General features: G+C 39.9%; 1 protein-coding gene across 2 annotated transcripts; it reads right to left on the bottom strand.

Annotated features, from left to right (window-relative positions):
- Positions 1-17,192: 17,192 nt before the first annotated feature.
- Positions 17,193-108,632, bottom strand: MET (MET proto-oncogene, receptor tyrosine kinase). Of its 2 annotated transcripts, XM_074903133.1 has the most exons (20): positions 87,303-88,517; positions 73,185-73,376; positions 61,565-61,699; positions 59,990-60,163; positions 54,369-54,529; positions 53,077-53,179; positions 52,724-52,860; positions 50,121-50,285; positions 49,167-49,266; positions 39,937-40,155; positions 34,078-34,224; positions 31,906-32,062; positions 30,957-31,097; positions 28,326-28,556; positions 25,858-25,938; positions 25,066-25,247; positions 23,431-23,540; positions 20,748-20,913; positions 19,708-19,844; positions 17,193-19,565 (listed from the first exon to the last, which is right to left on the bottom strand). In XM_074903133.1, exons 1-20 carry the CDS (start codon positions 88,500-88,502, stop codon positions 19,355-19,357), a joined length of 4,149 nt encoding a protein of 1,382 aa, XP_074759234.1. In that variant the 5' UTR covers positions 88,503-88,517; the 3' UTR covers positions 17,193-19,354. The 2 variants fall into 2 exon arrangements, with proteins under 2 accessions (XP_074759234.1, XP_074759235.1); XM_074903134.1 differs by lacking the exons at positions 17,193-19,565; positions 19,708-19,844; positions 20,748-20,913; ... (4 more) ...; positions 30,957-31,097; positions 31,906-32,062 and adding an exon at positions 108,452-108,632 and having other exon boundaries at positions 34,054-34,224.
- Positions 108,633-127,079: the final 18,447 nt, after the last annotated feature.

Raw genomic sequence — 127,079 nt, 5'->3', positions numbered from 1 at the left:
GAAACTCTTTTTAGGTTTCTCTTAGTGTTGTATTCAGATCTTATCTAGGCTTGCTCTGTGACTTCCTACTCTTTTTCTATTCTTGGAAGTTTTCTCAGCTTCTTTCTCCACCCCATCACCTCCAAGAATAGTCAGCTATATATCTTACCTCATGTAATTCAAATTCAGAGTCTTGCATTTGCCTTTCTTTTGACATGTACCTATGTTTTTGGAATGAGATAACCATGTTGCTTCTTAGATCTATCTTAAAATGCAAGGCAGTAGTTTACTTCCATGGTTACAACAAGATTTAGTTCTTCCATAAATTGAGGTGCTTCAAGGGAGATACACTCTTTCAAGGACTAAGAGAGGGATTATTTATTTGTGATACAGAAATTTTTTTCAGGGATGGGAATGTGCAGAAGTAGGGTGAAAAAGAGCAAGTGTTGAGCGTTTTAGAGGAAGGCAACCAAAGGAAAGAAATATGCCTAAGTCCTGCTGGCTGCTACTTTTGCTCCAGCAGAGATAAGGAGGTTGCAGGTCTTTAAAGGCAGCGAGCAATAGTGCAGCAGCATCTGCAAAGAGCTAAAGGCAACAAGAAGATGATACAATTGAAGTGCTGCATACTAAAACATCTACTTTTGGTTCTAGTCAGTCTCAAGATATCTTTTGGAAGGAGCAATGCTTATATAATCCAAATTATGTACAGATTTTCAGAGATGCCAAAAAATTTCATGTTCTGCTGATTCTGAAGCCTGTAATTTTCGTACATGGGGTATGTGTTGGTAGGTTTCTCCTAAAATGTTATCCTTCCTATCTTAATATGTTAACTGTTTAAAAGCCACAGCATTAGCTTTTAAAATGTTGTCTCTACCTGACAACTTATTTTCTTCACCTGCCCTTTGACTTCTTGAGTGTATTGTTTGATAAAGTTTTCAGACTTGCAAAAGCACTTCAACCAAAATTCTCTGATGAAAGAATCCTGATTTCCTTCTGAAATGTAAAAAGAAGTACTGCCATGAAAAGATTAGTTATTGCTTATAAAACATCTTTCATTACAGAATATCTTCTCTTAATGTTAATTTATTTAGTTCTGATGCAATGTAAGGAACAACAGCATAGTAAAAGTGCATTCTAAAAGTATTCTTTAAGTTAGTAGTGCTTGTACTTGACATTGAGCAATTTTAGGGGTTTAAATTACAGCACTGGAGGTTTCAGAAAAAATAGGACAGCTAGAGAAGTTTTCTCTAGCATTGTTTACACTGTCTGTAGAAAAGTCAACAACATTAGTCTGTGCTACAGTGATAAATATTAATAAATTATAGTTATGTGCTATGACAGTGCTTTGGAAAGAAGAGTATTGGCATGTTTATTTTACAACCTGTTTTTCAAAGATAAATAGAGTAGCTATAGACAGGTAAGGCTAGAGGGTTTCAAGGAGAACATTTATGAATTGAAAAGGGTTCAAAGAATAATCAGGGACTCAAAAATGTGAGCAATCCAATCTGGTTATTTTATCAGCAAAAAGCTTAAAGGTTTGTGAGTACTCATTGGGGGATCAGAAGGTTGTTAATAGGATGATTCAATGTATTAGGATATTACAGGTTTCATGTCCAGAAGTTAAAACAAGACAAATTCAGGCGAAAAATAAACTTAGCACTAATAAATAAACTTAGTATTAATTGTCAGAGGAGTTGACTACTGGAACAGTTTAAGCAAGGCAACACTGGCAGTAGCAATTTTAGAGTAAAGATTGACTGTTTTTCTAAAATACATATTCTACAGTTCAACAAGGTCTTAAGTCGTCTTGTGGCCTGTGTTGCAGAAGAAGGTAGCAAGGAAGATCCTGAAGCAAACCTGTCTGACACTGTATGATGGCATGATTCTCTGAGCCCTTTGCCTGTTCAGAAACTGATGGAGAGAAACTCAAGTGAGAATGTAAGTGGATCCCTGGAAGAGCCAAAGAAGAGAGAGTATAGTTGGTGCATAATGAACTGGATCCAGTGAGGATGGAGTACAGAAGGGGATATGTCTTTTAAACGGGAGCAAATTAAAAATCACGGGAAATTACTGAGGTTAGAGTGGGTATTAATGAAACAGGGAAGACCTGTGTCAAACAGAAGGTCTGTAAAAAAGTTTAGTAGAGTATTTGAAATGGGATTATTTGGAGAGTATTTTTGATTCTTATAAACACCTAAATCTCAGCTGGGGACCCTTGGCTCCCATTGTATCAACAGGGAGAAATAAGCACTTCAAGGGTGAGATTCATCTGACCTAGATAAGATATCTGGTTTAGGGTAAAATTATTGGCTGTAATAAGGTGGCTAGTTCAGACCCAGCTGTCTAAATATTAGGAGCCTGCATTATGACAGCCAAATCCCCTTTTGGTGTTAGAAGATCAAAGGGCAAGAGGTGATGGACCAAGGAAGGGAGGCAAGGGCTAAGGGAAAACCACAAAGGACAGCTGAAGTTGCAAGGCTAAGGGAGGGGAGAAAGGACTACCCTTGTAATTCAACATTGCTCTGTGCTCCTCAGGGAGCTGTAATCAGGGAGGTAAATCACACACTTACCCACAAAGGACTTTGTACCAAGAGGGCTGTAATTCTGTACTGCCTTTACTGCAGCTCCTACTTGGACATCAGGAGTGCTGTATCAGTAACTATTGATAATACAGAGATAAAATAGGATTAGGATTAACAAAGGGAGAGGACAGGCTGGGGATTAGGAAGGCAGGAGAATAGAAGTGTAAGAGTTCTGCACCCAATAATGGCTGAAGAAGGCCTTTAAGATAACTGTGTGCCTTACAATAGCTCAGACTTCTACAACCTGAATCAGTCTTACTCTCCATTGGTGTACATAATTTGTTCACCATTGCTCTGTACCAGGATAGGTTGGGAGGAGGACCAGGAGAAAGCAATAATGGTGCTAAGAGGAAGCAGATAAAACTGAGGAAAGCAAAGGAGCGGGAGCACTGCTCTCCCTAGCCATTAACTTGTTACAGGAGTAGAGCAGCCACCTGATTTTCAAAAGTTCCATGAGAAAACACAAAAAATCCTTTCCTTCCCTCTCACAGAGCCTGGTTCTTGTTTATATTTTTAGTTATTCCTTTCTGAAAAAAAAAAAAAAAAAAAAGTGTAGTCTTCTAGCTGGATTTATTTACTTTCATTTTAAAGGAGACATTGGCAGTTTTATTTTTCAACAGGAAATGGCAAATGTGCTGATTTGTTTAATGAAGTTGAGATTCACTGGAGGAGTCCAAATTCCTTCTTCTTTTACTCTCTGTAGAACTGAATGAAGATAAAATCTCAACAAAATTAAACCATGCAAGCAGATGTGACTGAAGGGCTGAGAATTTCTGTGCCTGTGTAGAGAAAAATGTGTCAGAGACAGTGGTACTTTGTGCTGCTTAACAAGTGGTCTGGATCCTTAATTTTTTGCCCTTGTGTCACATATTAGGAGAAACAGTAGAAAGAGGAGTTAGGATTTGAGGTAAAGTAACATAATTTTAGTTTTTATTGTTTGGCCCCCAAATGATGCACAAAATTAGTACTTGAGTACACTTGCTTCTGACTTCAGTAACAAGTCCTGAATGCTTGTGAAAATTAGGACAGTGTCCGAATGTTGATGTGTGAACATAAATTCAGTCATCTACTTTTGAAACAGTTGCAATGTTGTGTATTGGTAAAATCACATTCATCTATTAAAAGAGTTTTTTATTCTGCACTGTTTAATGGAAGACAGACACAGATGGTGGTGCAACTTGCAGTCATGTAAACCCTGTCCCGCAGAACTCACCTGTGGCCTTAGACCCCAATATCTGCTTCCTTGAGATCTGTGGTTTTTTATCTGTGCACAGGGATGCAGTGAAACCACCGTAAATGTGAAAGAAATTGAGGCATTTATCTTACCATTCTCCTTTAACAAAAGTAGACCTATATATGACTGTAATAATTGCATTACTCTCAATTTCCTGCTCTAGAAATGAGTAGGTCTCTGTCTGACTACAGGAGAGTCAGGATTTCATTCACATGGATTATGAAGTTGATGATGATCATGGGCCTTTTGAGGTAATATTAAATGATATGGAATCAAGAGAGGAGGTTACAGACAAATGGGCAGTGTGTCTGAGGGAGAGAATGCTAAGTTTTACGTGTCTATACATTGTCTCAGGATAGCATTTATCTTGACTTCAAAACCCCCATTTTCTTCTTTTGAGACTTCACTTCTACACTTAATTTGGTTATATGATAGTACAGAGGTCTGTTGCAAAGAGAAAAATTAATATCAGATGCATAAAAAATCTTAATGCAGGAATTATCCATTGTATTTCATGCTTATTTTATACTCAGCTGTGATCAGCTCCATACTGATACCCCTTTGTTCAATGCTTTACAAGGCAGAATTCCCACCCCCTCCCCCAAGCATTTCTACTATTGATTATCTTTATGAGAATGGGATTTTGATTAGGTTAACAATTCTGTCTATTCCTGAGAAGTTTGCAAAAAGGGAAAAAAGATGGCTTTTTTGGCTGCAGTAAATTGGGATATAGGGATAATCGGTCAAATTCTCCCTCAACTGGCAGGAAAGACAACTGACAAAAGTCTTAATGCAAATCCAGAAGAATGCATCCCACCATAATGCCTCCCCAAGAAGTGATCTTTTGGGAAAGAAGAACATCTCAGAACTAAAGTAACACGGAGATTAAAGGTCAGATTATACTAGTTTCATTTCTCTGTGTTCAAGAAATACACAGAGGAGTAAAACATCCTTACTCTGAAAAAAATGCTACCATTTTTCTCTTTGTGGACCTTCAGCAAGCATTTTGTGTGAACTAATTGGGAGTGGAAAGTGTTAACACCAGAACTGTATTTTGGTAGTAATTAATAACTCACTAAAGAATTTCAGTACCTAGATGAACTGTTCTGAACCAAAGAAAATGCTTTTGAACCTGGAAAGGGAACAAAGATTTATTCCACATGTGATTTAACCAATTTTATAATTTTTAGAGAATTGCATTTGCTATTTATCTGTGTCTGTTTTAACTCCTGATGCTGCTGTTATGATATCCCTGATACAGATCATTAGTCTGACAGAAAACCTCATGTGCTTTCTTCCCAGATGGTAAACTCAGGCTTTTGCAATCTGTGGAGAGTTAGTGCAAATACCGTGCTCCATTTCCTTCCTCACCAGAAGATTTTGAACTTCTGGTTTTAGTCTCTCGTGTCGGATCAGAGTATGCAGCAAAAAAAGGAGTCTCATCCCTGTTGTGATGAGTAGGGGGAGGTGATGAAGAGATACAAACAGAAGTGGGATATCCAGATATGTAAAGTAACATCATCTAGTGTAGTGGAGAGGGCTCTCTATTCTTACTATTTTTCAAATTTTTGTGGCCCTCAAGTCAGAAGTAATTTTTAGGGAAAGAGTTGAAGGAGAGCATCAAGGAGCTTTTATAGATGCTTCCAGTGCAACACAAGAAACAAGGTGTTTTATTGAAAATTTAATAGTGGCAGGATATGAGATGTTGATAGCCTATGAAAGACCTAGAAGGAATGATAGGTGGTGAAACACAGGCAGACCACTGTTTTCGTGTGCTGCTTGCTGACATGATGACATGAAAAGCTGTTTCTAAACCTAGCTGAGCTTATTTGCAGTCCTGCTGTAACTGAATCTAGCTTTTCCATGTGACCTTGCACAGTGCTGGATGTTGTTTTCTGGCTGTTCCCTTGTGTAACGTGATGGTTGGACCTGTATGTGTTAATTTCAGATAGTTTTGAGCTCTTCATTGCTACTTACTTGTTTCTGGGTTTGGCCTTTCCTTTTACTCACAGTCTTTTCTTTGAGTCACATCATATTGCTGCTGCCATCATTGCTCCCTGACCTGTGTGCTAGAACTTCTCCTGTGAGTCAGAGAAGAAAGAGAAGACCTAGGAAAGGAGTGGGAAAATGGGAGGGTGGGGAGGAGAGGGAAGCACATCTTATGTCCTAGTTTTTCCTTACAGCATGTTGCCCTTCATAGTTTCTGTGCGATACAGCCTGCCTCTCATCATGCACTATATATCAGGGAAGGATTTTTCAAATGGGCTGTTAATAAACCCTCCGTCTAGTCATTAAAGTCTGTTGCAGCCCTCTGAACTTGTCAAAGTTGAGATTTTGTTGTGCGTGCAGTGGAGGACCTGGTGGGGTCATCTGCTGGCCACCAGCCCTGTGAATGACAGAGGCTAAGAGGGATGGTGGTGCGGGCCCACCGCTTGCTCATGGTGCAAGGTGGAGAGGACTAAAATGGGCCAGGTCTATGTGAGCCCAAAGGTTTTGGTTTATGTTTTAGCATTTACTGGAATTTCTGTTAGCCAAGCAAAACAAAACAAAAGGGAAACAAAACAAATAGTGAAGTGGTTTCAGTGGATATCAGGGGACTGGTTTCACTGATGTCGGAAGAGCAGCTGATGAAGAAGACAGAGAGGAATTTCAGTCTTGACTAAATCTGAAAATGCGTGCTTGACTTCTGCGTATGCCGCACACATCTGTGTGCCTAATGTCAACTGAGACGTGCCTGATACTATTTTGTATGGATTAAAGATTAGTGATACCAGGCTATGGGTGCAAAAAACCCCAGTGAAATATGAGTCCTTGGGGTAGAAAGGAATCTGAAGCAATTGTCACAGAGATTGTAATCTTTCTTTTCCTGCTGCAGGATATACAGCTTTTGTTTTAGGCTCCCTTTTGTAGGTTAAAGCAATCTCTGTTAAGAGCTGACAATGAATGTACATTAATCTAGTGTAAAGGGCCAAGTATGATGCGAGATGCAGTGGGAGGACTCTACAGGGTTTTGGGAAAAGGAAGCCACGTCAGTATTCAGTGTTCCTGAAAGGCAACATTTAATAATAGGGTACATTAAAGCAGCAAGAGAGAAGCATAAAATTGGGTGGCAACAAAATGGGAGAGCGATTCTGTGGAATCATGAGTTCTGTGAGGCCTCCTCACGTAGATTGGATTCCTGGCTCTTCTACAGAAGAGGGTTTAGAAGCAAGCTCTACATGGTTTGTTAGTGATGTCTGAGCAAAAAGTTAATGGCTTGCATTTTTCTGATGAAAATGATCAGTGTCCATTAGCAAGGGGGGTATTTAGCAGATCCTAAGCAGGTATTGTCCTTTTTTGCTTTCTATTCTTGCTCACTGGTGTGTATACATATACATCTGATAAAAAACCATGACAGAGATCCAGAGATACCATCTAAAACCAGTAGATGTTCCAGTGTAGCTGTTTTGAAACAGAAGATTAGAAAGCTGAGACTTACTATCAGTGTAGAACTTTTATTTATTTCAGTTAATTCACAGTTAGTAGTTAAATCATACTAATCAAGTAGATTTATCATTATAGTTTTATTAATGATACAAATATAAATATGATGTAAGACTTTCTTCATCTAGGAATCATGTATTCCCTGATGATAAGACTTGGGGCCTCAGGCTTATGGAGTGTGATCGTTATTTATCAGTCCTTTTTCGTTAGCAGTAGGAAATAGCTGAAATGGAGAATGATGCTAGCGATTATGGCTCTTTGAACACAGGGATGCACTAGATGGCACTGTTGGTTTTAGTTTTACTGCTGTCTTCCTCTTGTAGGGAACTTGTCTTAATTAGCTTCCCTTTGAAAACAAACATGCTTTTTCAACAGAGGGTCAGTGTACATTGTTCTGGGCTGCTGCTTTTATGTTTATAGTCATGTAATCAATATGTTGGAAGGGTAATTAATTTTTAACTTCAAGCCAATTGTAGATCAAATGCCAGTAGAGTTACTGGGTGGAGACAGTTTAATTTCTTTTGAAGCAATGATACTGATTAGCTGTAAAAGGTTTGCACTGAGTTACTAGAGATCCAGAAGGCTTTCTGCTTTGAAATACTGGTGTTAACTTTAAAGTAACATTATTACTGTGATGCAGTTTAATGCATTGTGGCATAATTTGGATGAAGTTCCTCTCATGTACTTGCTATATTTTGTCCTGTCAGTTCCTATTTCAAAGCAGCATTATTTGCTTTGACTATTCTATTCCTATCAAAGGAATGGTACAAAGTCAACATTAAATTGATCAAACTGACTTTCTGCTTTTTATCCCTCTTTTCTCATTATCTGTCTTCAGGGACTCTAGAGGGCCCACAGCTAAGGATGAGATATGACCCTCTGTACAGCAGCGTATAGGATACTGTAAGAAGCTGGGGGATTTTGAAATTGCTCCAACCCATGTTTGTGGGACACACTGGTGTCCTGGCCTCCCTTGCCTTTCTCCTTCTGTCTAGGGCAGCTCTGGCTGTCTCTCAAGTTTCTTACTTGGAGGTACTTGCTAGCTTAATATTTCCAGTGCTTTCAGTCCGTCCCCTTGATGCTTCCTTGTCCTCTGAGCTGACCTTTCTTGATCATATTTTCTTCCGTTCTCCTTCTTTCATCTTCTTCCTTGCCTCTGTTCTTCAACATTCAAGCAAATTAGAATCTCAACACTCAGCTGTCCATCCCTGTCTTACAACTTTAACACCTTCTTCCTGTTACTTTTTTTCACAATCAATAAGTGGGCCATTTTCATGGATAGGCTATTGATCACCCTCCAGGTGTCAGGATTCTTTCTGATCTAGCATCTGTGCTTTCCATTACATTAAAATTTCACTACAGGCTCTGGCTATCCATTCTTGGTCAAGTCTCAGAGCCTTTCTGCTGTCCTCATTTTCCTTGATCTCTTGGCCGACTTTTGATACTTTGATCATTTAATTGGATTTCATGCCAAGTAAAACCCTGAGCACTGGTTTAATCTGAAATTAAACTTTTGTTTAGTCTAACATTAAAAAAAATAAGGTAAATTTAAAAACAAAAATTATTTCCCTTTCTCTGAAAAAATCCAGCATCTTGTATTTTTGGGCTTAAACTATTAATCGAATTCAGTCTGGACTGAACAACAATTTCTGTCCTTTTGAGTCATACTTTTGAGTAAATCTTATCAGTTAACAGGACTGTGTTACTGAGCTGTGCTTCAAACATCTCTGATTTCTGCTGGAACGAAGAAGAGCCCTCAGTATGGATGGGCGCAGCTATCAGCTATTGAGACTTGTCAGATTTTTAACGTTTTCAGGAAGACAAAACATCCTAAGTAGGATAATGATCAGCAGAGGTTAGGGTCCATTCCATTACATTTTCTGTCAGAAATGAATATTGTGACTAATAAAGACAAGACTGCAGTTACTGCAGCAGACTGCTCTGTAGACTGTAGTCTACAGTTCTTTGTAAGATATTAGATTAAGATCATTAAATGTATTCTAGTTTTGAGACAAACTAGAGATGGATATTTGCAGCACAGAAGAAGATTGAAAACCCAGTTATCATAACCATGAGAACAGAAAGGAAAAATCCATGCTGTGTTCTGTCTGTTGGTTCTGCAGGATGCATTTTTCCAGTGATCTTAGTCACAGAGCTTCAGAGTAGTACTTTTTATCAAGACTATTTTGGGAGGTGATGGGGTGGCAATGTATACCAATGTATTTACAGTAGAGGGAGCTGATGTTCAATGAGTGTGTGTGTGAGGTTTTTATGCTGTGCCAGTCTTTGTACAGTATGAACCATTACCAGTGTGCATGTAAGCAATGCTGAAGAAATATCTTCTCTCACCAGTTTTGAGGGGATACCTCCTCATCCCTCACCTGCCAGCTGCAGTCATGACAGAACTCTGGCAGGCAGGGCAAGTGACCTCAGAGAGCACTTGTTAGAAGGACACACCTCCCGGGGCCCCTGGGCATTTTTCCGTGGGTCAGGTTTGACATGAGGGAGAGACGGGCAATGTTAGCATATGTTAATAATGTTAGTATAACACTACAGATATGGAACCACAGCGCACCTCCTCCCTTACCTACTGATGTCTGATGTTTCCATCTTTCCAAATAAACTAACTTCCTATTGCACTGCAAACAACGTCTCTTTTGTGCTCTTAGCTTTGCTCTGCTCCCTGGGTTTGGCCTGGTTTCTGCTTGACCCATCTCATGAATAAGTGCTCAAGAAATTCTTTGATTTACTGCACTCTTTTTAGAAGCCAGAGATCTCTAGTTCTCTGGCACTGCCTGGCTGGATTATGCAAGTTATGAAAAGTTAATTGATCCAAGTTAGTTAAAATACAGACAAAGTAAGTGTGAAACAACAGAATACATATGCATTTAAATATATGAAGAGTTACCATTCTTTTAAGGGAAATTCATTGGGTAATGCAGGCTAAGGGATCAAAGGATTGGGATTCCAACTAACTTGAGTTCCTGCTCCTGGCTTTGCCATAGCTCTTCGGGTGAAAGCTGTCCTCCTGGTGAGGCAGCTTTACTGACTGCCATGGTTCAGCTAAGGTAATCACAAAAGGATTAGTTAGGGAAGGGACATTGTCCTGAGACAAATGTAGAATAGATACTTAAAAAGGAGAGGACTCTGAGAATGGCAAACCCATCTAACTTGTGTAACCAGAAAGGTCTTCAAGCAAGTTATTAATTTGCCTTGTTAGCACCTAGAACGTAGTTCTTAATCTGCATCTGTTTGTGGACAAAACTTCTAAGCACATAATGTGCCTTGCTTTTCCAGACAACTTGGATTATATCACTGGTGGCTTTCTTTAGCTATGAGCAACAGAGCTGCTGACCTAACCACTCTATAAAGTAGTATGTTTTGAGAGTACTGAGTTTATCCTTGGCACCACACTTAAAAAATGTGGATAGACTGGGAAGAACCATCAAGAAGAAAATTAAGATGTTTAGAAAATAAAGGATATGACTAAGGTCTGAAAAAAACATTTTAGCTTAGAAAAGATGAGATTAAGATGGGACATCTTTGCTTAAAATTTTTCTATAAATCATGTGACAGTTATTTTTTTGGCTATGTAGCCGGTGCTGGGACAAAAAGAAGGGGGGTGGGTCTCATGCTACAGCAAGGAAGATTTATAAAAGAAATCCAGGAGAGCTTTAACACTACAGATTTAAAAAAAAAATCCTTGTAGCTTGTACAGGTGTTGGTTTGGGTTTTATTTTAAAGAAAACATTAGACCAATGTTTGCCAAGGTGACTTATGTGTGCTCACTCTATCTTAGTGACATGGGATGGACCAAATGATCTCCTGACATTTCTTTCAGTCTTATATTTCTGAGCAAGTGCTTTAAAATTTATTGATGGAAAGCACTCTCTCCAAACTGGGTAGTACTCTCTGTTATACTTAGCGTAGTTACAAAGGAAGACTGTTATCTCCAAAATTGTGTTTTTGGTCAGCTTTCTTCCTCAGGCCTTGCTGCTAGGCATTATCATAGCGGGCTGAAATGTCACTAGCTGTTTAAACAGAAGAGTATTTGATTAGAAGCATCAAGAAAGGAAACATGGAGGCTTTTACGATGACACTTCTATTAGGGAATTTTCCCTGTGTTTCAGTATTTCCTAATCACGAGTATTTTTGTTATTAATTTCCTTAACAATTCCTCCTCAGAGTGACTGATTTTTGAGCCGTATGCCGTGGTCCCTGTTACTGGATATCCCTTCGTGTTGGACAATGTACTGATGTTATCTCAGCTGATCACAGAGGTAGGATGGATTTGGCTCTTTTCCAACAGCCTGTTATCAGTTTTCCCTTGTCTTGAAGTATAAATAATTGTAGGCTGAGGAACATCTCTCATATCTCTAAGTGTAGCTTGGCTCTGTGGGAAGATGTATTATATATGCAATCTGTATCTCAAGAAAACCCACTCCACAACATAAGATACTTCTAATGTACACGAAAAATACAACACTGGCATTGCAAAACATAGATAAGCCTAAGCAGCAACCCTCCTCATTCAGATCCTCTATATCTGACTGACACAGCTTACCTCTCAGTTGTGCTTTACCACGAAATAGAAGTTCCCTTGCAACTGTACAAGTCTGTCACTTTATGCTTAGATATTTGGAACTTGCAATACATTTGGGAAGTGAAAAAACACTGGGAAGCATTTCAGATCTTGAAGGAGTTGAATGCCTCAAACAGATGGCTTCTTTCCAAAGAATGTTTTTCCAGCTTTTAGAAATGCTCCTCATAAAATTTGACCTAGCTGTTAGGGGTAGTATATAACTAAGGAAGGGGGTGTGGGAAGGAGTGATCTTAAACTTCTAGAAAATAATGTTGGGTACCTTGAACAGTACAATCCTTTGATCTCACTGCAGTCTCTAATTTCCTGATTGTGGCTGAATGTATGAATGATGGACAAAGTTTCTGTATTCTCTTTCAGATGGTAAAGTTGTTGAGTTGTTTTTAGTTTTCACTGAAATGAGGCCTTGGTAGTCTGAAAATGCCAAACTGTTGCTCCTGTATGTTATACTTTATGAATGAGTCTGTTTTATAATATCTGCTTGGCAGACTAGTGCCTAAGTATAGTATGACAAATATGATCTAAACCGAGCATTTTATTAAGGAAGGGCATTTGTTATTGGCTTTCAGTACATGCTGTTAACCTTCATGGACACCAATTTCCCTGCAATGACGTTACTGTTTTAATACCATTTAAGGTTTTATGCAGTAAAATAGAGGACTACATAAATTTTACTGCAGTCATGGTAAGTACTATATGGATTTTGGAAGGTGGTATGTGGGAAAAGTGCTGTGTTGATAGTAATTTGCTCAGCACAGCAATAAGGATCTGTTTATGCTGGTCATCACCATCCAGATGTTACCTTCCTATTCAGGATTGTATGCAGAAAATAATATTGGGTAGATATTTGCACACAGAACATCCAGATTGTGATGCTTTTTGGTAGTGTGAAGATACTAAAGACAAGAAAAAGGACAAAGTGTTTGGTAAATCAGTTCTGGTGAACAGAAGAACCTTCAAGTTCTCTAGTTTCTGCCAAATAATCCAAAATCAGCTTCCCTAGACTCCTTCGCAACCAGCTCAGCTGTGAGAAGAAACAAAACCTATTTCAAGATGCCCAGAATGTCTAACAGAAGAGAATTCCCTTTATTTATCCAAATAGGCTGGCAGATATATTTTGAAGACATTCACTCTCCTAGACATAGACATAGGCAAACATACTTTAAAATAATTTTTATGTATTTGTATTTTTATGATGGTCTTAAGAAAACCCTGCTGCTATAAATTGATATCAAGATACCTAGCAAATATATTTTATCATTGTTGTTGCAGATGTACAAATATTTTTCCAGGATATTTTTGAGTAAACTTAATATTCATAAAAAGAAGTAGAAATAGTCCTGACAGAGATGCCCTTTATTTACCTGCATTTCATATTGCAGCCGAGATTAATGCTTGTCAACAAGGTGAGTTTGTTTTTAGCACTTCAGTGACATGATTTAACATTCACGGGGACTGCATCGGCCTGACAAACTCTTACTTTCTTTCCATCTGATTCAGAGCTGTAATAATTTGGTGCTCAGAGGTGTATGGAGGACATGAGCAATGCTGGAGCTTTTTTACAATTATTGAACTGTTGACCTTTGAAAGAAATACTTTTGAATGCTGTTATGGCTCTTGTGGTCAGGTGGCATACATGGGTATGGCAACCAATTTAATTTACAAACTACTTTCAGTAGACACATTTCCAGTAACTGAAAATGAATGAAGAAACTATTCAGGCAATTACTTTTCTCTACAAAATGAAAAATTTACATGGTGAGAGTGTTTTTGACTCTTGCGGATAGTTGTCTTTCCTGTAGCTGTAACCTCTTCTAAGGAAGGGCTTTTCTTAAGAAAACCATTAGCATGCAACTGGAGTTGGATGTGACTCACTCCTTCTTACGTCCCACTTGCTGACTAGAGTATATGTATTGTCACATCATCGCATGTGTTTGCCATGGATTCTGCACCATGAGCTCCAACAGGCTGCAGCTCTGCTGTCTTTCTTAAATTGCCTTTATTTTTTATGAGCTGCATAAAAGATGGAGGATATACTGCTGTTGACTGAAGGCCTTTTTTCCTTTCTAATTAAAGCTCAAACTATATTTTTAGCATTTGCGTTCAGTTTTGTTGCACTTGCAAAGCATGCCAGTGGCCCCAGTGAGCTGCAACCTCATGGCAGCAGAGGTGTCCATGTTTGGTCATGCACCCTAAAGTTTTTGGTAAGAATACTTTTCACATCCTAAAGGAGGATATTCAGCTGTCATTTGTACCACAGGGCTCAATGTGCACTCGGTAATTAGAACTCTGGCAAGTGTTAATACATAGCATTTGTAGAACTGCACAGGGCCTCAGAGGCCCAAACAAGGATGACTTCCCTGTTAAACTGTTGCGATGAACGTGAGATTTTTGGCAGATACTAATGAACCTCCTGATGGCACTAGGCTGTGGCACAGTACTGACTACTGAAAGAGATAAGTGCATGGAAACCAGATTAAATGAATCCCTCTTCTTTGGTGTTCTACCTTGAATTTTGCAAACAAAATCCTATCAAGCATGACCTACAGTTTCTGGCTATATTCACTTAAATCCCTCCCCACAACCATGTTCCTTTGGTGAAGCTGAGAGCCTTTTAAGGCTGCAGACCCAGAAGGTCCGTCTGCTACCATGAGGCTTTCTGTGCTAACTTCAGACTCAGGGAGAAAGGGATGAGGTGACAGCAGAGGAAAAAGACATCTCAGTGTACCTCGCCTCCTCCCTCTAACTCCAAATCAGCTAACAACTGAAAAACTAGAAGTCCAGCATGGTCTACATGTCAGAGTCTCACGTTTAAGCCTGATTTGGCTGGACTGCACCTGAATGCAGTTCAGCCAGGAGGGTCTCCCTGGGCTGACCCCGGCAGGGATTTACCATCGGCTGAGGGTCTCTCCCCAGGTGTGGTGTGTCCTGAGGAGCCTCCTGGCTCTGGAAAGGAAAGCACCAACGTTAATAGTAACACCAGCAATGTTCCTTACAAAGCAGAAACCTTTTCTCTCTGTCCCCCAGGAGGTCATGAAGCAGCTACAAGTGCTTGACGTTAATCAGAAAAGAGTCTGTCAGTATCCTCATTGGAAATGATTACACCTTGAGCATTAGCAGGTGGATGGGATTTCAGAAGACAAACTCAGGTTTAATATCAGAGCACACAGTTCCAGGGTGAGAGATTGATCTCTTCTGGGCTGGTGTCAGCAAGTTGTTCTGAATTCTCCCTGCTGTGTGTGAGATCACAATTTCTTGTAAATGTTTTTACTAATCAGTCTGGCAAAATCCTCAGGTTTCCTGTGTCCTTCTTCAGTGCTCGGAATACTCAGTTCATGACCTATTTGTTAAAAATAATGGAAATCAGAATTTCTCAGGAGTAGATGTTTTGTTTAGTGAGTAAAAAACCTATTAGGATTTGTATTTTCTTTATGTGCTATGATGTTTCCCTGTGATATAGTGTTATGGCTGAATTCCAGAAATGAAATTTCTGAATGGGGAGTTTCATGCTTAGGTTTAAAATTATTCTGATGCCCTTTTGTGGTTGCTCACCTGTACTGCTTCTGCTACTGTAACAAAAACTCCTCTTCATTTATTTACATAAGGCTTGTAGATCCATTATTTATGATTGAAAATTAGCAATATGTAAAGCCTTAGCAACCCAATGGTACAGCGTATCATTTCCCTGGATTTTAGAAATCTTTAATATTGTAGGATGTATTAAAAATCTTTTTTAATATAGGCAAGTTATTTAAAATTATTAATAGTGCACTAAAAAAATTTGTGTGAAATCAATAGGAAAATTTCAGTGGGGTGAGGATATCCCTCCCTATTTTTTTAATATCTTGGCTTTTATGTAGCATATCTGTTAGGCAATGTTTTGACCATGGGCCATGTCTGCTGTTAATATTCATGCAGGGGGAAGGCTGCCAGTTAAGTCAGTAAAGATCAGCTGCAGTACCTGGTATAAAAAAGTTACTAGGATAAAACTGAGCATGGGAAGCTTGTGATTCTGTTGACCCTTTCAAAGATGCAATATATCGCATCCTTTAGAAATCGTGAGAAGTAATCAGAGGAATGTGTTACAAATCTGGTATTTAATACAAGTTCAGACCATCATTAGGCTGTATGTTATGCTGGCTTAGATTGAAGACCCTGGTATTAATAGGGGACTGTGGTAAAACCTTGGAGGCTTTTCAGGAAAATTGGAAAATATTGGAAAATAAATTAGATGTAAATAATTAGAATAAAAAAATTCAGTCCTTTTAGCTGGATTTGGCTTATGACACAACAGAAGAATGTTTTCATCCTTAGCTGCTATTTTCAATGCCTTTTTTCCCCAAAATACACTTTGAGTTGAAACTGAGCATATGTTTTGTTAAGAAGTGAATGTGTCTGGGGAAAGTGTGTTTGATGTTGGCTTGCTTGATATTTTGAAATTACAAGAACATATAAATGCTGGTTTTAGTGAGCTGAGACTTTGTGCATTAAAATGTTTGAGTGAACTGTAAGATGTCCCCCTGAGGTAAGCTGCTGGAGAAATGAGCTTGCAGTGTCACCTGGCTTAAGAGTGGCACAGGACAGTGGATGTTGCAGTGTTTGTGGGGTACCACAGAAGTGAACTTGTGAATTCAGTGGGAGGCATCTAATATAACTGGGAGGAAATGTGTGGGAGAAGAGTAAGGCTGCCTCCTGTTTCCCCAGAAGAACCAAGACCCCTGGGGACTGCAATGCCTTCTCTCTTCAGGTGTCACAGATACAGAATCATCTAGGTTGGAAAAGACCTTGAAGATCCAATCATAAAGCACCTTGCAGAGATGAGACGTGTGATGGATGACAATGAGGAACATAGGTTCAGCTGCTTGAAGCTTCTTGTGGATCACAACTGATGAGGGAGCTTGGATGCTAAACACAAGTGCTGGCATCCATGTTGGGCCAAGCAGGTACTCTTTACAATGATGCTTCAATTCTGAGCTTCACCTGTCACCCCCAGCTCTAAATGCATGAAGAGTTTTAAGGCCTTGCATGGGTGAAGCCTGCGGTTAGGCAAGAGACTTCCTAGTCAAACAGACCATGCCGTACTTGTTCACAACAAATGTTCTGCAACTTTCTCTGATCTGTTATTGGGTAGGAGGCTGATGAACTGTGTGTTTGATTTACTGGTGCACTCTCCATATTTTTACATTTCTGAATTGTTTCCTCTCTCGCACAGTTCCACAGGTTGCTCTTCCCATGTTAGTTGGAAAAAGCATAGACTTTTATCAGCTTAACAGTTAAATGTTAGCAGTAGTTAGAGCACTTGGAGCATAAAGTATTACAATAATTTTAATAACGTTTATTAGGTCATAACAACAACTATAAACATAAGTACCATTCAGCTCTTGAAGATATATGAACTTACTAACACCAAATCTTTACCAGAATCACGTATTCTTACAGGTGTCCCAGACACAACATTAACTTTATTAAGCAAAAGTTCATAAATAGTAAAAATGTCCTCTGTTTCACATTGCAGCGTTCCTCAAGCATGTATGTACAAGTTTGGAGTATCTTCTCCAAATCTATGTGTCATAAACTTCCTTAGCTGTTTTAACAACCATAGAGATGATTTTTTTTTTTTTTGCCTGCAGCAAAGCCTTTTGTCCTTGAGCAATCTAAAATTAGTATTGCTCTCAACAGACATGAAAGTTTGTTTCTGAAATGAAAGTGGTGATGAAACACAATGCAATATTATCTGCTCATGGTTTGCCTACACACTCTGCCCTCATTATAAATCTTTCAGTTATAACACTGTCTTCCAAGAGCAATATATCTCCCTTATATCAGTTCTTTATCCGTACTACCTTGCTAAAGATCTTAAAATGGTTGGCTTGCAGCAACGGAGATATTATGCTTAGGGTGGAGTGTGTTTACAGTCTGTTCTCTTCCTTTTTAATATTTACACAGCATTTTTTTTAAGGTTGCTACAATTTATGAATCATGTACGCTGACATACATTTTCTGAAATGTTCACAGTGCAGTATTTTGTGGCCTAACCAAACTTTGTAAATGTCATTAAAAATAAACTTTTTTTTAAATATAAAAATAGAATACTTTATGTGTTTACACCAACAAACCCAGTTCTATCCTATACTAAACAAGCTATACAGTAGTATGCACAGAATTCCACAGGAACAGAAATTACATGTGATGTTTGCCCTAAAGCTATAGTACTCTTCCCTAATGAATGAAAGTTTTATCTTCTATCTCTTTTCAAAATTGTTTCTCTGGTCATAATTTAGAAATAAAAGTAGGTATCATAATTCACTGGGTTGTGTGATCCAAGAAGAGGCTGGGGGGATGTAAAGCTGTGTCTTCTTTTGATGGGTCTTCTCAGCTCTTCAGGGCTGGCATGAAGAAGTTATCAACATTCCTGCTGTGACAGTGTCTTTTTAGGTCGGGGCTGGCTGCAACGCCTCTGCTCTTTACTCACCTTTGACAGCAGCTCCACCCAAGGGTAGGTGGCAGAGCTTCAGCTACTTGCTGTGTGATTCACCAGACAGCAGCTCCATAAGGTTGCCAGCCTGCCTGTCTCCTCTTCCTCTCTAGAATAATGCTGCCCATATTACTACATCCCAGAGATGAGTCTGGCATTGAATATGAATGCCTTCAACTTTTTGTTCTCAGAGAGTGGTTAATTCTTTATTGAAAGAATGGAGGCTTTGCATTTTTCAGTGAGAGATCTGCTGATATAGTCTGTTTGACTCAAATAAGTGGTTGAATGTTGGAATAAAGTTGACACTAGGAATGCTTTAAACTAGATGATTTTCCCTTCATTTTATGTACCGTCTGACTACACCAGAGGACTGGCAAGGCTGACATACTTATTTTACTGCACACCATTTTCTGATGTTGATTTCTGTTAAGACATTTACCATGAGGCTGGCTCTCTTGGCTGCCTATGTTCTAAGAAAGCTTGTTGGTGTAGTGCAAAAATCTGAAGTTTGGACACTGTAGGAGGAAAATATATTTTAAACTCTTGTAAATCTCATTGTTTGTCTTAGCTTTTTGTGTGAAAACAATTTCTGTACTGCTCATTATCCTAAGGTACATGCAACAGTAATAGTCCTTACAGCCATACTGACTGGTATTCTACTTTCTCCTTCAATGGCATTAATGATGAATTTTTGTTCTTGTGTCTGAGCACACATTAATGAGACCTAGTGGGAACTACCTCTGGATGGTAGCACACAGCTTTTCCGTTTGGTAAATTGATGCAGTTGTCCAAATACTTGAAAATTATGGTGATGGTTTATAGAATCCCATAGCCTTAAACAGTATGATATCATGTCCTTGTACTAGTGCAACTTGGGCAACAACATAAACATGTGCAACAGTGTTCTCACGAAGACAGGGCAGTAAAAACTAGCGGACAAAATGTTTTGTTTTTTGTTCGTACAACTAAGAATGGATTTTCCTCTATTTCGGACATACCCGTCATGTGTCAACATCCATGTCTGTGTTGTCTTGTGATGATAGAAGAGAAGGATAGGGAGCAATGCACTTCACGTTGACATAAGTAGCATTGACGTGAACATAGTGTTCCCCAATAAAAGTGGAGAAGATTGTTGATATTTTTGAAACAAGTTCAGAAAATGCTGGACGCATCTCAGGTTTTGGATGCCAGCACTTCAGCATGACTTCATACCTGTCATTCAAATAAAAAACTGTTCAATTATGAAATCATGTAAAAAGGAAAAAAAAAAAACCCTCTTCCGTCCCACAGTCACACTTACTATAATATTAGAATCAGCAGCATTTGCAAAAGGCTTTGCAAACTATTTACTTACAGTGGGTCAGGGCAGTATTCAGGTTGTAGCAGCCTTCTTCCTTGTAACAAGTAAACAGTTATATCAAAAGAATTTACATCAGGATAAGGTGGTGCCCCTCTTGTCATAAGTTCCCATAACAACACACCAAAAGACCACTAAGAAAAGAAAGAGATAAATAATGTTATAGGGTTGGAGGGCTTTACATTCCAGTTTTAGAAGATAGTTTGACAGATTTAATCATTCAAATGCATGGATTTTCCCTTTGAAAAGTTATTTTACTGCATTCATCTTTCTTTTAAGTGGGCTAATAAATGCTGTAGGGACTTGAGGAGCCACTTAAATTGGAGCCAGCAAAACTCAACTAAGTAAATGAAAGAAAATAAAAGCCTATAGGCCTGTTACTTAGCTGGTATAAATTGGCAGACATATTTTGAGGTTAATGGAGGTCTGCCAATTTACATGAGCTGATGATCTGACTAACCCTGTGTAAATACATACTGAAGAGAATATACATGGTGAAAATTCTATGCATCACAGGCTAATTTGAATCTGGATTGAAAGGAGAGCTAAAATACAAGCTGATCCAGCCAACTAATGACTTCATCTTATAATTTTTTCTTCATAAACAGCCAGGTAATACTTGAGATTGCTGTAGGCAGTCAGTAAGTATTTATAAAGCAAATGAAATCTTTTTGAGAACCATTACATTTTACAAGTCTCAGACTTAACCTGTTTTGTCAAGCTTTCCAGAGCCCCTTCTATAGCAGGGTTCAGCTCCAACCTGGCTTCTTGGAATGTCCTTTAATTCCCCTGGAGTGGGATTAAACTCCTAATTCTTTCCTGATCAGTAACAGATAACTAGGTCAACAAATTGTTGCTTTGTGATTGGGACAAATAGCCTTTCTGGATTTAGAAACAGTCTCTTATTCTTATATGAACTAAAGTTAGATTCAAATACAAGTTTTGGGTTGGAGTCAGTCCATTCATTAAATACTAGATACATGTCTCAGGTAATATAAGAGAAATTAATAGGTGATACAAATATTGTTGTACATTACCACATCTGACTTTGTTGTGAACTTCTGGGTTTGTAAACTTTCTAAAGCCATCCATTTCACTGGGAGTTTAGCTCCTGTTTTATTGTGTACACTGTAGTATTCTTTATCATAGACATCTCTAGCAAGACCAAAATCAGCAACCTTGACAGTGAATTTTTCATCCAACCTAGAGAAATGACAAAAAGTATTATCTGCAACTGAGCACAGAAGATTTACAGTGATGGTGCATTATAACGAGTGACTTGCATTTTTGAGACCGTGACTTTGGAAGGCAGTAATTTATCTTGGATCTGTTAACTAATTTAACAGTGAAACAAAAAGTGCAGCAAGTATATTTGACACCCATTTAACACAGTGAATGAACTCAGGAAATTACTGATATTGTTTTGATAATATAATTTGAATTAAAGTTCTTTTAAAACAATTATATAAAAAGATTTTTGCTAATAGCCTATACATCCTGATTGAGTGCTACATCATTCCTTCCACAGCTGTTTCTTCTTCTGTATCCTTAGAGACCTCTCATTTTTATTTCCAAGTCAAGGCATCACCTTTTCTACTCACTCTCAATTAGATAAGGAAGGACCCATCATTATCTCAGTGACTGCCTGTATATAATAATGTAGTCTTGTAACTAAGGATATGTCTGTACTGGGAAAGAATGGTGGCATAAGGAGAGTTCTGCTGGGGTTACAGCTCAGACACACCAGAAGATCTTCGTAGCTTTACTCCTCCTAAGCTTGATGTTTGTCCTGATAGGTGGTATCATTGTCAAAAAACAGACAGAGCATGGGTGTTGGCATGCTTAAGCCTATCCTTCATTTTATGTGCAGACCTAGCCACAGCAAACACTAGTTTTTGGGCTTCCTTACAGAATGACACAATCAGAATGGGTGAGGTTGGCAGGGACCTCTGATGATCATCTAGTTCACCACCACCTCCCCAGCTCAAAGCAGGGTCAGCTACTGCAAGTTGCCCAGGACTGTGACCAGTTGGGTTTTGAATATCTGCAAAGATGGAGACTCCACAACCTCTCTGGTCAACCTGTGCCAGTGTTCAGTCATCCTCACAATAAAAGCATTTCTTCCTATGTTTAGATGCGATTTTCTCTATTTCAGTTTGTGCCTGCTGCCTCCTGACCTGTCCCTGGGCACCACTAAGAAGACTCTGGCTTCATTTTCTTTACTCCACCATATCAGGTATTTATACGCATGGATAAGATCCCCCTGAGCCTTCTCCAGGCTAAACAATCCCATCTCTCTCAGCCTCTACAAATGGCATTTCCATCTTGAATTTATGATGCTTCTGTCTGGACAACTCTCTGGTCTATTGAAGTCCATCTGAATGGCACACAACCATCTGCTGTATTTACTGATGTAATAACTAAACCAGTACCAACGAAGGGAGTAGGAGGGAACTTTTATGGGTCAACAGGGGACAGTTTATGACATAGCAGCTTCCTGTACCTCTTCCAGGATAGTGGAATAGAGTCAAGAGTCCATGGGGACCGTATTTGCATCCTGGCTTCCTTTCTGATGGCCATTGCCATTGTGGCAGGGGCTGTGCCTCTGAGTGCTGGATTGCACGTGGCCACTGGGGAGTGTGGATCCTTAACCCTACACATCTTCCTCTCATGTGGCAGCAGCTCTCCAGGATCTGAAGTGGTGAGCCGTATAGAAGTACAAAAGCAGCCATTCAGTTGGCAAATACTGATAGTTGTTCCCTCCTCACCCGAGGAAGAGACAGTAGGCTGGAGGGAATGTCCTGTTACCACTATCTGGATTCTGATTAGATTACTTTTATCCAGTAACCCAATTCCTTTCTTCTTAGGAAACCTAAAAATCATGTTGCTTGTGGCTTTTTACCTCCCTTAAAAAAACAGCAGCTGTAAGAAAATGTTCCTTTTCAGAGGCTGTTCAGCTGCACAAGTGTGCACCCTTTGAAAAAATAAGAAATCTCATGTCACAGGTGAATAACCTTTTTGCACCCAGAGTTCCAGATTATGATGTCCTAAAAATAAACTCTAACATTTAATCCTGTACCTCATTAATTCACAACATAGGTGATGAATCAGCATAATAGTATCAGCAACTCCTGTATCAGTCTTTGTGTGAACTGAACTGTCTGGCTACCCAGACAACAGTAAGATTCTTTGCATTCTCTGATTTTTTAATGCTAATTTGTGTGCACAGTTGAGCCAAAGTAAGCTCATACTCATGTAATAAAAGATTACTGTCAAGAGGTCTCACTGGTGTTTCTTTGTGTTCCTGTTTTTCTCACAAAGTTGCCCTGTGTTTCTCTCCCTCCTGCTAGGTGCGGCAGCAGAGATGTGCTGCTTCTGAAGAGGTTGGGTGGAAGCACAGCAAGTTGAGACAACAGCAGTTTAACTTCCCTTAGGAGATGCCTTTTAAGCTCTCTAACCAATGATTTTGAGAGGCTACACTTTCACCTCAGCTTTTCTTATTTCCCACACTCAAAAAAAGCTTATGTGTAAGAAGTGAGCCCTTAACAAGCTGCGTAGCTCATCAGTATGCAAGACAAACATCAGTATAATTATGGGACCATGAAAAAAACACCCTATTCTGACTAAAAAAGCAGAATCCTGGAAACTGTAATTTATCTCATCTCACTGTTTTACACAGAAGTGTGTGATAACATGGCTGGATTAGATGTTTGTACTTACATACAGTTTCTTGCTGCCAAGTCTCTATGGACAAACTTTTTGCTTGCAAGGTATTTCATCCCTTTTGCGACCTGAAGGCCAAATCCAATTAAATCTTTTACCGTTGGGTTCTGTAAAATGCAAACATTTTGTGATACAGTGAATGCATAAGCCCAAGAAGCAGACTGGTTTTTGCGGTGACTCTCAGTTTTTGACACATCTATCTTGCTACCAGAATGATCAAGACAGGTTGATGCTTGCAAAATTGTCATGTTTAGGTTAAGTGCTTACCTCCAGTGAGGATACATGCTTTAAGATATCAGAAAAGCTGACAGACTCCAGAAGGGTGGAGTTGCAGAATAAGCAGCATGACCTGGACTGACACACAAAATTCACATTTGTGAACTTAAGAGTAATAGCATGTAACTCAGTGGAAGGTGCTAACTGTGAACTTGGAGCTCATCAGCTGGAAATGACCAAGAAAGAAGAGAGTCCTATTTGGGGCAAAATAAATGCAAGCTATCATCACTATGGTGCCATGGAAAAGGCAAAAGAGACCTCAGCAGTTACCAGAGGAATATTTTCCACAAAAATGGATAACTCTTTTCCTGGTCTACAAGGTGAGACCTTATTGAAAATGTTAAATATCAAAAGAAGTATAAACATACACCTGTAATTCTTTTATCCAACAGCATGACTTGTTATGCAATAGTAAGGTCCCACATTTTTGCGTTGTTGATATTGCTTCATATCATTTTCTTCTGTGGAACAACGCTGTTCAGCTGTGGTTATTATACCATTATTTTAGGAAGGACCATGATACTATTAATAGACAAGGGCCTTAGTGCTCGTAGAATGACAGAAGCTCAAAAGGGAAGAGGTCCCTACCTCAGAAAGCTTAACTCCCCCAACAATTTGTCAAGATGCAGGTTTTTTTGAATGGTACTGGCTATTGTTGATTGCCATAAAGGCAGGGACAAAATCCTATTGGCTCAGAAGTCGCTTTATATTGTCCTCACATTGTGAAGTGGGTGAAATACTACGGTATTAAGTGGGCTTACACTACCTGAGGCAAGACATACTTGAGAGAAAGCAGTGAGTCACATTTGAGAAATCTACAGTCTTCCAATGGAAACGAGGAAAATCTCTGATAATAGAGTACTCACAGTTTGTATAACAATTGTTGTTTTTCTTTCTTAAGATAAGGAGAAAAAATATTGATAGTAATGGGACTGTAACACTAGCTGGACATGAAAATCCCCTACCTTGGAGTTAGAAGAGCAGATGGTGATGACTGGCACAGCTGTGCTGAAGTCAACAGAGACATGCCAGTTTAAATCAGCAGATGGTTGGGCCCCTTGACTTAGACCTCATAAACACATTTGTTTATAAAGAGGCTTATGAATGGGAAATGAGAAATACTTATTGCTGGTAATTTCTGGGAAACATTCTAGAGCGGAATTTGAGGGGGAAGGGAAGGAGTGGCAGTGCTGTGGTCAGGCTTGGTGCCAGCCTAAGCAAGTGCCAAAGGTTAAGGTGTAGTAACAGCAACAACTTATAGACGTAATGTAATTATCAGACCTTATAACCTGTGGTGCTGGAGCAGGGCGTGGCTAGACTTGCATTACTGTTTGGTTGACCTCACCAGGTACTTACATGAGTCTCATTCCTAATGAAGTTTCGAAGATCTCCATGTTTCATGTATGGAAGAACAACTAAGGGGGATCCTTCATTGGGCAAACAGATACCCAGGAGTGACAGAACATTGGGATGACTGAAATCTTTCATGATTATTCCTTCTTTCAGAAATTGAGCCACTTCTTCCAGGTCTGTAATTCCTGAGAAATCCAGCAATAAAATGAGTTAATTAAAAGAAACCCAAACAAAATACAGTTAATTTCTGTACAGCATGTCATTGAACAACAAAGTGATAATAAGAAGCTACAAACATGCTCCCCACCTCCCACATTACAACTAGGTTATGTACATTGGTTTTCTTACAATGACCTAATACATTTTGTTGGTGATTTTAATTCCATTTCTCCTTTTCTTATGAATTATTTAGAAGTGAATAACAACACTTGAGTAAAGCCTTTAATAAATGTTGTTATAGTCTGTTCCTGTTTTTCCAGCAGCTTTGCCCATCTTTAGCAATTTAACTTCCAAACACAAATCTTCAGTAGTCAGTAGAAAAAAATTACACTGCCTTTCCTTCATTTTCCTGTATCTTTTCTTTGTAAAGGAAATAAATATATGGGTATGTCATTTGAGGTACAAATATATGCCAATGCCTTATGGTAATCTGAAGTCATTGGAATTGCTCCAGAGATAAATCTGATCCAGCTGCAACTAAGAATCTTTATTTGTGAAAGTACACTTCACTGTAATTAATTCACCCTGGTTATCTTTAGACTTATGGTAAAGTCTCACTATTAAACATGTACTCACTATTCAGTGACTTCACAGCACAATGAATTTTCCTGCCATCGTTATCCAGCAATGTCCCATGGTACACACACCCAAAATGTCCTGTGTAAAAAATGAGTAAGATTAGCTTTAACGTGGAAAATCAGCTTTCTGGTATTTTCCACTGGGTAGCAATTATGTTTTAAGAAAGTGATCACACTCCGTTACTGTCCAATTCCCCACACTTGTAATGTATACTTCATAACTAACACATAAAACTCCTATTACATAAAACCATTACATGAAATGAAAACTCTATTTGCAGCATAGCTGATATTTCTTGACCTAGATGGAGAGTATAAATAATGACAAGGCTGGTGCCACAACTGCTTCATGTTCTTGTAATGACTATGCACACAAAAACCATGTCAATCCATTCCCACCATACTCTCCTGTGAGATATATGTCAAAGGAGGGCACTGGAAGGTAGAAGGAAGCAGTTAGGAGCTGACATGACCACTGGATTGGTGGTTCCCAGTGGTCTGCAAGCTCGTGCTAAGTAGTCCACTGGATTGTACAGCCTTGATGCATCTTCAGTGGAAAGCTGCATAAGTAGGGTCACTGTGGGCTTACAGTCTCTGAGGTCTTGCTATTCCATGGAAAATGGTGAGTGTTAAAAGTGGTGTGTTGGCCATGAATGGTTTGTGAGTTACTCTACTGATGATGGACCACATCAGTGGGTGTCAGTCTATGGTGTCTGCTATGGCCTAGTTCCAAGTGTGAAATGTCACTAAAAGATCATGAGCAAAATTTGCCTTCTTTATCACAGTCTAAGTAGTGAAATAAACTATGAGGGGCACAGAAATCCTTCCTGATCCTGTGCTTTCCTGCAAAGTAAATAGGATAGTCTACAGAAACCTACTGTGGTGAAACCTACTATGAGAAGTCAGTGACTTGTTTGGGAAACAGAACTTGGAGCTCCAGGCAGGTGCATTAATTTATCCAAATCAATTTATGCACATGTAATGGTGGGCTTCCTTCACAGATGTACTATTTACTGGACACTTATATTAGTATTTGCAGTTAGGAAGCAAAGTAATTTTTTATCAAGTGTGAGTTCTGCAGAGAACAAGACTATCTGAATAATTCTACTAGGTTCCAGTCCGAAGCACTGTTCAGAGCCCAGCGGGCTTTGCTTTTGGCTCAGGGTAAAATTAATACAAAGTTTGTTTTATAAAAACAACTAGAATCCCATCAGACCACAGATTGTTTGGAGCCTGGGCACAAATCCTAAAGCTTGGATTGGGTGTGTCTAAAATATTTTTGGGTTGGGTCTAGTTATGGAGGAGAAAATTTAAAATGGTTAATTATATTGGTGTCATTCCTGTTATTTTTCAACATTTAAAAAATGGGAAATTACTTGGACTTTTCTGAAACAAGAAAGAAAAGAAAAAGGCCCACCCTTGCTTTGGGGATGATGAAGTGTAATACATGGAAGGGAAACACACTGACTGATTTGTGGCTGTTTTCCTGCAGAAGAGACACTAGGAATATAATTTATAGCCAAATTTTTATCAGTATTCTGATAGTCAACAAGAGACCTCTCGGGCATAATCTGTAGAAGTACTGAAAATCCAATTTCTACTTGAGTTACTAATAGGTAACTCAATAGTACAGAGTTTCATAAAGGTCCCTAACAGAAATGCTGGCTTGGGCTATGAAAGGAGGAAACCTGCTTACAGAGATGTAAAGGAATGACTGATGGGAGAAATTCTGAAAAATAGGGGACGTGCTGTATCAGGTACAAAAATAAAGTGAAGTGAATCAGGAGCTATGCATTACTGCAGCTGGGATGAGAGAGGGATGAGGGGAATGGTGAGCCTTTGGCTGGAGGAAAAAAACCTGAGTTCCTCAGAGCTGGGGGGAACTTGTGAAGAGAAAAGAGGTGTGGGCATTTCACCTGGCCCATGGCGACTTTTCCTGAATGCACTAGTAACTGCAGGAGTTTTCTGCATCATGTAGCAAACCTGCCAGCTCTCATGGCTCTCATGCCAGCTCCAAGTCTGAGGCCACTGGTGCCCCCACATCAGCATTCTCTGCCATTTAGGTGTGTGCCTTAGGCTGGTGCAATATTCTGCGACAGCCTCACTCCTGCACTGCAGCCTCATGGATCAGAAGCCCTGGCTGAGCTTTTCTGTAGCCTGTAAAAGGGTGAGAGTGAGGCAGCTGAGGGGGAGCCAGCAAGTATCTGAGTTCAAAAGAGCCCCATTAATTGGAAGATTCTTTCCTCCCTCTGGTGTCTTGTCCAACTGATCAAATGCACAACCCTTCATCTGACTTCAAAGATGAGCCCCTTGGTTCCCCCCTTTATCTAGTGCATGGGATGCAGTGCTGCAGGAGGTAAAAAGCTTGAAAAAAACCTCTGCAAAGACATCTTATTCAGAATGGTTTATAATGAATGGGTGTGCAAAAAGAATAGCAGTTTGCAAGGTAAAAGTCACAGTACCTACCTCTTCCTATCACTTCACTGAAGTGCACGATCAGACTGTCAGCACCAATAACCACATGCTGCACTTCTTTGACCAGGTCGGGATTTAAGGCACTGATGTCAATGTGGACATTAGTCTGGAGAAGTGGGCTGGCTAAATCTGAGTCTCCGCTAGACAGAATTGGGGAGAGGTCAGAGTGAGGATACTGGGCAGGTCTGCACGATCCGTTTTGAGACATGCTTGGAAACTGATCTGCAAGATGAACAGAAACTGTTATAATCCTTTCAGACTTCTCCTTGGAAAAATGAAGAGTTTTATTTCACTGGTAAGCAAGGTTTGAGTTTATCAATTTGCAAGTGGCTTGGCTTTGCAGAAGTTTTGGTCACAAAGGCAAAATGAAAATATGCATTGCTACTCTGCCAAAATCCAGGAAAACCATGTCACTAGAAATTTATGCTTGTCTCAGCTCTACTTTTATGAAAGTAAATGGCAAAACTTCCACTTTTCTGAGGGGATGGAATGAAGCCTTGTAACTTCTGGCCAAATATACGTTGTATTATTTCTAGTAATTGGGAGTAACAAGAGTAAAATAGAAAAAAATGACAGTGATATGAGAGTAGGAAGTAGTGAATTAAAATCATGAAACCTTTTATTATTGTCATGTTCTAATTTGGTAGGAAACTTTACTTTTCATGAAGGTTTCCAAACTGCTGGTGGCTAGCTATATTTATCCAATGGTAAATATTCAACCAGGGAAATGCCTAGAGGTGATTCATATCCTGTAACTGCTGAAGATAATACAGTTGGTGCTACTCATGAAAATAACACGAGCCAGCGGATTTAAAATAGCAGAAATTAAAATGTTTCAGTCAATCAAAGAATATTTGTTTGAGAAAATAATTTCTGTCAACAGCATGTTGTTCAGTATTTTAATTTTTGTTTAAAAGATTTTTTTTAGTGTTTTCTGTAAGAGAATCAAAGAAGTTTAATTTACACCAATTTCAGTCTGGAATGATTCTAGTGGAGTCAATGAGCAGAATTTAGCTCAGGGTCAAAACTTTAAAAAGGAAATAATTTTAATAACAGAAATTATCAGATATTTTATCACAAAGAGTAAAAGATGTTGTACAGACATGCTTTATATATGTATGTATAAAACTTGGGAAATTTTCATATAGTGCTGTTATCACTCTAGGTGCTGAGAAGAACTCAGTGCTGCTCTATCTAGAAGCAAAAGTACAAACTCTTACAGTTACAAACCCACATTTATGTCACCAAGGGCAAATATCTATTTAATAATCACAGTAAAATACTCTAGTCATGGCTGCAAAATAATTTTTACAGCTGCTACATGTAAATGTGCATGTTTTCTAATGTTCCTGTCATTTTATACTTTGACATTAACTGACATAAACATTCCTACAGGAACATTAAGTGAACCCCCTTCTTGGGTCTGCTTTGCTAGTGCACAGTGGCCCCAGGACCACTGCAGATTTACCTTCCACCATGGATTTTTGCATAGTTTTGTCTCATGTACCACTTTCCCTTCTAACCAGTGGCACAGGCTTTCCTTTCTTTTTCCTTTGGGAATCTTTCAATCAAGAAACTTCCTGTGCGAGCTGGCGGTGGCAATTAAAGAATCATAAAGGAAGCTGGGAATAGGCCTGGCTCTCAAACAGCTCTGCGATTGGGGATTACAAAGGTGGAATAAGGGTTTGAAGTGATTTTTACCGAGTTGTAAACAACGGTACCTGAAATAGTACAAGACTGTGTCTATAGCATGACTAACAAATTTCTGTGATATTTTAAATATCATATTATGGTACTCCTATATAGTTAAAGACTCTTTAATGGTAATCACAGAACACGGTCTCCACACGTCTTACAGGACGTGTTCAGCCTAATTTATGACAAGCTCAGCTGAGTGCTCTTCTGGAGAATACACTCTAAAATGGTGTTATAAGGCACAAAAAAGTATACAGCATAGGGTTTTTTTTTCCCTCATGCCCACAGGCCTGAAAATGAACAGCATGTTTTTTGAGACTGGCATCTCAGCACACATGGACCTCCACTCAGCTTGTCACAGCTTTTACATTCTTTTAGCTTAATTTTAAAAATCAACATCTCTGTGTCATACAATGTGCCATTTTATAGGAGGGGCATGAACAGACAAAAGAATATCTGTTCACAAAACTCCATGTCCCATGTTGGGCAGACTGAACTGTTTTGTAATGACTGTATGAAGTCACTGTGACACATTAAACCTATAGCCACTAGATGCTATCTTAAAAATAACTTTTTTCAAAGTGGATTTGCGCATGGTGTGATGGACCTCATGATAACACAAAATTGTTGTATCCACTAGCTCCTAATAAATTGTGGGGCATGCTTCCAGAGTTTCTACTAATGTATTCTATATATTCCTCCAACCTGAGTAAAAGTAAAAATCCTTTGCACCTTAATCTTGGGAAGCACCTGAGAAGCTCAGTTCAAATAGCAAGCTTGTGAACACATGAAAGTGCCAAAAAATGAAGACAGAGACAAACCAGATGAGAAACTGAAATTAAGATATTGATCAAAATAGCTATCATCTGAAGACATGTGAAAAGATATATAAAATATAAATTGTACAGATTCATAATAGAGGCATACCTTCTAGAAAAGTTGATCTGTAGTCTACAGATTCGCTTGAAACCATTTCTGTCGTTGGACTTACACTCCTCGCACTCACCAGCCTGTCAAGGTGAGGAGTGTGCACTCTGCCATCATAACGCACTAGGTCAGTTCCCAGATCTGAAGTGGGATGAGAAAGAAATATTAGAAAACCCTCATGCTCACTGTGTGCCAACATTCATTTAGGTATTTATTTAAGTTTAGACATTATGCTCTGCTGGGAAGCGGGTTGGGTTGTTGCTGCGGCAGACATGCGCAGGAGCTGAACTTGAGCTATTTGTGTAGCACAAGATTTGCTGTAATTGTGTTAAACCCCACTCTTGGCCACATTGGAAGATCCAAGAGAGCTCTGAAGCCTCTGGGACCAGCTTTGTGATCTGACTATGATACTGTGTCAGAACAAGACCTGGTTATACACTAGCTCCCTTCTTCCTCCTGCCTTGTGTTGTGCAGCAGTTCCCACTGGAAGGAAACCCGGACATGGGGGTCACAGAAGAGGCACACTCTGACCAAGTTCATGATTTGGGTGACCAGGAGACCAGGACACTGCAGTGCTCTGTGTCTCGCACAACTTGGGCATAGTCTGGAGAACTACAAGGCAACTGGATGAAGCTGATGTACTTGTGATTTCATGCATGCCATTTACCCATCCCCTCTTCCAATGCTGATTGGTGAAGAGATATTACTAAGTTTTCTTAATAGCTCAGAGTTCCTCTGAAACCCTTCTCCTTTTGCCATAGTGTGGCCCTTCACCCAGCTCAGGCAAGTGCCAGGGGCCAAAATGTAGTTAAACATTGAACTTGATTGCAAAACCTCTGTAGACAGGTTACAGCATGGCGTTGCACAGCAGTTAAACAATACAGAAATTGCTGTCAGTTTTTAAAATGTAAGATATAATAATGGAATGATGGAATTGACTATGATGAACCTTTAATTTGTTTCTTCTTCCTTCTCCAGAGGAAAAACATCAAAAAGATAAAAATAAAAACTGATGTTGAAACAACTCCAGCAATTAGTCCTGTGAAATTCTGATCTTGCCGGATCAGCACTTTTCCTATAACTGTTGACAAAACTTCTTGCTTCCACTGAAAAAAACAAAGATAAAATAGTTTGATGATTTCAAAAGACAAGTAAGAAGTAGATTATTAGTACTAAAGTATGAAATAATATGTCTCATATGTACATTAAATCTTGATTTTGTGATGCTGTACTGCGATAAAACACTGGGAGTGGAGAAATTGTTATATTGGTGTATGCCAAAAGCAGATCTACATTTTTATGATTTATTACATGCCTTCCAGAGCTCTGGTAGTGACACGATTATGTATGTGCTACACCACACACATGACATACACTCACACATCCACTCTGGATAACAGGGTCCCACTGCTACCAGATGTTAATTCAGAATGCTACATTCATACTTTTACTCAAATGGTGCATGGAAATGTATGAGCCTATGGATATATGGGCTGAGATGTAAGTTAAAAAAAATAGCCCAAATGTCTTTAATATGTGTCTTTCTGGCATAAATACGCTGTAACATCAAACTCTCTCTCTGTTGACAATGTGCCTGCATTTTGGTTCCCAAGGTCACGTGAGCCTGTCCCTTGCCAGTTTCTAACTTGTCAACAGTTTAAAGAAACAAAACAAAACAAAAAACAACCCCTCAAATCAACAACCAAACAAACATGAAGCAGATAACAGGGAAAAACTGTTTTAGGTCACACAGTGCTAGCTCAATCAGTAGGAATGCATTTGGCCATCTTTTCTCTTCCTCCTGTGGAATTCGTTCCTCGGGGTACTGTAATGATGGATTTGTCTGTCAAAAGAGCAAATTTTCTTCTTCACTGGGCAGACTGCAATTTCTGAGGCTCCTTGCCAGTAAACAAATAGAAACCTTATTTAACCCCTTTATGTTGTGTACTTTTCTACATATGAAATACATGTTATGTATATCTGTTTCTTAGAGGTTAAGGAAATATTACGTAGTAGAACTGACTGTAGTGCCAATCCCAGATGCATATGTAAAAAGATGAACCGGTACAGAATGCAGTATGTGCACAATTATTATATGAAACTAGGCATTTACAGGCTCAGGAAACCAAAAGGAATGCTGCATATAATTTTATAGTTTGCCTGATACATCCAAGAAATTTAATTTGTACTTTTCAAATTAAATTAACAATAAAATAAATTAATATTTACTGTATTAATAAAGCAAATTAGTTATTACTATTTACTTAGATTGCAGTAGCACATAGGAATATCATTCATGGCCCAGGACCCTACTGAGATGAATGCCATAAAGACACAGAAAACAATAGATGGTTCCTGCTCCAAACAGCTTACATAGACTTTGATCCTAATCACACTTAGATGATTGGCAAAGTCTCCACTGTTTTCAGTGATTCAGAGTCCATGACAAGCAAATTTCATAGTTTAAAGGTAATCTCATTCCGCTGTCATTTTCATTTCTTTATATTTAAAAAAACATACAAAGATACTGAAAGATTTATGTCTTACTCTATGAATCAGTAGGTCAAAACTCTCTGCAATTTAAATTTGCAGTAGCAGTCTGAATGACTCTAGTGAGACCACCTTTTGAACAATAGTGGAACTGGAAACATTTGTCCTAAGTGTCTGCATCTTACAAAAAGAACTCAACTGAAATTATAAAAAGCAGAGAAAAAATTATTCAGAAAGGATCTGATCCTCTTGACTGCAGCAAATTTTTTGCTGAAAAAGGGGCTTATGAGCTCTGAAGTAAACCTACTCCATTACAGCTTCCCATTCTTCCCCATATGTTTCCTCTTGTGTTTGACTTAATAATTGTAATTCTATTTCTGTGCTTAGTTTAGGTCCTACTTGGTGCCTAAGGCTCCAGAAAGTCTCTTTACAAACAGGTAATAACAAAGATGATAATATTCCTTTTAAAATAGTCTATATTATTTGAATTTCCATCCCAAACAAACAGGGATAGAGATATCTGTGTAAACACAGGCTTAGGCTTAAATTTAAAGATTATAGGTTCAGTAGTAACATTGGGAATGATAATAAAAATGGCATTAATATCTCATGAGTAGTGTAGCTGCCTCACCTCTATATTTAGCTCGCTGTTGGATTTCAGGAGATCACTGGGAACTGTACACAGAATTGACTCCGACTGCAGGAGGAGGTTTTCACAGCTTTTATTTCCAACTTTTAGCACCTCTCCTTTAACAGCTTCTGAATCAATGTAATTTCCCTTGGAAAAAAGAAATCAATTTCATATTACATAACCATCTCATAAAAGTTCAGAAGTCCTTTTATTACCTTGGAAAATGTTTTTAATGGGAAAACAATTGTGAAAGTAAAGACTAATGCAAATTTACATTGCCCTGTCAATATGTATGTATCAGTTTTTTTCATATAAATGGGAGTTTGACAGACAGGCCAGAGGGGGATGATAAAGTTTATTAATAAAATCTGCTGTCACTAACACTCACACAGCCCATACAGACTTCTAAAACTGTAAACGTCCAAGTGATAAATCCTGTTGGTCCTGTTTAGATTTTTGCATAATTTGAACCAGAAAGGATGCATTATGTGACCCTGTTGTTTATATAAAACTGGTAGTATATTACCCACAAACTAAAGGCATCTCAAACATTTTGTTTTGCAAGTGGTTATGGTAGTAGGAGTGAAGCTTTCAAAGAGAACTAATTAATTATAATCATAAAATGCACAAATCTGTTAAAATCTCATTCCACAGACCAAAAAGGAACAAACCATGGTAAAGATGACAGCATGAAAAATGCACTCTCTACTCAGAAAACCTGCTTTCACATCCCAGACTTGGATGAAATATTATTCCTTCTGGTATTGTGATAGCAGTGTCCAAAGGCCAAGTTAGGATCTTTTGTGCTCAAAGGTTCATCAGTATTTAAGAAGCTACCCTACTCTATCTACAGCCCATCTTAAGATGAAAGAACAGGCATGCTAAGCAGGAGTAAAAGGGGAAAGGGAAGGATGGGGAATAACACTAATACAGGCAATTTATGTGGGCTGGATCTAGGAGTTTTTTGCAAGAAAGGAGGAAGGTGTCATGGCTGACACTGCTATGAGGCCTCGTATACTGGAACGAAAACAAGAATCCTGTTCTGATGGTAAAAATATCTTACTTTGGAATATGCTTTGGGTCTGCTTCAGAATCAGACTGAGCCCTGGGAAAATGTTCATAAAAATACAGGAGAGCCAGTTTAATGTCCTATTTTGACTGGCAAAGACACACCCCAGGTGAATACTTTTTAATTGCTGGCCAAAATAGTCCATTTTGCACTCTATCTTCTGAATACTTGGAGCCATTCTGTTTGCGTTAATTAAGTAAATATTCAATGGGTCAGGGAGCATGTGATTGACTGCTTATTGCTTATTAGTATGAAGACTTGCTGCAGATTCATTGGCATGAGCCATTCATGTTCAATTTTTTCCTTTGAATGATGTATCTCAAAAGACTTTGAGTCTTCCATCTTCAGAATAAATATTATCTGGGAGAGGGTGGGTGAGTGGCCTCTTTTTCTTCTACACCAAGTCTTAGACTTTTTCTCCACCAAAACTGATGCTTACCCAAAGAACAAAAAAAATCATACTGACATTTCCTAAGGTGGTCCTTAGCTAGTTATAATGAAGATAGTATTTTTTACTTACTATCATTAACATTGCATTGCCATTAATATATTATAATTTCAAATATATTCAGTATATCTCAATATGTGAAGAGTTTCTCTTTCAGCAAAAGTTTTGGTCTTCTAAAGAACACAAAATTTGCCTATGGTTTTAAAAAGAGGAGGAAACTTATTCCTGTGAGGACTGGGAAACAATATTTCCTATTTAAAATACATATTACTCCCTTCTTGCTAGTAATGCCCTTTCATGCAAGCTGCTGAAGCTCATGCAAGCTGTAGAAGCTCAGCACTGAGTAGCTGTCGCAAACCAACTACCAAGACCAACAACAGGAATAATTCAGGTTAAAGTCTAGAAGCAGTAGATGGACCAAGGCATGAATATTTTGAGATTGGTGTCAGAAGAATATTTGAGGTTCCTAAGTAGAGTGGGTTGACTTGGTAAGAATGAGGAGTTACTGCAGCTTCAGAGTTTCTACTTCAGCTTGCTCAGAAATACCAGGGTTTCCATATTGTGCTCTCTTGGACCAGATATTGAGAGACAGTCATTTTCTATGCAATGTGGGAGAAGATTGGAAATAGAGTGGCCTATAAATAGACAAGAAGAGTTCCTTAAGGTTGTCTCATAAAGAATGTGATGTACTGGCTTGCGAATAGAGTAGGCAATTTAGTAAGTCTTGTCCTGCTCTCAGTTTTCGGACAGATGTGCCAAAGAACAGGCAAGATCTCAGATGTGATGGGCAACATGAAATGACAATTGTGTTACTTATTTCTCTAGTGGACCATTTATATTTACAAATCCACTTTAGTCCCCTGGCAGCCCATTCCTAGGCCTCCTCTGGAAGTACACACAGAGTCCCTGCACCAGCTTGGTGCACCAGCACAACCTTAGACTAGGCCTCTGGGCAGACTAAGGTAAGAAGCTGTTTCTTTCCTTATTTATTTGGATTTTTTTTCACAGTTAGGACACACTGGGCTGTCAGCAGGCCAGCCTGCAGGTCTGGGTCAGTGGCTCCTGTGGGAGGTTGTAAGTAGACTGTCCTCTTCAGCAGACTCAGGTCTTCAGTTGTCCCCAACAGTGAAACACCAGAATTTCTCCTGCCCTGAGAGCTTCCTGTGTTGGCAGGAGACAAGGAGCACTTCTGAAGTGGTATCTTCATGGTGCTGAAGCAGTGAAGTGCTTCAAGCCACTCTGCCATGACCGCTCTGACTGGGGCATGGTGGGCACTGAGAGACTTCAAAGAGACACATACTTGGCAGAGGAAGACATGATGTGGGACCTTGAGAGGCTCAGTAGGAAGACAAAAGGGCTTGCACTGAAGACAAGAAAGGCTGGCATTCATGGCACACAGTGCCTTGACTGTGTTTTAGATAGAAGACTTAATGTTTTCTTGTATGTAACATTTTCTTACAAGAACATCTTATGGTCATCAGGGGAAACCAAACAGAACCTTTCAACTGGTACCCACTGTCATTTGATGAAAGCCAAATATGTCACACTAGATTAGTTTGATTGAAAAATTTGTGATAAAAGCTCCCTCCGCCCCTCTGAAACTAATTAAGAAAAAGATAAAAGAACTTTGGTTTGGTAGAACAGACTGTTCACTGAAGCAAGCTGCCATTTAATTTCATGCTGAGCTTGCTTAATTACTGCACAAAATATGACCATGAGGCATGTAAACTTGTGTGTATGTATTTTTGAATGTGGGTACAGGGCGAGGGCAAACTGTTGCCAATATGGCTTGTAATGATCTTTTGGCTCCTGACTATAATTTCTGAAAGTTGCCTCACTGTTCTGATAGAAGCATTCCACTATAACTAATTCTATTTAGAGGAAGATGTTAAATTGGTGCTTGTTCATGCTTTGTTCTAGGAGACCAGCATTCACTAATGTTATTCTCCAGTTGGTTGCCAGGAAATAACCAGGCTTAGACAGACATCTGCCTTGGGTGCCATGACTACAGGTGACATCAATACTACAAAATTGTGACTTTGGTCAGTTGTCAGTGGGACAGTCAGCCTTTCTCATCTGAATGCTTCTTCCCAGCAATAAACAGCACCAGAGACTTTACTTCAGGGAGAATAAAAGGTTCAAGAGTAAAAGAAAGAAGAGAGTTAAAAACCCAACTAATGTTAAACCCTCAGTTTCTGGGAAGATCATGGAGCAAGTCCTCACGGAAGCATTTCCAGGCAGAGGAAAGACAAGAACACGATTGACAACAGCCAACACAATCTTTCCCAAAAGTGGATTTTGCTTGAGTAGCCTGATTACCTTCTTTGTGGAGATGACTGTCTCTATTGATAGAGGGAGAGCACTGGACAATGTTTACCTTGATTTTAGCAAGTTTTGCAACACAATATCTCCTAGCAATGAAAACAAACCAGGATGCTATGGACTAGACGGATAGACTATAAAATGAGTGAAAAACTGACTGGCCATCAGCTCAAATCTTAGAAGTCTAACAAGTGGTATTTGTCAACGGCTGACACTGGGACCAATACTGCTTAAAATCTTTATTGACAACCTGGACAGGATGCACTGTCCTTGTGCTTTCAGACGACATCAGATTTGGGAAAATCACTGATCACAAGGTGAAATGAGGCAGCATTGTAGTGATGACGGCTGAGCATGTACTTCAGCAGCAGCAAAACCGGTAGATTGAAGGTGATTTCTCTCCTCTGCTCAGCACTTGTGAGGCCACACCTGGACAACTGCATCAAGTTTTGAACTCCACAGAACAAGAGAGATACTGGCAAATAGATGGAAGGGAGCTGAAGCACAAACTGTAAGATCTCTGTTCTTGGAGATATTCAAAACTCATCCAGACAAGGCTATAAGCAACCTGACCTATTTTTAATTTAGGCCTGTTTTGAGCAAGGGGATTAGACTATGAAGACCTCCAGAGGTTTCTTCCAATCTAAGTTATTCTATGATTCTTCTCAAATCAGTCTTCTTTCCAATTGGTTGATATGCATGACCTGGAAAATACTGAAAAACACTGCTGTCACTGCACAGAGGCACTGAGCCATGCAGCAGCTATATATTCCCAGCTCTCCGTTGACACGCACACCAGAACTCTTTCTAGCATTTCTCCATAACTGAACAAGAGAATTGCTTTGCACTGAGGTAGGAGTGATTGTATAGCCAAGATTTCCAAGTAGAAAACGAAAGGAAAAAAACCCAACAAACAGACCAATTATTCTTCGGAATTTGCCCAAAACACTTTGTGGAAACTCATCAATATTCAGAGACATTGACTAGAACCGAGCATGGTGGACAGAAGCTCTGAAGTAACTCCCTCTCATTTTCTGCAGCTCAGAAGCTGATCCACTGGACTGTCTTGGAGTCAAAGACCTCAGGGCTTCAAAATTTCATGACTGTCATAGGCAAAAAGAGTTTTGGCTTACAGAGCTACACAAAGAGATGACCCCAGCATTAAGAATGATTTTCTTCCATAAAGCATTTTTTATAGATTGTATTCTGTATAAATTATAGATATTCTATATAAATTACACGTACATAATAACTTCTCAAAAACATTCACTGTAAATTAGAAATACCTGTATTTATACTGTTTCTATTTGATTAACTCAGAAAAGCACTACATTTCAAGAAATCAGACTCTTGCAAAATGGATTTAACTTCCTCTGTAGCACTAGTAGAGAGCAGATTGTGCCTGTGAGGGCCGTCAACTCCTAAGAGATGTTTCTCAGTACTGTGTAGGCTGTTCTCAATGCTCTTTTAAGAGGCACTCAGCATGAACTTTGCATTTTTCATGGATCAGTAAATACTTAAGCTACAGTGGTGACTGATCCTCAGGAGTGACTTTGTGCACAGGCCAGTTTCCCTCAGCTCTAGAGCGCCAAAGACACTAGACCACTTTCTAAAGGCAACTTCACATCTTTCATGAAGAAGAACACAAAACTATGTGACAGTAAGAGTTGGGACTTGCACACAGGCCACACAATTCAGGTTCTGGGCTGCTGGCCATGTTTAATCCTGAATTGGTGATGCAGCTCAGTGTAATCAGAAGCTGATGCAGTGTGGTCCTTCCATAAGGATGAGGAAAGCCCTTCTTTCACCCCACCTGATGCCAACAACTCCCCTGCTATATATATTTGTTTTCAGCTCTGCACCTTTTAAGTTGTGACAGCTGGGGGCTCGGGTGAATGCACTACCAAACTCTGCCCTTGCTTCCTTCGGGCCTCCTTTATCTCATCAAAATATCTTTTTCACACTATGCTGATGATGTGTGTTTGCAAATAATTGAAAAACTTATTTCAACATTTCTTACCTTAATTTCCAGAACGTTTTGGTTGCCTCTTGAGATGAACACTGGCTTTTCAAAATGCTTAAATACAGGATTATTTACATAATCAAAATCAAAGTACAAAGAGCTGACACCATCAAAAACAAAGAACACTTTGGTTACAAAGGGTGGTTGGAGATTGAAGGCTTTCAGTGAAGGAGTTGTACAGCAGATTATCTCTGAGCTAGAGCGGTGGCTACATGCCTGTAAGAAAGAAAGAAAGAGGTAATTACAGTAAGTACGTGCATAGGAAGTTACCGATTAACATAACTGTTCTTTAACAATACACATATATTGAAAAAATAAACACCAGGGGTCTTGTTCTTCTTTAACCAAAGCAAAATTCTGATCAGTGCTACACAGCATTTATTTAGAGCTGGGAGAAAAGTATAAAAACTTCATGTCAATAGTGTTTGCACTCTTGTTGAGGAAATGTTCAAGTAAACAAGCTTCCTGGCCTGATTGTTCACAGCACTTTTAAAGTAAATATTTTGCAGATAATTAATGGAAAATGATTTCCAAAGCCAAGGACCATCAGGAGGCTAGCCTGATGTACTGAGAAGCCATAATTCAGCTTACCCAGCCTATGTCAGAGTGACTGGCACATGGATTTTTCTTCCTTTTTTACTACCAAAGTAATAGCAAGGGACCAGAGGAGAGGTAAAAACAGGGCCAATGAATCTGACTGAAATAGAGGAAAACAGAAGTAAAGCACCATTTACCCACAGCGTAGCTAAGTTGCCATGCTTCCAGAAGGTCACTATGGACTCTGAGAAAGTGCTTTAAGGCAAAGCCACCATGGGATTCTGGGCCATGAAAGCTCAGCAAATTGTTTCTTCTTTCTAAAAATGTTTGTGTAAGGTCCCAGACATGCGGCATACGCTGCTTAGGTACACAGGTGTCATGCAAGTCCCTCCTGGGAGATTGACTGAGGGGCATGCTTCACGCTGTATCTTGGCGCAGCAGGATGAGATGTTTGCTCCCCACTGCAGTGCAGGAGCTTCCTGACAACAGGCATGAAGTCATGCTTGCCCCTCACTCTGTTGTTAGTCCTCATGAGGACCTGCTCTGGAGGTGCTTCCTGGGGTAAAGCTGCTGGTGTACCCCACAATCCAGAAGACCTGACAGAGCATGCTTTGTGCCATGGGGGTGTCATCCAGTGTGAAATGTCTGGCCGGGGGCTTCCCTCTATCTCATAGTGCCTTGATACAGGACTCGTGAGACAGACAAGACGGACCCAGGTCCTTCCTAAAAGTGTGTTGCAAGGAAGGACAGGGGGTTTGCAGGCAGCCTGGTACGAAGCTGAGTTTAGGCAGTTTGCAGGGATAATATGAATCCTTGCAGATGGGATTCATCCAGCCTGCATCTAGACATGTGAGTTGCAGTTAGTTGTCTAAACTGCCTTTACAGTCAACAGAGGGAAACAGGCTTACCTAAAGTGGGATTTATCTGGTCCATTTTAGACAATAGCTTTAATTAGATTAATGGTGCTCTAGAAGGGTCAACTTCTCTCTCTTGACTGTGAAGGCTTCTACATGACTAATTTGATTATAATGTCAACTGCACATCTACAAGCATCGATGAGAGGCAATGGTGGGTGCTGGGCAGCACCATGCAAACTGCAGTGTGGCTTGTTTGTGATTGTATAGTATACTCCCTTCTCTGTGCCTCCCTTTCATGCTGCCTACCACGGATATGCTTGAAAGACTTCTGGCACAAACAGAGTTGCTTTAGCTCCACAGAAGTATTTCTCTTCCAACTGTATAAACCTGTAAGTAGCTCCTTGTACACTGTGACTTGACAGCAGAGATTATGCTATTTTTAAAAAAAATATAAAGAGAGTGGCTGACATGTGCCCCGGTAATAATGGTGCTTAGCTCCTAGTCATCATAAATCTTAACATTTGTTCTACAAGAAATTTCCCTGGAAAACCAACAGTGCTGTTGCTAGAGAAGGCCAAAGATATATTTTTTTCTGTTTTGTTTTTCAAATTAAATTGGTTCCCTTTATAAAATGCTGCCTGAAGGAGCTGTGAAATTAGTTTATATTTGTCTCTAATATGCTAAACTAATGTAATGTAATTTTGCTGTTTCAAATCAGTGACATAACTGCTCAAGCTGTATCAGTTGTATACTCACATTAGCTTGAAAAGTGGGATTAAATTAGCTATCTACAAATCAACACTTTTTCTTATCACCACAGCAATTCATGTTTCTGTGCATAATATTGTGAAATCTTGAATCTGCCAAGGGAAACATTTTCAAGGCTCTGAAACTGAGCACTAGATTTTTAGAGCTCTACAAGCATTACATGACTGTGAGCCGTGAGTTCGGCACTCAGTTAAACAACTTGGTGCACTCTCAGTGATGCTAATGGGACTTGCATCCATGTAAATAACAGCCCATTTAGATTCCTAGCACAAATTCCAAAATATTTGTGCATCCCCAATGACAGCAAGGTAATCTGTGGGACACAAGACAAGGCAGAATTTTGCTCCATTTGCTTACAGTATTAGACTGTTCTTCCTCCTTTGAATACCTTGTTATACACCACTGACTATATCTCAGGCTTTGTTATATCACATGGATCTAGAAATTAATTTGAATCAGTGTATTAATAATAAGATGCATCATTAGAATAATGGATGATCAAGCCATACTTTTCCATGATATATGAATATTCGTAAAGATATCTATCATATTGTGTCAATTCTAAAAAGGGATTTCTAAAATATATATATAATTATAAAACCAAATATGTCCCAGATAATCATTATATTTTTGATTAATGTAAATTCATGATACTTTTTATCTACTGTAGAGTAGTGATGTCCCTTAAATGAATAGCAGTGGTATTCATAACTTTGTTTGTGGCTATCTATTAGAATCAGATACTTTACTTTATCAGGCTGGTCTCTGAAGAGGAAGCTTTCAGAAAATGATAAAAATCTAATAATACTCTTTGGAGGGGATGCAATGTGACTGATTGGTAAGGTCAAGAAAAATCTTATTTGCAGTGCCCTTATTGGTACATGATTTGACATGACATTTTTACCTTGAAATTGGTTTTAGCAATTGAAGAATATGATGGTTTAGTTTTCAAGAAATATTGGATTGAGGATCCATAAGGAAAAAACCCTTAATTCAATCTATTGCCTTCTCAGTTAAGATACTGCCTATCACCCAGCACCTTTAACTTTTATTTAATTGGGCTTTAAAGTACATTAACTTTAAAAGCTAAGCCTACATTCTTCTTGTGACTATAATCTACATCTGAAGACAATAAGGAAGAAAAGATGTAAAAATTATGGAGCATTTCACAAGCATAAGTAAATACTATACCCCAAAGGGAATAATAATCCATTGCACAATGCATATGACTCATCACTTAAAGGTATGTATTCTTGTTTCATTTGTAAAATATGACCCTTGAGGCAATTAATTCAAACCTGACCTACAGAATCTGAACTTCAGTGCCCAATTCAATTTTTTTTCATCTGATAGAACAACAGGAAAAATATGAGGGAGGATCTCTGAGCATCAGAGGTCTCCCAGAAGATGACCCAGGTAAAAGGAGCAGTTGGATACGTATTACAGGATCTGTAGTAGTCAGAAGGGAGAAAAGGGCCAATTTGTCCTTTTGTAAGTAAACTTTTGGAGCTCTAGTGAGGAATGAAAGGTGAATAAGGTTAAAGACAGACGAGGAGAATCTCCATCCATCTTTACCAAAGGATGATTTCTCAATAGAAAGAGACGAGAATTCAGGTCCGACTTGAGGAAAGCCCATTCAGAAAGTTTTTCTGCATAGGTGAGAAACTGAACAGCGACACTCAAGCAGGGTATCTTGAAGATTTGTCAGAAATCTCACTGGCTTTTTCTGCCATTTCAGATAGTGCAGTGCCCTAATGGATGAGTATCATTTTTATTCTAGTTGTCTTCTTGGATGAAGCCATGGGACTTGATACTTCCAGTCTATCAGACCTTTTCCACTCTGGTGCTAGCACCACATCCCTGGCACCCCAGTGATTTCACAGCATGGGCTTTTCTCCAACACCCATTGCTGCACTCTTTCCTTGGCAGGAGATGTGCATGAAATGCAGATTCAGCACAGAAAGAAAGGCCAATGGTTCCCCTTTATGAAGAAAACTCTGTGCTGGGCTCCTGTGGCAGCTTTATGCCACAGAGTCAACAGAGAGAGAAGATCCAACCCTGAGTGTCTTTGGATAGGTAGTCAGGAACATCTTCAATGATCACATGCTCACTATCCACAGTTTCCAGGGAATTTCTTCTATCATTTAAAATATCTAAGGTAGACACTTGCAGGTAAATTCTAGGCATTTTGATGAGTCTTATGAGTATGGACTGTTCATAGACTCATAAACATTGAAGGAAGTTTAGGGTATTTAAAATTCTCCTGTAATACAGCAGGAAATGGCATCTAGCAGGGAGCAATTAAGAAATGCTAATGATCATTCAAGACACTACTTAAGAAATAATTTAAAGTCTGTGGAAAGAGATGATCTTGCATAGCTACAGGGTCATTTCTTGAAGGCCACGCATTAAAAGGTGCTTCTTCCTAATTTTACAACATTTCATATCTGGGGACACTCATGGTTAGAAGAGATTAAGCAGTGGGAATATATATCCAAATTAGTTAATGGATGGAATATTAAAAATGCTACAGCAAAGAATTTCTGAATGACCCCTTGTTCACTATTGGGGAATCAAGGTAAAGTACAGGCTTTCAAAGAGAAAATATTGGCCTCAAGTGCTCCAGGAGCAGAAGAATCATCTAGCACAATTTATAGCAGAGGTTAGAAGACACTTATATTGTAAACAGGCTCCTGATCAAATACCATTCCAAACTGTGCAAAGCTTTTTTACAGGCACAGTGCAAAGTGAAAGGAAGGAATGAACTGCTTCTCTCTTTGTGCACTTCACACAGGAACTGGATGTGTGAGCAGAAGTGAGAGGGTTTGAGTATCCCTATCCATTATCTAGAGCTGTTGAGAATTTATGCAGCACTGCCTAAATTAATATTTTTTGTTCCTAATCAGAACAAGTGGTCAAAAGAACTCCTGAAATGGAAATTAAAAAGAAACACATTGCAAGTATTGAAACATATGGTTCAGTAACTGTAGAACAGTTTTTTCACTTGTTGAAATACCAAATTTGAAGGCAAAATGTATTATTTTGATAGTGTTAACATAGAATGCAATATAAACACAACTAGTGTGAACACAGTATTGAATAATTTTAAGGAAATTTAAATAAATATGAAATTAAAATTATAAAGTTGAAGCAAGGCATTTTTGCTTTATAGAAGAAAAGGTTTCAGAAATACTGGACTTCAAACATGAAAGCTGAAAAGCTCAAGTTATAGAATCATAGAATGGTTTGGGTTGGAAGGGACCTTAAAGATCATCCAGTTCCAACCCCCCTGCCATGGGCAGGGACACCTTCCACTAGACCAGGTTGCTCAAAGCCCCGTCCAGCCTGGCCTTGAACACTGCCAGGGAGGGGGCAGCCACAGCTTCTCTGGGCAACCTGTTCCAGTGTCTCACCACCCTCACAGTAAAGAATTTCTTCCTTATGCCTAACCTAAATCTACTCTCTTTCAGTTTAAAGCCATTATTCCTTGTCCTGTCACTACACTGCCACTTAAAAAGTCCCTCCCCATCTCTCCTGTAGCCCCCTTTAAGTACTGGAAGGTCCCTATAAGGTCTCCCCAGAGCCTTCTCTTCTCTGGGCTGAACAACCCTGACTCTCTCAGCCTGTCCTCATAAGGAAGGTGCTTCAGCTCCCCGATCATCTTTGAGGTCCTCTTCTGGACCTGCTCTAGCAGGTCCATGTCCTTCTTATGCTGGGGGCCCCAGAAATGTAGATATTTCTTCTATAGGGGGCTGGCTCACCAAAATTTTCAGTGAAACCAAATTTCTTATGGAAATTTGTTCCAGAAAAACTCTTTTACCAGTTGTACCACTCATCTCTTACACCCAGATGGAAAGAAACAGGCAGAGAAGAGCAAACGCCCCAGGGCTCCCTGAGGCTTTGGGATGCACAGCATCCCCAGCAGCTCCTGCTGCTTACAAAAGTGAGGCTCACTTACACTGTGACTCCATCAGGGCTCTAGCACACAATTAAGCTTGAAGGAGTGAATTAAGGGTCTGGGGACAGATAGTTGACAGAAGAAGGTGAGACATCTTTTAAATTGGGCATCACCAGTTTTAGGCAAATGGGAGAGGGTCTGGGAGCTGGCAGAAAGAATGAGCAAAGCTCTAAGAAACAACACTCATCCGGAGAATTTGGAGCAGTCTGATTTGTTTTAACTGGAAAAGAGAAAGGCTGAATCATAATTTAATGCAAATATGTAAAATTAGCAAGAAAAACTGGTATCTGTTGTTTGTGTCCACTGAAGGTTAAACAAGAAGATAGCTAATTAGCAGCTAGAATTCAGGTTAATTATTAGAAAGAAGTCTTTCCAAACCACTAGGTAAGCAGGTAAAGCAGCTCTCTCCAAAGCTTGTTTAAGCAAGGTTGTGAAATTTCTTTCACAAGGAGCTTTAATAACAACCTAGACAAATATCCGTCAGGCAGTGGCATAGGTACATTTGCTCCTGCCACAGGAAAGCAGGCCAGGCTAGGTCTTTGTGGTCCCTCCCATCTGTACTTTCCTTTGATGTTTTGGGATGTGTTGCAGTGCTGCCTTTGTTTTTCCCAAGAGCCAGAGTTTCTGAATGCTGACAAAAGCAGCTTCTTGGAGGAAGCTGGTGAGAGAAAACTGAAAAGAAAAAGGGCTTAAACAACGATTTAAAAAAACCCCTCAAACAACTCATCTCTCCCAAGCTAAGTAAGCAAAAAGATGTATAACCTCAGCTACAGGACTTCTTGATCATTTTGATTTATATTGCACTATTTGTTTGGGATTGGTCTATTCAGGACCACAGTCTGTTTTCTCCTTTATAAATAGGACAGCTGGTCATTGCAGTGCTCTGGATCCCTCCTGGACATAGTCCTCATCACTGTTTATTTTTGTAATTACTGGATGAAAGTTTGGGTTTTTGGCATATCGCTCATGCATAGGGCCCAGAATCTCCAGCACAGGATAGGGCAGGCTGCAGCCATAGGCATCGTCTGCCAGCAATTTCCTCAGTTACACAGTGCAATCATGTTTTGCCACTTCCCCTTCTCCCTGAGAACTAATATTCTTCCTTGAGAAATAAGCTCAAGGTAAAGACTAGTGGCAGAACAAATGGCAAACAAAGCGGGCTGCCACAGAGGCAGGGAAAGTCACTGAGTGCCAGAAGCCTTTAATTACAATAAGAGCAAAATACATTGCTTGGACAATGTCAAAGTATAAAACACTCTGGATTATAATCTGTCTGAGGTTATATTCCACCCTTTGTGCATGGAGAATAAACTTGAATCCAGCTGCTTTTACACTGGTACAGATTCATAGAGATCAGCAGTGGTAGGGGACAGACATCCTTATAGCAAAGGAGGGTCAGACCTGCCTGTTTTCATGTGTTGGCAAATATGTACGCTAAAACGTATAAAAAGAAAAACAATAAAGGAGATAATTCTGACGGTCTATGTTCATGTCTTTTTTCAGTGGCAGGTTAAAAGGCAGGATGGCAGCAAATCACTGCTCAAAGGAAAGGTTGCTCCCCAATATTCAGGGGAGAGAGTACACTCTACAGTGTTCATTGCCTTGAATTGCCAGTCACTTCTGGACAGTGGATTTAGTTCTTTAAAACTTCAGATCCTTTAAAATCTGTTCAAATTCTGAGGAAGTTCCAAATATTTGACAAGCAGTATACAGAATCAGGGCCTGAAGAGAAGCAATATTGCGTATTCTCACAGGGGAACAGAGGAAGCAAGTGAATGATCTCCACTTCAAAATAAAGACTGATCAAATCCACACAAAGCAAAATTTAAAGAGTTGATTTGGAAATCTTTTGTACTCACAAAATAATCATGCCCACATTATTCAAAACCTAACAAATTTTGAGTTTGGTTGATTTCATGGAATCATTTTACTTTCCAACTCATGGGTAAAGTGTCTTTTTGATAATATTGACTACCATGTTTCATTGCAGGGGCACTGATTTTCAGATTAAAATCTGAACCCATTAAATTACAAGCCATGATTACATCCAGCTGAAATTCAGGTCCCAACACTCATAACATTATACAAATTAGGATCATGAAGAATATTATGACCTTGAAGCTATAAAAGACTGCAAATTTGCAGACATACCATTTAAAATGCTTTGAGCAAACCTAGGTCTAATACTTAGAATTCAATACAGGAAATAGTGTATGATGATCATTAGAAATGAGAATACGAGCAGTATCGTACCATGTCATAAAGAGTGTAGGTCAATTTAGCTTCAGTTAGGCTAAACAGACCTTACAGGATAAGAAAATGTTGGACGTGGAAGACAAATGCGTAGGCAAAAGCTTACAGGAAACTGTTCCAGTACAACTGACCAATAAATGTCATCTTTGCCTCTTATTTGTCATATCTGAACACATTATTTAGATTTAGACACTGTGCATTATCAACTCAGGTAACAAAAGGTGGCTCAGATCCTTGACTGACCCTCTGTTCATGCAGAGGTACTCAACCGCAAAAGTCCAAACCTCTCTTAAAACTTAGCTGCTAAACTTTGATACGTTTGATACTTTGATACTTAGTTGCTAAACTTTGATAAGATTTGCCTCAATATGTAATTTGGCAATCAGAAATTCTTCAAAATAATACTTACTGTTGATTTTACATATTTACTTTTCCCCCTTCTTTGACACTTGTTCCATTTTCCTTTTATATCCACGGTCACCATTTAAATATGCTTCCTACTTACCACAGTAGCACTTGAACTTGCTGTGTAAGCTGACATACCTGTATTGCATTGTTCTGTGTTTAGTCACTGAATTTGCATTGTTAAATTGCAATATAAAATTCTTGTTATTAGATACTGTAAAAGTATTATTTCTTTGGAGGAGGTTCCTTGGAAATTGTTGTTCTAGCTTAATTTCAAAATCACTGAGTTTTGCCTATGCAGTTGAAAAAATCTGTGCAGAAAATACCAAAATGTCGTTGGAAGCCCCGAAGTTTCAAGGCAAATTCAAAGTATTTTGACTGAAAATTCTGTGCTATTCACCACATGAAGATGACAAGATAACAGATTGTCTTCTCAAAAACTGACTCACCACAGAGAAGTTCATTCCCAGTTTAGGTACAGTAATCACCATCTGAGGAAAGCACACTGAGTTCAAGTTGATTCCCTGAGCTGTGATCGTACTTCCACCACTAGGAAAAATTTTTTTAAAAAAGAAAAAAAGAGTAGGATAATGATACATCTGCTATAATAATCTTAATTACAAGTTATATTTTAGAGTAAATGACAACATAAAACCAGAATTAGGGATATATGGGGCGAATGCAAATACACGGGTCTAAGCAGTGAGATTATTCTTCTGGGAAACAAATTTTACACTTGTTATAACAACTAATCAAATCCAAGAAAAGAAAAATACTTTAAAAGAGTGGTATGCCACGATATAAAACAAATGCATACATTTTAAAGGAGAGTGTATACTTGTACTTAGCATTTGCTAACTTATTGCTTTCAGTGGTGCTGAAAAAGGTGTCTTTTTTACTGCTGACATTTTTTTGGCAAATGCAGATGGCTTGGATTAGAGCTACTGAGACCATAAATATGCCACTTAAAAGCACACGCATACTACCATATATATAAATTCATAATATTTATGTAGCGCTGGATTTAGGCTATTTTAAAATCCATTTGCTCTCCTGAGGACTGCTGACTTGTCACATTAAATGATTTTCCTCACTAATCAGTATAACATCCAGACGCGGTATAGGAGACACACTTAGCTGTACAGTAGGTATCTCAGCAGGACATCACAGGTACGCGCAGCAGCAGATAGGAGTTAAATCACATAAAGAAAGGAGGCACCCTTCCCCCTTCTCCTTCACCTCTGAAAGGAAATGATCTACCCTCTGCAACTACACCATAATAGAAGCAATTGGCATGGTCGATAGAGATAAAAATGCAATTTCTTTTGATAGATTGCTGCGCAGCATAGCCATTCTTCTTTCATTCATTACTTTTCTTATTTCTGTAAGAAACTTTTACTCACCTAAGAAAAGATTTGGCCGGATGAATTTTTAAAACAACAGGGTCTTCTCTGTATGTGAAATGACTGCTTGCGTTTCTAACAGCTTCGTCGACTTCCACCCTCACATGATATTCCTGGGGAATTTGTTGTGCTGGAGTGTAGCACTCCACAGTGCCCACTGATACACTAGAAAGACAGAAAAAGACTTGTTTGTCAGCATTATAAAATATGTACTCAGTTTAAAACACAGTCTTTTAGTGAGCCCCAACCATGCTTGTGATTCACACACCGGATGATCATATTGCAACAAACAAGCATGGCATGAAGTACAAACAGCTACACCACTGCTTAGGCTCAAGATTCATCCTAATTTGGTTGAGTTCCACTGTGCCTGCTGGAAGATGTTTCCTCAGTGATGGTGACAGTCATGTCAGCCCCTGTACCCTGCAAAGGCAACTTCCCGACTAGAAAATGACAGCACGCTCCAGTTTAAGGAGGATGACTTGTTCTGCTGTAACCAAGGGATAACATCTTTCTCTTTGCTATCCACAGGATTTACCTCGTGTTAAAAACCTCAGGAAAAGGTGCTGGTGGGGAATGTACCAGCATGTCAGAGATGTCTTGCCCTGGGGGCATCTGCTGACTCCAGGTACTGCTGAGGGGCAGGCAGAGGGCAAGGACAAGGGAGGAAGGGAGGAGAAGGTGAAAATTCAGGAAGAGCCAGCTGAATTCAGCACAGCAGCAGAGTATCTGGGATATTCACCTTTCCCTTGCTCTCTTATGCTTGGCCCTGGAAGTCCTTCTCCTCCACTGAGCTCAGTGGGTGAGCAGGCAGAGAAGGGGTGAAAGATCCTGAAGGCTGAAGCACATGAAGTGTTGCCACAGGGACCAGGGCACATCAGAGGCAAGGGTAACAACTGACTGGAGAAGCAAATGTAACTTTACCAGGCGGTTTCAGTAATTTGGGCCCAGCCACATCCAGGAGCCCTTCAAGTGAGGCCATTCTCAAAGGATGTGAGAGATTGTCTCCAAAGAAGACAAAAGGGGCATTTGCTGCCACTTCTGAAGCTTTCCAGGAAGCTGGGATTCACCATGTGCTATAGGGGTTAGGGATTAGTTCATATATATCTGGAAGCTTTTTACCAACTTTTAAAGGGAAAAATAAACCCTTGATCTATCTTCCCTCAGAATTGGGGAAAGCTGCCAGTTCAGGTAGAGAAATACCTGCCCTGAGAAACCAGCTAAGACCTTTGTAGGAGTGTCCAGACGGCTTGGCTGGTGAGAAAGAGTGGTGCTGGGGATACTTACTGGATAAGCCCCAACTACAGTTCAATACCTAGAGGTCCACCTGACCAAAGCAGATGTCTGCCTCTGAGCTGGCTGTCATCTCACCCCCACAGTAGATGTCTCAAATGAATCAGATGAATCATTCTCAAAAGGTTTATATATTTGTCCATTAGTTGACCAGCTGAGATGACAACATCAATAAATACTACCCTAAACTATTAAGTAGCCACTGAACAGAAGTGCTGAAGATCTTGGTAGACTTGAATACCTAAATTCCTTTCTTGATTTACCTTGGACTTAGCAGATTTTATCAAGAGCATAAAATAAATCATTTAGCAGCAAGGAATAAAATTTAGCTCTCCTGACTTTGAGTCTGACATTAACTAATAGGTTATTGCTTCCCTACGTTCTCTGCAAGTGTGATGCTTCACTGCTACAACTTTCAATAATCATTAGGAGAGACTAAAAATTTAGAGGAATTACTGGACATCCTGTTCCTGGAACACAGTGAGCCAGATTCTGCCTTTGGCTGCAGAGGTGACAATTCTGGAGCCACCCTGCTATATCTGAAAACAGGACGAAGCAGGATTTGCACCCATAGTAGAATGGCTACAAATTCTTAACACTTGTCTGTCCATAGCAGATAATCTGTGCTTGGTATTTAACATTTATATTCAACTGGGATGGAAACGCTTCCACAAAGAGCATGTCAAAAATTCTTGACTGAGCTCTTACTCGATCCAGTACAGATCAACAAGAAATTCTGGCTTAATCCTCAAAGCATTTTTATATATACCAGGAAAAGTCCCAAACTGATGCTGCCTCTGTTTTGGAGGCTGTTCACTGATAGTAGCACAGAAATAACGGCTCCTCTGCACAGGATACACATTCCCACACTGGTCAGCCCTCCATCAAACAAACCAGTAGGAAATGGTCACCTGTACCCACTGGACACTCACTGGGAGCTGCAGCATGAATAGCAGCTCTTGCCAACACAAGGGAGAAGGCTGAGTGTGTGGGAGTTGGGGTGACAAAAAAGATGGGAAATTTTCTAGTCCATTAGAAGCTGCTTTTCTACTTCTCTATGTAACCTTTTACAAGGTTAATAAAGGCATTACAGAGTAAACAAGTCTAGGGAACGATAGTCCCTTCTAGGAACCTTTCAGAAATCCTAAACTCAGGATGGAATCCAGAACTGAATGCTTATTGCAGTATCAGTTCTCCAATACCTAATACAAGGAGAGGAGAGCAATGCACACTTGTGGTTTTTTGACTTCAAGACATTTTAATCAAGCCATTTCAATATTAAATGCATCACTTTTTAGTAAGCATATTACCTTTTCAAGGTGCATGGTTTCTCACCGATAAAAATCCTTCTGGATTTTCCACTGTTTAGGTATTTTCCAGCTACAGTTAGCAATGTTCCTCCAGATTTGGGGCCATAGGTGGGAGAGATACTTGTTATTACAGGATTCTGAGGAGGAGGGGTAAAAATAAGAACAGTGGATTGTTAAACTATTTTCAAAATGTGAAGACGAAGAATCTTAAAACATTTTTTAGCATTTCCATTAAGTAATAATAAAGCAAACAGGAATACAGAATTACCATACTGGATTGAACTCATGAGGAGTCTCATTCTGGTTAATATTGAAGCTAATTTTAGCAATAAAGTTTTAATCATAGCGCTTACCACATATGAAAATGTATTGAATAGTGTTTTGCCACGTCCAACAGAAACACTACTGGATATATTAAAACCTGGATTTTTTGCAGGAGGAACTGTGCATTCAAGCCTTTGGAAAATAAGGAAAAAGATAGGATTACTTTTTTTTCTGGCTTGATTTTTTGTATTAGAACAGAATCACTTCAAACTCATAATAATGGAGGATCCATACTAAACAAAACATCAATCTATGTACATCAGGGACATTTCAGAAATAACAGTTAAAAGAACTGTGGTCATCTTCTTTAATACTAAATACAAACACTGTGGTGTTTACACTTGGCCAGAGAAAATTATTTTAGCATATCAAATACATTTCATCAAAAAAGAAGCATGATAGAGAAAACAAATGACTCCCATTCAATGGCTCAGTTGTTTTTTGAATTTTACTTTAGTGCCAAATTTTGGCAGACAACAGGATTAGAAAAAAAATGCATCATATACACAATTTTGTTGTATAAAATTAAATATTACCAAAAATTAAACTTGAACTTTTGTGGCAGCATGTGTCAATGGATTGCATTACATTTACACAGTCTCATATATGAGTTAGTCTCCTTACATCAATTTGTTTGCATTAAGACTGTCCAGAATAGTAGTTAGGAGAGTGCTCAATACTTCAGGAAGATGACCTTTTTGCTGCTATATATGTGAATAGGGAAGCTGTGCCATGATTTGCACATTGCTTTGGTAGTAGATAGTCATATGCTTTGAACTAAGAGAGGATATTCATTGAACTTCCTATTTCTTTAAGATAACAAGCGGAATAACCTCTGTCTTAAAAATTATCCCACTGTCTCAAATACTTATTTCTGAGGAGGAGGAGGAGAGGTGCAGCTGAGGGTCATAAGCCTCTGGATGACAGAATACCTGCATCTTCTCACATTTCTCTTCAGTAGCTTCACAGATCAGGAAGATGGAGGTGACATAACTGAGTCTAGCAGGATCCTGGCCAAAGGAACCTGCCTCCTTTTCAAACCTTTGAATAGTTTCACTCTTGCCAGCTCCCACAGATGTTGAACAGTATTTTGCAGACAAACCAGAAAAAGCTGTTGCAGGAGACATAGGCATTAGCCAGATTTACTTCATCTCCATTTTGAGCCCTTTTTTCTTGGGGCGGCTTATCAAACCAAGGGATTGTTTCATGTTTGAAATTTCAGAATCGGAGATGACACTTATAGACTGTTTATGTCATAAAAAAATCCATACCACATAAAGAATATCTATATAAAAGCAAATTAATATTTGAGGTTTCTTACTTGTTTTTGTTGCTAGATTTTGCTTCCAGAGCACAAATTTGTCCTCCGATACGGACTACTGTATATTTTAATTCAAGTCTATTATTTTTGCTGATTCCAAAGTCCCATCCACACAGTGTCAGTTTTGTCCCTCCTTCTAAGGGAGCGCTGCTCGGGAGAATCTGTTAAAAAAATATTGTGTTAGTTACATCAGGTTTTCTTGAACTTCAAATGGAGCTAAAGAATGTGCAAAGGAATAATTTTAGAAAAGCATTTCTTCTGGTAGTCTATGTCCTGCCATTCATCTTAATTGTTCTTCACCTTTCATTTGTCACATTATGAGCTTTTTCTGACAGTAGCAATAAATAACAAAACCTATACTAGAAAGCTTTGAAGGATAGTGTTTAGGGGCACTGAACAAGCTGTGCATTGTAATAGCCTTTTAAATCCTGCCGTTCTTGTCTTCCACATCTTATTTCTGGTATGTTAAACATACAATGTCCTTATTTTGTTAGAAGCTGAATGACGAACACAAAAGAGCCCCCAAATGACCATTTTTTTGTCAGCTTGATGAAAGTGAGGTTCAGAATGAAGTAGCTTCAAAGACTCCATAATCCGATATTGCATTGGCTGTGATAAAGTGAACGTAAAGTTAACGTGACTTCTGCTATTCTGTCCTTAAATCTTTTACATTTGGTTGCCTCTAATTCCGAGTTAAAAATAAACTACCCCTCAGAAACAGAGACAATCTACAAAGGAAATGCTTTTTTTTTTTTTCTGTATATTGTAAATTGTCCTGTAAAATATAACAATGGTGGGAAAAATGTAGGAACACTATAGAAGTCTTACAAAACTCAGTAGAAGTACTGGTCAGTACTGCCAGTAAAAAAAAAAAAAAAAAAAAAAAAAAAAAATTGATTCAGGGTCTGTGGGGACATTTACCAATACTGCATAATTTTGCAAACATACCAGTACCACTGTACAAACAATAGAGAATGAAAGACTGAATTTATACTTGTGGTAATAGTGCCTAAATGTCCTAGACTTAATGCTTTAGTGATAGTAATTTTGCCCCTAAAATGCAATACAGCTGTGCCTTTCAAAGGACCCTACTTAATTTTCAAGCTGAAAGGGAAGTGTTTGAGAGATACTTGGCTATTATTTCATCTGGAAATCCAGTAAGACAGCACATTTCTTTTCAACTCTTGCAGCTATACTTCAAGACTCTCACAAATGAACTACTGTAGATAGAAAGGCAGCTGAAGAATACTTCAAAAGAATTATGCCATATATTCTATATGGGGAAATTTACTGCTCCCATTAAAAACCAGACAAAGAGTCTGATCTAAAATGCACTGAAGCCAGTAGGAATCTTTCCTATTTTAATGAGCTTTGAATCAGCTCTCAGTGAGCAAAGAAGAGGGAACCTATGCAGGAACAGTACTTTGCACAAATCCCATAAATAAGGAGTGATGCTCGCACAGCGCCAACACATCACTGCAGCTAAGAGCGTGGAGCAGTACTGTACCCTGTGGAGTCTGCGCTATTCCCATGTTTAGCTTTCCCTTATTTCTTTGCATTTTTTCTTCGAAATCTGTATTGACTGCAGATCCTAGTGTTCCACTCTACTTAGTATCTCAGCATAGTATCTATTTTGGGAGTAACAAAACCCTAACAGAAACGGAAATTGCTCTGTGGGGGTATGGGATGTCTCGATGTTTTGTACAATAATGGACTGACGTGTGGCATTTGAAGAGTCTGAAATCCCTAAGTTAGCAAAATAAGGGCATTAAAATCAGGCTTCACAGAGCCATACAGAATAAAAACCAAAGGCACTTAACTGGTTTTGAGTGATCTTATCTGCCAAAAGAGACTTGTGACAGCAGCCCATGTGCCTTAACTGAGGGAGAGTAAAAGAATCTACTACATTCTGCCAGCAAATTTAGGAGGCAAGACCTCTAAATAGATAGCAAAAAATAAACCAAATCTTAAACTTTTATATTTAAGTTCTGCACAAATTCCCCCAGTGTTTTTATCGGTATCTTTATTTTTCTTTCATTTGTTCTGTATGACAAAACCTCTGAAAGTCAAATGTGGTTTACCAGACTTGTTCTTGGGAGAGTTGACAAGAATGAATAGTAAACCTCCTGGACTTTGAACTGAGGTATACATAGGCATATTCTGTGTGCTCACATTGCGCAAGTAGTAACAGAAAGTAAGCAAAACCCAAATCAGTTAGAAAAGCTATGAAATTCAGGATTCAAAAGTTCTCTACAGCAAGGAAACTCCACTGATAACATGGAGCAAGTCCTGCTGCAAGGCCTGCCATTCTGCTTGTCCCTGCTGCTCTCTGGACTGTTTTGGGTTAAGGGAGAGAAAGTTAAGTTTCCTTTTTTTAAAAAATTTAAAGCACTGTATTTTCATTTTGTTTATGTTGACAGCCATTATGCTAATCTCTGCTCACTATACTTTATAAATTGTTGGAAGAAAGTATCTATTTATTAAAGTTTCAACAGCCCATTCATTTTAATTAAGAGGCAAGAACATGTACAGGCCACAAGTGAAATTTCCAGCAAAACCTCGGTTCTAAACTGGCAGCAGAAAGACCGATGTTCTTGACACATCTGAGACAAAAGTCAGCTAAAATGACTCACTTTAAAAACAACAAGAAAACATGTCGGGTTTTTAACCACAACAAAGAATCAAAAGGTAGACCAACTTATTTCTTCTTTTACACCGTAGCACGACATAAGCGCTGCACACAGACACCTGCAATTTGTTCCAGCATCAAGTGATCTCCCAGGAGACTCCCTCGAGTCCCCCAACTTTCCTCTAGCACCACTTGTCCGGACAAAACATGCCTCGCTGGTGGCAGAGGTGGTGGATGGGCGTGGGGTACAGTGCTGAGGTGTGGGGTGGGAGCCGGGCCGTGGTGGGGGTGTGTCCTGGTGCCAGCCTCGCCGCGCTGTCTGTAGCAGGGCAGATGCCCAGGCAGAGTTGGAGCTCTGCGCTCCCTACAGGGCTGGGGTGCGGGGCTGCTCCCTGCCACCCACAGCTCCAAGGAAAAGTGCTTAAAGCAGAGCAGAGAGACAAAGGGACAACTCCGGGTTTCTTCTCTGCTGTCCCTCTTGAGAGGAAAATCTATTATATTTTCCATTGCGCACCACTCTGTGTAATAATCTGGGAAAACTGTTGAAGACTCAGCTAGCTAACGTCCACTGGACCAGACCCTCAGAGAAGCTCTTTGTTCCCCTCAGGTTAAAGCAATCGTACATGTCTCAAGCAATCTGTCCCTTGGAAGGCTGCAAAATATTAGGAGGGAGTTTGGACTGAATTTCAGATACGATGCAAAGCAGGTCATCCTCTTTTTGTTAGGAACAAAAAAAGCTTGTTTCTCATATTTTATGCATATGGGTTTAAAGACAGATCAGAAGATGATGAATAATCTGTTTTGTATTTTTTTCAGTAATCATGTTAAATGTCATGGTCCAGTAGAGCACAAAATCTGTCTTAACATCCAGCAATCCAAAGGGATTTAAGTACTCAGCTGCATTTTTTTACCTTACAGTCCTTCTAGAAGCAACTTCTACCAATGTGGGCATGCTGTAATTCGAGATTCACTTTAAGATCCATCAGTGCCACAGATCTATATTCATTACAGGGCTAGACTGGGCTTGTGCTGAGCAGGCAGGGCTGAGCCATGTGGGAAAGGGGAGCGCCCAGCCAGTCCCACGTCTGCTCCCACTGCCCCACGTCCTAGGTGTGCTCCCCTGGATGAGTCCTCCCAGCCACTTCATAGGTGGCCTTGGGGACACACCTCTCAGTCTAAGCATCTCTGCATGGGTTCCAGGCGCTTGGTTCTTAAAACTGCTGAGTGTACACTATCATAATTGAAATTAAAGAGGGCTATATGAGCTCAGCACCTCTGAAAATCAGAAACTAAGCAGTTCAGAGCTTTAGAAATCTTTTTGAAGGCATGGCAACATACAGCCACTGCTGGAAAGTTTTGCCAAGAAAAAAAACATTATGGGATGCTACTTGTGCTTGAGCTCTAGAAAGACAAAACAAGCTCTGCAGAATAGGTGAGTAGCTTGGGCCTGCAGAGGTATATAAAAATGTATCATCAGAACAATTCTCAGTGTAACCTCATGAACTGGTGATTCATAGCCTCATACAAACTAAGGCCAGGAAGGACTATTTGATCATCTAATACAGCCTTTTTGAAATAAATGTGTTCTTGTATAAAGGGAAAGTAAACTTTTAACATTCTTCTGCATTAGCAATTTCTTTACATCTCTTTTGCCCAAAGGTAAATGGTAATAGCAGACATGGCAAACACCTCCCTCTGCAGCCCTTCCATCCGTTTTGGGTTTGATTCTTACAATGCTTCATTGTTTATTCATTGAATTTTGTCTGTGTTAGTTCTAAATCTTGTATCTGACATGTGAACATGGAAAAGAAAAAAAAAAACAACCTGTAAACAGTGTTTCTAGATTTGTTTCTAGATTATTAGCAGTTTTGCCTGTCTACTCTTTAAAAAGTTGTTGTACATGAAATCATCTGCTTGGTTGAAAGAAATGCATTATTTATTTAAAAACCCCTTTTGTCTCCCTTTCTCTCTGAGAGTTTAGCATGTCAAATTTTCATCTCTGTTTATAAGCTGTATGCCCATAGGGGAAAATGTAGTTTAAATGCACTAACAAAAGTAAATGGGTATAAGTCCTTACAGAAAGTTTTATGCTTGTCCTTCCCTCAGTTTTCTAGTCTGTTAACTGCCCTATAAACCTCCACCTTCACAGTTATGTCACACTTCACACAGGATGATTTGGTTACATGTACAGCCGGCCAGTACGAATCCTGCATTAACCATAGCTAAATTAAAACAGAAATGCGCCAGTGCGTCTCTCTGATTGTCTGTGTGGTTTTGTTCTTACACAGACTTGATGGGCTCTGGCCGGCTGGCAGCAGCCTCTGTCTGTCCCCTGTCCCAGGGAGGGGTGCAGCTACAGGGTTATCCTCCTCAGTGGCGAGTGGACCCATGGGAACAAGGAGCCAGGGAGGAACGTTAGGAAAAATACATCTCCCCCAGGGTGGTGTTGTGGTTGACAGCTCTGTCGCAGTGCTTAGGTAGGGGAGAGAGGGAGTTTCCCCCACAGGGAAACAGCAAACACTGGCTGTTGCTCCAGTGATGGAGCCAGCATGGGGATGGATGAGGAGCCGTGGTTGGAGACCTCATGTGCTGGATCAGGCTGTGGCAGCTGTGGATGGGAAGCGCTTTTCTTCACCTCCTCCCTTTGAGAGGCGTCTGAGAGGAAAGGTGCTCCTTTTTGTGACTGGCCTTTCCTGTCAGACCCCTGCCAGGCTGGCTCAGCCCCATGCTGTTTCCTGACCACAAGTGCTTTGCAGAGCTGAGGCCCTCCCGAGTCAAGCTAGCCAGACCTGTCCGCCATGAGCACCTAGCCCACAGCATTCAGGGAGAGCACGTGCGTCCAGCCAGAGGCTTTACAGACACAGGCTGAGGGGAAGTCAAGGAGAGCCGATGCTTCATTGATCATAATTGCATAAAAATAAACAGAAAATGTCCGTAGGGTGCAGGGCATGTTCTTTCCTCAGGGATTAATATGAAAAAAACACTCTTTTACCTCATAAACCCTAGGCAAGCAGGTCTCCTGGGTCCAGGTGCTGCCAGGGCACTCCGGAGACCTGAGGCACTGCTGGCCGCACCAGCCGCACTGCATGAAGGGAGGTGCCAGCAGGCACTGGCTGCAGGACCTGAAGTGATGGCAGCCCGGCCCCTTCAGTGGGATCTTCGTTATCTGGCGAGGGAAAGACATGATGCGCAGATCCTTTTAATACATATACTAAGTGGCAAGGAGAGTTGCTATTTATGCAACGCACTGTGCTGTTACTCAGATTTCAGATGTGCAAGCTGCAGTTCGACTTCTCTTTAGCGCAGTAATTATAGGATCTTATAAGTAATTTAACTGACATGATTTTAAATTCGCTTGGGAGAAACCCTAAAGGCATCTTAATGTTATATACAGTTACTACCAGCATCTGGTGTTTACAGCAAGATAGCATTTTTGCTGATGGAAAAAGAAAACAGCAGTGTGCTCCTCCCAACTCTGCACTAGTTCTTGGAAAAAACAGTGTATTTCAGTATGTCTTAGTTAATACGTTTGATAAAAATAGGCACGATGGTTATTTCAACTTTGGCAAGGCTGTATTAATATCTGTGACACACTTACGGCATGTGACTGCCCATGTACTTGTTTTTTAACACCTATCATCAAAAAACCTATACTATATCTAAAATATGAATTAAAATTTATATTATTTAAAATATCAGGATAGTTATGATAATAGTCACTCTAGATAAGAATTATTTTCAGTAAAAATATTAAAATTAGTATATAATTACATTACTATATAAGTTCATCATACTTCTTTACCCTTCAGTACTTTCCTTAAACTTATTTTGGACATTTTCTTGAAGATTATTCTTATAAATATCCCATACATTTCTAGTAAATGATTAATAACCATCTTTACCAATGGCTGATGTATTGCTGTAAATTCTTATAGAACTCAAGGGGTCAAATTATTGCTTACGATTATGGTTTAGGATTATCTGTAATATTATCTGCTGATGTCTTAAACCTATTCTACAATGCATATCTACTTTAGACAGTAGCATATTTATGACAGCTCTTCATCTTTTATTAATCCTTTGTAGACTACATGCTAAAGTAAGTTTGAAACCTTACTATGAACACTGACTCCCAATTTTAAATACACCCACGTAACTCTTATGTGCACACTTCTCCTTAAAAAGTTACAATGTTATGACACAAACCAACAAAAGCCAGGAAACTGTGAGCACCATTCTTTTCTTCAGCTATTGTGTGTTTTTCTGTGCAAGCACTTGAATTAGGGACAGGATTTTAGCCTTAAAATTTGCATTTCCTGGCTTCTGTTGGTTTATATCACAGCTCTTACATTATTCAAACATTTCTCAACATTAGGCTCTCAGTTTACTTAGTAGGGGGAAAAAAAATATCTTGGAGGAAACTTGCCCCTTCAACGTTCCCAAGGGAATGGCAAGGCTGTGAGGATGCAGAGCATAAAGCAGCAGTGTGAATAGTTGCTCTTACTGAAGGTTGCTGCTCTGAAGGCAGGTTTACACAGTGCACAGGATTAGATTATGAATCACTCACCTTTTTTCCAGTCACTACCAGGGTATAGCCATCATCTGCTAATGAATTCTCCACCACAACCTGGGGAGAGATGGGGTGGGAGTCTAGCTGAAAGCTGACATGTGGAGTTGTGGGTTCTGAACGGGAAACCACTATCTGAGAAAGAAAGAAATTGGGAAAATCAGCAGGCAGTGTGTGACACAAATGCATGCTGCTCAGCGGTCTCACGTTCCTACCACTTCTCTGCTTGCATTAATTACTTTGCATTACATTGCATAATATTTTGCATAATGTTCCATCATGATCTGATTAAAATGCTATAAAATAGACTTTATTTAACACAGCAAAATCATGGCTGTTGGAGGATCCTCAAAATACATCGTATTTATTAAGATATGAAGGAGTCACTGCATGCTTTCTAGTCCTTTAATTTCAAGTATTTATAAATCAACCATAAAAAATGAAGATGTGTCATTTAGTCAGTCTTGTACACTTTAGAAAGGAGAATTTTATCTACAACACCAGGCCTTCAAAAGTCAAAGATATTTCCATTTATTTTCACTTTGGTCCTTCAGTTTGAAAAGTAAACTTTACCCGGTGTCAACAGTATCTGGTCTTGATGGAGATGGGGCTATCAGAGTGCATAGCTATGTCAGGCACAGGTCGTCACTGTGAGCAGTGCTACAGAACCACAAGTACACGGAACTTGATTACCAGAGCTGTTGAAGTGGCAATTGCTGCAGACAAGTTCCTTGCAAGATGTGGCTAGGCACCTTGAGATTTGGCTCCTGTCGATTTCTGCATGACTGGGCGTCCGGGACAGAGCACTCAAAGCACTTTTTAAATGACAGGAAGAGCTGGAGGCTTCTTTGGAAGATGCTCCAAAACAGGAGCCTAATTTAGTTGTCCTGACGCCCCTTTGCAAGAGTTCTTTCTCTCTCTCTCTCTTTCTCTTGATTTTAAAGATCTTAGGTAGATTAGTCACACCAGTATGAAATTCCCCCACTAGTCATGTCTCTGCATCTTAAGTTACCTAAATACTTCTGAGAATTTGGGCCTATTCCTGCAAACACACGCTTAACTTTACTACTGTAACTTTGTTGACTTTAATGGGATGAGTCATGGCTGTTAAGCAGAGGCATAAAGCATCTGCAGATTGGGGTGGATATTCGATAGCGAGATTTTATAGGCTTGGGCCTGCAATCCAGAGGGATGTGCGCCCAAATGTGATAGCATCAGGCAACAAAGGCAGAGGATTGTTTACATGAGGGAAGATCATGTTCATGTTTCAAAAGCTGCATCACGTGTAGTTTACTTAAGGAATTTAGATAATCAACATTTGCTGAGAAGTTGAGATTCAATGGAGTTCATTATTTAAAAAGATTGAAGCCATTCTGGAAATAACTTGTATGTCAAATGTTTAATTTTTCACTATAATGAAGCTTTTCTTCTGACTCTGAAGGCAGCATCAGAACAGCTAGGACATTGACTTACACGATTTCACTGGCTTTTTGCATTGCCAAGGTCTTTCAACAAGATGGCTGACTCCAAAACTAGACTTAGAGATGCTGTAATTACAGCTGATGTTCTGTTGTAATTCAAGACTTAAATAAAATATATGAGCAGTTAATTCATGGCAGTAAGTGCTTCATATCCCTGAGGTATTTACAGTTTGGGGTTACAAGCGGCTCTTTTTTCTTTAAAATGAAACTGGCTTTGTTAAAGACTTTGCTATGGGTTTGTTTAACAGTACAGAAAATGCAGCTTTTAGAAATCAATAAGGTCTGATCATTTTTGGTGACACAGAAGTATGGTCTCTGACTCAGTGTATTAGGGCATGAGCTATGTTTTTATATTCAGGACAATGAAAAACAGAATGGACTGTAAAGCTGCATGAAAAAGCTTGATTAATGTTGGCATTATGGGGAGAGGTAGCACCACAGCTGCAAATACCTTTTTAGTTGATCATTAGCCGTGTCTCATCTCGAATACCCACTGCTATAAAATGCTAAGAATTCTTTTCTATCATTAATCCAGGCTTCCTCTTATTGCCAAGCATTCTTTCTGATTGAGCCACAGTGTTAACCCTTTAAACACATCTGTGTTGCAACCTCAGAGCAACACATGAAAATTTGGATCCCATCTCTACAATCCTGGAAAAATTAGCCGGTACTTTAAACACTGACTGACCTTTATTTTACTGAGGCTGATAGTTAAATCACCTGCTCAAAGCCCAAGTGAATAGACTTTGACCTCATGACATACAAGGAGCTCAAATTACAGTTCCTAACTCCTTTGGGACTATAGAATAAAAAGTCTGGACTTTGCTTAGATCTAACCTACCAGCCTACAGTGCTGCCATAACAGATACTAGATACAAAAATGCTCTTTTTGGTCTGTATAACTGTGCAGTTTTTGCATGCAGCAGCCAAGTCCGTGAAATTCTATCTTACCTATATCCAACATAATCCTGAAGGTAAAGGCAACTTGAAGACAGCTTCTACAGCAGGAAGAAGAGGCTACTTAGGACTCCAGTGTCTTTCGCAGAAACCTCTGATTTTTATTGTTTGGGATTGGGCTGATATGCGTACAGTGTGGCTTTGATCTACTGTGGACACACCACCATACAGGGGCTACTTCTACCATAGAAATGGTTCAGTACTACAGAAGGATTTCTCTTTAGAAAGACTATAAAATTCTGGTTTGGTTTGGGGTTTTTTTTGGGGGGAGTGGTGTTGGGTTTTTTTAATATTTTAATAATTTAAAATTCAAGTATTTCTCCAGAGCATAAGAAATGAAAGTATATCTATGTGCCCACACTCAAGCAGTCAGGAGAAAGGGAAGGTCTTTCACAGATAAATGATTGACTAAAGAGAACAAAAAGACGTTAGCAGTAAATGCTCAGTCCTTGCAATAGTGAGAAGTCACCAGAGGTGTTCTGCAAGGTGTCTGTGCTGGGATCCATAGTATTCAACATGTCCACAAATGAGTTGGAAAAGTGGTTGAGCGGTCTGGTGACAAAAGTTTTCTGATGATCTGAAGGTATTCAAGGTGATAAGGATGAGGACAGACTATGAAGGATGGCAGAAGGACTTTACAAGACAGCATGTCAAGGCAATAAAATGGCAGGTGAAATAAAACAAAGAAGATGAATTTCAAGCGGTATATGATAGATAGTTCCATGAAAACATAATCTCACTGCTCAGCAACAGTCAAAAAAACCCCAAACAAAAACTTAGGAATTATAAAAAGAGAACAAATCAGAAAACATCCTGATGTCATACAAATTCATGGTTTGCCCAAACCTTGAATTTTCTGTGCAGTTCTGATTGCCTCATGACAGAGTATGTTAAAATGGGAAAAGGTTAAGAGAAGGGTAAGAAGGTGATCGAAAGCCTGTAATGAAGAGTGACTGAGTAGGGTAGGTGTGGAAAAGCTATGAAAAAGGTATACAGAATCATGAGTGGGTACAGTCTGACCATTTACTCTCTTCTAATAAAAGTACTAAATACCATCAAAAGACAAAAGTGAGAGTCAAGTTCAAAGCAAACAAAAGATTAAGACTTCCTAGCAATATGTGATGACCTGTGGGATTCTTTGCCAAAGGATGTGAATGCAAGAGGAATACACATTCAAAGGGAAACTCCACATGTACATAGAAAGAGCTAAACAGATAAAACCCAATAGCTCAGGAAATCCCCAGAATGGCAAATAGTTAGAGGCTTGAAGCAAAAGGTATTATGTATGTTGCCTAGGTCCCTAGGTATCCACTTGTCACCACTGTGGCAGACTAAACTAGATGGACCCCTCATTCAGACCCATGTGGCTCTTCTGATGTTCTTACAAATAACCTTTTCGAGACTCACATTCATTATTAGTAACTACAACCCCAGAAATACTTCTCAAAGCAAACACAGTATTTATGTCCTTCTAAGAGAAAAACAAACAAGTATGTGGTCTTTCAGCATATCTCAAAGTACTTCCATGAAGGTAACAGCCAACAGTTAATTAATGAATGAATATACTAATTAATATATCCTTTATAAGTCAGTGATCACTTATGTCCATGAACATTAAAATAATTCATTTAAATATTCTTTCATTGCAATAAGCTAGTATTAATGTTAAGTAAGGAGATTTGACTCTAGGTTCATTTACGCAAAATATGGCAAATTAAGACTTTAATAACTTGAGTTGAAAAACAGCATGCAACAGTTTCTTTTAAAAATCATTCCAACGCTCAGTTCTGCTAGTCAGCAGGATTGAATTACAAATGTTACTGTCTACATGTTGAAATATCTTCTGCAAAAATGAGAGGCCTTCTAAAAGCAATCCTAAGTATCATATTGTTATTTTTTCCCTAGATGTCTGGCAGGTGTAGGCCATTACACAGCAGAGACAGGCTCAGGGTTAACTTTATTGTGTAACGCCTCAAATGCCCTGGGATATGCAGCATAGCCTTGCAAAGGGCACATATGTAGCTCTCTAAATGCTGTATATCATTCTAATCCATGGAGAGTATAATGGATCTCCTCTGAAGAGTGTAAGCTTTTCTACTCAAACTGAATATTAAAACATGTGTGCTCTCAAAACAGTTACTTGGCACCAGGTGTTGATTTTAATTTGACTATATGGATTTTGCATTATGCACTATGTGATATTTTTTTCTCGGAGTATCAAGATACATTCTTTACCACAGAAAGAACTGCTATTAGAAAACTGTTAAAAGCTGAGCTATAGATATGAAAATGTTACTTATCAAGAGCATGCCACAGTTTTCTGTTGGATTAAAAATGATAAAGTGGGAAGGATTGCAACTGTTCACATTCCTACAAATGCATATCTGCAGTCTGCATTTAGCCTTGAATAGGTCAGACTGCCAGGACTGAAAAGCTAGGTGAATTGCTGGACTACAGAGGTAAGACAGAAGTGGGCACTGAGGACAACCTTTGCAATGACTCCATGGACATACTATCACTCTTTCCTCCTGGCTCTGTAAGGTTTAAGGTTTATGCTCAAGTATTTCTTGACCTCCTTGTACTTGCTTCCAATGGGGCTTGCCACTTGCACTGGTGGGTTTTGTTACAACTCCCTTTGTCTAGTGGAACAGGAACTAGATCAAATGAAGTTTGATCAATTCAAAGATGGGATTGGCTTCCAGTATACTGTGGTATAAACTGGATTTGAATGACCATAATGAAAGATGCAAAGCTCTGTATTTCTTTGCTCTGCATCAACTCATTTTGCCGATAGGCACCATAGTTTTAAGCCTCAGTTCTTGGGAGTGGCGAGGCCTTGCCACTTGGCTGTTTGCAAGAGAAGAGCCATGCTGAAGGCTTGGCTCTCTTCTTGATGAATTCTGGGACAAATTTTTCCAAGCCTTGACTACAGCTACAAATAAAAAGCAGATGTGATTATTTTTGTCTATACTAATTTCTGTAGCATGCATTATGTTCCCTGGCATGTAATCTATGAAAGCAGCTGTGACACATGCTAATTTCTCTCTTTCCAGGGAAATGAGATGTGTGCTAAAGTTTGGTGGTGGTGGTGTTTGTTTTTAATCATGAGTATTCCTGCAAAATGAGTGTGACTATCAAGTGTTCTGTCTACTTGGATGTGAAAGCCAACAGGCTCATGCTCAGAGTGTGAAAACTTCCCAAACCATTGATCTGTGAGAGCCTCATCCCTATTCCTCATTAGACAGAATCAGGGGGACCAAATGAAATGAGAAGGCAGCTGGTTAAGGAAACCCCAAAGAAAGATCTTCATCATTCAAAGCAGAATGAAATTATGGAAGTCATTGTCTCAGCATACCATGGAGGACAAAACAACAAATAATTTCAAAAAATCAATAAGCAAAATTGATGGAAAAGAAGTCCATAAAGGACTACTAAATGCCAGATATGGGTGTAATTTCCAGCTCAGGGAATCTCTGGGCCACTGAGTGACAAAAGGAGGAGGGTACTGGGAGAGGTATCACTTTGTGTTTTTACTTGCCTCATACTTCTACTTTATCTGTCTTAGCCCCTGATAGGAACTCTGCCTCTTGAACCTTTATTCTAATCCCACACATCCTTTCTTAGCTGAAAATCTGGTTAAAAATACTGGGATATAATGGGTCCCTAGAGTAAGTTTTAGTACTACTCTGTATTGTTTCATGTTAACAAGTGCAGAGAGGCCCTGAAGAATGGCCTGTTGTGTGACATGCTCTACTCCAAAGAGGCCTATCTGTGCCATCATGCCTTGGTTCTTGTGCCCTAAGCCATTTTCAGCCCAGAATCTGTTCAGACATGACCGTGCGTGACCATGTTTTGCTAACGCTTGGCTTCTCAGCTAGAGCTGGCTCATGTCCAGCTAGATTGGACAGGACTGCAGCCAGCATGTGGCTGACTGTATCTCAGGGTGTACATAAACCCATGGGAAGACCCTTTCCTTGCTTCCAGAAGCAATAGGATGGCTGTCCTACTGCCCTGTGAAGATGAGAGGGCACATGGGGGAGTTCCTCACTCCACACACAGCCCAGTGCTGCACCACTGAGCACTGAGTTTCACGGGTATAGTCAGAAGGATGACATGGCCCTGCTGCCAAAACTGCATCTAAAGAGAGTGGTTGCTCATAGTAGTTGAAAAATGTACAGTGAAAACTTCTCTATCCCTTTCTTCCTCAAGAAGGTCACCAACAAGCAGTGTGTTTGCTTGGGCTTTACCTTTGTGAGGCCAGTTTCAAGTGTAGGGAGCACATGCAGTATTCTGCTTCAAAACATAGCGTTATGCCAAAACCCAGCCTCTGCATGCATCAAGGGCATTGGTCTCTTGTTCACTGTTAAGGCCAGACCAAATGTAAGCTTTTCCATCTTTTAAAGCTTTCCCATATCCCACTCTTCCCGGAGCTATTGGAAAGATTTCCCCCGCCTGAAGAACTTTGCTCTTTTCTTCACCACTCAAAAGTTACTCCCTGAAATAATATTAAGGTCAGGGCAGAAAAAAAAAAAAATCACTTTGGAAATGAGCAAAAGTAGAAGATATTTTATCTCAATATATCACGGTTTGTTTTTTTTGACAAACTATAATTTCCCAAAATACTGGTTGCTAATGAAAGTGTCTTTTCCAGTTGTGAGCCATATTCCCAGCGTAGCTTCTTTGGCTTGAGCAGAGTAAGGATGCTTTAAACCAGCTGAAAATCTGATTCCTCAACTACAGCAGTGTGACTGGGTGCTGTTTTCTAATCAAATAACCACGGTGAAATACCTGATTCATTTTGCACCCAACAGCTGTACTTTCAGCCTGTGTTCCCAGTCACACTCTGAAAACAAGCACAATAAGAAAGGCCGAAACAGCTGCAACTTCTCAACAGACAAAAAAAAAAAAAAAAAAAAAAAAAAAGAGTTAAAAAAAAAGCTTGTTGTCAGGCTCTAGCTTAGGAAGGAAGTAAAACCATTTTTCTTTTCCGTCTCATGCATGTCAGCTGTCTTAGAAAAATTATTACTGCTCTGTTTTGTAACAGAAACTCCACAATATTTGGTAAAATACAAACCCCAATCTATTCATGGCCAAATACAGATTTAACATTTCTGATACAGCCAAAACATACTTAGTCTGTGAATGAACTTCAATTACTCTGCAGGAGAGCTTTGAAATTCACCTCCTGGCCCCAATTTATCCTCCTTAAAAGAACTCATGAATCTTATGTATTTGGAACATCCAGATCGATTTTATTTTAGTTTTAGATTTTGGCTGAAAAAATTAAACATCTAGTGAAGGAGGCTGTATTTCCTTTCAGTATATTAGTGCTTTCTACAACTGTTTTAGTGAAAAATTCTATTTAATTGAACTAAAAGCACAAGCAGAGAACAACAGGCGACTAGCCCTTGGTTGGATAAAACATACCTGCTTTTTTGCATTCTGAATATTATTGGCTCCTCAGCTGACTTTTTTTAAATAAGCGAAAACAAGCTGTATTTTGAGTTGGGTCACTAGAAAGCAAAGAGAAGAGAGGAGAAGAGAGAAGAAGAGAGGAGAAGAGAGGAGAAGAGAGGAGAAGAGAGGAGAAGAGAGGAGAAGAGAGGAGAAGAGAAAAAAGAAAAGAAAAGAAAAGAAAAGAAAAGAAAAGAAAAGAAAAGAAAAGAAAAGAAAAGAAAAGAAAAGAAAAGAAAAGAAAAGAAAAGAAAAGAAAAGAAAAGAAAAGAAAAGAAAAGAAAAGAAAAAAAAGAAAAGAAAAGAAAAATCAAGTTGTTGGCTGATGATTAAGTATAAATGAGTATAATGGAAGACTATGACATTTTCAAACAAATTTCTCTCAGGTTGAGCATCAGTTGCTGCTGCAACTACTGGCTTCCACAGCACAGGTTGTAGTTTCAGTTCAATTTAGGTGACATGATTACTTTATTTTAAACACCTTCCCCCCCCCAAAAAAAAAAAAAAAGCTTCATAACAATTACAGGAAACACTAAATTAATACAGCAAATATGTTAATTAAATGTTTGTTACTTTCACCAAGCCGTTTCATACTTGGGTACTGCAGGGTGTGGTTGTCAGAGACAGAGGTACTGTACTACTACTTCTTTTAATCTCACGGAGGACTGCTAGTGCTGAAATTTATGTCACAAACTAAATTGTCTAAATATGGTAAGGTTTGGTATTTCAAAGAGGATACAAGATGATCTGGATTCACTGGAAAGGCCGAGCTGATTTTCTAATTTTAGATACGTACATATGAATATTTTTTTCTTTTGCCTTCAAATAGTGGGCATGAAAATATGTTCACAAGATATTAATACAATATAACCAGTTTTAAAACAGGTTCCCTGATATGTAAAATTTTGCAGCTGTTTTTCTCTGAAAGCATACCTATCTCTGAAGGGATACAGTCAACTCTGAATACAAGTTACAAGGGGATTGCACAGGAAAACTCAGTATTTGCACGTACAAAGAGATAAAAATTCGAGTGCAAATGACTGCGCAAAAGTAAGGTGCAAAATAAGTGAAAAATTGAGGATTTTTTGCAATATGTTCCAGTAGACTTGTGAATGAAACAAAAGAGAACATCATTACACTTCTTTGCTAAAAAATGTGGGGAAGTGTTTGGGGATATTTTTTTGATAAATTAAGTCACTGTTAGATTATCCTGATTTTTTTTTAACCTATTTTACTTCAGTAATGGTCGTTTAATAGCTCAATTTTTAATGATCTCCATCTCATTGCAGTTAATAGCTATATTTCCATAGAAACACTGCAGATCTGCTTTAGTTGGGCATTTGCTAATGAACATGTTTGAAAGCACTTCCCAGATAACTATTAGTGAAAAAAAAAGAAAAAAAAGGTTTAATGTAAGTGAACATTAAATTCTACAAAAAAGCTGTGTCTACAGACCTAGTATTCCTTCCAAGATCATTTAAAGGCAAAAGAAACACTAACCTTTTTATTTGGAGGTAGTGACATTAAAGGTGGACAGTACGCTTATTCTCCTGCTGGTTGCATCAAACTCTCAGAGAGAGCTCCTACTTATTACAGCATGAGGCCAGTGCTGACTTCCCCTTGTAGCTCAAGCCTGTCTAATTCAATGATGAGAATATTTCTGCTAATGGCAATGTGCAGTTTACACAATAGTCTTTCTTTTGATCTATAACTGAACCTGGAATGGGAAATGTATCCTGGAAATATTTTAATTGTTCCTTGAGTTAGGCAAATGTCTGAATGGAGTGTGTGGTGCAGGACTTGAATGAATAATTTAAAGAATGTTACAAATAAAAATAATGCTGCCTTGCACTTTTCACCAAACCTCCCTAAAAGCTTTGTGACAGCCCAGGAGAAATGCTGCAAGACAGCAGTTGTTATTAACTGTATTTTGTAGATAGGGAAATGGCTTCAGAGAGGTTAAATAAATTGCTCATGTTCACTGTGTGAATCAGTATCTACATTTAAGAACAGAGTGTAGGTTGGTCCTGTGCTCAGTGTGTAGCTCTTAGCATTTGTCTTTCCTGTGCTGAAGACAGACTGCATCTTAAAGTTACCAAAGTCATCATGGGAAGTTCAGTAAAAATGGCAGGGCTGTCACTGAACATTTTGTTTACCTATCTTTTAGGGGGAAAAAGAAACATGATTTTCACCAGTTTTTCATTTGTTCTTTGTGGCAAATCACTTTGACCTCCTCCCCTGTAGGAGCACTAAGGATTCTGCATTATGGGGCAGGTTCTGCATCCAGTCTGCACAGAAGACAGAAGTGGAGGTGTAGGATTACCTTTGTCCAAAAAGGGTGCATATACTGAGGACAATATGTAACTGTACTTACTGCATGTGGTAAGGACAGAGAACGAAGGGAATGGAGACAAGAAAGGGAAGGCTTGTTTTTATGAAGCTACATGTGCCCAAGTATTTTCTAATGGAAGGTTATGGGAAATGGGAAAACTTTAAGGACACAGCAAATGACAGCCTTCTCATCAGGTTTCAGTTAATGATGATTGGGGGACAACACTACTAACTTTGGTGACTCTCTGTAGCCTACAGAGCAAGAAGGGACAAAGACTGCAAATACTTCAGGAAGCTCACTAGAAGACAACACTGGCAGAGTAAAAGGATGCAGGTCCTTGGGTGCAAGAGGGATCCAGGCTGAGATGCACATCCAGGCTGGACTCTGTGGCAGCCGGAGAAGCCAAGTTCTCCAAGGTGGTCACTGTAAAATGACAGGGCTTGATATAAGATGGATGAATAGAGGGAGCCCTTGGTGCTTCAAAATATTTTGTCTTCTGATGTTTGATTTTGACTGCCAAGTTTTTAAAAGACTGTTGGCTCTACGGGTTAGATTAATTTTGTTAGTCACCTACAAAGAAGTCATGCAGTATAATCTACCTGTCCAGATTAGTTATGTACTCAGTGGAGGGAGACAGACTTCTTAGGAGGGTGATTTACCATTTATTATAGAAAACCTGTTTAAGAACTAGAATAATTGCTGTCCAAAAGAACAGAGTGAGACAGGAAAGAGCAAGAGCCTGAAAATCTAAAATGCATTTAGAGAAACTTGCAAGTTGGTGGAGGAGGAGCTAATCTCAATTCTACAGCTGTGAGTCATAGGCTATGGGTACATTAGCAAGTAATTTGGTGCCAGAAAAGTGGATCAGTATATAGAAAAAACTAATGCTGGGGCTCCTACTTCTACATTATAAACTGTCTTGGCATTTTACACTGAACTAGGTTTAATCTGATGCTCTAGACCAAATGACCATATGAAGTGTGTATCTGAAGTGATCTGAAGAATCAGTCACTGTTTTGGACCCTTCTGCCCCAGCTGGGGATGGAGCATATTTGATGTGTATCCAAGACAGAGCTTTCAGTTTAGCTTCCTCTGAAAGAAATCTAGTTTGTATGGACCAAAAATGCTCTGTGAACTGAGCCAGCTGGACTAAGTGGAGATCATGGTAGAATTTGCTCCAAAACCATTGCTCCAAACCACAAAGCCCATGTAAACACTTAATAGACTGAATGGTCTATTAGGCTCTTTGTTTATATTCCAGAAGCTGTATTTTACTCAGCAATTTCAATTTTCTAATGCCCTGTTAAACTGAGCATTCAGCTGCTCCTCACTTTTCACCATCCTGTTAAACTCTAGTATGGTTTTTTTATTGTGAAGGTGTCACAGTAATACTTACCTGCATGAAGCGGCCCTCTGAAGTTCCCAGATTAGCAATGGTAAGGTTCTCTTTGGTGAAGACGGATATCGAAGTTAACAGGACATTGTTGAACTGGCCCATGAACAAGTCAACCCTCTGCAAAGGAGTGGTAACTTCTAAGCGATATTCATCATCTTGTGCTCTGCAGTATGAAGCATTTCTTGAAAAAGCCTGTTTGAAAATGAAGTACAGATGAGTACTGTCTTTATGAGTAGGAATAGATCTTTGTCAGAGTGAAGTCATTTAGCACAAATGCATTTGACCAAAAGTATTTTAAAATGTTTCAAACTTAATTGCTTCATCAGTTATGAAGTTCCACGAGGAAGGCAACAACTCTAAATGTTATGGGAATGTTTCTTTTAACTTCATTTTATCCAGTCTGTTGGGAATAAGACATAGGGTCCTTATTTAACCACACGATATGCATATAAGCACATATATCAACATACCCTTTCTCTTAGTGACTTCTGTAATGCTGCTTCTCCAAGGGTCTCAGAATTTGTTGAGTGCAGAGCCTGCCTAGTGACTGACCTGCTTCTAAAACAGTGATTCCTAGAAAATGATTCTCTAAAAACACTGTGCTCTTTTTAACCTTTTTTTTTTTTGCATTAAAATAACAATTTCCAGTCTTCTTCTCCTTCTAGTCTCTTTTCACCACCTTCTTCAGTGATAAGACAGAAAAGGGGAGAAAAAGATGGAGAAAGAAAAAAGGGAAATATGCCAGATAAATATGTTTCTGATTGTAGATTTAAATGAAACTATGGGGAATTCAGCCTTTTACAATTACTTAGGCTACTGTATTGATCATCTATGGCTCATGCACTATTTTGTCCAATGTTTATATGTTATGAGTGCACTATAATAGTTGCTGCCTTTGCAGGATTTCTTCTTCCAGTTTGGGAATAGAGATTACATGTTTTTAATTTTCATTGGAAAAATTCTTGAACAATACACTTTACGTTATCTCTTGAGAAGAATATAACCTGCTGTCCTGACAATTCAATAGTAATCTATTAACTGATAATTCCATTACTATTGACACTACATCATCTGTTTGGTGAGACTGTACAGATAACAACTGGGAACCCCCTGAAGGATCTCTAACCATTTTAAATTTGGAAATCATCTAGCGTGTTCCCACTGTGACATACTTTATGAATAAACATGTAGGGAGACTATAAAGGCTCTTATGGTGGTTCCATAAGATCCTCTGTGGAAATCAACAGAGAGCTTCATTCTTCCTAATTTTTTTTATTGGTTTGCTGTTGTTACAAACATGTTTTAAAAAAGTCTTTTAAAAAGCTTGAATTAAACTGTTTAAAGACAGTCTTTCCACTAAATTCAATAGATCTGGATCATACCCTCAAAGAACATGTAAAATTTTATTTTCTTGTTTTCTAGATTCAGATGTTTTTCTCTCAAAGTACTATGAGAAAGCAAGCAATGAACCAAGAATTTCTTTCTGGCTTAACTCTGGTGAATTCTGAAAAAAAAAACCCCAAGGCATTGAAAATGCTTTTAACAAAATGCTCAACCTAATAGCTCAGTCCTTTGCTGTTGAATTGTAACATTTCTGAACTGTGTACAGCAACAGCACTGTTGGGTGAAGCTTTCTCTGATCCCTAGGAGTTGCAGTCAGCACTGGTGCCAGCTTTTCTCCAGCTGCCCTGTCAATTTACTGTATCACTTAGGTGAAAACCTGTGTAAGACCAAACAAGAGCAACTGAAATCTCCTGCAGTGCCTTAACGATACAGAAAGAGGTCTTTTAGATTAGATCCGATATAGCAGTGACATAACAGTTTGGTTATCCATGTGCTAAAGGGCTTGCTGTACTAGTTTTAGTATTAACTGTTAATGCATGGTGTGTTTTGCTCAGCAGGAACTGAACTAACACTTCACACTAGGAACACTGAATACACTTTAAATATTTTTTAACCCAGTATGTGACTGGGTTAAATCATCAAGGGACAAATTTAGCTTTTCTTTTGGCCACCAAACAAGCTAAAAGCTTTATTCTTTTGCACTCATAACCTACCCAGTCTAAAAGTATTTCTGAAACATCTGTGCAAAGATTACTCATACAACGAGTATGAATAGTTCAAGTGCAGAAAGATGTACAGTTTTCATGCTTTTTGAAATAAGGCAGATTTCTGAATTTATCCTCCCCTAACTTGGGATCTCTGCTCTCTGCTGTAACTCCTTTTTTTCCATAAGCAAATGACTTTGGGGAGAAATGTTTCTGTGCTAACCTTAAAAAAGTATCTCCTCCTATATAGTCATCACAACACTGTTTGAACATCCTGACATGCCTCATGAAACCCTGTTCAAGCTCTTTTTAACAAGTGGCTAGATTTTCTGGCTTGCCCCAACACCTTTCCTAGCTTCCCTGAAGTCAGTTCAGCCACAACGTCAGTTCAGGCTTCCTCAGAGATATCGTCATTTTGGGTATCTGCCCAAGAACCTGCAGATTGTTCCACATATGGCTCTCTTGCAAAACCTGGTGCTTCATAGATTAACCACAATGTAAGGTTAGCTGTTTAAGAAATAAGGCGGCTTTGATCTTTGAGTAGAAATGCAGAGATTAAAAGGCTACTTAGAAAACTAAAGGAAGATTGATAACATGGAAAACGTCAGCAAAGAAGCTGCTTTAAATTAACTCTTTGAAGCCTGAATCTCTCCCTCCCTCCCTCCCTCCCTCCCTCCCTCCCTCCCTCCCTCCCTCCCTCTCTGTCAATATACATGTAAGTATCCATTTGGCTGTCAATGTGGAAAAATAACTGATGTCAGATGATGCACTCTGGATATTATGCCAAGTTGCAGTGACAAATCACACAACTATTGAAATGGGCGATTAGAGCGGGTAACTGCTTGGGTCCCACTATATTGCTTCTCTTGTAGGAGGAGAGGTGTCAATTGCATGTGTGATTCATAGGGAGGGCTTTGTGAAGCTGGTGTAGGTGTGCCACTGGAATGCAGTGAGGTGTGGGCAAGCCCTACCTTTCAGACATGTCCAGAAGGATAGAAGATAACCAATGCTATCTTATTTGTTCATAGGGGAAGTTGTGGTGTTTCAGAATTTACTCTGATTCAGTTCACAGAAGACAAACACGCAAAAAACGTCTCTAGACATTGTTGAGCTGGGCTGTCAGCAGTTGTTGCTGTTCGGCAGTTAACTGATGATTTACATATCATAGTCAGTGGGCATAAAAAGAGTATTTCAGACAGAGCTACACATCAGAAGCCAAAAGTGCAAAGCAGGGAGGAAATCTTAAAGCCACTAATGAAAACCTAAAAAAAATACCCAGTTAGGTCAGCATCAGAACCGTGGAGTCTCGTCTCTAGTCTGAATACTAGACTTAGGGGAAAAAAAAAAAAATCTAAATTTTAACCAAAGACTTTTTGTGAGCTTTTCTGTTATTTGCGGCAACTGCAATTTGGAAACACTCCTCCAGGCTCGTCCTTCTAGAGCTGGCCAAAACCTGTTCTTAGTCAAGTGCAGTGCTCAATTAGAAAGTGCTATTATGTATAATGTCTCGATGTTATGTTTAATGTCTTGAATAAACTAGAAATTAATGACTTAATCACTGTAGAACATCTCATACTGTCTTGTGAATGATTTGGTGGACACCATTAAAATTAAATTTTAATTTGACAAATTGGACAAATGGTCTGACATTAACCAGGTAAAATTTCCTAGTGTCAACTGTAAAATACTACAGTTATGAAGAAGAACTCAAGTGAAAGGAGGAATAAGCAGGAGTCTAATTTTACGCTGCTTTGTTTATATGACTTTTAACTTGTTGGTTGCCAGGAATCAAATTCCTAAGTATCAACTTCTGTTTTCTGCTATGGACCCTGAGAGTCTCCCTGAAGAGAAGTGGGCACCCATGAGTGCTGACATTTCTCCTCTGAGCATTTCCATGGCGTACATGGAGCAGGGGCAAATGAGCTACTGCTAAATAAGCTGAATCCTGATATCTGCAAATGGCAAAAATCCTTTTTCAAAGAAACTGCTGTAGAGTGAATGAACAGATGATTCTATTCATTCACTCTATAGCGGGGTGTATGAGTTGCTTATCTCTTCTCTTGTGGAGGTCAGTGAATTAAGATGAATAATTAAACTACAGTTTTCAGGAGTGTGTCCTCTTAGAATCAAGAGTATAACAGTGAAGAATTTACATGTACAGCAGGCTGAACAGAAAGAGTAACTGTGAGGAACACAGAAGAAACTTATCAGATTTTCCTCTCTAAAGTTTCTTGTGTGTTTTTCACCAACACAGTTTTTCTGTTTTGTAATGCATTTGAATTTTCTGGGTAGTTTGCAGTACTTCAGGTGAAATATAAGAAGTGAAATTCTGGCCCCAATAACTCAGTGAAGCCAGGGTGTTGCTTTAAGAGGATGAGTGACTCGATCATCATGTTGGAGGTCTGTTAGAGGGCTGGAGTTAGAACCTGTATTGTCTGTTTCCCAGTCCCATACAAATAAAAGTGAGGGACATTATAAATTTGTCCTGTCTATCATTGTTATCTCTGAAAGGAATTGCTCTGTAAATTTCATAAACCTCATAAATCTTCCCAGCTGTCACACACAAGTCTTTTTAATTCTGGACTCAGAGATGACTACTAAGATCCTTGTATTTATAGCTCTTTGACAAAATGGGAGAGAAGAAAAATAACCAGGACAAACTTTCTGGCTTCTGGCACATTTACAGACTCTGTTCACTTCATGCCTTCTTCTGCCAGTTCCCTTGGCAAAGGGACTACCTCCCTCCTCCTTTCTCACGTGGTTTCATGCCATAGCTGGTCAGAGTGAATAAAGTGTAATGGAGAAGAGGAGAACTACATAAATAGCCTTCTACTATGCTATCACAAAGGAGTATTTTTTCCTCTGCAATCTGCAAGACAGAAGGTTTTACCACTAGCAATTCTAAAAAGTCACAGTCATATTAATTGTTCTCACTATACACAACCATCAAAGGGTGTCTGAATTCTTTACGGTTATGAGCATATTCCACAATGATACACAGAAAAAATATGGACACATTTATTTTTTTGAAGTAATTGACTATAAAAGAATCTCTTGTGAACAGACTCCAATGCTGTGCAACAGGCAGAAGAGAAGCCAGCCAGAACTGAGGAACATGAGAAAGAAATTCCTTGGATGTAGCATATTGGCTTTTGCAAACATGCTGCAAATCCACAGTGAGACTCTTCACCTGCTGGGTCAGTGTAACTGCAGTGTGAGTTCCCAAAACTTGCTGCTGCATTTTGAAGAGATGTAACTGTGGGTAACTAAATAGTGTTGGCCATATATGAGTACTGATCATATGTACTGTTCAATAGCAGGCCAAATGAACACGAATAGTGTTCCTTATTGGCATCAAGATTACATTACATTCATATTCTCCCATGTCACTTCCTTTATCAAATATTATCAATTAAGAGATTGGTTTTTTAGTATTGAACTATTGCACATATTCATATTGATAGGGTCAGTAAGTCCTCGGAAAGCAGTATCCCAAATGGATGAGTCAGCAGGGACTGCGCGGAAGCCAGACTAGAGCGGTCTGCAGGGGATACACAGTGCATACCCCACCTGCTGCTCTCACTGCACAGAAAGACAGCTAATTTTTATACTAATGTGGCAGTGATAGGTACTAGGTATGCTGAATTTCTCTTTCTTCTTCAAGACCTATTTTGTCAAGCAACTAACTTGTTCTTCCCAAGATCTCCATGTTCTTGGGAAGTGGAACATAAATCACTCAGAAGTCGTATCACAAGAGAAAAGTATTTGAAAACACAGTATTAAAAATGCTATGTGCTTTGTGAAACAGATTGCTACACAGTAGCATGAGCCATCATTCATTACCAAGCACTTCTTGCAATCCTAAGGAAAGGAAAAACGAATAATAAGTGGAACAGCTCAGTTTTGCTAGTGGACATAAATTTGTGCGCCGAACAATTCCCATGGAAGAATATCCACTGTGCTTCTGATTTCTTCTTGACCAGTGAAAGGCAGCTCAAGGATGTAGGTGCTGTGAACTCAGTCTGGCATTCACAGAGAAATGAACACGCCTGGGGGAGGGGACCAGGTTCTCCTGTTTCTAAGAACTGCTGAAGCACTGAAGCTTTATTTAAAAAGGTAAAAGTTTTTTCCTTTTTTTGTTTTAAACAAGTAATTGCTTCCCTCTTCTTCCTTCCTCCTGTTCCCAATATTCCTCATGTATTTGAAAGCAATTCAGATTTTTTTTATAAAATACAGGAGAAATATATTCCCTTTCTGAATACACTTTTCAAATCTCAATTGAGAAGTAGAAAACTTGAAGAAAAAGTAAGCAACTGAAAACAGTCCTTTAAGATGGAAGCAATCAAGCAATCCTAACTACACAGTGGCCACTACTATGTGTTACTACTGCCTTGAGATGGTCTGAGTTACACAGGAAACTAACCCTTCAAAATACTACTTGTTGCAAAATAACGAACAATTTAGAGGGCATTACTGAAGAATTAATTATCTTTAAGCTACACTTTCAACTTCAAAGGACTTGATGAGACCTCACTGAAGTCAATGGAAAGATTACACAAATTTTTATGACCCCTAGAGAAAGAGAAATTTTTTAAAGAACTCCATTGATGTAAAATTTTACATAGTATCATCCCACTAACTACTAATACTTGTTTTGATCTACTTCACTGCTAAAATGAGCGGGGGAAGGAAGTACTGATGTTCCACTTAAGGTAATAGGTAAAAAGACATTCATGTTAAATGTAATTAGTTAATACAAATTAAGATGACTACATGTTCTATTGTCAAGATCATTCAAAGAATTATTTGCTTTTGTCATTGAACAGTGCTGCATTAGTTCTCATAATCTGGTTAGTGCATTAGCAGTAAGTAAATCCTATTGATTCTGCAGATAAAATGGACCTAAGTAATCTTTGTATTTTGCTGATTTCCCTTATATTTAACATTTAACTCAGTATATAGATTATCAAAGGAGAGGTGTTGACTAACTACACATTCTGAAGAAATAAAATAATGCATCAGAGATGTGTTGATAAAAGCAGTTCTGCCTACATTTGTAGTGTACATCAGGTGCATTTTTCATATAAGACTTTATTTACATGGAAGCTGTGATGAAATAGAAAAGCTGTGAATTTCAAATAGACCAGTTAGCCTAAAATAATGCTGTTTGTGGAGACTCTTATTCCAAGATAACATTACACAATAACTGCATGTCTAGCCAAAACAGTGGTGCAAGAGATGTGTGGGATAGAAAGGAGTCCAGAAAGTAGGAGAATATCATGCGATTTGCCCTAATTTCCACAGGCTGTGTATAAAAAGATCTGCCTTAAGAAAATGAAGCTCTCATTATCACTTCCCCCAGATCATTCCTCCTCTAACATCTCATTGTTTTCATCCACTCCACAGATAGTGCAAGTAGTATTTATTTGTGTCATACAACTGCTTTCTGAACCATTTATGCCATGGATCTTCTTTCATAACATTTTTTAAAATTTATTTACTTTTTGAGGGATTTGACTCTGGTTTTACCTGTATGTTTGGAAATGAGGAGTAATTCCACTCTGATGCAAAAGCTGTCTGAGATCAGAAACACGCCACCTAGAAAGTTCAAGTAACACAACACTCTCCTGGATAATAACTACCTACTGTTGCTTTAGTGAGCAATAATGACAGCAATATGTGGTCCTGAGTCAGAACGAGTAAGTAGAGAAACTGCTGAGGTAAGGTTGGTGCTGAGTGAGCTGAAAGGCAGATGTCTGCTTTGCCAGGATTTATGTGTCTCTCCATCATTTGACAGCAGAACCTGAGGAAAATTCATTGCTTACTTAGATGTCTCAACTACCTACCAAAGCCAGGTGGGATGAATCCAGGACTTAGATCTGAATGCAGTGCACTGCAGAATCAGCTTCTCTTTCTCTGGAACATGGAATTGTTTCTAAAGAAATCCAAGCAGATCTTTCAGGAGGGGCTGACATGGTCCCATTGCACAATAGCCATCAGCAGACCAGACAGGAACTTAATCTGGGGTAAAGGAGCCTTAGAATTTGGTCTTGAACCCAGGAAAAGAGGCTTAGATCCAAATATTACACACCTCTGGTGAGTGTCCTTAATGTTACATACCTGCTAGTCTGCATTCTGGACATCTCTCCTTATGGGACTGTAAAGATTTTCAGATTTGCAAGGTTACATAGGATAAGAAAATTATTCTTTGTCCAGTTCTAGTCTTCAGACTTATTTAAGGGCCTTCAGAAACTCTGAGACATAAAAACCACATGACCAGATATCCATGTTAAAAAAAACAAAACAAACGAAACTTTCTGTCTGAAATGATTTCTGTGCAATTCCAGAAAAAATCATCAGAGTGACTCTTCTACACTAATAACCAATAGGGAACCCTGTCTTCAGTGGAAGAATTTGATTAAAAAGTCTGGAAATGGAACATTATTAGTAACTCTGGCAGTGCCCTTTGCAGAAAATGGTAGTTTAACGGATACCACTTTTTCACAGAGAAATGCAGCTTTCATCGAGAAGATGATAAAACACCAAGCAGCAGCACTGGGAGGCAGAGACAGGCCCCTAACAGGACATCAGAACAAAAACTGTACTTCTTGCAGCACTCAGGGACTAACAGGTCAGCCCTCAAACTCCATAGATCTTGATGTTTGGAAGAGTCTGCAAAGATATCTACCACTCAGGGTGGTGTGGTACTTTCCAAAGAAACTCCCTGACCTTTTTCCTTACCTTGCCTTTTTCTTGGGAATTCCTTGTGACTGGCATGTGGCCAGTCTCAGGGACAGAACAGCCCTTACCTCTACAGCTATATGTCTGCTGAACCTGGTTCTGCCTGAGATAACCATACCCATACCCGTACCTATGCTCATACCATACCCCCTACACACTCATACCTGTATCTCTACCTGTACCCATAGCCATGCCTTCCTCATAGGCAGCTTAACTGGAGTTCATACTCTTCCTGCAATCTCTTACACCATGTTACCTGTCCCAGTCAGGTCTTGCATGGCCAGGTGGATAGATGGCCACATACCTAACGGTGGAGGGGAGCTGGATGGTGAGCACACCCTGCCTTGCAGTCCACCATACAGGGCACAATGGGACCCTCAAGGTACCACCCAGGTTTTCAGCAGACAGGCAGTGAGCACAGAACAGGAACGTGGATGGGCTGCATCCCATGTCACCTTACTACTATGGTTTAAGCCTGTTTTAAAGGGTGTCAGTGCACACTGCCCATCAGCCAGTCCCTCTTCATTTATTCTTCTGAGACATCAGAACACCACAGAGAAGCTTGCAAAAATTCTGTATGTATGGGAGCAGGCTTTGTGCCCAGACAGAGTGCTGTATGCCATTTGATAGAGCATTTTCAGAGGAATAAATGACTGAACCAATCCAATGGATTCTGGTGCCTGACTTTTAGGGAAAATATTCAGGCACATTCTACCACAATATAAAAAACATTTCCTCCATGCTGTGAGATTATCTAAATAAGCCACATCAACCCTTCCTAATCAAAGAGAAGTGGTGTTATTTTTAAACCTGCCAAAAAATTTTAAGCCAAATGCTGTGGGATATTAGAGTTACAGGGCCTCATAAGAGTTATTAGTCTCTGTTTATTTTATTAAATATTCCTAGACATACCCTTAAGATGACAGATCAATAACTGCCTTTGCGGTTTCCTGATAGAAGACAGCAATTATTTTCTTCCATTACAATATAAGCAAAACCCAATTTTATTCATCTATCATGTGTGTAATGGTAATAAAGAAGCATCACCATGTGTTTATTTTACTGTCACTTTATCTTTTGTTTTGGTGATCTGCTGTTTTCATTTCACATTCTTCCAACTGTTTGTGCCTTTCATTTGACAGTTGTGACCAGTTTGTCTTGCTTTAGGACACTTGTTGGGAACATGGTGGCCTGTCTGTGATTTCTCTTTTCCTGTAAGGTGAATGGAGTACTTGAACTTACTCAGAGAAGAAACAAAGCCACAGGATCTTTACAGAGCTGAATTTGGATTTCATTTTTAGAGATACTTTACCATGAAAGTCAATAGTGACTGAAGTTAGGTATCAAGGGACACTTGGGCTCACAATTGTTCAGCACATAAGAGATGCAGAAAGTCTAAACAAAGCTCATAAGATCATGACCTAACTAATGACAATTGAAATGTATAGTTGAAATTGCAAGGCTAAACTCAACTCATCTTCCTCACTTGAGGAATCACATTTAATCCATGATAGAGGTACACACAACCGGACTATGTCTGCAAATGAAATAAATAAGTAGCATTTGTCTCTTCATCTGAGTACACCTCTGCTTTGAGGAGTACCACACCAGGGCTAGTAGTGACTAACTGTGACCAAATAAACTCTGCTAAAAGCCTACATCCAGTTTTCTCTTCACTGTGGGCGAGGAGATTCCTGAACAGTGATTCAAAACCCTCCACAGCAGCTACCTCTCAGATATCTTTGTCCTGACTCAGGCAATAAAACCCCTTTCCAATGACTCCAAATTTTTCTTTGAATTCAAAGCCAGTTCTGTTTCCTGCTTGCTGTCATTGAAGTGACAGCCAGCTCTTCACTGAAGGAAATTATTAGGAAGTGCTAACTGGTCACAGCTCCACTGAGGTACATCTGATATTAATTAGATGCACCATCAGATTCACTTTTCCTAACCCTGACTTCAGTGAGTCCAGGATTTGGCTTAATATGTGTTTCAATCACAACTGGAAATGTTTTATTTTGATTTTATAAAGTTTTCCATGAGCACTGGAATAAGTGATGCACAGTTGTGTCTGGATTTATACCTTGTGGCTTGCTGACTTTCCTGTCCAACTAAGCTCTGACAGAGACTTTTCCCGTGTGTGAGCAATACCTGCTTTGGTCCCTGTGAGTCCTTCTGATGTTTATAAAGGGGCTCCTTAAACTTCATCAGTTTCTGCGGCCTGAGCATATATTGGATCTGTCTCTGAATTCACACTTGGATTCACATCTTTAAGATTTCTTATTGTTGAGATGGTCAGGAAAACTAACAGAAAGACAGGCACACAATAGCACGACCACATAAACTTCACTCCTTTAGGAAACAAGGCTAAAAATAAAAAAATTTTGTTAACTACATCAAGATGAGTTGAATTATTTTTTTAAAAAATGCTTCAAATCTGAGAAGAACAAGATGAGGAAGAGTTTTGGATACTTTATTCTGGATTATTCTAGTTTAATTTTACCTTTAGCAGTCTCAGAGTAAACAGTCCTGAGGGACAGCCACTTAAAAAGATGGACTACTCGAAGTCCAACAAAATTATGTACAATTGTCTTGTGGGACTTTTTTTGATAACATGAAATGGCCTTCATCAATCAGACTCTAACTGTAAATTATCAGATAGCACTCCCTTGCAAACATTGCTAAAGGCTCATTTTTCTTTTTACTGTTGAAGTTAGTGGTATACCATATTTACTGCTATACTGTTTTCACTGTCCTATGACTTAATCTCAGTGGTCAGTGCCTTTCACTTGCATCAGTGGTCTGCGGTTTCATTCTCTCAACATCAAAGAGAAAGATCATCTTGGCTACATTACAAAAAGCAAGTTTTGAATTTTGCCAAAATAAACTGTGACAAAAGCTCACAGTTTATAAAAGCTTTCTTTTAAGTTGAAGGTGACTGACAAAAGGGGAAAAATGGGTTATGCCCTCATGTACATTTTTATAATGTACAAAAAAGGGCCTAAGAAGTGTTGAGGGGTTTGGAACTTTTTTTTTAATTATTATTTTACCTCCAGCAAAATCAAGGAAGACCAGATTTGACATTCCTGACACAAGCATGAGAAACAATGTGCTTTTCTCCTTCTGCCTGCTCCTTCCCTTCCTTCACCTTCCAACCTTGCAGGGCTACTTCACACACCTGAGAAAAACAGGTGTATAAAGGATGTTTGGCAAATTCTTGACAATCTTTTTGGCCAACTGAAACATGAAAAAACCTCACTGGACTCTTTTTACTGGAGCCTTAATGAGTCCTCTGGAATAATGCAAAGCAAATGGAATGGCGAAGCTTCAGTCTTGATATTTCCATGTTAAGCAAACAATCAGGACAAAAATTTCTGGCCGCCTTCATGCCATTTAAAGAAACCACAAGAATCACAGTAACATTTTTCCCTTTATCAATTTAATGTAGCAGAAATCAGAGTTCTGATGACATTTCTTGAAAATGGGCAACTGTAATAAACCGTCTGCAGTATAAGACATTCAGTTCTGATATGCAAAGCAGCAGCAGACTCTGGAAAAGCTTTTGAAACAGGAAAGTAGTTCCCAGCATGTGAAAAGTGGCAAATTATTCTGTCAATATTTTAATGGTATACTTTGCTATGAAAAGATCACCTTATGAAAGGGGTGTATAGGCAAGTACAGAATGAGATAAGTTAAAGGCCACAAGCTTTAAAGACAGTCACTCACAAATAAAATACCCTGGGAATAAGGAAAAAAAGTACTTTCAGAGAAGAACAATGTTCATTGTTAAAAATGAACTGAAAAATAAAAAAAAAAAAAAAAAAGTAAGACCTGAAATGAAAAATTAGGACAGCAATAACACTGAAGAAAGATAAGAAGTCACTGTGCTGAACGTTTGCTAACTTGCTTTTAGTTCCTGAAAATTGCCTTTCCCCCCAAAAAAAGGGAATAAAATACTATGTCTGTTGTGGTTGCTGTATCAGCATCCACTGGCAATGCCTTTATCTGTGTTGAACACCTGGAGCCTGTGATAAACAGTCGTCCCTGGAATGCTGAGGCTGTTGTGATGATGCTCAGACTGGGTCGGACCCCTTCTCTGAGCACATTCCTGCTACTAGGGAGAAGCCACAGCAACTCTGTGACAGATGCTTCTCCCCAGGCCACCCCATCTCACTCCTGGCAGTGACAAGCATCCCTCTTCTTTCATGTAAGAGGCTCCCACCTCCAACCGGGGCCTGTGCCAGTACCCCATCCTGATGCCCTGTGCCGGGCAGACGTGCGAAGGAGGACTGTGGTGGTATTGGGGTGACAAAGGCCTGCGGTTCCCACCCTCACTCTGAGCCATCCCAGCAACGGGACATGATAGATCCTACCCATCTCCAAATGCAGGTTGAGCGGTTGCTCCATCCTGACACAGGCCTCGCCTTGGCTTGTAAGGCTAAGCAGAGACCTGTCATAATGGCTCTGGCCCTCCCCTCTGAGAAAAAAAAGATCCCCAGAGAGGACATTTAACGCCTTGCTACATAAGTGGGTACAATTCAAAGCTCTGATGTTTCATGTTTCAAAATAAATGTTAAAAGTACCTGATTCCCAGATTCTGTATTTCTTTTACAAGAGCTGACACCGGCACAGATACTGGACAGAAGGAAAGAAATAAATTCTGTGCTTCCTTCACTCACAGTATTTCAGATGGTTGGAGAGCAGCAACCACCTGAACACACAGTGTACAGAAAGGCAACCCTCCAACCTGAGATTACTGGTATCCTCATTCAGATACACTTTTCATAGACACTTCTTCCATTAAGAAAACTGATTTCAGTGGGACTGTTTCTGTATCAAGCATGAGTAACTGTATTACAATCTGGCTCCTGACAGCAGTTCCAAACCAGCTCTTTCATTTTTTCTAAGGAGGGCAGTGATTCAGCATTAACATAGTTTAACATACAAGTGATATTTTCAGGGACTCCTCAGTGCACATGGATATGAAAGTTAATGAATACTTTTTTAAAATATTAAAATAAATAACTGCCTAAATGTTCCATTTATCTGCATCACAGTCTCTCAAGAAAGACAATTACTTACAAATTTAAACAAAAGGATTTTTTTTCCCCGTGTTCCATAATACTTTTTTATCACCATAAGGACCTCAGTGATTTTCATACTCAGTTTCCAGGAACTAATCCTTACAGAGATGAATCATCAGAATACTAAATAATCTGAAATGATCAGGGAATTACATTTTGTAACTGAAACTGAAGGGATGACTACCTGTCAATGGAGTAGGCAAAGAGAGAACGAAAGTCCCAAATGTAACAAATTAATTGTCGCTTACCCTGTTCAAGCAGTATTTGCTCTCTTTCCCATAAAAGTGCTGGAGACATTTCATGTTCTGCTTGTCAACAATCTTGTTGAAGAACTCGTTGATGGTTCGCACGGAGACAGCGCAGACAGCAGATCTGTTGGTTGGTTCGGAAGACTCTGGTTTGCTTTGTGCAAAAACACCATAGAGAATATCGTCGTTCAAACCAAGGCCCATTTCATAGGCTAGAGCTGCACCTGGCTTGCTTACGTAGGCAGCTTGCAAAATGTTGAATACCTCCTTTCGGATGGACCTCTTTCTCCGCTTTTCGGTAAAAATACACTCAAGAGGCATTTCCATGTAAGAACGCATCTCTGAGTCTAAAGTGCAGAAGCGGATAATTCTAGTGTGAAAAGCTTGTGAATAGAGAGATTCTCTCTGAACAGTCAGAAAAAAGACAAAGTGATTATTTTCAAAGGCATGGACATATCTAATGGGATATGAGTCACGGAACTGAGGGAGGATATCTATATAAGACTGATCTGTGAGAAATTCAAAACCATCCTGTGTTTCTTTTAACCTTCTAACTGATATTGAATGCAGCACATGGGGAGGTTGAAATGTAGATGTCACAGTATTTCCAACAAAGAAATTGACAAACCTGTCCTTTTCGGTCACCAAAACTTTAGTTCCTAAAGTGCTTACAACACAGTCAGGACAATTATCTGCTTCTCCATCCACCTGGGGTGAATACATGCAGTGCACCTCGCTTTCGATATCAGCAAGGTTGTCGGGGTGAATGATGTGACGGTGGCAGATGCCTCCAGACACACTACCACAGCTGATGAGCTGATCATCATAATAAGTTTCTAAGAGCAGTGCCATGTTGATATTATCCTTCCATACACTGTTAGATAAATTGGCTTTATCTTTGCAGTCTTCGCATGGTGCACAGTCAGGATTCTCCAAAATGGGCCCAGTCTTGTACATAGAAATGTTCTGGAGAGTTTGATTTAGTACATAAATCTTGTTGACTGCTCCAATATAAACATGATGTTTATATAAAACTACATTCTGAATTGGTGTTTCTGCAATGAAGTTAGGAAGATCATATTTTACACTCAAATTCATCTCTGATTTTTTAGCTGCTTCTTTGCATTGTCCATGGCTCCTCTGTAGCAAGGCAAACAGGAATACGATAAACCCAGAAGGATATGCAGTGAAAGGCTTCATTGTCAGAGATTTAATCTGTCAAAATATATTTAAAGGAGAGAGTGATTATATTTCATGTACTAAAACATCAGTTTATCAGTCAACAGAAATTCGTTTCTAGGCTGCATGTATCAGCTGAACTATTTCAGTTTAAGAAGCGTCATAATCTTGCTTAGTGTCATTAATAGTCGTGCTAGAAACTGCTATGATTACTGTTCTTTGGGGGTACCCATTTCACGGCTTTTAGAACAATTCACAGAAGGATTTTCTTATAATGAATTTTGCAAGATCCCTTGCTGCGCAGTGCAGCAGTAGAAGAGAGATGACTATTTCCACACTGGCATTAAACCAGCTGACTGATACAGTTTAGAACAAGGTGGTGCACAGGTAGCTGAAAGCAAATCTGCTCATGACACTCAGGACACAACGGCACACAAAGCAGTTGTAGCACTTCACTGTGTGGATATGATATTCGGCAAGTTCCTCAAGGGGCTGAGGTGGTTCTTAGTGCAGCTGCTCAAAAATGAGAAATAGAAAAGGCATGAAATAATGTGAAGATTTGAGCTGGAAGTGGTCTTGTATTTTACTCTGCTGACTTTTTTATTCACCAGGGAGGACACTTTTCTCCAGCAGACCGAAGGAAGAAACCCCTTTCTCCCTTCCTCCAGCTCCCCAAATCAGTGTATTTCACAAAGGCATGGTTTGGAAAAAAGAATGTTTTTTTTTTTTCCAGTCAGCTCTACTTCTTGGAATACTCATTTTCCCTAGTGTTGACAAGGTTTTGTAATATATTGTTAGAATATTTTATGCATCATGTGGTGCCTGGCATGTGCAAGCTTTATTTCAGGCCTTGTACCACAGCAGTAAGTCAGTCTGGTGAACCTTTACAAGATACAGGCATATCACTGTACTGTAAACAAAGGGGTATCAAGTGACCTACAGCCATTAACTGATGAAATCAAACAACCTAGCACTTTTCTTTTTGTTTTTTACTTCTCCACGCAATTGTTTGATGTGGCTTGAAAAACCAAAGGCAGATGACTAGTGTGATATTTCACCCCCTCCAAAGATCAATTAAATGAACTGTGGTTATGAGCGTTTCAGTGCAGTGTCCACACTATGCCCTGTCACATCAGACATTTTCTGTTAAATGTCATGACACAGTGAAGCCAAATTTAGTTTCTTCATGGATAAAACAATTATGAATTCTAAGAGCAACATGATCACATACTTTGGGAAAATACTTATAGCTGGCTGTAGTTAAGCAATTGTTGCTAATCAAGAAATGCTTATGACCACTGAAAGCCTTTAAAATAGACAACCTTGAAAATTACAAACTAATGATAGGAATCTGTAATGACTTTTTATTTCATTAAGACTTTAAGCAAAATGAAAAGATGACTATAGACCAGAGCTGTTTCAGCCGTGTATAAATTCAGTATTTTCACTAGATTGGTTAAAACAATCCATCAATAATTTGCTTGCATTCCTTGTGACATTTTATTTCAGCATCCACTGAACTCTTTCTGTGGTTTACCTCATTAATTACACAAAATAATAGGTTTTAGAAACAAAGAATTGTTGTTTCTTCCTGTTATCTGATAAGAATCATGATCAAGAGCTGGGGATAAAAATCAGAAACATGGGCTATTTGCAAGTATTATCTGGTAAGAACAAGTCACGCTTCTGGTATTGAGAAATTAAGATCTTCCTTCAAATCAACATTTTCTGATATTAATTAGTGATAACAGAATCCTGGAAACAAATCAAACATGGATTTAAGTTTAAAAGAAAAAGAAAAAAGAGCAGGGATATTGCTATAATTAGAAAATAGTCCCAGTACACAGAGCACTGACTTCTATATGGTATAGGGCAGGAAACAGTTTTCTCATCCTCTGAAACTTCTTGATATTACAAAATTTTTCCTGCTCTGTGCTGGGATGAAACCAAGAACTTTCAAAGTTTGTGTGGAACACACAGAAGTCCCACACGATGCAAGAACAACCATGTTCACGTCCTTGTCTCACCAGCTCTGAGCAGAGGTCCCCACAATGAGAGAAGTCGGAGCCTGGTCTGACCATCTGCCTCCTTTCAGCCAGCACTTCCACCTGAGAAACCCTTAAAACTGATACATTCCTGCAGATCACTTCTGACGAGTCAACATGTTCTAACAAATACTAGATTAAGCAGAAAATTCCAGAAGTGCTCTATTTTTGACACAACAGGGAGGCAGGTGTATTGTTTACTGCAACAAGTTTAAACCCACACAACAGAGGTGGCACTGCTGTGGAGAGAGAAAACAATACGTAGGACAATAGTTAGGTGTGGATGAGGCTGACTGACAACCAACTTAGGAAAAAAGATGCAAGGTTACTTGACAGGCACCTACTTTGTTGTAGAATATTCTGTGGTATGTTTTTGTTTTAACATGGTTCCCAAACAGATTTCCCACCCAGTATGCCCCCAGTCTTCAGTTAACAATCCTCCCTGCTCTTCCAGTGTCCAAAAAAGAGGACAACAGCAACTAGCTGTCCAACAGCAAATACCTGTGTGAACTGCAGAGGGATTTAGAGACATAAATACTGTCTGACTTACTCTTTTCCTCAAACCATATCTTGGGATACGAGGACAGTATCCTCAGATAGGCTACTCTGGCTACACCTTGTGAAAGTGCTGGTTTGAATCTGTGCTCTGAAAACAGAAAACGCCTCCTTAGACTCCTTTAGCAAGTGAGATCGGAATCAAAAAGCTTAACAGCAAGAGCAAGGGTGGGATTCAGTGTAATGTGAAGGTTGCCAGGAATAATAGATACTGTATTTGACCACTACAGGAAAGAAAATATGAGCAATAAATGAAAACCGAATCATCTTTGTTGTCATATTTGAGCTCCATCATTGCATCTTCCTTTGTATGCTTTTGAGCTGTTTCAAGCATCCTCTCAGACAGATACCTGCTGATTTCCACCTATGGGAAGCTCAGGCTCAGATTTATAGGCACCTCTAGAGAAGACAGTTCTCCACAATGCATGTCTTCAGCACATCGTGAATCTTTCTTCAAGGTGCCTGAAATCAGAAGGCATGTGCTCTACTGTGAGACATTTATAGCTTAGGGAGGACATAGGAGTTATGTGAAGAGTACAATGTGCAACTCCTTTTTTTAGGTATTTGTCTTTTCACAGTCCTCACATCATATAAACTCTGCTGTTCCTCAGCAAGACTCCCGTGACATTCAGTGTTTCTTTTTATCTGCATTTGACCCAGAGTCTTTCTATATTCCAGTGCTGCAACCTGCAGCACAGAGATGGGTTTTTTTGTAACCTCCAGACCAGGTCACTGCAAACACACATCACTTGAACACATCCTGAAGAAGCAGGGAAGCTTTGGAGAGTTAAAAATTCAGTACCACCTCTCTTCAAAGGTCCAGTAGACCCAGTTTTCCTTAGCACATACTCAAATATAATTTCAGTTGAACTTAAGCACTTACGAGAGTTTTACTGAATTAGAACCAAAATACTTAGGCTATGGATACACTTTTTGAGTACAGGTCAAAGAACTAGCTGCTGTCTATCACTTCCAGAAAGAAAACAAGTAATCCCTTTGTTTCTCTACTTGGTTTGAATGATGGATGCTGTTCATTCTTTTGTGACCTTTCCGTGACTTGTGTGTCAGTGTGTCTTTCATGTGTCTACAGAAGACTTGTAAGCTTTGGCCTGTTATAGCTATCAGCAAGCAATAGCTGTGGATGGATTATTCCTTTTGTAAGAGATATTTTCAAAGCCTGTGTCATGATGTGCTCATTTTTCCATCCCTCAGCAGACAGTAGTTTGTATAACTGATGAGCAAATGGATTTTGGTCAACTGTTGCAAGTGGCTAGTAATGATGTGTCATATTAAGCATGCTTGGCAACCTCAAAGGCTATGGCTGATGCTTCCCACCACACTTGGTCTTGAGTGTTTGTGTACCATTAACGGCTTCCCAATGGCAATCTTTTTCCTACAAGTTTCATTCTCCTTAATTACGGCCTGGATATTGATAATTTGTAAATATTGAACATCATGTCTCTCCTTCACACTGTTTGCCACCATACTGACAAGTCAGGCCTGTCCTTATTGTGAAATAACGTTCAAGCTGTCACATGCAAAGAAGCCAGAAAACACAGTCGTGCTTGTTTTCCTAGCCCTCATTTCAACAACTTGGGTCCCATTTAACTCTGATTACAAAGCACTCCATGGATCTGCACAAGCTAAGACAACACACTGTCATGAAAGCGTTTTGCAGGTTGTTTGATGCATCTGATTTTTACTTGCTTTATTTCAGAAAAGGAAATGGCAGGGTCCTGCATATCCCACATAGAGCATGTTTGTAAAAGAACACATTTAGCCCCCAGAAAGGCTGTTTTAGGTTAGGTAACAGCAGAGACATGTTAATTTGTATTTCAAAAACTCTACTGTCAGCAAATGGTAGCCTTTTCCGCTCTTTAAGGAATTATTTGATAGTATAGTTTTATATTTTTTCCAGTGGGACAGTACATCTTGTTACTTTGGGCTCTGACAGACCTGCGGTGGCAAATTTATACAGGATAACCCTAGTGATTACGGCTCCTGAGAGTTCAGTTCACTTTGTTATCTTGGGCCAAAAGCCATGCCAACTCAGGACCTGATTCCCTGTGAATCAGAGGCTCTGCCATGCAGACAACAGCATCATTTAACAGGACAGGGCAAATGAGAGGGGGAGATGATAACAGCTCCATCCCTCCAACTTTAATCTGTTGTTGTAAATCTGTCGGCAGCACTGGCATCAGCTTCAACAGACTAAGCCCACAGTGGATGTGTCTTCATCAGACTTTTCAATTAACCGATTGCATCTGTAGACAAGATTGGTAAAACACTTACTGAAGTTAATCTATTTTCTATGATGTCCACAGATTAAGAATGTTCTTATGTCAGAATTGCTAACATGATTTAGCTACCTTGAGTTAAAATAACAGAGAGAACAAGGAAATCTGAGAGTCAGCAACAAACACACAAATGATCCCTGAGCTGAATTCAAATGGCTAATCTGAGTTAAAATCCATGTTCCCTTGTCTTCAGCACTATTTCAACTCCAGTTTAGGTTACTCATCCTGACTAAGGTGGGAACGTAATTTTCTTGTAGCATGGCACGTACACTAACATGATGCATTTTTCCAGTGCATAGAATCACAGGAGTTCGTGAATTAGGTCATAAATTAATTCATAACAGAGCTAGGAGGTTCCTATGGTACTCCAAGAGGTGTGCGGGCATGCAGACGGCTGATGGTGAAGAACTGGTGCACAGGGCACAGCCTAGGTGATTGCTGAAGGATTCACCATTAAACTAAATCCTCTACTTATCCAGTGCAGTCATGTGTGTCAGAAGAAACTGCTTTCATTAACATGTTCAACTGATCTGTATGACTTTTTATTCAAACAAAAACCAGAATCTAAGTTCTCCCTGTATAAAATATACTCTTTACTATACATGGTCTATCACCGGGTCCAATATACCGTTGTAATTCACAGCAGCTAGCAATAGAAGCATTTTTGTTGTCTGCCAGGTTTATTTTTAACAGGCATTGCAACACAAGAACATTAATCTATCTTTTGCAGTGGAGAAAATGCTATTCTTATACTCATTTAGCATTATTTTTCTTGTAGGTGTCCTGCAGTGCAATGAAGTGCAGTGCAGAGTGTTTTCTCTGAAACTTGCTTCAGATTTTAACATCCTAAAGCCAATTCATTTCTTGGGTCTGTAGCACAACTGGATTTTTTAAATAATTTTTTGTTCTGATGGGCTAAAGTGGCACTACAGGTTCTTTCGTAACAAACCTCAGCAAACACTCACTGATATATTACAAATAAATGGAGCAGATCAAGAACTATACATTGCTCAAAAAGACTAATTTAAAAGGTAGTATATAACGCTTGTTGGGATTCAGGGAAATTTCTTATGTGAGGAAGTGGTAATCATTCTAAGGGCTGAGGAATCAATTCCACAAAGAATAGGAACTAAAAAAGAAGTTCAAAATATACTAAGAATAATTGAAAAACAGGGATGAAATACCCACAACAAGATAGGTCCTTCGTTGTTCATGCTTATATTTCCAGATGGTTTTGGATCTTTAAATACAGGAGGATAGCTTTCCATACCTGGATGCGTAAGGATGGGAGGTTTTTTTAAAAATTATTATATTGTTTCATGATGGCAGGAAAACAGTAAACTTTGAACAACACAACACTATTGATCCACTCCATTCATCTGAAATGCAAGCCAGCAATTGTGGAGCTTCAGAAAGAAAATACCTGTGATGCTATTGTGACTCTTTACCCCTACACTGGTAGTAAAATAAATCCAGTTCTAGCACAGACTTAAGCTTGGTATCTGCAGCAAATAATTCAGCCTGACAACTGACACATGAACATCTTATTCAGTCCAAGTAGAAAAGGAGCTGCGTGGGGTAGAATGACATGTTATGCTTGTTATTGTATTGTAATGTTGGTCTTCTGTTTCAGGGGAGTCAATATGGAGATATTTGGGTTTCACTCCCAATTTTTCACGTGTTTGGACAGACTAATTAATCTCTTAATGTATTTTCACTGCATATGCAAAGCAAAGACCTTTATTGACTCTACCCAGTTGAGATAAATGCAGATACGTGCCCTGCTTCACCGAGGAAGTCACACAAGCTCAGCTAAAGATGCATGTCCTTTTTGGTGTGATAAAAACACAGTAGGAAAAAGTAGTTTTCTTGTATTTCTGAGTCGATCCTGTTGATCAACTTTTTGTATGAGTCTGAGCATTCTGTGGTTGTCTGTACAGAATGGGGACAGTGTAATTTCCTTGGAATGTAGTTCCTCCTTTTGTAAAGGGTCAAGTTGGCAAACCTGGCTGCAAACAGTTTTAGCTCAATACCCTTAACTACTCTCAGTACTTACTTGGATTTTCTACTTTATGCTTTATGGTTATTACATCTATCTACCTGAATTCTTGTATTGAAATGCAGAGCAGATTTTGGAAGCCTTTTCGGTCTTGTAAAGCTAACAGCCTTCCATACTGTGGTAATTAAAGGAATGGCATGGGTCATAAAATGAAAAAGATTAAGAGGCAGATAGCCATTGAGTAACCAAGACAGCATACAGATTTGATCTAAATGTTCTAACAGCAATTATGAATGATCTTGATGCAGGGCACTTCCTGCAGTTTAATTGTCATTTGGTGCTAATGGTTCTTAGGAGTCCCTGAGACAATAACTATTCATAGCCAAACATTAATCTCTTTTAAAAAATAAAAGTTCTGTACATCAATAGATGGCGATGATAAAGTATATATATTATAAGAACTGTACCAAGGAATCTATATGCACACCAAATTATCGTGTTTCCTTTTGACGTCATAGTAAATATAATATGTATAATAATAACGCCAACTAAAACCCAAGAAGTCCAATTTCTCCAAGGTGTGGTACAAATACCTAGCATACCAAGCAAAAGAAATTGTGCTGGCTCTGTTCTTTTCTCTGAAAGAGCTGGCAGGACAGTGTCAGGCGGTGGTTTTTCTGCTCCGTGGGCACACATAAAACATGCCACTGGGGTGCCATGACTTCACCCTTCTCAGGCAATGTGTCTCCAAGAGCCACAGGGCAGATTAGTGACAAAACCTAGGGTCAAGGATTTCCAATAGGTTGCTGACACTTTGCTTGATACATAGCTTGTCAAGCCGAGATGTCGCAGTGAAGCTTTGTGCAGGGTCCCAGCAAGATCAGCACATCTTTAAGAGTGAGCTGGGCACCTGGATTTATAAAGTTCGCCCAAGGGCTGGAATAAGACTGTCACCTCTCCTTTACTCAGCTGCTGGGGGTGGCTTATCCAGGTAAAGGAGAAACTGGGAAAAAGCTCTGCTCATGGACCTGTGCCAGCACTGCACAGAGGCCTTTAAGGTTGCTTCCAAGCCCCCTCCTTGCATACAGGAACTTTTGTGAGGCTGCTGAAGTAGTCTGGCCCAGCACAGCCTGTTGGGCTGATACTGTGATTTGTTCACATGTATTACATTTAGTGCTGGAAAGCAGACTGCACTCCTTCCATGTCCAAGCTGGCTCCATAAGCAGCGTAACTATGATCATGTAATGTTTTGTTTGAGGTAAATAGCCCCACCAAACACAAACTGCCACTATGCAAAACTAACTTGGTGGTCTTTGCCCCAAGTAAAAATGTGGTGCAAATCCTCAGAACAGTTACAAATAAAACTGAATTGGCCGTGTTTGTAAATGGGCTAGTGAAAGTAATGAAGTCTGTATTTATGCCTTAGCTTAGCAGAACACATCCTTTATCTGATACCAAAGTTAATAACCTGATGGTCTACTCAGCTTCATAGCAGCTTTTTGATAATCAAAACAGGAGCAATGTCAAGGATAGCATTCATTTCCCATCTGTGTTTGGTTAAGAGGTTATGACCTTTCCTTTTTAATGCTGACCTCACTTTTGTCACTGCAAGTTTATGTTATTGCAATGCACTTTAACTGATGCCCTACTTTCACTCAGTTTAGACACTGAGTTAATGATGGCTCATTGGCATGACTGCTGCCTTGCTGTGAACCTGTGATTCATGATCTGCTTCCAAGGACTTTACGGTACCAGTGTTCATAAATCCCAAAATGGACTGGGACCAGCCTATCTGACATCCTGGCTCTCACCAGAGGCAACAGTGTCACAGCTGCAATCAGGAGAGTGGTTGATCTGGAGCAGCCTCAGCTCCTGTTTTTTTGGCAGATGTCCCTCAGTGAGGGTCTGTCAGCCACAGCTTTTATGCTGAAACATTCTGCTTGACCTTCAGAAGATGCTGAAAAGCTCAATAGTTTGTAGAAGGTGTTCAGGGATGGCTGAACAATCTGAGTTTTTTATGCTAATGGAGTCTTTTTTTTTTTTTTTGAACAGATTGTTCAGCTGCTTCATTTATTTTCTTTCAGCCTGTCTCTTCCCCTCATTTTGGGGAAACCTGGGGAGCTTAAATGTGCAACTGCTGCTCTCAGAGGCTTTTGTTTATACAGGGCCTGGTACCAGGTTTTGGACTTCTTCAGACCCTAGAGTGTCTCCTTTGGAAATCTGGATCCCGATTCAAGGAGTTTGTGACATAAGCAAAGAGGCTGTTTCCAGACTTCAGAGTATTTACACTTCTCATTGGGGTGACATGAGGATAAATTAGCTCATTCTTACAAAACACCTCCAAAACATGAAGGGCTTAGTGCCTGTGTTTACAACAGGCACAGCATTGCAAGGCTGAGCTGTAGGATGGTGCTTGCCATAAAGGGGATGATTGAAAACCATGGTCTTCATCACTGCATGAACAGGTTAGCCAAAGGTCTAAATCTGGGACTGGGGGTTGGCTCTGCCCCTCCGTCACCTGCCCTCCCCTGGCTGCAGGCAGCCCCTGCCTGCACTCTACTGCTTTTCTGCCTTGAGAGATCCAGCATCCCACCCTGATAGCTGTTCCTCGCTCTTCTCCTGTCCAAGTGGGGAGATACAGACAGAGGAAGGTGTGGATGTGATCCTACGAGACAAAGAGGTCCTCATGCTTCAGAGCTGAGCAGGCCAGGAGGAAGAAAGGGGATTGAGCGTGGGACTGGAGTCTGCCTGTCAGCAGCAGGACCCGTCTTTGGTGCCTGGCTCCATCCTGTCTGGGGACTGCAAACACACTTAGCTGGGAGCTGTAACCCAGCCAGGATCCAGGGCCTCTTACTGTTCCATGTGATTTCTTCTTCTGGGGAGCTGAAGCTCAGGTGAGATCCAGGGAAAGTGAGATTGAGCACAAAGTGCAGACACTGGTTAATCTAAGCACCTGAGAGCTTCATGGCCATAGAGTGTTAGCTTTCTGGATCCCCTTCTTGGACTTATGCCCTGAACTCACTCTAAACCCCATTTTAGATGGCAAAGTAGCCTCTCTGGATCTTACCCATAATTTTAATCTTGGTCTGCTTATCCAAAAGGAAAATAAAATGGCAGTGGTAAAATTGGAAATTTCAGTTAATGTATGTTTTTAATTTATATTACAACAATTGCTCCTGAGCATGAGGTTTTGTTAAGTAGTTGAAACCACTCAATTCAATACTTCAAGCACCGAACAAAAGTCACTGCCATTTAAAAAAAACATTTTCTTTTACATCCCTGCTCCTACTTAAAATATTTAAATTATATTGTAATACTTACTAGCACCATGTATGTCATGTTTAGATAGAAAACTAGACTACTTGTGTGATTAATAATTACTCACTTGAGAAATTTAAATTTGAAGATACAGCTGTTGGAGGTGAATGATGGGACAGATCTAAACTCTTATGCATCTGGGCCTTCACATGAGAGCCTGGTTTTGGATCTAAGATTTGTCAGGATAAGTTACATTTCTTTTACTGTGAAGCTACCACCTTTCCAAGACTTGACTCCACCATCTTTATGCAAACAATATTCTCATTGATTCCTGTGATAGTTGAGCTGACTAAGGACTAGAAAACAGGGTGCTTAAGACAGCCTGAAAGGTAGAAGATCTGTTGACATGACAGAATCTCAATATCATCTCATTTAAAATGAGCAATAGATGATACAGGGTAAATACTGAGATGCAGAAGGCATAACTTAACAGGGATGAGAGGTGCAGAAGAGTAAATCTTTAAAAATCATATATTGTTAATGAAGATAATCATTACTCTTTAAAGAAAAACTAAATTACACTGCATTTCCAAGTAACTAGCTAATGGACACGGGCATTATCTTTTCATATGTCTTTGAAATCCCTAAAAACCATGCCTAGTCACGTATTTGACTGATGGGCTTTTACTCCCTATTAATAGCATATGATGGAGGTCTCGTAAATAACCTACCTTCAGATTTGCCTCTTCCAGAATGGAAAGCGGTACATTCTTATTCTTTAGCCACCTTTTATTGCTCCTTCCTGCTTCCTGAAAGGCTTTTTGTACTGTGAAAACAATTCACTGGTTGTTACCTTATTTCTGAGCCCTGCAGGGATTTTGGGTGCATAGTCTCCTCAGATAATCAGGAAGCCCTCCGGCTGCAGTCAGGGGAACTCTGGAAGCCAGGCTTGCTTATCTACAGGCAGAGGTTGGCCCAGCTTGTGTTTAGTTTACGTGAGACGTGTGGTATTATTTGCATAAAGGGAGTTCTTTCAAAGCATGTTATATGAAAATCTCTCAATTTGAAAACAAACAAACAAACAAAACCACGCGGCAATTTTCAGGAAGCAGCAAAGATGTCTCCGAGCTCTCCCCCAGCTCATTTTATCATGGTAGCTTACACCTGAGGAAGAATAAACACATACTTGTTTTTGTAAATGTGTTTTCAGAATGAAAGAAAACTCCAGAGAACTGGCGAATGGTCCTTCTGACTGATAATGACCATGCACAGTGTTTTCCCTTTTTATTCCTTAAGGAAAAATATGGGATTCAGTTCTGCAATTAGAAGGTCATTAATAATTTTTGTCATTTCATGCATTCTGAGCTGACTTTACCTACCTCCTGTCTCACTGTAATTTCTCCCAACTTCTATTAGCATTCTCTGCATTCAGAGCTCCTCCTCTCATGTAGTCTGCCATAGTTATCCAGGAAAAAAAAGATAAACGTTGTTGGTCAGGTCTTTCTGAACATAACCAGGAGAGGGAGGAAACCATCCCTTTCTCGCAAATGGACATGCCTTGCTATTCACCTCTTTTGTATACATAAGATTGGGATAATAAAGACAAAAATCTAATGGAATTTGATACAAAGAATAGTAACTGAATTATATGGGATTTAATGGCAGATAAAATGAAATGGGGTTTTAACATCTTGCAGTTCTGACACACAAATAGAACTAATTTAAATTTCATAGGATGGTTCAAAAACTTATGCTGGGTGGATTCAGTAGGATTTTCCCGTTATGTAAATCTGACTGAAGAGCCAAGATGGACACCTGGCAAGCTCTGGAGAATGTCACAGGAGAGGACATTCCCAGAGAAGAAGCTATTTAATCTTCTGACAAGACAAAAGGACACAGTGAAATGTTGCCACCGTGCCATGTTCTCCGTAAGGCCAGTGTTTGCAATATCAAGAAAAACAGACATTTGGGAATTTCAGATTCTGACTACAATAAGATTAATAAACACTAAATACTAGGAAATGAGGAAAACAAAGCAAAGCACAGAAATAAAACCATAGCACAAGTGTGGGTCTTCTACACCTGTTCTCAACACTTGTATAGTTTTCACTGAAGGTGATGGAATGTACTTGTACCCTGAGTTTAACTAAAGGCACCGATATCCTGGCTGAGGGAACACCCCCATTCACTATTTGGAAGCACTGCAAACACAAACAAGGATAAAACTCATTATCATGCAGCACTCTGTCTTTAAACACAAACAGGAAGGCAACAGCAAAGTCGATGCCAAAGCTTTCCTTCATCATAAGGGTTAAACAACAGTTAAGATAAAGTTTTCAATCACCTACTGTGGACTAAATTGCATCTTCAAACACACACATCTTCCACTGATTTGAATGGATGGTAAACACATTTTTCAGGGTGAAATTTGGATTGTATTCTCTGATGCAGAAGTGCTTAATCACATAGGGAGCTCCACACCAGCTCACTGCTTCACTGGAGTCCAATACTGTTTGCATTTTACCTTCACTTTAAAGCATTATTAATATTGCGATTGTATTTTTTTTTTTTTCCCACTGCAGCTTTGGGCATTTGTAAGAATGATATCAAATACCGAGTTTTAACAAGAAACATTTTTCTCTGGGAAAAATATTGGCCTCAAATCCAAAGAGCAAAAGCAATAAACCTAAAGTATTTAAGCAATGGTTTTGCAAGACAGTAATACATAACATTTAAAATTAGTACCTACTTGCTAGAAAATAACTCCAGTAATTTATTTAACATTTTCAATGACATTAGAAAAGAGGAATTAATCAATTTTTGACATGAATTCAACTGCCAACACCTTTCATTGTCTTCTGCAAAACTGCCTCTCTGCTTTATCCTGATTCCTCAGATGTAACAAACAGAACCTGGTATTTTTGGATGAGGAGACACCTGTCATGAAGACACATGAAAATGGTATAATAATACCCATAACAGATATGAGGATATATAACATAAAAGGATATATAATTCCCGTAACAGAAATCCTAATACAATTTTGGCTGTATAACAGTCTTAAAGATAGAGAGAAATCCAAGCCTCAGTTACCCCAGCAATATATCTGAAGACAGATAAAGCTTGTGCAGTTACTGCTTGTGTAGGTATTTCAGTTTTAGAGTAAAACATGTTCTTTTCTAGTCACGAATTTAGGACAACCCACAGATTTGGGAATTTTCTCAAAGGCTGGGGTTACTTGGAAACCTGCTACTTTTATCCTCATAGGGTCATCCATGGCGGAGGTGTGAGCAGGGGGAGAAGAAAAACCCAAGGTCTTAATAAATATCTCTTATGGTCCTGAAATTTTTGTAATTTAGTTTCAGCCAACCAATCCAAAAAGCAATTCTTATTCACGATAAAGCTAAAGACAAAACAATAAAATAACATGCATGTCTCTACGCATTCACATGGCACAGTACACCTCTACCAAGCTTGAAACCATGCTAGCTAAAAAGTTTCAATATGGAAACAACGAAGTAAATGAAAGGTGTGATTCAGAATCCAGCTCAAACAAACTATAAAATAAAGAAACAGAAATATTATCTCCTAAAATAAGGGGAAAATAAGTAAGTTTGGAATTCTAACTATAGGTGGTAATTGTTTTCATCTGCTCATTAGACATGCTCAGAAAGGATTTTTGTTTGCACAAAATTTAGACAAAAATAAATAGGTCCTGCAGGAATTATCAATTTTCACAAATATTAATAAGCAAAATTTCACATGGAAAAAGATACCTCAATCTTCTATTAAAGGTGAAGGAGAGGAACTCCATTTTGCAAATACTGTTCAAACACACACAAAGGCAGTGCTAAACCCAGCGTCCATGAAAAGTCACTGGTAAAACTCTGAGGGACAACCATGAGGCCACAGTCTTGCCCATGGTTCCTACCAGGCAAGTAGCACAACCACAAAAGAAGGTATAAAAGGTAAGCTGCTTAAGACCTGCATGTGTTGTCGGTCCAAGCCACTGTGGTGGGTGGTAGAGGGACTGGAATTCAGCTGAGGGCAATGTTCTGACAGATGTGGGCAGGGGCAGGAGCCAGCACAGCTGGGCTGGGCACGGACATCCTGCACCAGGGCCATGTGGCTCTCAGCCCTAACAAACACTAGGCGTAATCAGTCCATTAGTCCAGGTTTCTCCCAGTCCCAGACAGTTGTTTAAAACGACCATCATTTGAAGCAAACCAGAAACCTTAATGCTGTATTTAATAAATATCCATAACTTTACTGCCTAAACTCAGGGTGGTCCAGCCTCGTTACTGTTAGAGGCAAAATGCTTTTTTGAGTTTCTTAACACCAACCCTCTGCTGTGAAAGGGGTTCAGCTATGGCATGTCGGGTGCAGAGGCACACTACAAGCTCACAAACCTATGCACCCCAGATACCAAGAGGCAGGAGTATTACACACGCTTAATTTTTTGGTCATCTGCCCATATCTACACAGCTGAAAGCCCTTCAGGTACTGCATGCAATCCTCCTGCAGTTGGGCTTTTGCCTAGAGGCCACCTGTTGTGCTACTCTTTCCTCTATAAAGAGAATCAGAAGATTGCATGGGACTCTCTTCAGTCACAACCAAAGCTATGATTCTAGCCATTTTATATAATAAAATAAATCATACATTTGGCAAATTTCATATTCTTATGCTGAAAGAACATCTGCCTGAAGCCAAAAACTTCCTGTGTGGGAAGTGAACAACTTACATTGTATAATATTGTCAATAAAAGTTAATTACTGCCTAAATCTAGCTATCTTTATAACTGTACTGCCTCAATTAACTGAGTCTGCTTGTAGAAGTGTAACTGGGAGGCCCCTATACTTCATCATCAACTCGAGATCCATGCTATTTTGAAAATAAAAGACCTGTATCCTGTCCAAAAAATAAACTCTGGAGGTGACTTGCCATGATGCCATTTTGGATTACAAAAAAAACCCCTCGGCCAACACACAGGGGAAGGCTTAATTCCAGCAAACACACACATAAACAGGAAATCTCTCTCCAGTCAGAAGGTATTTTTCCTTCGTACAATGGGGTTCAAAGATGTGTCATCATATAGTTTAAAACAATTGCTAAGGAACCTTACCATTTCCAACAGCTTAGGAGTAGAGTCAGCTTCCACAGTTGAGAGCCTGTCTGAACTTGCATGGGAAGCTCAAGAACACTAACAAATATATGCTGGCTTAGGCCAGCGCAGAGTTTTTAATCAATAAGCATGTCAAGCTGGGGGACAGGGAGGGGAGGGAATCAATTTTCAGAAGGCAAATGGTAACAACTGTATATTTAATCAAATTGCAGCTGCAATCCCTTACTACTCTCAATATTTTTGAAAGAAAGTAGCTCCACAGCAAAGAATGAATTTCAATAAATGTCACATATTTAGTTATATTGCTGATTTTTTAAATTTATCAAGCTAGGTCACTGATCCTTTGCAGAATACCCATACATGTCAAAAAGATTCTGACACAGTTTAGTTGGATAAACGTCAAAATGAAGGAGCTACTATAGAGGAAAGCAACCTAAACAGAAATTGTTATTTCCCTGTGACTACAGGAAAAAAAGATATGCCAATGTGACCCTTCAAAGAGAAGTTAAAGCTGCCATGTACACAACAAATTGGATAGCTATCAAATACCATGGCGATGGCCACAGTGTGAACACTTGAGCAAAATGACAATCTCCTGAAAGCATTCGGCAATTTTCCTTTTGCATGCATTTGCAACCAAATTTATCATGAATTCAAATGCGATCCCTTCTGATGCCTTCCATACAACAGGACAATTTCATGTTCCTTTTCTTGGGACAAGCAGAAGAGGCTATCACAGAGCTGTAGGATAAACAAGGTGCTTTTTTTGTGTAAGTATTTTGAGCTTATTAAAGTCCTCAGCATTACCGAAACTCTTCCGTTATTGACACCTGCTTGAAAAATGAAATGCTCTAAGGCATTTGCCTCCCTGGAGGCTGGTGTGCTGAGGAGAGAGGCGGAGGAGAGGGGTTTCAGGGCACCCACCACCTCCCTGTTTGCACTGCATGCACCCTGCATCTGGGTTATGCACACACCATCTCCTTAAAATGAGCATTATAAAACCCTTAACATTTGAGGGTTATAAAGCCCTCAAATTCTTATCTCCACTTCTATTTTTCACTTTGGTATTTGGTGTACTCAATTGCAACTAATTCAAGGAAGGTCCATCTCAGCCAAGGGGACTCAGTCACCATCCAGCCACATCAAGTGACTGAAAAAGATCACAACTAAAAAGTCTCAGAGCAGATAAAAAAAAGAGGCAATCTACTTGGGAACACTGTTTCATTCAAAGGAGCTATACCCTAGACCAATTTGGTCTGATAACTTCACCTCTCCTTTATTTTTCTAATGTTTAAAACTGGAGGGAAAAATATACTTTATCTTCTTGTACAACATCATCGTTTTCCTGAAGGCAAATAGCTTGGCAATTTGCTAGATTTGTTAATGCTAGAGGAAACAAGTTAGCACACATACCATGTGTTTGAATGCCTTTGGAAATTAGATTGAAACACTGATTTGATTTCCTAAAAGGTATCTTAAACAAGGCAAGGTTAGAGATTTGGAGAGTAATGAGAATTTGTGTGACTTCAAACAGCTCTACATAAAACAGACCTGATATTCTGGGGGGAAAAAGGTCACCTAATTATTCGTTTCCTGAAGGCCCTGTCTATAGTACATTTCCCCTGGGTAAGGAAACTGATTTAAAAATGGCTTCTGCTAACATGCTTGCCTCAGTCACTGTGTATGAGATTCAGATTTGTTAAAACCATTGCCAAGAAAAACACAACATTTTACAAGGAGAGAACAACAGAAAACCTTCCTGGCTTGGCTGTGGCAAAGAGGTGCCATCCACAGAGTCCTCTGCAGAGCCATGGTCCTGCGTCCTCAGTGATGGCATGCTGCTCAGGACCACATGGCATGACCGTCGGTGGTGAGTTCCATGGGTTTAATTACCAGCTACAACCTCTGTGTGGGAGGCAAAAATCACAGGCTGTGGCCACAGCAAACAAGATGCACAGGTTGATGTCTTGGCTGAGGGTAACAGCCTAATGAAACATAAAATTGTGCCACCGGCTCAAAGGCCAGCCAGCAAGGCAGAAATAAGGAGGTGGGAAGCCTGGACATAAGGGTTTCACAGGAACCAGCCACGAAGGCGTGGTTGCCACCCAAAATCTTAAGAAGGTTTGTTTGAAGTATCACATACTGCAACTCATTCCTTCTCTTTTGCACCACAGAGATGCTGTAACTCCCTTTTGGGTTTCATGCTCCTGTAGTTTCAGGAAACGCTATTCAGCTACTCTATCACTTTCTTGTCAAGAAATGATGTGTGTTTCAGGTGTGCTGAGAGAGCCCAATCAGGATTTCCCTTACACTAGATATTCCACAAACACACACAGAGATGCAGAACCTCTCCTTGTTTCCTGCCTGAAGTGAATAAAGTCTAGACACATCACCACCGCAAAGCAACAGTGGTAGAAAGCAGATCATCCAGAGGTCTGGGACTCCCACTGCTGCAGCTCTGGCTTTCTGGCTACTCCAGTGCAGCATGTTGCCTGCATCAGGTTCCCTTTGCGGCTGTGAAGGGCAGGCTGCTGCTCTTGCACTGCACCCAGCTGTGCCAGTTACTCTCTGGAGTCCTGGAAGCCAGACTTGGAAGACAGCAGGCTTTGAATTTCTCCTCCAAGTTGAAAATTACAGAGCAGTCATTTGCAGATCATAGAAGAAAGAGAGTAGGTGGGTTGGCCCCTTCAATTGCACTGGACCAGCAGGATGAGGTTACAAGGGTCATCAGCTAAGGTACCAGAAAACTGTAAGTGCAGAAGAATCAGGATGAGAAAGGTAGTCCTGGGAGGACAATGTTTGCCACTCAGTTTCGCATTCATGAGCTGTTCAATTGAACCTCTGTTGAGTTTTGGCTTTCTGGCTGACTTGCCCTGACTCAGTATGCTCCCGTCCATCTATAGGCTGCACTGTCATCTCCCCTGAGCAAATGACACCTCCATGAACCACTCTCCAGCCACAACATGTGCAATATAGTTTACCAGTAAAGAACTGCTATGTAGTGGTTATCCTCTGAAGCATTAAAAAAAAAAAAAGGGAAAAAAAAGCTGTATGAGATAATAAAGACATTTCATTCCCCCCCCCCAAAAAAAAAGCAGAGCAGCTGACTCTCTTTTCTGTAAATAGATGAATGTTTTACAAAATATTCATTTTTCCAAATGATTCAGTTTGTGTTAGAAGACAGTCAGAAAAAAAATCCTACAGTGCTGCTGAAGGATTAGAGCACACAAAGAACAAGTGATACAGTCATTCTCTAACTTACTTTGTTTTCAACATGCAGCTCCTGCCAAAGGCTAGCTTTTGCTCTTGCAGTGTATGATCTGTAAACATTTAACCAGCTCTTAGAGAAACATGTGAGACACTTTATCTTGCCTGATTATAAATCCAAACCTCTCAGATCTAAAAAAAAAAAAAGAAAGAAAAAAAAAAGAGAGACACCATCCTCTTTTTGCTGGTGGACAATGCAAAAAGCACCTGTAGGATGAAAGCAAATGAACCACCACACATGGCATAGGTTCTTTGGGAAAAGCATGCATTGCAGCTTGAATAACCTCCTGCAGGTTACAAACGCACAGTTTGTTAAACATCACTGTTACTCGATTATTAGTCCCTATTTTAAGATGTATGTGTGAAACTTCCAATTTCTAAGGAGTGCACCTAGTATTTATAAAGCCAAAGACCACCTTATTTGACGCTGACATGGAAACAGTGGTGGAATTACATTATACGGTGCGAATTATTTACCATTTGAAGCAAATCCTGCATTTTAAAAATAGAAGGAAAAAAAAAAAAAAAGCCCAAACCAGGATATGAGGGCAAGGAACACTGTGAACGCCGCACAACCCTCAAGTACAAATTCCCAACTTGGGGAATCGCCCGGACTCACCCCGAGACCTCAGCCTCACGGAAGGCGGCCGGGCCGGCCACCACAAACCCACACCTCGGAGTCACCGTTTCCGAGTTGGAACTTCCCCGCGGGGGTTGCGGACAGCCCCGCCGCAAGCGGACGCCGCACCCGGGCGCTGCTGCCGCCGGCGCCGCTGCGCGCTCTTGCCGCGCCCGCGGAGCGGGGAGGGGAGGGGCGGGCAGCGCGCTGAGCCCCCGCAAGCCGCCCACCGCGGCGCGCAGCCCGGGGAGCGCTGCCCGCCCTGCCCTGCCCTGTCCTGCCCGCGGCAGCGACTTCGCGGGCGTCCCCCGGTCCGGGCGCCCTGCGGAGCCCGGCCGGGCAGGGGCGAGCCGGTGCCGGCGGCCCCGCTCCGCGGCTCGGCTGCCTCCGCGGCGCTCGCCCGGCGCGGAGGCTGCCTGCCCCGGGGAGGGCAGCGGCGGCCCCGGGCGCCGCGCTCCCGCGAAGTTCCCGGGCGGGGCACGGCGCGGCGCCCGGGCCGCTCCCGTCCTTCCCCCGCTCCCGGGTCATCCCGCTCCCCGCGTCCCCCGGCTCGCCCCGTTCTTCCCCGCGGTTGCCGGTCCTTACCGGAGCGGAGCGGGCTGCGCGCCGGCACTGCCGCCGGAGGGGCGAGCGCTGCACCCCGGCGGGCTGGCTCCCGCGGTCCTCGCCCCGGCACCCGGCCCGGCCCGGGCGGGGCGGGGCGGAGCGGGGCGCAGCCCGGCGCACCTCCGCGGCCCCGCGCGGCTCTGTCCGCTCCCTGCCGCCCTGCAGCCGCGCCCCGGCCCCGGCCCCGCGCTGCCGTCCCTACCTGGGGGCGGCGGGGGCTGCGCGCCGCGGCGGGCAGGGGCCTCCCGCCCGGCACCTGGGCTGCGGGCCGGCTCTGCGCGCCCTCCCCTCCGGCGCCTCCGCCGCGCTGGTGGCGGCTCCCAGCGGTAAATCAGCCGGTCCCCGCGGCTCCCTCCGCCCCTCCGCCGCGGTCCTGACCTGCCTGTGACTCACCACATCGCAGGAGCCCGGGTGCGCGGCGGGGGGAAGGAGGGAGGGGGCTCCTCCTTCCCTCCCTCCTTCCCTCCCTCTCCCCTCCCTCCGTCCCTCCTTCCCCCCCATTCCTCCCGGCCACGCTCCCCCAGCCCGGGGGCAGGAGGGATGGCTGCCCCTCCCCAGACGGGCGAAGCCTCGAGGGGACCGGCCGCGGCCGCCCCTGGTGGCCCCCCGGCACCCGGGCGTTTTCGGGCCGAGCGGGTACCGGCGGCGCAGGCACAGCCTCCCTCTGCGCTCTCGGCCGCTCGGCGCTGCCAGGGGGCCTAAAGCCTTACCCTGAGAGGGCAGGACTCGGGCACCTCCAGGCTCGTCCCCGGACCCCCTCAGGCTCTGTAGTAGCGATCAAATTCCTCAAATAACCTCAATTCATACAGACCACCAAATAGCTATCTCTCCCCATATGTGCTTCCTACAGGGAACCAAATGGCACGGGTTAGGGTCTCTTCCTCGCAAGGCTTGCAAAGCAGACGGTGTCTTCCATCTTTCAGAGGTTCTGAGAAACCAAGCGATGCCATGTACACTTGTGGAGCTGCTGAGAGACTGCCAAGACTCAACGCCAGGGCCTGCACCAGAAGACCCATCATTTTTGTGGTAATGAGTTTCAGCAGCTACTGATTTAAACCAGATTTTAAGTGAAAGGCTCCGATTTTCAATAGAAGTTATTGGACACATCTATTTTCTCTTTGCATGCTTCCTTTTTTGGCCCCAGCTCTGCTCCTCTTAATCATACCTTTTAAACCGGTGAATGTTTTTCATGAGTAAAGTACAAGGAACTGTAAGAAACATTGCCCGGTTTCATGATTAACTATGGGAGAAATGTCAGACCTTACATCAAAATATTCTGAAAGGAAAATTAAATAAATTATTGTATGTATTCAGTTTAGGCCTGGGATGTCACCGTGATGTGTATGTAGACAAAGCTGGACATCAGAACAAAATGCTTTTTAAAAGCAGTTAGCCAGCCTTCCACTAATCTGCATCAGCAGCACTTTCACAATTTGTTTATCTGTCTCCTCTTTCCTATGGGCTTTTTGGCACTGGTGATAAAGACATCTAACCTAGCTATAAACCAATTCTCTGCAGAAACAAATTGTGATCGAGGCAGCATGTAACCTTTTATGTATTTAACTTGTGAAATTCTTACTCTGCAGTATCTTTTACTGACAATTGATAGCCTGTTTCAACAAGGAAAGGGTAGGAAGGATACAGGTAAGGTTATACTTACTGCCTCCTCATTTCATGCACATTAGCAACACACTAAAAACTACACCAAATGAAAATAAAACCAGTCCCTTCTGCTCCCTGCAAGATAAAATTGTTAAAAACTAACCAGCGACACAGATGTTCTGACTGATCCTATCTCATTTCTTTGAAGTCCCTGGAAATCTGTCCATTTACTTCAATGACCTTTAGTTCAATTAATACTCAGCAGCAGTTAGAAGAGGAAGACTGAGAAGCAGCACTCGCAGTGCCAGCACCTAGAGGGAAAAGCATGGTTACAGTTGGATCATGCTACTCACTGGGCTTTAGTTAGTGATCAGTTAATCAGTGTGCATCCGTACAGTTACACAAGATTTGACAGAATCTTCCTTATTAGTTTCAAAGTGATAAAGAAAAAGATTTCAGTCCAGTGTTCATCCTCTTAAGGATATCGCCACAGGTTATCTGTTCTTAGTCCGCTCCTCAGTTCTCCATGCACCTGCCTGGGCTGAACAGCCAGCGCCCGGGCTGTTATCAGTGGGACAGCCTGTGCTATTCTAAAGCTAACAAATGGATTGTCACTAACATAAAAAGGAGAAACAGATGTTTCCTTTCCATTTTGACCATGCTGATGCCATGTTATTTTAGGTTAGCTGTATGAGACAACTACACTGCAGCGGGGCTTTGATAATCCTTGGATACTCCCTTCACTGTGCTTGCAATGATGTGTATGCACCATGAACAGCTTCTCAGAGGAGACTTGAAGCAGCTTTAAGGTGCAGGAACTGGTAAAAAAGAAACTACACCTTTCTTACTTATCATCCTGTTTTTCTTATAACTTCTCTTCACTTCTCTCTCCTGTCCAAAAAGAGCGGGTCCTCTGCACTCTGTTAAGGCGTCTGGCATAAGTATGACGATGTGGCACATTTTAGAAAGTTGACGGCACTGGAAAAAACAATTGAAAACTGTAAAGGAAAGTCTGTCAGGGTGATCTATTTGGCAAGAGAACTGGAACGCACCAGGGAGAGTATTGGCACGTGCTTCCCAGTCCTGACGTGTTTCAAGATAGGGAGCTGATGAGCAAACCCTATCACTTGTCTAAGGATGCAAACAGACAGTTAGAAAAATTAATTGCAATGCTTTAAGTTGAACTTTCAAATGTCAAGATGAGGAATGAAAACACAGGATGATTTATATTTCTATGCATTGGCAGTAGTGCACCCACAACACACTAAGGAGCCCAGTTTGGTCTTAAGGGTTTTGATTGTGACTTGTGTTCAGAACCTAAGAAATTCTTGATCATAACTACAGGTAGCAAGGTGGAGTCCAAAGACCAGATTCACCTAGGTACCCAACTGCTACTTAATTTCAATAAGGATATTTAAGTATCTCTGTGAATCTGGATCTAACCACCTTTTAAACCTACATAATTAAAAATTGGTCTACTATGCATTTCTGTAGGACCACACTACACTATATGGCGCCATAGCTATATGGTACCTGGTACCATCAGTGGATTTGCTCTTTGTCCTCTGCTGCAGTCCTTCACACCTTTGGGAGCGGATATAAAATGCAAATGTCATTTTGAGACTCCAGAGACTTCTGACTTAACAGGGCTTGCTCATGAGTAAATGATTTCACAAGGAGCAAGACAGTGAAAAGGAATTAATTTAATGCTTAAGAATATAGGAGACAAAGATCTCTAGACCTGAGTTTAGCGGTGGCAGGTATCAGGTAGTCTCCTGTCACAGTACTCTGCAATGTGGACTTGCAGTAGCTCAGTCTGAGCCTCCCTAGACGGTGATAGACAAAAAGAGGAGGCTTAGATGACTTCACCCAACCCAACTACCTTACAGACCAGTGATCCAAAGGTAAACTATCAGTGTAACAGCCTGCTGGGTAATGTGTAACTACTTCCTGCAGACCCTGGTTTACTGGAAGGCAGCCTGACTGCAAATGCCAGTGGCACATTGGGGAAGGGGTTGTCCCTGTGACTGTTTTGTCCCTTGAAGTCACTCTGACACAAGCCATCTTTTGCTTCTGTCTTCCTTGGGTGCAAAAAGCACACTGTGAGCAGGGACAGATGGTGTTGGCGGGGGGATTGGGCTCTGGAGAAAGCATGCTTGGGACAGTTTTGCCTCTCTGGAAACCAGGCAAATATCACAATTGCTGCTTAGATCTGTAGGCTCTGAAGATTTGATCATCACTGTGCTTTATGGCTATTTATTAATTATCTAGGAATTTATTAACTAAGCCTGTAGATTTTGCAAGCTAAATAAGTACTTTCTATTTGTTTGTAAGAGGATCAACAATAGCACGAGAAGAAATTTCAGCCTGTGGCTGAAGGTTTCAAAAGTCCCTTGCAAAGCCAGAAATAGAAGTCCCCAGTTAGAAATCCTAAACACTGAACTACCCTGGGCAGTTCTCCATTCGTATGGAAACAGAGATCATAACCAAAGCTGTTCCTACTCACTGCACTGTAGATCACAGGTGATGTTTTTTCTCTATTTATTGACTGAGGAAAGGGAAGTCCTTTATTTAACTTGATGGGTTTTTTCTCCTTATTTGTCTTTCTGGTTGTAAGCAAACACCACAACTGAGTTATTCCAAAATCCAAACGGGGTAAGCATCAACTAACTGGATTGCTTGAGAATGGAGGAAAACATGGATGGGGTTAGTGCATCTGAAGTCTGGATTGCCATGGCTCTGTGTCCCTGTTGTGCCAGCCCCAGCGCCTCTGTGACCATGCAGGAAGCTGGTACATGAAGTTCAGGAATCACTCCAAAGACCAAAGATTAGTTTACAGACAGATCAGCTCTTCAAATACATCTGCTATGCAGTAACATGAGTGCTAGTGCCTGCAAAAGAAGGAGGTCAGAGACCAAGGAGGAGGGTGGGCTCGCAGCAGCCAGGATTTATGTTAGTTTAAACTGAGGAGACACCTCACCCTCCAGAAAACAGCAGGGGAACTGGGAGGAGATGGTTTGGATTGCAGCGCTGCTCCCCACCTTAGCCTTGCCTCCCTTCCTAACAGTGTTGAAAAATGTTAAATCCCTGAATGAGTATCTCTGAATGTACAAAACCAAAAAATCATTTCAGGGATGGAAAGCTGAATGGTCTTTATAATTTTATGCTCACATCCCTGAAATGGATACAAGCACAGTAGCCCCTGGTGCACGCACTGAGCTCACACAACAGCAAAGGCTTTCCAGCACATGCTCTAGAGAGCTTCCCTAGCCTGGCTCATTGTGAGCTGCTTCAGGCAAAGCACAGTGGCAAAACCCACACCCAATATCATATACAGGCCACTTTGGCACTGTAGATTTGTTTCTATAACTGGAAACAAACATGATGATATTCAAAAGTCAGACACTTACAAAGTGAGGAATTTGCTGTGTGTTATACTTGTATGTTCACTGGTCTTGCACAGTTAGTTGTCTTTAAATGGTCTGGTAAGTGTAACTGATTCTTGACATTCTTTTCAGTACACCTTAAATGCGTTTCCCCCACTCCCCCTTATTTTGACTGCAAATAGGTTGTATTTGTCTTGTAGTAGAATCACCCTCACTATATTTCCAGGATTAGTTTTGGACTAACTGCTAGAAAGTTTCCAGAAGTCTCTTTTCAGTCCTATTCCTGTGACTCAGGTACAGCCTTTTGTTTCCTTCAGTTTGCTGTTTGTGTTTACAAAGGTCATGGCAGCCAGATCATTGGAAATACAGAATCTGCCTATTTAAAAGCACAGGGACAAATCCTGCCTCTAGCTATGTGTGCACCTGGTGAGCAGGGGAAGGGTGTGACTGTATTAATACACATGTGAGCATGTGTGAACAAACAGAGTCCTGCTCTCGGCTTCCTTTTGAAGGATATAAGCTTCACTAGAGATAATCGGATGCCTAAAGTTAAGCACATACCTAAGTTTGGTGGTGCCAAGTGCCATGAGTATTTGCAGCCCACTTTCTGCAGTTGTGCTCATCATTGTAGGTCATGGCACAGCTCCGCAGTGTGCCGTTTCCACAAGTATTACCGTTGGTGAGCTCTTGCAGGTTGAAAGAGGACAGTCACCTTCAGATTTCTCCTTTGACTGAAAGCATCTCAGAATGCTATTGCCTAAGGTAATGCTCCTGTAAATGCTGTCTCAGAGGAGTGAAACAGAAATTTGAGGAAAAAAGTCCCTTTATTTTCTGCTTACTTCTTGCATTTATAGCACTTTAGCTGTTATCAGATTAACTCGAAGATTTCCTCAATATTTTCTTCAATATGTGAGAGAGAGGAAAGCACTTTAAAACCAGAAATTATCTTTGTAAAACTTCCATAAAATGCCAGGGAATACAGGAAAAAAATAGATCCTATATCGACCTATATTTCCTTCGCATAATGTTGACCAGGTGTAAAATGGAAAGAAAGGAGAGGCATTACAGAATATGTTTGGTAATGAAATTGATTGTGTACACAAATGTTTTCAGACTTGGGAACTTGCATCTTAGCTCTCTGTAACTACCAAAGCGGAGGTCTTTGGGAAAACCTCGGACTGACATAGTTTACAGTGAGAATTTGCCTGGCACGCTTAGTTTTGAAGAGCTGTGTCTATGTTTAATCATCATCTTTTCACCACCTTCAGGGGCTTATACACAGAATTGGTTGTTGATTTGGAAAACCTGGTTCTTTACGCACATATGAATATATTAGATTTGTCTTCTACATGGCCATGAAAAAGAAGAACACGGTTCTAAAAGCTTGTAATGGCTTTTTACTTAATGTCATTAAATATGAGCTATTTTCCAGATGTGGTTTAGAATGTGTTACATTTTATGTACAATACCTATTCTGATACATTTTTAAAGATCAAGAAATGTATTCTGTGATCAAGTCAGTTTATTCTAAGTCAAGCTTGGATTTGGTTCATTATCATTAAAGAATCTGCATTTTTAAGTTAACTTTAGGATAATATTGTTGATTCTGTAATGATGTAAGTATATGGTATTTGCCAAAAGCTGTATTTCATAAGGCTGGTTTAGGATTCAGCCCAACTCATAAGAATCTTGATAGGAGATTATTCCTTTCAATAACTTTCATAATTTAATTAGACACATGTGCTGATTATGTTTCTAATTCTATGGAGAATGAAGTCAACGTTAAAATCCCATCATTTTAAATTAGGCAGGAGCACACCCATAATGTGTAGCCAGGAAATATTTGTGCCCTTAACAATACATCTATACTGCTAGCAATATGTTTCTTCACAAAAAAAAAGTAAAAATCAGAGTGTCCTTGTGCTATTATTAAAATTTTACAGTTTCTATTCCTTTGGGAGCTAGTAGCACTGCTGCGTAACATGCAGAGAGAAGGCAAGTTTAACATACCAGCAAGGACTCAGGTGAGTTTAAAGTTTAACTTTGAGTTTGGGAACATTTTCAAATCAAATGAAACAAGGAGTTTCTAGGTAATACTGAGCCAAACCAAAAGCGATTACTTCAGCATTGTAATTTTATGTTTCACTTTATCTGCTGAGAATTTTTTAACAAAGGCAAAATTCAAAGTTAAAATGTGGGTTTTGTAGGAACACTTCCTGATTTTGGTCGCTGTCATAGATGTAATTTTATCTCTAAGAAGGAACAAAAGCATCCCACTAAGAACTGGGCAGCAGGAAAGAGGGGACCAGTAGGACAAAACCCACCCAGCTCAGGAGATTTAGCCATATAATGAGCACATCAGACATGAGGAGCTGGATGGTGATGCTTTTTTCCAAATTAAATCGCGGTATTCGCCCTGCCTACCTGCCCAGCCCGCTTGTGGAGGGCCAGGGAAGGATCAGGTGTCATGTGCTGCTCTTCACCCGGCTCAGTGGTAGCTGTGTGTCTGTGCCAGACCCTCATAGGTATGGTGACTGTGTCTGCCCTCAGTTTGGCAGGGGTGTTTTTAATAGCATGCTCATTATACAGAAATATTTTCATTTGACAGACAATTTAAATGATCCTATAAAAGCTGCAATTACCATCAGGACAAATCCAGCTCTGATTGACTCCCACATTAGCTCCCAAAGTTTGACTCCCAACTAAGAGATAAGAAAGAATTTTTCTTTTCTTCCTTCTTTCTTACATACACTCTTTCCCCTTATAGCTGTCTCCCATGCTAACATACTGATGAACATCTCAAACTCCTGATGCCTTAATCCTCTCCAAAAAACACTGCTGAGAAGTGCTATTAGCTTCATTTTACTGATGAGGGACTGAGAAATAGAGAAAACCACTGTCTTGTCCAAGGTAAGACAGGAAGAAAACCTCAGGAGATGCAGAGGGAGGAAAGTAGGTCTAATGTAGAATTATCTTTCTGAAGGTCCAAAAATCCTAAAGGATACTTTTTTTTTTTTTGGTGTCTAAATAGGTCAGGGAGGTAAGCCTCATGTGAAAAATAAAATTGAAAAGACAGCTTTGAAATTGGGACCTTGAGTTATGAAGCTAATTTTGAAAATATTCCTCTTGCCAGTGTTATGTTGTTAATCTATACATTAGTAATTTATTTGCTTAGCCAGCTGCTTGTGTAACTGCTTGTTTGTGAAATCCAGGGATTTTTGTCTGCAACCATTTCTTGAGAAACAAGGAAGAAATAAGAGTTATTTGGATCATGTGCCTTGAGCATCCTGGACACCAGATGAAGGAGGTCACCTCAGTCACCTTGGTCAAGTCAGTCTGTGAGGTCAGCTGGCCACTTCGAAGCATCCAGGTCACTTTAATCTGTCCTCTCAGACCCCTGAGAAATAAAAGATCAGTTCTATCTGTTCTGCAAAACGGATTCAGAAGTTACACTGAAGACAATGCAGGAAGATTGGCCATTCATTGGGGGTTTTCAATTTCCTCTGAAACTGCAGGCCTAGACAGAACTTTGACATCTGAAAGTAGGTTTTAATGCTTTTTTCAGAGCTAAAATGTGTTGCAAACATTTTGCTGGTATGTTAGTGCTCTTTAATGACAACAATGGTGTAATAACTGTTAACATTATCTTAGAAGGTTATGATATGTCTCGTTGCACACATCCTATTGGCATTAATCAGGGAAGAGGCCTAATCTCAATCCAAACATGTCAGGGGAGTGGCTGGGGTGGAGGTGTGGCTGGATATAAAAAGGAAAGGCTGCTCCTTTCTAGGAAGGAAAGGAAGGTGTCCAGACCCATTACGACAAGTGGTCTGTGTGTTAGGGGTGGGTTTGCCTCTGCTTCCAGCCTCTTCCCTCACCTGAGCAAGATACAGCTCACTTCGTGTGCCTTCTGAATTGCCCATGGTAGGGATCTTGTCAGTCTGGTCTCTTTTTATATTAAACAGCAGCACAGAGAAAAACATCTGAGAATGTAATTCAGTGCATCTAAAATGTGAATAGCTTTATTTTTCTTCATATATTACATTTAAGATGCAGGACATCTAATGCTTCCTATCTGGGTTTCAGTTATAGACGAGTAGTCAGACAAGAAGAGCCCAGGTAGGGAAGCACCTTGGCAAATCCAAAAGATGGAAGCTTCAAAACCAATTGATTTAGATTGAGTCTCAGTGGAAATATTCCTGCTATGTTTTGTTATGTCCGGTGTTGTCCAAGTGATTTTGAAGCAGGTAATTTTTATTTCAAAGGAGAAAGCAGACAAAATCCACAGATAAAAACATAAAACCCTAACACACAGCTCCTAAATTTCTCAGCTCAAGACTGATGATGTTTTTTCTCAATATGAAAGGTAACATTAGACTTCACTGTAGAGTTCTTTCTCTTTTTTTTTTTTTTTTTTTTTTTTTAAGATTAAAGATGCAGCAAAGTATACAGGGATAATTTCACTAGTGATAATTAACAGTTTCGTGAAGGTTTCATTAAAGGTATGGCTGATGAGATACCCTTGGACTACTGATCTATGTCTGCCACAGTAGTTTTGGAGATAGTTCTTAAACAAACACCAAGAGGCTGCAGAGATATTTGGCTCATGGATCACCTTTTCTCTTCTGCTGTTCATATCCTCGCAGTTCCAATAGTCCAATCAACATTTACTTTATGTGGAGCAGGCTGCCATTTTTAAATTTGAAAGTTGCCAGTAAGAGATTTCCTAATCAAACTTTGATTTTTTTTCTCACCAGCTTGAGTGTAAACCTCACATGCCTCTTTCCTGGATGGGAAGCAGCCTCTGTGCCTTTTTCAGGGATTCAGAGCTGGTTCTGCCTGTCCTGATACCTCTGCACAGTCTTAGAGCTGAGCAACGCTGCTCTGAATACCTACAGATGAGTTTGAAAGGCTACAGAGATCTTGCTTAGGCATAACGTGTGATTTAGAGACAGGCCAGGTGTGTGCACCTGGAGGTAGGTCTGAGGTGGTGGTGTGCCTCGGGCTTGCAGCAGGACACAGGTGACAAAACTTGGAGGAAGGCTGAAGGCTGTGTCTTAACCAGGTTTGACCTAAGTTGCTGGAGATAGGAGATGTTCACAGAGAAGCTGAAAGGCTGACTCAGATAGAGGGGTGAAGTGTGTCTTGGGGATGCTGAGACTCACTTTAGATGTCTGCATGTTTCCTGACCTGGCTGATGGTATCAATTACACCTCCACGCAGTGTGGCCTGAGCACCCAGCTCACGTGCGGACACGTGCAAGTAGGCACCTCCAGGTGGGTGCCTTCATCAGCAAGTTTAGTCTGGAATGGCGAAAGAGCTGGAACCATGGCTGAGATGATACGTGTGGGCAAGATTACCCCAGGAGAGAGACCAGAGAAGAGGATTAATAGGAAGAGTCATTTGGAGAGCTGGAGAGGATCACACTGAGGAGTGGTCAGGAGAGAAGGAAGAGGCATGATCAGAGACATAAGTTTTCAAAAAGAGGACTCAAGCTGCCATTGAGCCTAACTGGTTGATTCAGAAGGAGGGGACAGGTTGAGCCAGGTGCAGCTCTTGATCTGAGAGGTGGCTAGGAAATCCCAGCGCCAGCTCTGCTGAGAACAACTCCATTTGTGTGTTCATGGCCCCAGATCCCTGGTGTTTATTGAAGTGCTTGCTAGAATGAGGGAGGAAAACTCACATTGGATGTAGAAAAGATTGGAATCAGTATACTCTGCTTAAATAAGATAACATTAATTAATCATCTTCCTAGGAATTCGACAGATCCTAACGGATGTGATCTATCCAATCACATTGATCTTCTCAATGTGATGGCATCTCAGTGCGGGCCACCTGGCTCCACCTTGGCACAGAGCCAGCAGCCAGGGTGATGGCCACAACTCCAGCTCTCTAGACAGAGCAAAACAGCCTGCAAGCAGCCTTACAGTTGGTGCGAAAACAACAGCAGTCAGGGAATTCAAATGAAACCACTTGTTAAATTCTGCATGACCTTTTCCTTCATTTGCAATAGGGATCTTGTGTTTCCTGGGGAAGACTAGAACAGGACAAGGGTTTCTCTCCCTTTTGATATTTTTATTAGTTCTGTGTAGTTTGTGTTTTTTTAAAATATAATGTAGATATATTTTCATGAACACAGGGACATATTTTGTATTACACTTTATAAATAAGGAGCTCTTTATTAAAGAGATCTGATATAAGCAAACATAAGCCTAACATTCAGCATTTTTGCTAAACAACAACAAAGTCGAGGCTTTCTAAATAAAACTGAAATAGGGAGAAATTGCCATTAATTTTTATTTTACTTTTGCTACTTAAAATGAAATTAGGTTTTGAAGACTGGCTTCTTTCAGTGTGATGTTCTGATTTCTATGTGGGATATGATCACATCTGAATTTAAACATCCTTCACAAGAGTCTGTAGGGACCCCAGCACTGAACACCCAGAAACATGTCAGATGCCTGACAGGAAGTCATCTTCCCATCTTTACACAAGAGTTTCTGCCTTTTCTTACGACAATAATTTTTCATTGTCAGGTTTTGGAAATGAAGGAGATGTCTCAAGTACTTTCCCAAATTTTTCAAAACTGAGGTGATAAATATCACAATCACATGTAGATATTTTAGAAGAAAATTTTCAGGATGTGATAGTAAGAAAACTATGACACTGCCACCTCGTGGATTTTGAGATAATATCTAGATCATATTTTACTATAATTATTTACATAGTGGCATAATGTGTTGCACTTGGCCAAATAAGAGCTCATTTCTTACCCACTGAATTTTGAAATAACCATATTTTTGTAAATATTTAAGCTTCTAATGATATAGATGAGCATCTTATGTAAGCAACTCTGTAAGTTAAGTTCCTAACACTTCCTTTCTTTTTGAAAGTTAGGAGTTGTATTCTCACATGAGCAGGGCTTCAAAAAGCAATAGTAGTCTAAATTTGCCAATTAGTTCCTCTATAGCATCCACAAAAGCTAATGCTGCATCGAAATGTAGTGATTCTTGCAAATTTTGCCTGGGATTTAATTCTTCTAACAGTGTTGAAGTCTGCTAATATGAGGAATAAAAGACTTTTTCATGTGTAGTTGTTCATTGTAATATCATCTGAATTTCATAATTCACCTCTGAGAAGTCTGGGGTATGTCCATCTGAGGAATCCTTTTACCTGTGGTCTTCTGGTATATAAGTAACATGGACTGAGAAGTGGTCTATTCTATTGGACCCAATGAATCAGGAAAAAGTGAAAAAAGCAACAGATATTTTTTTACCCGAAGGATCTGAACCATTCCTTCAGCACATCATCAGTTACTGCCTAAAGAGTCAAGACATGAGAAAAAAAAAACCCAACATATTATGACAAGTTCAGTGCTGTCCTTCCTTTCTGAGTTTACCAAGAACAGCATCAGGATGCCCAAATCCCGTATGTGTGGGAACCAGTATTTGAAGTAGAGCATTTTGTGAAACACTGCTGCAGCTTGATGTGCAACATGAATCCATTCCGAGACCAAACTATTGGCAGCTGTAATAAACTGATGATATCAATATTTGTATCAAGACAGCTCTTCCCTTTAGGGGAATGAAGAATAGCACTTCTGCATATTTAACATCAGCTATGAAGACATTTGTGAAAGAAGAGATGTTGTGCTGTACAAAACCAAAACAGAAGCTAGGGACCCCCTTAAACAAATCCCTTAAACAAACAATGCGTGAAGACTGCTGTAGTAGAAAAATGGGAAAACAGGCACCATCACTGAAATAAACTCCATTATGGTTCATATTTAAGGCTAGACAGTGATTCATACCGTTTCACTAGACTCAGCATGCTGAAAAAGGCACTTGAAATAATTAACACTTAGAATTAAACTACTTAGATTTCACATCATCAAACATTTAACTTTCTGTAATTCCCTCTGCAGCTGTGATTTATTTGCATTTATTATTTTTTCTATTTACCAGTTCTCAGTTGCTTTTTAAGTTGCTCATACTTCCTTCTTCTGTAAGCCTGAACACTGGCTTATTGTTTTGGTTTTAGCTCTTGCATCTTACTCATACTCACACTTCTGCTGGCTAGTTAAAAAAATGCATTGCATCAAATATGGTCCTCAAATTGCTGAAAGGAGTTTTCTATTTATTTATTTTAATCATTGCTTTTGACTTGTTATTCATAACATGCTTGTTCATTACTGCAGTTTGATTGTTGAATATTGGCAAGAAAATCACTAAATATATTTTTTCTATTTCTCTCGCAAAAAATATTAATTTTGTTTTGATAAGGTTTAAGAAAGAACACATGTGAAGAGGAAGTCTCATTATACCCAAAAGCTTGTATCAAGAAATATAGATCAGAGTCCTCAATATGACAAAGTTAGTGAATTTGTGGAGACAAAGGCCTGATAGATAACTTGAGAAGAATGGACCTGGGAAATATTAGAAAATATTCAGCTTTGACAAACTACACTTTGAAGGTATGGTTATACTGAGAAACTTCAGAAAGTATTTGTAGCCATAGCAATGAAGGAGAGATCCAGGGAGAAACACTGTCTACATAAGTATATAAAAATTGCTAGACTGGATCAGGACAAAAGTCAGAAAAAACCATCCAACTTCTGACAGTCTCCCACAGCATATGTTTGGGAAAGAAGCACAAGAGCAAGGCAAACATACAGGGACGTTTTCTTCATTTTTTCCTTCCCAGTTTCCAACAGACTGTGACTGAAGGACTTCCTGAGCCAGCTGCTGATTCCTTAAGCTTTTGTTTAATTTCTCTTGATGGACATTTTTTCCATCTTTTTTCTATCATGTTTTGTACTTGTATATACTTCTGGCATTCAGTGTCCTCTGCCAATGAGTTTCACCATTTAACTAGGATCTGTGTGAAAAAAAGCATCCTCCACTTCTTTTATGTTTTAACCCCTCTCCCTTGTCACTTCGATCTCTTCTCTTGTATTTTTAAAAATACTAAATATATTTTTCTTAATTTTGTTTTTCTCAGTAATACTTCCATTTCTTTGCACCTCTTACATTTCCCCCTCATTGTCATTTTTCCAAGCTGGCAAATCCTTATCAATTTAGCATGTTTTTTGAACATCATCCTTGTCAGTGTATTCAAAACCTTTTTTAGTTCCACTATGTTTTAATGTCAGTCCCAGAAGCCCATGAAAACAAATCTTTCCCAAACCAATAAACTTTCCTTAATAATAATATAACATTTCAGATTTTGAGAATATACAGGTTTCTTGTGGAGTATGTTTTCATTCAAATTGGCCCAAGAGTTCATCACTCAGGTCTCAGAAACCAAATTAATACAAGCTGTGTGTGAACTGCACACCCACATGTACACAATTGTTTCTTCATTGTTTTTGCAATTTATTTCGTGTATCTGGCTGTGTAATTCCTAGCCCTCATGCTTTCTCAGTCAATTTGGGGAGAGTCTGTTTATCCCTCAAGGGAAATTATGGGAAAGTACTAGCAGACTATCAGCTTTCGACTGAGTTAGTCAGCATCCTTGCTACAAAATACCAGGTTAAAAAAAAAAAAGGGTCTAACTGTAGTCTGCAGTGGGATAATTTGCTTCGTCTCAAGGTACTTCCAAAGGAAGGTAACATTTTTTGTTTGTGTGTGTAGGTGGACTTTGGGGTTAAAATTTGAATAAGAGCTTTGGTTTATACTGCTGTGTCTCCACAGGCTGTTCCGGTAAAGGTTTTTACTAACCTTATGAAAATGCTGCTATTATGACCCTTCCTGTGCTTGGTATGTGTCGAAATAGTTATAGTGAGAAGATTGCCCAGTGCATGCTTGGATTAAAACCTGGAGTAAAGACAAAAGGTACTGGTCAACACCTCTGAACAGAGCAGGGGTCTCAGAAGAAACCAAATGCTTGGATCTGCCTCCTGTTGATACCCACCAGAGCTCTTTAGCTGACATAGGCCTCTGGATTTTGTTGATGAGCTGCTTTTCACAGGGCTCATCACCTCAGAATTCAAACATAAACCTCAAGCTCCTGTAATTGCTGTAAATGAGATTTACCTCACCTAATTTTGAGAGTGCGAAAGCCTGGTATGTAATGTAAACTAGCCAAATCCTATCTGTGGTCAATGAAGAGATATGGATCCATCTGGAGAGCAAGCATTCTGCCTACTTCAGACTTCACTTCTAGCATACCCTCAGCAGCCCAGACATCAATTGTAGAGCTGACTTCTCAGAAAATTTACATTGATGCTAGATGAATCCCATCCTGAGAGTCATCATGGACTGATGTCCAAATGGAAAACACCTTTACTTGTAAAGGGAACAAACCTACTTCAGCAAATGAGAAGCCTAAGGGGAAACGTGACACATAACCTAACTGGTTTCATTATTCTCCTCAAGGCATCTGGAGCCAGCTCTTAACTGCACTCCTCACTTGAAGAGCGAGGTCTAGGAGTGGAAGGATGTTCATTACTCAAAGTATTAAAAAAGGTACAACCCAGAAAGATGTAAATTTAAAAGGTAAGTCAGCAATGATTCTCAGAGAGCAGATATCAATCATACATAGCTCTACTGTCTTGAAACTTCAACTTTCCCTTGGCATTTTGCAGAACTGGTACATATTTACTTTGCGACAGCTCTGTGGCTGGATGTGTGGATGTGTGCTCTGGGTGCTCTGGCGTAGCTGAGTTCAGAGGCAGGATGAGGTGAGGTGCCACTAACAGCATCCTTAGAAGGCTCCAACTCTTTGTCTTTATCACCTTCCCCAGGGGCATGGTTTACCTACAGGGCGCTTAGAGGCTGCGTGGCTGTGCTACCACGTGAAGCTTCACGATAAACAAAATTGTCTATGTGGGGCTAACTTCTTCTTAGGGCAGTGGCTTTGGTCTCAAGGTTGACTCCCAGCACTGCAAATTAGAAAAGCACTGGTTAATGAAACACTTCACATAAACTGAAGAAGCTACCACAATACTTCAGGGAGTAGAAAGATACTATTAAATTCTGTTTGGAGGCAAGATGACACCATAAATTCCAGGAAGAACCTTACAGGGCAAAAATAAAGAAAGAAACTAAGAAAAGAAATAAAACACTGCAGGCAAAAGTGAAAGCAAACCAAACTGTAATAACCACAAGAATATTTTGAATCTTATAACTATAATTGACTATTTAAAGGGGCACAATGGTTTTTGTAAAATCATTGAGGGTTTATGTGATTAGACAACCATAAAACTAGTTTGTTTCAGAGTTTGATAACGTTTTTTTTCCTGATAGAGAACTGGGCTTTAAACAGTATTCTGGAGAAACCTGAGAGCTGGAAATAATTTTGGAAGTGTGTTAGAAAGAGACTTCATCATCTTGCTTCATGGATGTCAGCTTCATGGCTTTTGCTATATGCTGCAGTATTTCATTTTAGAAGGGAAAGTTTGTAAATTTGAGTTAAAATATTTTTTAAAAGTGAATTTTGAAGCATGATTTAGCAATTTTTTGTGACTTACCTTTTCATATAGAAATAATTGTTTTCTGGAGGAAAATATACTGTCTCCCAAGTAAACTTCCCTGATTTCCTAAAAAGAGTATTGTTTTCTGCAATGATGATGTAAATATTGTAATGATGGAAACCTTGGGCTTATCACCGCTCATTTTTTAATTAGCTTCAATATTAGTTGATTTTGTATTACTCGAAATAAACACAATTTAAGAACAGGAGTGATTACTGTAATCTCAAATCTGATCTTGCCATTTTGATGTTCTGTTTTAGAAAGAAGTTTCAGGTAATAATTATCCATTTATAACTGACACCTTCCATGATACATTCTTACTTGTGCTCCAGAAAACACAGGAAAACACATGCAGAATAAAATTATGCAGTATAAGTTGTACTCATACAGTCTATAATCTGCAATGCCAAGGGACAGAACTACCTGCAGGTCTTCTCTTTCAAGGCACCTGCATGAAGGGCCACCATTATACTCACCACTGAATCCAATCTTTACTGTATCATAGGAAAGACATCCCAGTTTAAAAAGAAACTCTTTTTGTCTGAGTTCATCTGAAACAGCACTAAGAGACCTGTACACAGGTAGTCCATAAAAAGGTTCCTAGAGGGTGTTGTAAGACACAGCTCGGGACTAGAGGGATTGTCATCAGCACATTTACATGCCAGTGTCTCTTTATTTGAAATTACCTTTATGCTTAGTATAAACATATAAAAATAGATAGATTTATACAACTATTTTTTTCCTGATGAAGGGAATGGTATTCTGTAGATGGCTGCTTAAGTAATCTGTCTTTGAATGTGAAGACTAGAGAACCTCTTGTCTTACATAGGTACATAATCTAACCCTGACATTATTATTTGTTGGATTTCTGTGTAGCTAAAGTTCTGATTATGTTTCAGTTGTAAGGATGCAATTAAGTTCAAGGATAAGACTTTGCTACTAGCTATCCTGTCTTGCTTTTCACAGAAGCATTGCTCTTGTTACTTTAAGAAATATGGGAGATGAACACATATTATTTCAGGCAGTCATAGCATAAGAAGTTTAGAGATTTTAGTTATTTATAGTCTTGAAACAGGGAGGAGTTGTTTAAAATTTTACTCCCTGAAGCAATGTCACTGTAAGTCTGAATTTTTCTTCTTTCTGAAGAACATAATTACATTCTCCCTAACACCAGTGAACTGTGTTGCTCTGACAGAGGAGCTATTTCTCAGAGCAAAAAAGTGGCCCCTCTGGAACTGTTCAAGGGAGATGTGAGAAGGTACAAGGTGTGACAGTGTTTCTGTGGTCTGAACATGTTCACTTGAAACTGGACTAAGACTCCTGAAATGGTTTCAGAGGACAGTAGTTGATGGATGTTTATACCCAGGACTGAATGTCTTCACGTTTTACACAACACAGTGATCAGTGTTCTTGGCAATAGGGAACTGCCCTTCTGGTAATGAGCTTTAATATGAACTGTAAAATTGCCAGGAGTCTTAAGTATTTTGACCTGTTATAGTCTATGCTTCCTTAGCTCTGTTGTTGTCCGTACTCAGTCTAACTAATGTAAAATGAGCTTTTTTACCTTAGGAAAGATCTCTCAGGACTGGAAACCCGGTGAGCAATAGTAGAGATGTATCCTGTGATTACAGCATCCCTGTGACATTCAGAATTCAAATCTTCTCCTTTCTCAGGCTGTTTTTTTAGCTTGCTCATATGCATATTCAAGGATTTTTAGGAAGACAGCACAGTTTGGTTTTGTACTGTGACAGTAAAAATATAATTTCTGTCATATCCATCATAACATGATCCTCTGTGCTTGCCGGTATAGTTCTGCTTTGGGTAACTGTCAAGAGAAAGGGTAAAACAATAATCTATTGTATCATCAGGAGGAGACAGACTGTAGATAATCCTCCAGAAACTCCTGGCACAGGAGCTGGCAGAGACCTAGCCAGCACTGTGTGACCATTTTCCAGATTGTCCCATCCCTGGCTGCCAGGTTTCTTGCCTGCTCTTTTTAACTTCTGCAATACACCCAAGGCTGAGTTACAAGCCTCGTACATGCACTACTTCCCTACTTGCTGTGAGTAGGGAATGAAGGGTGGAGATGGTGGGGCCATTGCACCCACTCTTCAGAAGTGGCCAGCACACCTGTTTAGGGGTGTTGTATACCACTGGTGCATCTCCATGCATAGGGAAGGCAGAAGTGAGTTGACTACCTTCTTTGAGATGGTTTGACTTCTCTGCTATAACTTCTACCTACAATGTACATGAATGGCAGTATCTTATTTTTTTTAGAATATGCATTATGTCCAAGAGGTATTATCTTGATATCAAACAGAAATTGAAATGCAAATTGTACTGCTATAAGATCTTACTGTTTATGTGAT

This window comes from Athene noctua, chromosome 3, assembly GCF_965140245.1.
Source record: "Athene noctua chromosome 3, bAthNoc1.hap1.1, whole genome shotgun sequence".
In the NCBI taxonomy this organism is placed as follows: Eukaryota; Metazoa; Chordata; class Aves; order Strigiformes; family Strigidae; genus Athene; species Athene noctua.
This window is presented reverse-complemented; position numbering and strand designations above follow the sequence as displayed.

Bases quoted from the DNA above. Each gene is read 5' to 3' on its own strand.
- MET (XM_074903133.1), bottom strand. From the start codon at position 88,502: ATGAAGCCTTTCACTGCATATCCTTCTGGGTTTATCGTATTCCTGTTT. The intron at 32,063-34,077 runs GTGAGGCAGCTA...TGTTTTTTTCAG, and splicing joins ACAGCGAGCTAAATATAGAG to TGGAAGCAAGAAGTTTTGTC. The intron at 25,248-25,857 runs GTGAGTACATGT...TGGATTTCTCAG, and splicing joins TGCTGTGAAGTCACTGAATA to GAATTACAGACCTGGAAGAA.